Raw genomic sequence first — 144,179 nt, forward strand, 5'->3', positions numbered from 1 at the left:
CAAACACATTTGGAACCTCAAAGACAATAATGTTGAATATTCAATAACATGGCCAATTCTTGCATCCAGCACACCTTACAACAGTGGTAATAAAAGATGCAACCTATGCTTAAAAGAGAAACTGTTTATTATATATCATCCAGATCTATCATCCCTCAACAAGCGCAGTGAAATCATTTCAACATGCCGCCACAGACGGAAACACCTCCTAGGTAACACATGAGCCAATCACCACACCCTACGCCTGCTTGTACCCACCCACTCTGTGCCCTTCCATTAAAAAACAGATCTGTAGAGATGAAGTAGTCTTGTGATTTTTTTCCCACACCTACATATATATATATATATATATATATATATATATATATATATATATATATATATATATATATATATATATATATATATATACTGGCCCCAAGACACTTTTATTTATTTAAAAAAATTGTATTATTTTTTTCCCCCCCTCTCAAAATTTGGCCCCTCGATTAATAGCATCCGGACACTTTTTTCTTCTCAAAATTTGGCCCCCCGATTAAAAATAATTGCCCAGGCCTGATGTATAGTTTACCATCAATTATATACAGATAAATATATAAGTAGATATACTGGCCCCAAGACACTTTTATAAATTTTTTAAATTGTTTTTTTATTCATTTTTTCCCCTCAAAATTTGGCCCCTCGATTACTGGTCCCCAGACATTTCTTTTCTTTCCTCATAATTTGGCCCCCTGAGTCAAAAAAATTGGTCAGGCCTGATGTATAGGCTACCGTCATATACATACATATATATATATATATATATACATATATATATATATATATATATATACATATATATATATATATATGTGTGTGTGTGTAGATATACTGGCCCCAAGACACTTTTATTTTATCATTATTATTATCATGTTTGTTTTTATTCCCCCTCAAAATTTGGCCTCCTGATTGATAGCCCCCGGACACTTTTTGTTTATTTTTTTTTATTTGGCCCCCCGAGTCAAAATAACTGCCCAGGCCTAATGTATAGGCTACCATCAATTATATATAGATAAAAGGATAAGTAGATATACTGGCCCCCAGACACATATTTTTCTCAAAATTTGGCCCCTTTTAGTCAAAATAATTGCCCAAGCCAGGTGTATAGGCTACCGTTAAATAAATAGCTCAATAGTAAAATCTTACTTCTGTGAAAAAAAAAAGTCATAAGTACAATACAATAATTAGTAGTCATTACAGCAGCGATATTGTGAGAATAAAGTCAGAATTTTGTGAGAAATAAGTTGTGGCAAGGCAACACTAAATGGTCCTTAGTGTGTAAATGAGTGACCCTGTGATGAGGTGGTGAGGGGTAAGGGGTAGCAGGGGGTGTATATTGTAGCGTCCCGGAAGAGTTAGTGCTGCAAGGGGTTCTGTGTATTTGTCTTCATTCAGAACAGCGTTATACAATCCATTCCACTTGTTCATACACAGAACACCTGAAGCTCCAATCCACGTTAATCCTGCGTACTTGCTCGTTTCAATTAGGCTGCGATCAAAAGTTTACATACACTTGTAAAGAACATGATGTCATGGCTGTTTTGAGTTTATAATAATCTCTACAGCTCTTATCTTTTTATGATAGAGTGATTGGAGCACATACCTGTTGGTCACACAAAACATTTTAAAAGGTTCTTTTATGAATTTATTATGGGTCTACTAAAAATGTGAGCAAATCTGCTGGGTCAAAAGTATACATACAGCAATGTTGATATTTGCTGACATGACTCTTGGCAAGTTTCACTGCAACGAAGCGCTTTTGGTAGCCATCCACAAGCTTCTGGTTGAATTTTTGACCACTCCTCTTGACAAAATCGGTGCAGTTCAGCTAAATGTGTTGGTTTTCTGACATGGACTTGTTTCTTCAGCATTGTCCACACGTTTAAGTCAACACTTTGGGCATGCTATTATATATCGCACACACATATATATATATATATACACACACGTGTGTGTGTTTTTGCTCACATTTTTCATGAGTTGTACTCAAACATATGAAACTTACATAAAAGACCTATTCCCCTCAAATATTGTTCACAAACCCGTCTAAATCTGAGTTAGTGAGCATTTCTTTTCTGCCAAGATAATCCATCTCACCTCACGGGTGTGGCATTTCAAGATGCTGATTAGACAGCATGATTATTGCACAGGTGTGCCTTAGGCTGCCCACAAAAAAATACCTAAACGCACGCACGCACACGAACACACACACACACATTGTGTGTTTGTGTGTGTGTGTGTATATATATATACCTATATATGGGCCTACCGAGGATGTGGTAGTGGTTTGTGTTGTGGTTTGTGCAGCCCTTTGAGACACTAGTGATTTAGGGCTATATAAGTAAACATTGATTGATTGATTGATATATAATGAAATGAAAGCAATATTTTACATTTAAAATGTTGTATGTAAAAAAAAAAAAAACTGGTATTACATTCCCAGACACTCGCCAGTAGAATAAAAATTATCTGCATTGTAAATGCTGAAATTTTATGGAAAAAACTACTTGCATACAGATGATAGATAGATAGTGCTTTATTGATTCCTTCAGGAGAGTTCCTAGTGGTCAATTTTACGGAATATGTACTTTACTGTGCAATCTATTGATGAAAGTTTCAATCAATTTCAAAAAACCTTCCCTTTATTTCGAAAATCCTCAGAAAAAAAAATGTTGCACGTGGAATAAATAATCTAATACTGAAGATCATCTTTTTATTTACAGAATCACATAGCATAAAGTAGTGCAATTACAATTATCGCGAAATCAATGAATTAAATGAAAGTCTTATTTTACATTTAAAATGTTGTATGTAAAAAAAAAAAAGTGGTGGTATTACATTCCCAGACACTCGCCAATAAAATAAAAATGATCTGCATTTTTAAATGCTGAAATTTTATGGAAAAACTACCTGCATACAAAGTTGTAGATAGATAGATGGATAGTACTTTATTGATTCCTTCAGGAGAATTCCTACTGGTCAATTTTACAGAATATGTACTTTACTGTGCAACCTACTGATGAAAGTTTCAATCAATTTCAAAAAACACCTTCCCTTTATTTCGAAAATCCTTGAAAAAAAAAATGTTGCACGTGGAATAAATAATCTAATACTGAAGATCATCTTTTTATTTACAGAATCACATAGCATAAAGTAGTGCAATTACAATAATCGCGAAATCAATGAATTAAATTAAAGTCTTATTTTACATTTAAAATGTTGTATGTAAAAAAAAAAAAAGTGGTGGTATTACATTCCCAGACACTCGCCAATAAAATAAAAATGATCTGCATTTTTAAATGCTGAAATTTTATGGAAAAACTACCTGCATACAAAGTTGTAGATAGATAGATGGATAGTACTTTATTGATTCCTTGAGGAGAATTCCTACTGGTCAATTTTACGGAATATGTACATTACTGTGCAACCTACTGATGAAAGTTTCAATCAATTTAAAAAAACACCTTCCCTTTATTTCGAAAATCCTCGAAAAAAAAATGTTGCACGTGGAATAAATAATCTAATACTGAAGATCATCTTTTTATTTACAGAATCACATAACATAAAGTAGTGCAATTACAATAATCACGAAATCAATGAATTAAATGAAAGTCTTATTTTACATTTAAAATGTTGTATGTAAAAAAAAAAAAAGTGGTGGTATTACATTCCCAGACACTCGCCAATAAAATAAAAATGATCTGCATTTTTAAATGCTGAAATTTTATGGAAAAACTACCTGCATACAAAGTTGTAGATAGATAGATGGATAGTACTTTATTGATTCCTTCAGGAGAATTCCTACTGGTCAATTTTACGGAATATGTACTTTACTGTGCAATCTACTGATAAAAGTTTCAATCAATTTCACAAAACACCTTCCCTTTATTTCGAAAATCCTCGGAAAAAAAATGTTGCACGTGGAATAAATAATCTAATACTGAAGATCATCTTTTTATTTACAGAATCACATAGCATAAAGTAGTGCAATTACAATAATCACGAAATCAATGAATTAAATGAAAGTCTTATTTTACATTTAAAATGTTGTATGTAAAAAAAAAAAAAAAGTGGTGGTATTACATTCTCAGACACTTGCCAATAAAATAAAAATGATCTGCATTTTTAAATGCTGAAATTTTATGGAAAAACTACCTGCATACAAAGTTGTAGATAGATAGATGGATAGTACTTTATTGATTCCTTCAGGAGAATTCCTACTGGTCAATTTTACGGAATATGTACTTTACTGTGCAACCTACAGGTGAAAGTTTCAATCAATTTCAAAAAACACCTTCCCTTTATTTCGAAAATCCTCAAAAAAAAATGTTGCACATGGAATAAATAATCTAATACTGAAGATTATCTTTTTATTTACAGAATCAAATTGCATAAAGTAGTGCTATTACAATAATTGCAAAATCAATGAATGGCATGGAAGTCTTATTTTACATTTAAAATGTATGTAAAACAAAAAAAAAAGTGGTGGTATTACATTCCCAGACACTCGCCAATGAATAAAAATGATCTGCATTGTAAATGCTGAAATTTTATGGAAAAAACTACCTGCATACAGAAGATAATAAATGATAAATGGGTTGTACTTTCATCTCCTGAATTCCTAGTGGTCAATTTTACAGAATATGTACTTTACTGTGCAATCTACTGATAAAAGTTTCAATCAATTTCACAAAACACCTTCCCTTTATTTCGAAAATCCTCCGAAAAAAAATATTGCACATGGAATAAATAATCTGATACTGAAGGTCATCTTTTTATTTACAGAATCACATCGCATAAAGTAGTGCAATTACAATTATCGCGAAATCAATGAATGACATGAAAGTTTTATTTTACATTTAAAATGTTGAATGTAAAAAAAAAAAAAAGTGGTGGTATTTGTAACCCATATTTGAAATTCCCATTAAACACATGCATACAGTGCAAATATTTTTATTGTGGAGGGATACTTCCTGCCCCAAAATGGCGCTCTTCGTGTCTGCTGTGGTTGCTGTGAGACACACTGTAGAAGAAACTAGTAAAATCTTATCATCCTCACATTTTTCAAACTTTATTATTAGGTGAGTCTTTTGCCATGACATAAGCAACAGAATTCCAAAACCACAATCATGTGCCTTGTCGCCAATATTATGTTTGCAGCTGTTTTAGCATAGGCGCTAACCGCTGCTATTTCTCCATACAGCCAACATGTTTGATTAACAATCGAGCAGTGCAGGTGTGTTGTTTTGCCCTCGATTACTCAGGTAATTACCTTTTTTGCTTTCTTATGATAATCCAGCCGATTTATAGGCAACAATTTAGTCAAGCAAAGGGCTTTGCGGTGCTAATATGCTTTAGCCCAGGGGTCACCAACCTTTTTTGAAACCAAGGGTTACTTCTTGGGTACTGATTAATGCGAAGGGCTACCAGTTTGATACACTCTTAAATAAATTGCCAGAAATAACCAATTCGCTCAATTTACTTTTAATAAATAAATCTATATATATATATTTAAAAAATGGGTATTTCTGTCTGTCATTCTGTCGTACATTTTTTTTCCTTTTACGGAAGGTTTTTTGTAGAGAATAAATGATGAAAAAAACCACTTAATTGAACGGGTTAAAAGAGGAGAAAACACGAAAAAAAATGAAAATAAAATTTTGAAAAATAGTTCATCTTCAATTTCGACTCTTTAAAATTCAAAATTCAACCGAAAAAAAATGAATAGAAAAACAAGCTAATTCGAATCTTTTTGAAAAAATTTAAAAAAGAATTTATGGAACATCATTAGTAATTTTTCCTGATTAAGATTAATTTTAGAATTTTGATGACATGTTTTAAACAGTTTAAAATCCAATCTGCACTTTGTTATAATACATAACAAATTGGACCAAGCTATATTTCTAACAAAGACAAATCATTATTTCTTCTAGATTTTCCACAACAAAAATTTTAAAATAAATTCAAAAGACTTTGAAATAAGATTTTAAATTTGATTCTACAGATTTTCTAGATTTGCCAGAATATTTTTTTTTCAATTTTAATCATAACACGTTGGAAGAAATATTTCACAAATATTTTTCGTCGAAAAAACAGAAGCTAAAATGAAAAATTAAATTAAAATGTATTTATTATTCTTTACAATAAAACGAAAATAAAACATTCCTTGAACATTGATTTAAATTGTCAGGAAAGAAGAGGACTGAATTCACAAGATAAAAAGGTATATGTGTTTAAAAATCCTAAAATCATTTTTAAGGTTGTATTTTTTCTCAAAAATTGTCTTTCTGAAAGTTACAAGAAGCAAAGTAAAACAGTAAATGAATTTATTTAAACAAGTGAAGACCAAGTCTTTAAAATATTTTCTTGGATTTTCAAATTCTTTTTGAGTTTTGTCTCTCTTAGAATGAAAAATGTCGAGCAAAGCGAGACCAGCTTGCTAGTAAATAAATACAATTTCAAAAATAGAGGCAGCTCACTGGTAAGTGCAGCTATTTGAGCTATTTTTAGAACAGGCCAGCGGGCGACTCATCTGGTCCTTACGGGCGACCTGGTGCCCGCGGGCACCGCGTTGGTGACCCCTGCTTTAGCTACTTTGTTAATGCTTTTGCAAGTTTGTCTTCTTTACTACGCACTCTAGATGGAACGCAAGTGTGTGTATTTGGTTTGTTGCGCAACCCTTTAATTTAACTCTGCTCGATTGTTTATCATCTTTGAATGTTTGGACGAGTACTTGAATTTGAATTTTGATTCATTGAGTTTCTAATAATGAGTATTATTATGAAATTAGTTTATATAAGTGCACTTGTAATTGAATTTTTAACTGATCCATAATTGAGTTTTATCACTTTAGATAAGAAAACATGATCTGTATTATTAGAATGTATTATGAATGTTCATTTTAAATGGACTCATGATTGTAAATTAATTAACATGGTTAATTATGTCATCAATTGTTTATTAATACAAAAAATGTGTATTTTTGGACAATCGAATGCTTATATTATGCATTCAAGTACCTAGATCAGGGGTCACCGACGCGGTGCCCGCGGGCACCAGGTAGCCCGTAAGAACCAGATGAGTCGCCCGCTGGCCTGTTGTAAAAATAGCTCAAATAGCAGCACTTACCAATGAGCTGCCTCTATTTTTTAAATTGAATTTATTTACTAGCAAGCTGGTGTCGCTTTGCTCGACATTTTTAATTCCAAGAGAGACAAAACTCAAATAGAATTTGAAAATCCAAGAAAATATTTTAAAGACTTGGTCTTCACTTGTTTAAATAAAATTGTTTTGATTTTTTTTTTACTTTGCTTCTTATAACTTTCAGAAAGACAATTTTAGAGAAAAATACAACTTTAAAAATGATTTTAGGATTTTCAAACACATATACCTTTTTACCTTTTAAATTCCTTCCTCGTCTTTCCTGACAATTTAAATCAATGTTCTAGTATTTTTTTTTGTTTTATTGTAAACAATAATAAGTACATTTTAATTTAATTCTTCATTTTAGCTTCTTCAAACTTATTATGATTAAAATTCAAAAAAAATATTCTGGCAAATCTCGAAAATCTGTAGAATCAAATTTAAATTTTATTTCAAAGTGTTTTGAATTTCTTTTAAAAATTTTGTTCTGGAAAATCTAGAAAAAATAATGATTTGTCTTTGTTAGAAATATAGCTCCAAATATAGGGTCAATTTGTTACATATTATAACAGAGTGCAGATTGGATTTTAACCTATTTAAAAAATGTCATCAAAATTCTAAAATTAATCTTAATCAGGAAAAATTACTAATGATGTTCCATAAATTATTTTATTTTTTTCAAAAATATTCGAATTAGCTACTTTTTCTCTTTTATTTTTTTCGGTTGAATTTTGAATTTTAAAGAGTCGAAATTGGATGATAAACTATGTTTCAAAATTTAGTTATCATTTTTTTCGTGTTTTCTCCTCTTTTAAACCGTTCAATTAAGTGTTTTTTTCCATCATTTATTCTCTACAAAAAAACCTTCCGTAAAAGGAAAAAAATGTACGGCTGAATGACAGACAGAAATACGCATTTTATATATATATATATATATATATATATATATATTAAAGGTAAATTGAGCAAATTGGCTATTTCTGGCAGTTTATTTAAGCGTGTATCAAACTGGTAGCCCTTCGCATTAATCAGTACCCAAGAAGTAGCTCTTGGTTTCAATAAGGTTGGTGACCCCTGACCTATATTATGTACGTTGCTAGTGAAGAGGTAACTAGGTTACTCACTTTGTTTTTTGGACTTTTAGGTCAGGTTTTTTTTCCGGGAAGGAATACCCGGTGACCCCAACAACCTGAGCTCCCTATCCACCTTTACACTCAACTCAACAAAATGGCGAGCTAAACAAGAATGCGGTAGGACAAGCATTTTTTTTTCCTCCTCCGCTGCGAACCCTTTTGGATTACTTTTATTTTTTGAACTGAACTTTAGGACTCATGCAAAAGTCATTGCATTTTGCGTATCTTTTGAACTGAACTGTGGACTGGTTCCGTAAAGGAAGCAGGACTGTAGCTTGTATTTTTGTTTTAGCCATTTTTTTTTTTTTCTATTGTGTTATCTGTGGTATTTATGTTTTTATGTCAAAACATTTAATGCAGTCAAAACCAAGATAACTAGTTGTCATCATCTTTCATACCACAGGCTCCTAGACAAACCATCTTCTGTCACACAATTTACACTTTTAACCCATCTAGCCCATGCTAGCGTTACATATTACATTCCCAGACACTCGCCAATAGAATAAAAATGTAAATGCTGAAATTTTATGGAAAAACTACCCGCATACGTTTGTAGATGGATAGATAGTACTTTATTGATTCCTTCTGGAGAGTTACTAGTGGTCAATTGTACGGAATATGTACTGTACTGTGCAAACTACTAATAAAAGTTTCAATCAATTAAAAAAAAACACCTTCCCTTTATTTCGAAAATCCTTGAAAAAAAATATTGCACTTGGATTAAATGATCTAATACTGAAGGTCATCTTTTTATGTGCAGAATCACATTGCATGAAGTAGTGCTATTACAATAATCGCAAAATCAATGAATGAAATGAAAGTGTTATTTTACATTTAAAATGTTATATGTAAAAAAAAAAGAAAAAAAAAGTGGTATTACATTCCCAGACACTCGCAAATAGAATAAAAATTATCTGCATTGTAGATGCTGAAATTATATAGAAAAACTACCTGCATACGTTTGTAGATAGATAGATAGTACTTTATTGATTCCTTGAAGAGAGTTCCTAGTGGTCAATTTTACAAAATATGTACTGTATTGTGCAATCTACTAATAAATGTTTCTTTGTGATTTTCACTTGCAAATATTGTAGTTCTTTGCTCCTGCTTAACTCTGTGGTAATATTCTTTTCACAAAATACAACCAATAGTATGTTAATGTTAAATCTTACTTGTGAGAAGTAATCCCCCAATTCCTATTTTCAACAGTCTGCTCATTTGAGCAGGAAAACGCTGAATACCAGCCCAGCATCTTTGTTTTCTACCTGTCAACGGTCAGTTTAGGCTGCTTGTCGGCTCCTCATCACCTCTTCAAGATGGCGGCCAAATCGCTTGCGTCACAGCAGCCAATTCTGCGTCTACTTATAAGATGTCTATGGTTATAACGTCATTGCAAACACGGCAATCTGTTGCGTCCACTGCAGTTCTCTACCTTATTCATACTTTTTGTCAAGTGATTTTTTTTAAGCAGGGTTGCATGAGGTACCTACACATAACGTTACATTAGTGAATGTATCACACACAGAAACGTGACGTTAGACGGCGGTCAGCAGCACCGCATATTTTAGTCATCTACAAAAACACAAACAGTCAAATAAAGGTCAGTTAAAATGTATACTATATTACGAATATGTGTACATATTCCATAGAGCCCTGACATCTAAAAAGTACAGCATTGTTCATTGTTATGTTCATGTATTTATGTTTTTTATGTGTACGCACACATAAACACATATATAGTGTGAGATGAGATCAATGAGATAAGGTAACAACATGATAAACTGCTGTGGAACTAGTTACAATGCACTATTCCATGGAAATACAATGTTAACACTTTTGTGCAAATAAGTATAGTTGCACTTGTTTTTTCAAATGTGTTTATACTGTAAAGTAATGAGTTAAATGTTTAGAATAACTGGTTAATAGTGCTATTATGAAGTGCAATGTCAGCACTGTTTTTTTATAATAAACATATACAGCGTTTTAAAAGCATACACAATCTGTGTACATATATTAGTCTGTGGTTAAAAAGACTTGAAATGACTCGAAACTCAAAATGCAGGACTTGGGACTTGACTTGAGACTTTCCAGTATTGACTTTGGACTTGACTCGGGACTTGCCTGTCTTGACTCGGTATTTGACTCGAGACTTGAGGGCAAAGACTTGAGACTTACTTGTGACTTGCAAAACAATGACTTGGTCCCACCTCTGTCTAATACTGAAGGTCATCTTTTTATTTACAGAATCACATTGCATGAAGTAGTGCTATTACAATAATCAAGAAATCAATGAATGACATGAAAGTCTTATTTTACATTTAAAATGTTGTATGTAAAAAAAAAAAAAAGTGGTGGTATTACATTCCCAGACACTCGCCAATAGAATAAAAATGATCTGCATTTTAAATGCTGAAATTTTATGGAAAAACGACCTGCATATGTTTGTAGATAGATGGATAGTACTTTATTGATTCCTTCAGGAGAGTTTCTAGTGGTCCATTTTCCGAAATATGTACTGTACTGTGCAATCTACTAATAAAAGTTCCAATCAATTTAAAAAAAACACCTTCCCTTTATTTCGAAAATCTTTGGAAAAAAAAATATTGCACGTGGAATAAATAATCTAATACAGAAGATAATATTTTTCAGTGTTTCCCACAGGTCAGGCATCTATTTGAGGTGGTGTTGTCGGGCGGGTTGGGGGGGATTGGTGTGGGGGGGTCAGCGGCGGCGATGACCAAGAAGAACGCGGAGTTGGAATATAATTAAAACACTTTATGTACATATTTATATACATATTTATATAATACTTATATAATATGTAACTACAAGCTCTTTTATGAGCGGTCGAGCGAGTCAAAAGCCCCCAAAAAATAATAATAAAAATATATATATATTTATTTTTTATTTATTTTTATTTGTGGCGGGCCGCCACAAATAAATGAATGTGCGGGAAACCCTGTTTTTATTTACAGAATCACAATGCATAAAGTAGTGAAATTACAATAATCACGAAAACAATGATTGACATGAAAGTCTTATTTGACATTTAAAATGTTTTGTATAAAAAAAACAAAAAGTGCTGGTATTACATTCCCAGACACTCGCAAATAGAATAAAAATTATCTGAATTGTAAATGCTGAATTATTATGGAAAAACTACCCGCATACTTTTTGATGTATATAATGACAATTTTTTTTAGTCATTCAGTATTTTAATAATGACATTTTTTTGGAGAGATAAAAACTCCCATCTTCTTCTTTTTTTTTTTTTTTGGGCAATATTGGAATCCCCTCTTGGCTGCAGGGGCCTCCCATCATGCCACAACAGCCGGATTACAAACACTCTAATCCGGGATTTTGTCAATCCCGGACCACCGTCATACAGAACATTTTATACACAAATAAAAATAAATAATACCAATTTCGATGAAATCTCCATTTTGCAGAATACTTGTTGTATGGGTTCAAGCACCGTCAACACCTACATTAAACCAGATACCACACCCGTGGCACTTCGATTGCACCGTCCGAGCAACTAGCGAGCGGGCGAGCTCGGGGATTAGTTGGGAAACGTGTGGAAAAAAATAAATCTCGGGAGTAAAGGCGGGGGAAGGGCGCTAGAGAGTGAGGATACGGATCTACAAACCCTGTTTCCAAATGAGTTGGGAAATTGTGTTAGATGTAAATATAAACGGAATACAATGATTTGCAATTCATTTTCAACCCATATTCAGTTGAATATGCTACAAAGACAAGATATTTCATGTTCAAACTGATAAACATTTTTTTTGCAAATAATCATTAAGTTTAGAATTTGATGCCAGCAACACGTGACAAAGAAGTGAGGAAAGGTGGCAATAAATACTGATAAAGTAGAGGAATGCTCATCAAACACTTATTCGGAACATCCCACAGCTGTGCAGGCTAATTGGGAACAGGTGGGTGCCATGATTGGGTATAAAAGCAGCTTCCATGAAATGCTCAGTAATTCACAAACAAGGATGGGACGAGGGTCAACAATTTGTAAGCAAATTGTCGAACAGTTTTAGAACCACATTTCCAAACGAGCTATTGCAAGGAATTTAGGGATTTTACCATCTACGATCCGTAAAATCATCAAAAGGTTCAGAGAATCTGGATAAATTACTGCACGTAAGCAATGATATTACAGACCTATGATCCCTCAGGCCGTACTGCATCAAAAACCGACATCAGTGTGTAAACGGTGTCCCCACATGGCCTCAGGAACACTTCATAAAACCACTGTCAGTAACTACAGTTGGTTGCTACATCTGTAAGTTCAAGTTTAAACTCTGCTTCGCAAAGCAAAACCCATTTATCAACAACACCAAGGAACGCCGCTGGCTTCGCTGGGCCCGAGCTCATCTAAGATGGACTGATGCAAAGTGGAAAAGTGTTCTGTGGTCTGACGAGTCCACGTTTCCAATTATATTTGGAAACTGTGGACAAGGTGTCCTCCGGAACAAAGAGGGAAAATAACCATCCGGATTGTTACAGGCGCAAAGTTCAAAAGCCAGCATCTGTGATGGTATGGGGGTGTATTAGTGCCCAACGCATGGGTAACGTACACATCTGTGAAGGCTCCATTAATGCTGAATGGTCCATACAGGTTTTGGAGCAACATATGTTGTCATCCAACAGTTATCATGGACGCCCCTGCTTATTTCAGTAAGGCAATGCCAAGCCACGTGTTACAGCAGCGGGGCTTCGTAGTAAAAGAGTGCGGGTACTTTCTTGGCCCATCTGCAGTCCAGACCTGTCTCCCCTCGAAAATGTGTGGCGCATTATGAAGCCTAAAATACGACAGCAGAGACCCCTGACTGTTGAACGACTGAAGCTCTACATAAAACAAGAATGGGAAAGAATTCCACTTAGAAAGCTTCAACAATTAGTTTCCTCAGTTCCCAAACGTTTATTGAGTGTTGTTCAAAGAAAAGGTGATGTAACACAGTGGTGAACATGCCCTTTCCCAATTACGTTGGAACCAGTTGCACCCAAGAAATTCAAAGTTAATTATTATTTGCAAAAAAAAATTAAGTTTGTGAGTTTGAACATCAAATATCTTGTCTTTGTAGTGCATTTAACTGAATATGGGTTGAAAATTATTTGCAAACCATTGTATTCTGTTTATATTTACATCTAACACAATTTCCCAACTCATATGGAAACGGGGTTTGTAGATCAGGGGTCTCAGACAGGCGGACGTTATTTTGCGGCCCCCACCTTAATATGAAAGTTTCATGTTAGTGCGCCCCGCAAGTTTTATATGAATGGCGCTTGACAGCGTTGTTATTTGGCTCCAAAATGGCTCTTTCAGCGTTCTGGGTTGCCTACCCCTGCGTTAGTGGAAAGGCGACAGAGACGTTGCCATGGAGACGAGGGTTTTCTTGGCTGCAGTCACACCCCGACACCTGTCCGTCAGTAATAACGCTCCCCGATAACCTTGACCAATTCAAACCGTTATTAGTTTTTTTTTATTGTTTAACTTGCATTGCCTCACACGATGAACACTTCATTTATTCCTATATGACGCCGGATAACACTCTTGGAGCCGTCACTTTTTTGCGCTCGCTATCCAGGTACTTTCCCGGCTATTATCCACCGACCGCCGCATTGTTGTGGGGAGGAAAAAACAACGACACACATTCCGGAAATATTATTTTCCGTGCGTCGGTTAAATACAAATATATTCCACAACCCCAAACATGTCTTTTTTTAGAGCCTGCAGTGAAGAGAAATGTTCGTGACGAGCAAAGACAATTCCAGGAAAAGTGGGAGATGCTATATTTCTTTGCCCGCCCGACGTGTCTTATTTGCACAGAGAAAGTTGCGGTGCACAAAAGATACAATTGAAACGTCATTACACAACTAGACACGCTGAGGAGTATGCAATTTTTTTTAAAGAAATCTTTTCCCACGGCCCAGACTCTGCGTCCAGTGGCTCCCAGGTTAATTGAGTTTGAGACCCCTGATCTAGATTGTGTTTTTTTTTGTTTTTTTCGCCAACAAAAATTACCTTGGCTTTTATTTACATTCGAATATGTTAAGCAGGAGAGCCCTCATGTCACAAGGGGTGTTCTCTTTTTGCCAGGGAATCAGAGTTAGGAGAACATATAATTTAATACGAAAAAATTTGCTCCACATCCAAAGGGTGTTTGTTATTCATCCTTATTCTAAATCGATTAAAAATGTCCACAAATGTAATTAGAAAAAAAAAAAAGGAAATAAATGACTTTAGGTCGGGAAATCCCCTGAAGAGCAGGGAAACCTGCGAAACAGGCTTGCAGGGAGGAAATAGCCTCTGTGTTTTATCCTGACCTAACGTATGTATATATATATATATATATATATATATATATATATATATATATATATATATATATATATGTATATGTCTTGATTGGATTATCCAGAGAATAGTGCTCGATGCCGTGGTATAGCGCAATATGTATGTGTGGGGAAAAATCACAAAACTACTTTATCTCTACAGAACTGTTTCACGAGGGGTTCCCTCAATCATCAGGAAATGATCTCCTGATGATTAAGGGAACCCTTATATATATATATATATATATATATATATATATATATATATATATATATATATATATATACATATGTACGTGTGGGAAAAATCACAAGACTACTTCATCTCTACAGAACTGTTTCATGAGGGGTTCCCTCAATCATCAGGAGATCTCCTGATGATTGAGGGAACCCCTCATGAAACAGTTCTGTAGAGATGAAGTAGTCTTGTGATTTTTCCCACACCTACATATTGCGCTCTACCACGGTACCGAGCACTATTCTCTGGATAATCCAATCAAGACATATATATATATATATATATATATATATATATATATATATATATGTATATGTGTGTGTGTGTGTGGGGGGGAATCACAAGACTACTTCATCTCTACAGAACTGTTTCATGAGGGGTTCCCTCAATCATCAATCTCCTGACGATTGAGGGAACCCCTCATGAAACAGTTCTGTAGAGATGGAGTCTTGTGATTCCCCCCCCCCCCCCCCCCCCACACACACACACATATATATATATATATATATATATATATTTTTTGGACCTGCGATGAGGTGGCGAGGTGGCGACTTGTCCAGGGTGTACCCCGCCTTCCGCCCGATTGTAGCTGAGATAGGCGCCAGCGCCCCCCGCGACCCCGAAAGGGAATAAGCGGTAGAAAATGGATGGATGGATATATATATATTTTTTTTTTTTTTTTTTTTTCCTAAGTATTTCTTTTTTTATAAACCAAATACATCAAAAATGTATGAATAAACTAATTTTTTTTTTCGTTAAAGTTTTTTTTTTGGCTGGCTTTTTTTGTAACAATTAACTTTTTTAAATAGGTTTTTCAGGCCGTGTCCATGCAACCAGAAATAACTATTTGTAACCTTCTAACCCGTTTTGAAAAAGTCTTAATCATTTTTACCCTACTTAATAATCGTTTGCAAGAATCGGTTTGTAGCCAGAATCATGTCGAATTGAGAATCGATTCTGAATCGGATCGTCACCCCGGAAATCGGAGTCAGAAGAACATATAATACAATACGGAAAAAAAAGCGATCCACATCCTTATTTTCAATCGATTCATACTCTTCAAAAAATCTAGTTAAACTCTGACCACTGAGGGCCACATCCAGAACAACTTCAAGGATACTGAGAGGTAGTTTTGATGTAAATTTTGTAAAAAGGCTCTTATAAAGAAAGTGTGTGGGTGTGTTGAGCACTCACACACATTCAAGCCATGTTAACTTTCAGTTTCGGTCCCCTGCCAAGGTGGACAAATGCATGTTCAGGCAACCAAACAATGACTTTTGCATAGCTTCCCGTGCTATCTGCGAGCTCTCTTACTATTTGGTTTGCTTCCCAGCTTGCCAGCCAGGCGTCATATGATGTCGCTGTCGTAGCACAAAGAGAGGATTTTGCTGGATAAACAACAATTTTGATGTCCAACAGCGACGATGATGAGGTGATGATGGGATGAAGTCACCACGCATGGTTAAAAAAAATGATGGGCGGTGGGATGGTGGATGTTGTTTCTCCCTACTACCTTGCGCTTTGCCTGTTCCCGGGAACGCCGCCGTCTCTCTTTGGCTTTCTCCAGAGCCTTCAGATCGGCAGTTTGATCCATCTCAGACCTGGCCTTCTTAATGTGGGCGGCAGCATGCGCCATGGCTGTGGCTAAAACCGGGCTGCTGATGCCCCGGTCCGAATCCGAAGGAAAATGTCAATAGCTCTAAAACGCGGGACTCTTGGTCGCGAGGCAGGAGACGTTTCCTTTTTAAAGTGACGGACGTGCGCCGGCGTGAGCAACAGGGGCGGCGGGTTATGGGAGGGGAGAGGAGCGGAGAATGTGCCGGAATAAACAGACAGGAGGGAGGCATCTGCAGTGGTCCTTTTTAAAAAGACACACACACACACGGGAAATACCACTTGCATGAATTAGAGGGGTGGACAGAATTGCGGCCTGGGGAAATGAGATTTTGGGAAGTACCCTGGAATGCCCTCCCGGTAGCAGTTAGAGATGTTACCTCAGTAGAAGCATTTAAGTCCCATTTTAAAGGGGAACATTATCACAATTTCAGAAGGGTTGAAACCAATAAAAATCAGTTCCCAGTGGCTTATTTTATTTTTCAAAGTTTTTTTCAAAATTTTACCCATCATGGAATATCCCGAAAAAAGGCTTTAAAGTGCCTGATTTTCGCTATCTGTAAATCCACCCGTCCATTTTCCTGTGACGTCACATAGTGACGCCAATACAAAGAAACATGGCGGATAGCACAGCAAGATATAGTGACATTAGCTCGGATTCAGACTCTGATTTCAGTGGCTTAAGCGATTCAACAGATTACGCATGTATTGAAATGGATGGTTGGAGTGTGGCGGCAGATAGCGAAAAAGAAATTGAAGAAGAAACTGAAGCTATTGAGCGAATAGCTATTGAAGCTATTCGGCGATCGCCTTCTAACCAACGATTGCATCTTTTGAGCAACTTAAATCTGTCGATTGGTAAGTGTTTGTTTGGCATTAAATGTGAGTGCAGGGAAAGGCTGGATGCAAATATAGCTACAAATCTACATACAGCTAGCCTAAATAGCATGTTAGCATCGATTAGCTGGCAGTCATGCCGCGACCAAATATGTCTGATTAGCACATAAATCAATAACATCAACAAAATTCACCTTTGTGATTTCATTGACTTTATCATTGGAAATGCATCTGCTTTGAGTGTCGCAGGATATCCACACATCTCTGTCGTGGCATCGCTATCGTCAGTAAAATGTGCAGACCAAACGAGGGACTTTCGCATCTTTTGACACTGGTGCAACTTAAATCCGTTGATTGGTATGTGTTTGTTTGGCATTAAATGTGGGTGGAGGGAGAGGCTGGATGCAAATATAGCTACAAATGAGACATAACGATGCAATATGTATATACAGCTAGCCTAAATAGCATTTTAGCATCAATTAGCATGCCGTGCTAATCGATGCACACTCCATTTAAATCAACTTGAATTTGTCCCTGATCGTGTTGTTACACCCTCCGAAACACACCGACGAGGCATGATGTCTCCAAGATACGGAAAACAGTCGAAAAAACAGAAAATAACAGTGCTATTTTCACTTGTGTGTGTGTAATGTGTTTGAGAAAATGGCGGATTGCTTCCCATTGTGACGTCACATGTGAAAGGTCATCGCTCCGACAGCGAACAATTGAAAGGCGGTTAGTTTGCCAAATTCACCCTTTTAGAGTTCGGAAATAAAAAACACTAAAAAAAGGTAGAATGAGGTGAAATCTAACGCGGAAAAGTTGCAATGTTGACACAAAGCTGCCATGCAGGCTGTTTGTGTCAGGCTTGCCACTGACAGTTTGTTTGTGTTTTATTTTTTCCTCTGTGTGTTTAGTATTTCCTGTCCTTAGTATCTGTCAGCACTCTTATTTTGGCTCAGCTTCCTGTTTGTCTCCCTGAGTGCTTTGTTTCCCCTCAGCTGCAGCTGATTGGCACCTGGCCACACCTGGGGTCAATCAGCCCATTTCTATTTGTACCTGCTTTGTCTTCCAGTCAGTGCTGGATTATTGATTTGTCGATGTCACTTCTTGTCGCTCTTGTCGTGTCGTATCTTTGCAGCGTAGCGGTAAGCTATATTTATTTAGATGTTTGTAGCTTACTGTTTTTTGTTCCCTGCTTCCAAGTTTGTTTTCATATTACATTTACAACTTCTGTTTCTTGCTCGATACCTGCTAGCTTCCACGTTAAGCCTTTTTGTTTGTTATCCGCCCACGTGCGCGCTTTTTGTTTGTACCGTTTTGGTTTGTTTTTGTCTAAGTGTTTAATTGAATCATGTTTTCTCACTCCATGCCTGCCTCCATCTCTGCATCTTGGGGTTTGTCACAAACTAACTTTGACAGTTTGTTTTTCTTTATTTTGCCCTTTTTGCCAATGCTAAAAAAAAAAAAGTTTAAAAAATATTTTTTTTATAATGAATTATTGACCTATTTAGAGTATTGGTAGTAATAGAACTTTTTTTAAGGCTCCAATTAATTGAAATATTTCACTTTATAATGTTTTATGTAGACAATATTATGTGCATATACTGTGTAGTTACCATATAAAAACAGTGTTTTCTTTGACAAAACAGCATAAAACCAACAAAATAATTGTTCAAACGTAAAATCGACAGGTATATCTGAAGTTGATCTCGTAACTTAAGTGTTGAAAGTAAAACAAATAATAAAAATGTATCACTTTGAGTGGGGGACCTTTTGGATCCCAAATATATTTAGTCGGATTTTATTTATTTTTTCACTGTGATTACTCAGAAATAATAATACATTTAAATCAATGGTGTCTGGCGTTATTGATCTTTTTAGGGTTCCAATTACTTCAGATCAAACATTGCTTTCTTAATGTTTTGGGCAATGGGGGAAATACTGCATATTTCAGTTTTACTATAAAAAAAACAAAGTTGTGTTTGACTGAAAAGGCATAAAACCTTTATATCAACCTGAAGTTGATATAGAGATTTGCTGTAAGCGTTACATAAAAAATGAAAATAATAATTTGACTTATTTTTAACATGTTAATGACGGTCCCTGGGAGTCCTAAAGGTAAAAAAAAAAGAAAAAAAAAAGAATCCATATAGTTTGTTATGGTTTGAAAATGAAAAATATCATAACGGCCACCGCATGGTTTAATTTTTCTGTGTGTGGCCTTCAGTGGAAAAAGTTCTGACACCCCTGCTCTAGCCTTTAAAAAGACCCTCCACTGTACTCCGATGTTGAAGCATAGTACAATACATCAAGCTGTGCCGCTTCATAGCTTACCAAAGTCCTACTAAAACATTCTGATAGATTTTTGAACGCCGTGTGTAATGTTCTATATTTTCATATGAAATTTTGGTGTTGTTTACTTGAGTCATAAGGCAGTCTGCACATATCTCTTATGTGTGACTGCCATCATATTGCAGTCTACACGTATCTCTAATGTGTGACTGCCATCTACTGGTCACACTTATTTCACCACGTACCAAATAAAATAGCTTCGAAGTAGGTAAGCACGACCAGAATTATCCCGTACAGTAGGCGCACCGGGTTATAAGGCGCACTGTCGAGTTTTGAGTAAATGAAAGGATTTTAAGTGCGCCTTTTAATTCGAATGATACCATACACCATATTATTAACATTATCGATAAGATAATAAAAAAATATAAAATTAATATTTAATTAATACTGTTCAGTTAAGAGCTGTAATGAAAAGACAGTACAAAATGGAAATAAATATGTTTTTTTTTTAATAAATTTAAGTGTAAATAACGTAATAATAATTATAAATAACTGTTATAAAACAGTATAAAAATGAAATGTGATTCGGGTTATCATAAATGAAACAGAATAAAATAACACATGGATGTAAATATTCAATATTCCAGGCTGGTTTTGAAAACATCCCCCCGAGGACACCTCAGTGATGGACGCTCGGACCTCCCGCCCTACTCAACAACACCCGGGAGTTTAACTTTGCTTGCACTGCCTGCAGAGCGGCTCTAGGCCTATAGACACAACAACACTACACCCTGGACAATGAGCATATGCACACATACACTCCCTCCACCCCCACCGCTTGATTCCCTTTAGGGGCGATGGACGGCTGAGTTGCGCTTATACAGTAGCGCCCACTTCCCCCTTTGTTGCAAGTTTTTTGAATTCTATGTAACTTCTGTATGTGTGCTATGGCTGTGAGTTTTTTTCCCTTGGCCTCAGTCTGGACCCCCTCCCTGGAGTCCATTCTTCTACTGAATATTTTTTTTAACTGAAATTCAGCTCCTCTCTCGAAAACTTCCAGGGACAAATTTTCTACCGAAAATCTCCCGTAATTCAGGCGGAGCTGGAGGCCACGCCCCCTCCAGCTCCATGCGGACCTGAGTGACGTGTCAACAGCCTGTTTTTACATCCGCTTTCCCACAATATAAACAGCGTGCTTGCCCAATGACGTTTTAACTGTAGAATGATCGAGGGCGAATTCTTGGTTTCTTATGTGGGTTTATTGTTAGGCGATTTCATTAACGTCCTCCCAGCGCGGTAACAACACACAACAACAGCAGTCACGTTTTCGTCTACCGTAAAGCAGTTTGTCTGCCGTAAACAGCAATGTTGTGACACTCCTAAACAGGACAATACTGCCATCTACTTTACATGCATATAAGACATTAACATCAACGGCGTTTAGAGAGTGCAGTGCACAACTGCGCACACAACAAGGAGACGAAGCAGAACAACGAAGAAGATACAGCCATGGCGACGCTGACGACGAGTAAGATGAAGAAATATGCTTGGCAGTTCCAAGTCGCAGCTGTGATTGGACCTGAATAGCCTCCGGGAAGAAGTAGTGGACTACCAAGTGCTAGGCAGAGAAGATCTTCCTCAGCAAGAAAAGATTGACCGTTTTTTTGGCCATGCTCGGGAGAGATGGAAGATTCCAGACTGTAGTGCATTTGATGAAAGCACTTTTGTGCGTACCACACAGCAATGCATCATCAGAAATGGTTAGAAAAATAGTGACGGAGAATTGAACAAGGTTGTACAATTCAACCCTTAACTCAACAATGAGTAGATGAGTGTTATGTGTGTGTATATGTGTAAATAAATGAACACTGAAATTCAAGTATTTCTCATATATATATATATATATATATATATATATATATATATATATATATATATATAAAAAGCAAGATGGCGGCGCCCGGACGGGCTGCGACACTGCGGTGCTCTTGCTAAAGATGGAACATTTGGCGGAAATGCCGGACAGTTCTGCAAACTTCATGGCTGGCTCGCATCGTGGTCACTCCGTGATCACGTACGACCGCCAGACACTTCTGGATATGGACATATCGGGCCGTTTTGGACTGATAGACACGTGCGTGCTAAACATGCTAACTAGCATGGGAATACGTCGGCGGCTACATCCAGCGGCCTGTGAAGCAGGGGAGTCTAGTAGCAGCGGGGGCCGTCTACGGAGCAGACGCCAGCGGTGTGATCGGAAACGCGGATGCCGAGCGGGGCTTAAAACAAAGCAGAAGGCTAATCCCCACAGAACACCACTTCCCTCCATCCTGAAGACGGATTTAGATGAAAGATGCGAGACTACTGGTCTGGGTAAGGAGTCTGTTAAATTAGAACAAGTTTTTTCTGCTTTGAGTGTTTCAGAGTTGGACATGTGTTTTACCGAGGTGGCAAACTATGATGTGTGCAGTTTATCAAAGCAACAAACAAACAATCGAAAAATCCCCGTTACTGAGGTGGCTAACTATGATGCGTGCAGTTTATCAAAGCAACAAACAAACAATCGGAAAATCCCTGTTACTGAGGAGGCTAACCATGATGCGTGCAGTTTATCAAAGCAACAATCAGACAATCGGAACATTCCCGTCGTATCAATTCCTAAATATGATCGTAATTATACTGAATGCACTGGGCATAATAAACACAACATTATTAATATTGCTACTATGGATAATTTGATCAAAAATTCCCTAAAACAGCCCACTACCTATAATATAGGTTTTTTAAACATAAGATCATTGTCTCCCAAAACGTTGTTAGTTAATGATATTATCAGAGACAACAATCTTAACGTCATCGGTCTCAGTGAAACCTGGCTTAAACCAAACAACTTTTTTGCGCTAAATGAGGCATGTCCTCCTAACTTTACACATGCGCATATTGCCCGTCCGCTTAAAAGGGGTGGGGGGGTCGCACTAATATACAATGAAAACTTTAACCTTAGTCCTAACATAAATAATAAATATAAATCGTTTGAGGTGCTTACTATGAGGTCTGTCACACCGCTGCCTCTACACCTGGCTGTTATCTACCGCCCCCCAGGGCCCTATTCGGACTTTATCAATGAATTCTCAGGGTTCGTTGCTGATCTAGTGACACACGCCGATAATATAATCATAATGGGGGACTTTAATATCCATATGAATACCCCATCGGACCCACCGTGCGTAGCGCTCCAGACTATAATTGATAGCTGTGGTCTCACACAAATAATAAATGAACCCACGCATCGCAACGGTAATACGATAGACCTAGTGCTTGTCAGGGGTATCACCGCTTCCAAAGTTACGATACTCCCGTATACTAAAGTATTGTCCGATCATTACCTTATAAAATTCGAGGTTCAGACGCATGTTCGTCAAACTAATAATAATAATAACTGCTATAGCAGCCGCAACATTAATACAGCCACAACGACAACTCTTGCTGACCTACTGCCCTCGGTAATGGCACCATTCCCAAAATATGTGGGCTCTATTGATAACCTCACTAACAACTTTAACGACGCCCTGCGCGAAACCATTGATAACATAGCACCGCTAAAGTTAAAAAAGGCTCCAAAAAAGCGCACCCCGTGGTTTACTGAAGAAACTAGAGCTCAGAAATTATTATGCAGAAAGCTGGAACGCAAATGGCGCACGACTAAACTTGAGGTGCACCATCAAGCATGGAGTGATGGTTTAATAACTTATAAACGCATGCTTACCTTAGCTAAAGCTAATTATTACTCAAATCTCATCCACCGTAATAAAAACGATCCTAAATTTTTGTTTAGTACGGTAGCATCGCTAACCCAACAAGGGACTCATTCCAGTAGCTCCACCCACTCAGCTGATGACTTTATGCAATTCTTTAGTAAGAAAATTGAAGTCATTAGAAAGGAGATTAAAGACAATGCGTCCCAGCTACAACGGGGTTCTATTAACACTGACACGATGGTATATACGGCGGATACTGCCCTCCAAAATAGTTTCTCTCGTTTTGAGGAAATAACATTAGAGGAATTGTTACAACGTGTAAATGGAATAAAACAAACAACATGTTTACTTGACCCTCTTCCTGGGAAACTGATCAAGGAGCTCTTTGTATTATTAGGTCCATCAGTGCTAAATATTATAAACTTATCACTTTCCTCGGGCACTGTTCCCCTAGCATTCAAAAAAGCGGTTATTCATCCTCTTCTTAAAAGACCTAACCTCGATCCTGACCTCATGGTAAACTACCGACCGGTGTCTCACCTTCCCTTTATTTCAAAAATCCTCGAAAAAATTGTTGCGGAGCAGTTAAATGAACACTTAGCGTCTAACAATCTATGTGAAACCTATCAATCCGGTTTCAGAGCAAATCACTCGACGGAGACAGCCCTCGCAAAAATGACTAATGATCTATTGCTAACGATGGATTCTGATGCGTCATCTATGTTGCTGCTCCTCGATCTTAGCGCTGCTTTCGATACTGTCGATCATAATATTTTATTAGAACGTATCAAAACACGAATTGGTATGTCAGACTTAGCCCTGTCTTGGTTTAACTCTTATCTTACTGATAGGATGCAGTGTGTCTCCCATAACAATGTGACCTCGGACTACGTTAAGGTAACGTGTGGAGTTCCCCAGGGTTCGGTCCTTGGCCCTGCACTCTTCAGCATCTACATGCTGCTGCTAGGTGACATCATACGCAAATACGGTGTTAGCTTTCACTGTTATGCTGATGACACCCAACTCTACATGCCCCTAAAGCTGACCAACATGCCGGATTGTAGTCAGCTGGAGGCGTGTCTTAATGAAATTAAACAATGGATGTCCGGTAACTTTTTGCAACTCAACGCCAAAAAAACGGAAATGCTGATTATCGGTCCTGCTAGACACCGAACTCTATTTAATAATACAACTCTAACATTTGACAACCAAACAATTAAACAAGGCGACACGGTAAAAAATCTGGGTATTATCTTCGACCCAACTCTCTCCTTTGAGGCACACATTAAAAGCGTTACTAAAACGGCCTTCTTTCATCTCCGCAATATCGCTAAAATTCGCTCCATTCTGTCCACTAAAGACGCTGAGATCATTATCCATGCGTTTGTTACGTCTCGCCTCGACTACTGTAACGTATTATTTTCGGGTCTCCCCATGTCTAGCATTAAAAGATTACAGTTGGTACAAAATGCGGCTGCTAGACTTTTGACAAGAACAAGAAAGTTTGATCACATTACGCCTGTACTGGCTCACCTGCACTGGCTTCCTGTGCACTTAAGATGTGACTTTAAGGTTTTACTACTTACGTATAAAATACTACACGGTCTAGCTCCATCCTATCTTGCCGATTGTATTGTACCATATGTCCCGGCAAGAAATCTGCGTTCAAAGGACTCCGGCTTATTAGTGATCCCCAAAGCCCAAAAAAAGTCTGCGGGCTGTAGAGCTTTTTCATTTCGGGCTCCAGTACTCTGGAATGCCCTCCCGGTAACAGTTCGAGATGCCACCTCAGTAGAAGCATTTAAGTCTCACCTTAAAACTCATTTGTATACTCTAGCCTTTAAATAGACTCCCTTTTTAGACCAGTTGATCTGCCGTTTCTCTTCTTTTTCTTCTATGTCCCACTCTCCTTTGTGGAGGGAGTCCGGTCCGATCCGGTGGCCATGTACTGCTCGCCTGTGTATCGGCTGGAGACATCTCTGCGCTGCTGATCAGCCTCCGCTTGGGATGGTTTCCTACTGGCTCCGCTGTGAACGGGACTCTCGCTGCTGTGTTGGATCCGCTTTGGACTGGACTCTCGCGACTGTGTTGGATCCATTAAGGATTGATCTTTCACAGTATCATGTTCTCATATGTTCTCATAGTCATCAGTATCATCAGTATCACAGTATCATGTTCTCATAGTCATCATTGTGACCGACGTCCCACTGGGTCATTATTGTCACCGATGTCCCACTGGGTGTGAGTTTTCCTTGCCCTTATGTGGGCCTACCGAGGATGTCGTAGTGGTTTGTGCAGCCCTTTGAGACACTAGTGATTTAGGGCTATATAAGTAAACATTGATTGATTGATTGATATATATATATATATATATATATATATATATATATATATATATATAATGTATATTCATACATTCATTCACTTAAAGTCAAGTATTTCTTATATATATACATATGAAATACTTGACTTGGTGAATTCTAGCTGTAAATATACTCCTCCCCTCTTAACCACGCCCCCAACCACGCCCCTGCCCCAATCACGCACCCGCCACCCCACCCCCCAACCTGCCGAAATCGGAAGTCTCAAGGTTTTCAAGTATGGTGACGAAAACCAAGGAGCTGGTTGTGGACCTGGGAAGGAGGACTACTCCGGCGAACCCTGTTTCCATCAAGGGGGTGGATGTGGACATGGTTGAGGATGATAAATACCTTGGAGTACACATGGACCACAAGCTGAATGGGTCAAAACACGCTGAGGCACTCTCAAAGAAGGGTCACCGTCTCTACTTCCTCAGGAGGCTAGGATCCTTCAACGTTCTTGTACGCCGTGGCCTGCTGGGGTAGCGGACTGAGAGCGGGGGACGCAAACAGACTGGACAAGTTGGTAAGGTAGGCCAGTAACGTGGCGGGAGTGGAGCTAGACTCTCTGGCGGTGGTGTCAGAGAGGAGGAGTCTAGCAAAGCTCTTAGCCATTATGGACAACACCTCCCACCCACTACACTCGGACCTGGCAGAGAGAATGAGCACATCCTGTGGAAGGCTCAGACTCCCTAAATGCAACACGGAACGACACTGGAGGTTCTTTATATCGACAGCCGTCAGACTGTATAATGCATATGTTCCTTCTTGACTGCACTTAAATGTTTAATGGATATATATTATTCACATGTGAATAATGCTGTATAATAGATTGTATTTGTTATTCACATGTGAATAATGCTGTATAATAGACTGTATTTGTTATTCACATGTGAATAATGCTGTATAATAGACTGCATTTATGTTATTCACATGTGAAAAATGCTGTATAATAGACTATTTATGGTATTCACATGTGAATAATGTCGTATAATAGACTGTATTTATGCTATTCACATGTGAATAATGCTGTATACTAGACTATATATTATTCACATGTGAATAATGCTGTATAATAGACTGTACTTGTTATTCACATGTGAATAATGCTGTATAATAGACTGCATTTGTTATTCACATGTGAATAATGCTGTATAATAGACTGTATTTGTTATTCACATGTGAATAATGCTGTATAATAGACTGCATTTATGTTATTCACATGTGAGTAATGCTGTATAATAGACTGTATTTGTTATTCACATGTGAAAAATGCTCTATAATAGATTATTTATGGTATTCACGTGTGAATAATGTCGTAAAATAGACTGTATTTATGCTATTCACATGTGAATAATGCTGTATAATAGACTGTATTCACCATATTCACATGTGAATAATGCTGTATAATGGACTGTATTCACCATATTCACATGTGAATAATGCTGTTATTCACATGTGAATAATGCTGTGTAATAGACTGTATTTATGTTATTCACATGTGTATAATGCTGTATAATAGACTGTATTTGTTATTCACATGTGAATAATGCTGTATAATAGACTGTATTTGTTATTCAAATGTAAATATTGCTGTATAATTTACTCACATGTAAATAATGTTGTATAATATACTTTATTTATATTATTCAAATGTAAATATTGCTGTATATTAAACTGTATTTATGTTATTCACATATGAATAATGCTGTATATTAGACTGTATTTATGTTATTCACATGTGAATAATGCTGTATAATAGACTGTATTCATGTTATTCACATGTGAAAAATGCTGTATAATAGACCGTATTTATGTTATTCACATGTAAATAATGCTGTATAATAGACTTTATATTATTCATGTATGAATTATGCTGTATATTAGACTGTATTTATGTTAATCACATGTAAATAATGCCCTATAATAGACTGTATTTGTTATTCACATGTGAATAATGCTGTATAATAGACTTTATTTATTTTATTCACATATGAATAATGCTGTATATTAGACTGTATTTATGTTATTCACATGTGAATAATGCTGTATAATAGACTGTATTTTTTATTCACATGTGAATAATGCTGTATAATAGACTGTATTTATGTTATTCACATGTGAATAATGCCGTATAATAGACTGTATTTGTTATTCACATGTGAATAATGCTGTAAAATAGACTTTATTTGTTTTATTCACATATGAATAATGGTGTATATTAGACTGTATTTATGTTATTCACATGTGAATAATGCTGTATAATAGACTGTATTTGTTATTCACATGTGAATAATGCTGTATAATAGACTATATTTATGGTATTCACATGTGAATAATGTCGTATAATACACTGTATGTTATTCACATGTGAATAATGCTATATAATGGACTGTATTCACCATATTCACATGTGAATAATGCTGTATAATAGACTATGTTATTCACATGTGAATAATGCTGTATAATAGACTGTATTTATGTTATTCACATGTGAATAATGCTGTATAATAGACTGTATTTATGTTATTCACATGTGAATAATGCTTTATGATAGACAGTATTTGTTATTCACATGTGAATAAAGCTGTATAATGGACTGTATGTATGTTATTCACATGTGAATAATGCTGTATAATAGACTGTATTTATGTTATTCACATATGAATAATGCTGTAAAATAGACTATTTGTTATTCACATGTGAATAATGCTGTATAATAGACTATTTATGGTATTCACATGTGTATAATGCCGTATAATAGACTGTATTTATGTTATTCACATGTGAATAATGCTGTATAATAGACTGTATTTGTTATTCACATGTAAATATTGTTGTATAATAGACTGTATTTATGTTATTCACATGTAAATAATGCTGTATTATAGACTTTATTTGTTATTCAGATGTAAATATTGTTGTATAATAGACTGTATTTATGTTATTCACTTGTGAATAATGCTGTATAATAGACTATATTATTCACATATGAATAATGCTGTATAATAGACTATTTATATTATTCACATATGAATAATGCTGTATATTAGACTGTTGTTCACATGTGAATATTGTTGTATAATAGACTGTATTTATGTTATTCACATGAGAATAATGCTGTATAATAGACTGTATTTATATTATTCACATATGAATAAAGCTGTATATTAGACTGTATTTATGTTATTCACGTGAATAATTCCATATAATAGATATATAATAAAATTATATAATACTGTATCTATATTATTCACATGTAAAAAATACCCAGTGTGAACGAACTTCGGTGCGGAATTTCCCCCTGGGATCAATAAAGTGCTTTATATTCTATTTTATTCCATTCTAGTAAGTTCTGTACTTAGTTTTTCATCGCCTCCATCGTTGCAAAAGCTTGGGGATTGACTTACAGTCGGTGTTTTTGGAACTATGCAGCGTCGGTATTTTTAAAACCTTATTTTACGAGTCTATTGATACCAGAATCTATTTTAGTTGGCATGAAAAACAACCAAAAAAATAAGCATCAAAGCACAAAAATTGATGTCACTCCCTAAGCTTTTGGCCATTTTACTGTTCAAAACCTAAAATGACAAAACCTCTTACCTGTCCCGACTCACCGACCACCATGTCTACAATCACGGATGCTCCCCAAAATTAAAACCAGGGCTGCCCTTTTCATGGAATTACCTTTCGGTGTATAGTGCATAACTTGGCGTATAAGATGTCCCAAAAAAAAAAAGGAGATGAAGAAGAAACCTAAATGCCAGACCCAGGTGGATTAGTGAGTTTGAGGTATTAACACACATGGGCGTGAACAACACTAAGTGTGTATTCTTAGAGCGGAGGATTAAGTCTTTTCTACTGACCTAGAAACAATGTGATTCAATAAGGGGATAGAGGTGAGTGCTAGAACCTGTAGTACACCTTTAAAAACAAATAGAATTGTGTCATGATGATATGATACAAAAAAAATCCAAAATTAGATGGAAGAATATCAGAATTTGGTTCTTATTGTCTCTGACATACAACACTGTCCTTTCAATCATTCCCAAAAGACTTTGTGATTAAGTCTACATCACATAAAGTTAAAGTGCCAACGATTGTCACACACTCACGAGGTGTGGCGAAATTATTCTCTGCATTTGACCCATCACCCTTGATCACCCCCTGGGAGGTGAGGGGAGCAGTGAGCAGCAGCGGGGGCCGTGGCAGGGAATCATTTTTGGTGATTAAACCCCCATTTCCTACCCTTGATGCTGAATGCCAAGCAGGGAGGTAATGGGTTCCATATTTATAGTCTTTGGTATGACTCGGCCGGGGTTTGAACTGACAACCTACCGATCACCGGGTAGGTGATAACAGGAGTTAGAAACATTCTGCTCACAGAAGGTGACCAGAAAAGATGGTGCTATATTTGTTTGATGTTTGTAACTTACCGCCCTGCTTCCAGTTTGTACAACTTCTGTTTTCCTGCTCGCTACCCGATAGCTTCCACGCTAGGTCCCTTTTTGTTTTTGCTAGCTTCCATGCTGAGTCTCCTTTTTGTTTTCTAGCTCCCATGCTAGCTCCCTTAGTTTGTTATCCGCCCACGTGCGCGCTTTTGGTTGTACCCCTTTTGTTTGTTCTTGTTTAATTTTAATTAGATCATGTTTTCTCACTCCATGCCTGCCTACATCTCTGTATCTTGGTGTTCGTCACAAACTAACTCTGACAAATTTGTAAATGGCGCGTTAGTAATGTTAGCTCCTGTTGTTGTGTAGCTATCATAGCCTTCTACTGTAAACAGCATCACCATCCTACGGAAAAATATACATTTTTAATTTCTTAAAAACTAGTTTTACTTGGATCAGTGCCTACTGTGTTCGGCAATGGTCTATATATGGTTATATATAGTTCGTTGATACCGGTCGCAGGCCGTGCGTTTCCCACCTAGGCCTTCAGTGATGTCCGACTTCAATGATTACTTCTCAAAATACCATCGTTCATGTCCCCACATGACCATTGCTGGAGAAATACCAAACAGAAACACATATGGAAGAATGTCCGAAATAGCTTTATTGTCTGAGACACCACGTCTCCCACATACAACACTGTCCTTTCAAACTTTTCCTAAAAGACTACGCATTTTAGCCGCCTACAAATAACAGGAGTTGGAAATATTCTGCTCACAGAAAGTGACCAGAATGACATTTGGAATGCTAACGTAGGGGATTCTGACTATTCTGGACTGGTAGTAGTTGATCCACAGCGATGGTTCTGCCACACCCTCAATGGATTGGCTTTGACAGTTAGGATTGTTTGTTTGCATCTGAACAGTTGTTTTTCTCACTATGATAGGGAAAAAACATCTTTACCCAGGCACACCCTCCTGGTTTTGGAGTATAAATATTTGGGGTTTTGGCACCTGCCGCTGGACTAGATTTGACCTATCTATGTCTGACACTAGATCCGACCAATCTAAGTCTAAGACTAGATCTGACCAATCTAAGTCCAAGATTAGATCTGGCCAATCTAAGACTAGGATTTGGGTCTGTCCGATCTAAGTCTAAGACTTGATCTGACCAATCTAAGTCCAAGGCTTGATTTGACCAATCTTGTCAGGCTTGCCACTGACAGTTTGTTTGTGTTTTAGTTTTTCCTCTGTGTGTTTACTATTTCCTGACCTTAGTTCCTGTCAGCACTCTTATTCTGGTTCAGCTTCCTGTTTGTCTCCCCGAGTGCTTTGTTTCCACTCAGATGCGGCTGATTGGCACATGGCCACACCTGGCGTCAATCCGCTCCTATTTTACCTGCTTTGTTCCACCAGTCGGTGCTGGTTTATTGTCGCTCTCGTGTCATGTATTATCGCTCCTGTCATGTCGTACCTTGTTGTGTCTTTGCAGCGTAGCGGTAAGCTTTATTCGTAACTTACTGTTTTTTTGTTCCCTGCTTCCAGTTTGTTCTTTTATTTTACAAGTACAACTTCTGTTTTCCTGCTCGCTACCCGCTAGCTTCCACGCTATGCCGCTTTTTGTTTTTGCTAGTTTCCATGCTAGCTCCCTTAGTTTGTTATCCGCCCACTTGCGCGCTTTTGGTTGTACCCCTTTTGTTTGTTCTTTTTTCGTTTGAATTAAATCATGTTTTCTCACTCCATGCCTGCCTCCATCTCTGCATTTTGGGGTTCGTCACATTTAACTCTGACAAATCTAAGTCCAAGACTAGATCTGACCAATATAAGTGTAAGACTAGATATGACCAATCTAGGTCCAAAACTAGATCTGACCAATCTAAGACTAAGACTTGATCTGACCAATCTAAGTCCAAGACTATATATATATATATATATATATATATATATATATATATATATATATATATATATATATATATATATATATATATATAAGGGGTCTCAAACATGCGGCCCGCAAGACGTTATTTTGCGGCCCGCACCTTGATGTGAAAGTTTAATGTTGGAGCGGCCTGTGAGTTTTATCTGAATGGCACTTTACAGCGTCATACTTGTATACCCTCGATTTTTCTAGGAGACTCCCAATTTTCACTGCCCCTCCAGGGGTAACCATTCTCCCGAATTTCACCCAAACAACAATATTCAGGGGACACCGTTGTAGCACTGACTTCAGCGTCCTCTACAACCTGTACAAACAGCGTCCCAGCCCAGCAACATGATGTATTTGGCTACTGTAGACGCAAAAAGTGACTGCAAGACATAGTTGTTCAACAGCCACACAGGTCACACTGAGGGTGGCCGTATAAACAACTTTAACACTGTTACAAATGAGCGCCATACTGTGAACCCACACCAAACAAGAATGACAAACACATTTTGGGAGAACATCCGCACCGTAACACAACATAAACACAACATAAACACAACAGAAATACCCAGAATCCTATGCAGCCCTAACTCTTATGGGCTACAATATACACCTCCGACCCACCCAACTCCGCACCCAACATGTGACTGGGCCGGCACACCGTTAGTATGGTGGAAAAGCGGACGAGACGGCAGGTTGTAGAGGACAGTGCAATCACGGCACGCCCTTAATATTGTTGACCAGGTGAAAACCGGGAGAATGAATGCACCTGGAGATTGTCGGGAGGGGCACTGATATCTGGGTGTTTCCCGGAAAAATCGCGAGTGTTGGCAAGTATTTTGCCATTGCGGGAAAGCCATGCAAAAAAGGTGAATTCGTTAAAAAGTGCATGTTAGATTTTTTAAAGAAATCTTTTCTTGCGGCCCAGCCTCACCCAGTTTCTGCATCCAGTGGCCCCCAGGTAAATTGAATTTGAGACCCCATATATATATATATATATATATATATATATACATACATACATACATACATATATCTACATATATTGTGTATACATGTATATACACATTCATACATATAAATATTACATATATATAGATATTTATATACATACATATATATACACACGCATTATATATTTATATATACATACATATACACACACACACACACATATATATATATACATACATACATATATATAAATACATACATATACCTACATGTATATAGATATTGTGTATATATGTATATACACTTGCATACGTATAGATATTGTATATATATATATATATATACACACATATGCATATTTTATGTATATATATATGTATCTATATATATATATATATATATATATATATATATATATATTTACAAACATATGCATATTTTCTGTATATATATGTATGTATATATATATATATATATATATATATATATATATATATATATATACATACATACTGTACAGTATATACAGTATGTTTTTCTGATATAAATGTGATTTTCTGGGAAGAAAAAAAATACAGTAAAATATGACATTTTCCAAATGCATGTGTGTTGTCAAACTGGACAAGATACACAAAACCCCTTCAAGCGCGCCAGGATGCTGCTGATGTTGTTGCAAAAATGATGAAATGAACACAAAGGGGGTCGCTGAAGGCGGACCCACCCTGTCAATTGAGAGAGTCCCTTCTTCTCCTGCTAATACTACTACTACTACAACTAATACTACTACTACTACTACTACTACTACTACTACTACTACTCACCACCTTGTTAGAAATATTACAAAAAACGTGTAGTAAAAATAACAATCATCACAACAAAAAAAACATCCAGTCATCTACCTTCTTGGGTTTCTTCCTCCTCTGTCCTAGACCGTTAAGACGATCGCTGGGGTCAAGTCTATAGTGGTAGTCCTCATTCATTGCCGAGCAAAATGGGGGGGGGAAAAAACCAACAAAAATATCACTCTTCTGTCTTTTTTTATATTAACTTGTATCACCCCCCTACTCTTCACTGCCCCCTTCAGTGTGACATAGTATCAAGGCATAGTGTAAATAATAATAAAGTCAATAAAAACAACAGTAATAGCGACAATAATAATAAGGCGGACAAAGGTGCTGGTGGAGCGGGTGTATGGAGGCTGGGTTGTGGGCAGAGCAGAGCAGGGAGGTGGCCCTAGGGGGGGAGGGGGAGATGTGGAAAACACAATGGTGTTGCCATGGCAGCAGATGTCACCAGTATTGAGCTGGAAGACCGCCTAAGAGCAAAACAGCGCATGCCTGTCAATTATTCACAATATTATGTCGCGCCCCCCCCCCCCCCTCCTTTCTAACAATATTATGATTATTTGCACCGTTATTATTATTAGTTGTGTATTGTGAGACTTCCATTATTGAAATATATATCATCACCAACTCTAAAATCCCTTCACTGGCTTCCTGTTCCACTCAGGATTTAATACAACGTTTCCCTACTAACTCACCAGTGCGTCCGTGGAAATGCCCTCCTCCACACTCAAAGAACTACTCACCCCCAAATCCTCCAAACGACACCTCTGCTCCAAACAGGCTAACGTCCTCCAACCTCCAAGGAAAAAGCTACGAAGTATGAGAGACTGGGATTTCTGCGCTCGCCCTGACTACCTGAGGGCACCACAGACTGTGGATGCTTTTTAAAAAAAAGGCTTAAAAACCCTTCTTTTACAAAAGCCTTTTTATAGATATATGCATACTAGTTCTAGCTGTTAGGCTGTTTTAGTTTTTATATTTTATTTATTTTTATTGTCTTTTTATTATTATTTGAATACACTGTAGCACAGGGGTCTCAAACTCAGTTTACCTGGGGGCCACTGGATGCAGAAACTGGGTGAGGCTGGGCCGCAAGAAAAGATTTCTTTAAAAAAATCTAACATGCACTTTTTAACGAATTCACCTTTTTTGTATGGCTTTCCCGCAATACTTGCCAACACTCGCGGTCTTTCCGGGAAACACCCGGATATCAGTGCCCCTCCCGACAATCTCCAGGGGCATTCATTCTCCCGGTTTTTACCTGGTCAACAATGTTAAGCCCTTTAGCGTCCTCTACAACCTGCCGTCTCGTCCGCTTTTCCACCATACTAACAGTGTGCCGGCCCAGTCACATGTTGGGGGTGGAGTTGGGTGGGTTGGGGGTGTATATTGTAGCCCGTAAGAGTTAGGGCTGCATGGGATTCTGGGTATTTGTACTGGTGTGTTTATGTTTTGTTACGGTGCGGATGTTCTCCCAAAATGTGTTTGTCATTCTTGTTTGGTGTGGGTTCACAGTGTGGCACATATTTGTAACAGTGTTAAAGTTGTTTATACGGCCACCCTCAGTGTGACCTGTATGGCTGTTGAACACACTCGCTGCGGGACTTTTAAAAAAAAGCCTTTTTATAGATATATTCATACTAGTTCTAGCTATTAGGCTGTACTAGTTTTTATATTTTATTTATTTTTATTGTCTTTTTATCATTATTATTATTATTTTCGGTATTTTTATTTTAATACACTTTAGCACAGGGGTGTCAAACTTAATTTACCTGGGGGCCACTGGATACAGAAACTGGGTGAGGCTGGGCCGCAAGAAAAGATTTCTTTAAAAAATCTAACATGCACTTTTTAACGAATTCACCTTTTTTGTATGGCTTTCCCGCAATGGCAACATACTTGCCAACACTCGCGATCTTTCCGGGAAACACCCGGATATCAGTGCCCCTCCCGACAATCTCCAGGGGCATTCATTCTCCCGCTTTTCACCTGGTCAACAATATTAAGGGCGTGCCGTGATTGCACTGCCTTTAGCGTCCTCTACAACCTGCCGTCTCGTCCGCTTTTCCACCATACTATGTGTGCCGGCCCAGTCACGTGTTGGGGGTGTATATTGTAGCCCGTAATAGTTAGGGCTGCATGGGGTACTGGGTATTTGTTCTGTTGTGTTAATGTTGTGTTACGGTGTGGATGTTCTCCCAAAATGTGTTTGTCATTCTTGTTTGGTGTCGGTTCACAGTGTGGCGCTTATTTGTAACAGTGTTAAAGTTGTTTATACGGCCACCCTCAGTGAGACCTGTGTGGCTGTTGAACATCTATGTCTTGCAGTTACTTTTTGCATCTACAGAAGCCAAATACATAATTTTGCTGGGCTGGGACGCTGTTTGTACAGGTTGTAGAGGACGCTGAAGGCAGTGCTACAACGGTGTCCCCTGAATATTGTTGTTTGCGTGAAATTCGGGAGAATGGTTACCCCTGGAGGGGCAGTGAAAATTGGGAGTCTCCTAGAAAAATCGAGGGTATACAAGTATGACGCTGTAAAGCGCCATTCAGATAAAACTCGCGGGCCGCACCAACATTAAACTTTCACATCAAGGTGCAAGCCGCAAAATAACGTCTCGGGCCGCATGTTTGAGACCCCTGCTGTAGCACTTTGAGGTTGTTTGCTCAATGTAAAGTGCTTTTTACAAATGAAATATATTATTATCATAAAACAAAAACACTATATCTAGTATATCATTATTTTTTACAATTAGAATAGTAGGGTTGTCCCGATACCTACATGTATTTTGATACTTTTCTAAATAAAGGGGTCCAGAAAAAAATGGCACTATTGGATCTTAATGTACTTTAAACATATGTTTCATATTGCTTAAATAAAATAGTGAACATACGAGACAACTCGTCTTTTAGTAGTAAGTAAGCAAACAAAGGCTCCTGATTAGTCAGCTGACATATGCAGTATCATATTGTGTCATTTCTCATTCTAATATTTTGTCAACACTATTAAGGACAAGCAGTAAAAAATTGAGCGTTAATCCACTTGTTCATTTACTGTTAATATCTTCTTATTTTCCATTTCAACATGTTCTATCTACACTTCTGTTAAAATGTAATAATCAGTTATTCTTCTGTTGTTTGATACTTTACATTAGTTTTGGATGATACCATGAATTTAGGTATCGATCCGATACCAAGTAGTTCAAGGGTCATACATTAGTCATAGTTTAAGTGCTCATGTCTCCATGGACGTATTTCCGGAGTTTATAAATACATAATATGAATTTAAAAGATTTTGTGACGCTAAAAAATTATTGATGTAATCCACGAGATACGCTCTTGTACTTGGTATCATTACAGTGGATGTCAGGTATAGATGCACCCAAGGCATTTGTTTCCATCAAGGGTGTCAAACTCATTTTAGATCGGGGGCCACATGGAGAAAAATCTATTCCCAAGTGGGCCGGACTGGGAAAATCACGACACGATACCTTAAAAATAAAGACGACTTCAGATTGTTTCCTTTGTTTAAAAATAGAATAAATTGTAAAAATTATAATGTTGTTGTTTTTTACTTTACACTTACATGTTGCGGTTAAAAGCATTCTATCTTTATTTGTCCTTATTTATGTTTTCGGAATAAATTATGTGACATCGTTCATCAGTCAACTCATTGGTGTTGATTTTCAATCTATCTGTCCCGGCGCGGTCTCGAACCCGCATTTCCATTAGAGTTCTCCCAGCTCTAATGTTGGCAGCATGCCAGGACTGGGCTTCACGCCCACGCAACAACAAAACTGCAGGCAATTTGCAACCAGCACACCTGGGGAACATCAAGACAGCAGCATAAAGACCAGTGGACCCTTGGAGCCTACTCCGGAACGTTGTTAACTCTTTGCAGTAAACGTCCCGTCTCTGGCTTCCCTCCCGTGTACTTGCTCTTCCTGCCCAACTTGTTTTCCAGCGTCTCATGTCCTTTTGTGCTTCCCGCAGTACCTTCCCAGTTCCGTGTGCTCGAGTTGTGCATCTCGACCTCCCTCCGGACTTTTCCGATCCTCGACCCCCGCTTGGACACGGACCTTGTTGCTTCTCTCCAGCCCCCGACCGCTCGCCTGCCCACGAACACCCTCTTTTCCTCACCCCTCAGGACTGACGAAGGATCCATCCAACCCGCACTCACAACACCCCTTGGCAACATCTACATTATTAAATTTACACATCGTCCTGCACCAAACACATAGAGTAGCATACACTTCCGACACACTAATTAAGGGCTGCAATAAACCTGTAAATCTGATCTTCCTCATGGAGTCGTCTCCTTCCCTCAAGTACGTAACAGTAAAACATGTCAGAACCAGACGACACCGGCAGACCCCGTTCTGCTCCCCAGTCCTGGTCCCCCAGGACATTGAACCTCGATGTCACGTGTGCTGTCCTGAGCGAGCACTAGGCTCATTTCAAGATTTTGGAGAACAGCTTGGAGAAAGCTTTCACCAAGCTGCATGCCAAACTTGACGACTTGATCCCTTGACAGGCTCACGAACCGGTGGCTAGTCACAGTGCTACGTCTAACCCGGTACCTAGAGACGCTATACCCATTACCGGGAACCCAAGATTTCAAATCACAAACCCTTTGAAGGCGACTTTGAACTCTGCAGAGGATTTTTGGTGCAGTGCGGCTTCATTTTTCTGCACCAACCCTCGTGTTATTCTTTTGATGGTCCAAAGATTGCATTTATCGTATCTTTACTCGCCGGACCTGCTCTCAAATGGGCCACTGCTGCATTGGACAAGTCAGTGGGCCTGGGCACCGACTAAACGGCTTTACGGGCCGAGTTCTTGGCCGTTTTTGGCCATCTCAAGGATGGGGGGGGATACAGCAGGACGCCTGCACACCATCCAGATGGGGGCCCGCTCTGTGGCTGCTTACACCCTCAAGTTCCGCACTATGGCTGCGGACAGCGGTTAGAACGACAGGGCCCTTCAGAGTACATTTTGTCAGGGACTCTTGGAGGATATTAAGGCCGGTCTGTTGAGGGACAGACCTACTTCCTGTGGGGACCTCATGGACTTTTCTCTCAGGTACGACCAGAGACTGTTCAAACGGGCTACCGAGAGGGCTTATGGGGCCGTCAAGAGACCTCCAGCAGTGCAAGTCCACCCTACCTTCCTGACCTACAAAGAACAACCTTCACTGTTGCCAGGACTGATAAAGTTAAAGTAAAGTACCAATGATTGTCACACACATACTAGATGTGGTGAAATGTTTCTCTGTATTTAACCAATCACCCTTGATCACCCCCTGGGAGGTGAGGGGAGCAGTGCCCAAACCCACGCAAGTGGGAAGAACCCGCCCGGCAGTGTCTCTGCCTCTACTGTGGTCTGGCGGCAACTGTCCGAAAAACATTTTAACAGATTTTTTTGAGGGGCCGTGTGTAATGTTCTATATTCTCAATGGAACATTTAAAGTTTGGTGTTGTTTACTGCCATCATATTGCAGCCTAAACAAAGCTCTTATGTATGACTGCCATCTACTGGTCACACTTATTATTACACCATGTACCAAATAAAATTGCTGCGAGGTCGGTAAGCACATCCAGACTTATGTCGTATATTAGCCGCACCGGGTTATAAGGCACAGTGTCGAGTTTTGATAAAATGAAAGGACTTTAAGTGTGCCTTATATTCCGAAAAGTACGGTAAATGGCATCACCGTCCTCCGGCAAAATAAAGAATGATTTTCTTAAAAACTACTTTTACTTGGATCGGTGCCTACTGGCAATGGACAGTGAGTTATATAGTTCCTTGATACGTTCGCAATGGCTGTCGTAGCTTCCCTTGCAGCCTTGAGCCTCTATATGCGCCCCAACCTAGTGGTGCTTGGAAGAGTTTTCAAAATTATATGAAAAGAAGACCAATGAGAAGAGGATAATGCACAGAAATCAAACTTAAAATGTATCCGTAGAGGTTGCCCTCCAGTGGGTTCTTCGGACCACCAAGCATTGACATGAGAGTACAGGTCAGATTCTCAAGGAAGTTTTATTTTTCCAAATACAGTCTTTTGTGACTTTTAAGCAAATGTCTTTTCTCTCGCTCTCGCTCCGACTCTCCTTCCGCTCCAACTCCCACTCCTTCCAACCCTCCTGTCCTCCCGGCTGCAGCCTTTTAACAGAGCAACAGATGATTATATAACCAGGCCCAGGTGGGCCATCTACAAACCTGTCGCTGATTTCAAAGCCGGTCCTGGCACACCCTGCTTCGCTGCAGGCCCACAGGCCACGCCCCCCACATTATCATTTTAATTTGATACATTTTCACCTTTTTAAAAGGCTGCTGTTTTAGTTGTATAATCCCATGCTATCTTTGTTGCACTCTGTTACCCATATAAGGGGCATTACACCTTTACTGCTGTTCAGCTCCCAGACCGTAGTCAAGAAACATACGGGAGACTTTCCGTGCAGGGCCGATGCTTTCGTTGGGGGTACCATCTTCCCTCTATCCGGCAATGGATCTGCTAGGCTCAGCTTTGGGGTCGGACACATTTTGCAACTGCCGACTAGCTTTCCTCTTTCGCCTAACACACTGCTACTCTTATAGGAACACACATATATACACTACTCTCATAACAGGGGGGAAAGAGAAAAAGATTGTATTTTATTATTAAAAATTGAAGAGGACTGCATTTTATTTCCATGGGGAAGTCTGAAATTACAAGTAGGGGGGTTTCTATTTGGGCATCTCTAACTCTTACCAGTAAGAGTTAGAGATGCTACCTCAGTAAAAGCATTTAGTCCCACCATACTCTAGTCCAGGGGTCACCAACCTTTTTGAAACCAAAAGCTACTTCGTGGGTACTGATTAATGCGAAGGGCTCCCAGTTTGATACACACTTAAATAAATTGCCACAAATAGCGGATTTGCTTAATTTACCTTTAAAAAAAATAAATAAATATAAATATATATATATATATATATATATATATATATATATATATATGTGTATATATATATATATATATATATATATATATATATATACACATACTCCGGCTTCCTCCCACTTCCAAAGACATGCACCTGGGGATAGGTTGATTGGCAACACTAAAAATTGGCCCTAGTGTGTGAATGTGAGTGTGAATGTTGTCTGTCTATTTGTGTTGGCCCTGCGATGAGGTGGCGACTTGTCCAGGGTGTACCCTGCCTTCCGCCCGATTGTAGCTGAGATAGGCGCCAGCGCCCCCCGCGACCCCGAAAGGGAATAAGCGGTAGAAAATGGATGGATGGATGGATATATATATATATATATATATATATATATATATATACATACAGTTAAAAGGTCAAAAGGTATACGTGTTTAAAAATCCTAAAATCATTTTTAAGGTTGTATTTTTTCTCTAAAATTTTCTTTCTGAAAGTTATAAGAAGCAAAGTAAAAAAAGAAATGAATTTATTTAAACAAGTGAAGACCAAGTCTTTAAATTATTTTCTTCGATTTTCAAATTCTATTTGAGTTTTGTCCCTCTTAGAATTAAAAATGTCGAGCAAAGCGAGACCAGCTTGCTAGTAAATAAATAAAATTTAAAAATGGAGGCAGCTCACTGGTAAGTGCTGCTATTTGAGCTATTTTTAGAACAGGCCGGCGGGCGACTCATTTGTTCCTTACGGGCTACCTGGTGCTCGCGGGCACCGCGTTGGTGACCCCTGCTCTAGCCTTTAAATAGACTCCTTTTTAGACCAGTTGATCTGCTGTCTCTCGTTTCTGCTCCGCCCCCCTCTCCTGAGTGGAGAGGTTATCAGGTGACCACGGATCAGATTCCACGGATGAGGCTCTCGCTGTTCAAAGTCAGGACCCGGGGTGGACCACTAATCTTTGCATCAGTTGGGGACGTCTCTGCGCTGTTGACTTGTCTCCACTCAAGATGATCCCCTGCTGGCCCCACTATGGACTGGACTTTCACATGAAGTCGGGACCCGGTATGACCAGTTCTTATTAGATGGTGAGCGTCCCGAACACAAATCAGAGGCAGGGGAAAACAATCAGCACCCATGACAACCAAGAAACACAAAACAAGGGTGCTGAAACAGAACTTAAACCACAAGTGAATCAAAACCTAAATAAACGTAAACAAACTATGATCCGGGCAACGGATCATAACAATTTCCTGTCAGCGCTCTTATTTTAGTTCCACTTCCTGCTTGTCTACCTGAGCGCTCGTTTCCCTCACCTGTCTCTGATTGAGCAGCCTGGCACACCTGGTTGCCGTTGCCAATCAGGCTGCTATTTATGCCCGCCTCGCCCTCCAGTCAGATGACTTGCTTTCCTGTGTTCCCTGCATGTACACATACCAGTTTCCTTTTTGATATGAAGGTTATGTCTACCTGCTCTGCGCCTGCCATCTCTGCACTTTGGGGTTCGAGACCAACAGAACCTGACAGACTTTCAAACTCAAAACTATTTGATTAGGATGGCCACGAGCTGTTTGCCTCTTCGACCTTCTTGCTGGCCACACTGTCATTAATCGGAAACTTTTCAATTGTGAGAACCTAACAAATCCGTCATAGCTGTACCTAACATATTAGTATTCGAACGAAGGCCTTGGACTGACCTGACCCACGTCAAACTGTTTCCTGAACTCGCCCCCAACAAATCTGTCATGGCTGTTCCTAAACTCTGTACAGTACTATAAGAATGCTGCCGTATCTTTTCATCTGAAAGCCAACTCAAGGAGGACTTTGCCTCAGATACTAATATTAACATATTAGTAACCGAATGAAGGCCTTGGACTGACCCACGTCAAACTGTTTCCTGAACACGCCCCCAACGAATCTGTCATGGCTGTTCTAAAACTCTGTACAGTACTGTAAGAATGCTGCCGTAGCTTTTCACCTGAAGACCAAACTCAAGGAGGACCTCGCCTCAGATACTAATATTAACATATTAGAATTTGAACGAAGGCCTTGGACTGACCCAAGTTAAACTGTTTTCTGAATTGCCCCCAACGAATCCGTCAAGGCTGTTCCTAAAACTCTGTACAGTACTGTAAGAATGCTGCCGTATATTTTCATCTGAAAGCCAACTCAAGGAGGACCTCACCTCAGATACTAATATTAACATATTAATATTCGAACGAAGGCCTTGGACTGACCTGACCTACGTCAAACTGTTTCCTGAACTCGCCCCCAACGAATCTGTCATGGCTGTTCCTAAACTCTGTACAGTTCTGTAAGAATGCTGCCGTATCTTTTCATCTGAAAGCCAAACTCAAGGAGGACCTCGCCTCAGATACTAATATTAACATATTAGTATTCGAACGAAGGCCTTGTACTGACCCACGTCAATTTGCTTCTTGAACTCGCCCCCAACGAATCTGTCAATGGCTGTTCCTAAACTCTGTACAGTTCTGTAAGAATGCTGCCGTATCTTTTCATCTGAAAGCCAAACTCAAGGAGGACCTCGCCTCAGATACTAATATTAAAATATTAGTATTCGAACGAAGGCCTTGGGCTGTTTCTTGAACTCTCCCCCAACTTCATAAGGACTTGTTTGGCCATGCATGATCCCCCAGGACCCAATGAACTTTCTGCTCTATGGACTAAAGTCATGTATGGAGACCAGAACTCTGACATTTACCCGTGACTTATTTTGAATAAATCTTGTTCAACTGTTTAGCACAGGGGTCGGCAACCCAACATGTTGAAAGAGCCATATTGGAGCAAAAATACAAAAAACAAATCTTTCTGGAGCCACAAAAAGTTAGAAGGCAATGCATTAAGTAAGTATCTCAGAGGGTGAGATAACTCCTGGAAATTACAGACTTAAAATAACCAAAGATATAGATGTGTGTGCCCAAGTTAAAGGAAAGGGCAGGCTGTCTTGTTCTAATGGATTTATTTTAATGTTTGCAAGCTGGGTAACGTTTGCTGTGGTCTGGAACAACATGGCACACAATCAGAAATTCAGCCAATGTTACATACTGATAATGTGTCATGTGACATGCAAATATAAATTAAATGAAATTAACTCAAATATACTTACAAACGAGGCGCAATGATGCAATATGTACATGCAGCTAGCCTAAATAGCATGATAGCATGGATTATTAGCGCTAGTCAATAACATCAACAATGTTCACCTTTGTGCATTCATGCACAGCATGCAATATTTGGTGGACAAAATTAGACAAAGAAGGAGTGGCATAAAGCACGTTTTTCTATGGCAGCGTCAGGGAAAGTTTGACATGTAAATCAACTACGGTGAGTTCAAGGACCGCCAAAACAAGTAGGACAAAACGGCGTTGGTCAAATACTGTCATCAGTGAAGCACATACTTGCCAACCTTGAGACCTCCGAATTCGGGAGAACGGGGGATTGTTGTGGGGGGTGTATATTGTAGCGGCCCGGAAGAGTTTGTGCTGCAAGGAGTTCTGAGTATTTGTTCTGTTGTGTTTATGTTGTGTTACGGTGCGGATGTTCTCCCGAAATGTTTTTGTCATTCTTGTTTGGTGTGGCTTCACAGTGTGGCGCATATTTGTAACAGTGTTAAAGTTGTTTATACGGCCACCCTCAGTGTGAACTGTATGGCTGTTGACCAAGTATGCGTTGCATTCACTTGTGTGTGTGACTGCGAGTGTGTGGACGCTAAAGGCAGGCCCCCCAACATTGTTTGTCCGGGTGGAAATCAGGAGAGGTTCGGTAGACTGGTTGCCCCGGGAGATTTTCGGGAGGGGCACTGAAATTCGGGAGTCTCCCGGGAAAATCCGGAGGGTTGGCAAGTATGGCATTCTTGCACAGCATACAACGTTTGGTGGACAAAATGAGGCAAAGAAGGAGTGGCATAAAACACGTTTTTCTGTGGCAGCGTTGGAGAAAGTTGTACACGTATACCAACTACGGGGAGTTCAAGGACCGCCAAAATTAGTAGGACAAAACGGCGCTGGCCAAATACTGTCATCAGTGAAGCACATACTTGCCAACCTTGAGAACTCCGAATTTGAGAGATCGGGGGGCGTGGTGTAGCGGGGGCTGTATATTGTAGCATCCCGGAATAGTTAGTGCTGCAAGGGGTTCTGAGTGTTTGTTCTGCTGTGTTTAGGTTGTGTTATGGCCCGGATGTTCTCCCGAAATGGCACGCCCCCAATATTGTTGTCCGGGTGGAAATCTGGAGAAATTCGGGAGAATGGTTGCCCAGGGATATTTTTTTTAAGGGCAGTGAAATTCGGGAGTCTGCCGGGAAAATCGGGAGGGTTGGCAAGTATGGCATTCACGCACAACATACAACGTTTGGTGGACAAAATGAGACCACGAAGGAGTGGCATAAAACATGTTATTCTGTGGCAGCGTTGGAGAAAGTTGTACACGTATACGGTGAGTTCAAGGACCGCCAAAATTAGTAGGAGAAAACGGCACATACTTGCCAACCTTGAGACCTCCAAATTCGGGAGATCGGGGTTCCTGGGGGTTGAGATGGGCGGGGGCAAGGTTTGGTGGTAGCGGGGCAGTGTATATTGTAGCGTCCCGGAAGAGTTAGTGTTGCAAGGGATTCTGGGCATTTGTTCTGTTGCATAAACACAAACTTATTAAACAGTGGGCTTTATGACAATTAGGAAGGTTTGTGCCATGTTTGTCCTCCTACAGAAACATTATTAAAACAACAAAAAAAGGATCCACTAGGGCAGTGCTAAAGACCCCCGGTTTAGAAGTACCAGGGGCCTCATGTTTTAAGACTTACGTGGATTTCCTACTAAATAAATGGTGCACGCTCAAATCCATAATACATCAGTTTTAGATGTATTAACAACAAGCTCATTTTCTTTATTAACGTTCCAATCAATGTGGAATTGAGCCGGTCATGCCCCCGTTTGAATACGCAAATCGTATTTAAATTAGACACGTGATTGATCACGACAACAAAAGAGGAGAACTTGGCCGAATTACTTCTTGCTTTAAAAATGTACTTTATTCCACTATTTTACACACTGACAATAAAGGGGCTTGTTTTGGAAGCTCGTAAAACAGGGGAGGCGGGTGTTAATTGTTCATATGTCTCCATGTGCTCATCAATCAGTCTGAGGACTAATATGTTGCATTTTTTATTTCATTTATTCAAACAGTTACCCCAACATCACCTCTGTGTGTTGCCAAAGTATCCGTTGCATGTAATAAGCAGGGGCGTCCATGATAGCGTTGCTTGGATGGCAATATATATTGCTCCAAAACCTGTATGTACCTTTCAGCATTAATGGTGCCTTCACAGATGTGTAAGTTACCCATACCTTGGGTACTAATACACCCCCGCACCATCACAGATGCTGGCTTTTCAACTTGGCGCCGAGAACAATCCGGATGGTTCTTTTCCTCTTTGTTCCAGAGGACACGACGTCCACAGTTTTCCAAATACAATTTGAAATGTGGACTCGTCAGACCACAGAACACTTTTCTACTTTGCATGTGTCGATCTTAAAAAAACTCGGGCCCAGTGAACCCGGTGGCATTTCTGGGTGTTGTTGATAAACGGCTTTGGCTTTGCATAGTAGAGATTTACCTTGCACTTACAGATGTAGCGAAAAAACTGTGGTTACTGACAGTGGTTTTCTGAAGTGTCCCTGAGCCCATGTGGTGATATCCTTTACACACTGATGACGCTTTTTGTTGCAGTACCGCCTGAGGGATCCAAGGTCATGGGCATTTCTCCAGATTCTCTGCCCTTTTGATGATATTACGGACCTTAGATGGTGAAATCCCTAAATTCCTTGCAACGGCTCGTTGAGAAATGTTCGCCAATTTGCACACGCATTTGCTCAAAAAGTGGTGACCCTCGCCCCGTCCTTGTTTGCGAATGACTGAGCATTTCATGGAAACTGCTTTTTATACCCAATCATGGCACCCACTTGTTCCCAATTAGCCTGTTCATCTCTGGGATGTTCCAAATAAGTGTTTGATGAACATTCCCCAACTTTCTCAGTCTTTTTTGCCACTTCTGCCTGCTTTTTTTTAAACATGTTGCAGGTATTTACGATTTACACAATGTGCCAACTTCACTGGTTTCGGGGTTTGTGGTCGGACACCCCTGCTTTATAGTTAATCGGTTTTATCGAGTTACGTTATGGAATGTATGAAACAATTTACTAATATGATCTAGTTTAATGAAACTGTTGAAACTCAAAATGTTAACAAAGTTCAAGGAAGGAGGATGATGAACACGAACACAAACACACAAACTCACACAAACCTGTCATCAAAAATGAATAGTTTATTCTATTTATAAATGTATATACAGTATATATATGAAGTACCAATGTACCAACACACACTAGGTGTGGTGAAATTTGCCCTCTGCAATTGACCCATCCCCTTGTTCACCGCCTGGGAGGTGAGGGGAGCAGTGAACAGCAGCGATGGCCACGCCCGGGAATAATTGTTGGTGATTTAACCCCCAATTCCAACCCCTTGATGCTGAGTGCCAAGCAGGGAGGTAGTTGGTCCCGTTTTTATAATCTTTGGTTTGACTCGGCCGGGGTTTGAACTCACGACCTACCGATTTCAGGGCGGACACTCTAACCCAGGGGTGTCAGGCCCGCGAACAGGTTTTACCCGGCCCACGGGATGAATTTGTTAACTATACAAATTAACCTGAAATTTTTGAATGAAAGAAACAGCTCTTCTACATGTGTCTACTGGATGTTGCAATAGCAAATCTTTGTATCTCTATAGATCAGGGGTCGGCAACCCGCGGCTCTTGGATCACTCTGATGTGGCTCAGCTGCATACCTGCCGAGCCCCCAACTTTACCGGGAGGTTTTCCAAATTTAATTGCCTCTCCCAGAAATCTCCCCAGGATAACATTCCCAGATTTTCACCCGGACAACACTATTGAGGCCGTGCCGTGATGGCAATGCCTTAGACGTCCTCTCGACCATGTCGCAGCGTCCGCTTTAATACTATGCTATCTGAGTGCCGGCCGGCCATGTCTAGTGTGCGGCTGCTGACTCAACGCACGAGCGACTGCAAGGCGTAGTTGTTCAGCAGCCATACAGGTTACACTGAGGGTTGTGATATAAACAACATTAGCACTCTTACTAATATGCGCCAAACAAGAATGACAAACCCATTTTGGGAGAACATCCGCACTGTAACACATTATAAACGCAACATAACAAATACCCAGAATCCCATGCACCCCTAACTATTCCGAACTCCATCATTCACCCCCCCGCCCCCGTGAGTTGGTTGAGGTGGGCGGGGTTGGGACGGCCGGGTTTGGTGCAAGCGGGGGTGTATAATGGAGCCCGGAAGAGTTATGGATGCAAGAGATTTTGGGTATTTGTTATATTGCGTTTATTTTTAAGTTATCGTGTAGGGATTTTACCAGTCCGGCCCACTTGGGAGTAGATTTTTCTCCATGTGGCCCCCGATCAAAAATGAGTTTGACACCCCTGCTCTAACCACTAAGCCACTGAGTAGGATATATATATATTTATCAACAGTTGTGGGTGTCAAGGAACAAAAATGGTGGTAGTGACCAATCACCAATAAAGGTGATGGGTCACTTTTTCGTGGAGGGGGGGTGGTCTTCATGAATGTTGTGGGAGTCAAATTTTGACAGAACATAAATAGTTATGCCTACTTTGGCTCTCGCAGTCCCGAATTTGCCACTTTCCCCGTCCCCCCACAAGGACGCACTGTTTACCACTTTTCGCAGGTGGTGTCACCGTCATCCAGTTTGTGTATTTTAGCATCTCTCCGTCGAGCCACTCCCACAATCTTTTTCTGTCTCTGTTAAGTCCTGGGAAAAAAAATTAGAACATTTTTTTTTCTAAGTACTTCTGGTAATTTGGTAGCTATTGTTTATTTTTAACTCACCTATCCAGAACGGTGTCCGTTCACCGAAATCCCACAACCAGTCCATCTCGCGCTTTGATAAAACACTCGCCAGGGTGCCCTTATATCTGGAAATTAATCAAATAATGTTGAGGAGATTAATTGCAACTGTCAATCCATCCATTTTCTACCTTTTGTCCACATTGTCTTCGCCTCCTATCTGAGCAGGCTTCATCAGTTCATGGTATCAGACTCAGATAGGACGGGTGTGGTCTGAGTGGACGGTGCTGGATCCAACATATGTATCCTCTAATGCCACAACATACCCCTAGGAGAACGGTTTTGCATTTGAAATGAATTAATTGACTCATGTTTTGCTCAACATATGGTGAGTGTTTATATTCAACTTGGGAGAAAGCGAACTGCCAGGTTTAAGTAAAAATTGGTTGAGTCCATAATAAATTAAGGAGCCTTTGTTGGCATTCACATATGGACAGGGTTAACTTTCTCACGAGAAGATGCAATGAATTCAGACTTTGGAATGCAAAAGTGATAGCTCTATCCTGGAGGAGAGACTCCATGTCAACGAATAGAGGTTGTTTTCCGGTCACTTACACACAAACATCTCCTTACTTGAATTAGCACACGCCCAGAAGGAATATAAGATCGTAGTTCAGCTCCTCAAGTTAGGAGTGCCTCATATTTTTTTGGACTTGACCTCCTCCTGGTACTGCAGTCCTTTAATAATGACAATCGCTTGTAATAAAGCAACTTTTGGTTGAGTGCAGCATTTCCGATGTCTCTTTTGATCCAGCCGCACTGCCTTGTCACCCTTCTGTCCGGACGAGGATGACAAGACCAGAAATACCTATTGTGGTGATCAACGTCGGTTGTTAAAATACAATGGAACGAGGCCTCTGCCAGCACAACAACAGTCAATTGTGCTGACACCCGTTTTATTCTTGTATTGAGTTGTAATAATGACCAAGGGTGCACTTGAAGCCATGGCGGGCTCGTGTTCATTTGGCAAAATGATTGAATCTTTAAGGAAAGAACAGCATTGTATGTGGGCGTAGGTGGTGACACGGTTTCTCAATCATGCTCTGCCTTGATTAGTTTTCCAAAGATGTAAATTAGTGGATTTGTCACTGCACTGGACAGCATACACCGGACTGGTTGTCTGTGCATTGGCATATGCGCACACACCACCTCACCCCCCACCCCACGCCTTCACCATCGCTTGATTCCCCTTAGGGGCAATGGACGGCTGAGTAGCGCTTATACAGCAACAGCCGGCCGCCGTAGCGCCCACTCCCTCCCCTCTGTTGCAAGTTGTGTTGATTCTACGTAACAAGTTAATGTGTACTATGGCTAGGAGGTTTTTTTTTCCTTGGCTTCAGTTTGGACCTCCCCTCCCTTTGACTCCCATCCCATCCCCAGTGTTTACCCATTTCTCACCTTTTTTTGTAAGGTTCTTCTGGAAATTGGAAGACCCATCAGCGATCCTATTTCTGTTTACCTGTAATGTTTGTCTAATCTTGAATGGTATTGAGAGCTGGAAGGCAAAGCTCTCAATTTAACGGTCGATCTACGTTACCGTCCTCACCTAAGGTCATGAGCTTTGGGTTATGACCGCAAGGACAAGGTCACGGGTACAAGCGGCCGAAATTAGTTTCCTGCGCCGGGTGGCGGGGCTCTCTCTCAGAGATAGGGTGAGCAGCTCTGTCATCCGGGAGAAGCTCAGATTAAAGCCGCTACTCCTCCACTTCAAGAGGAGCCAGATGAGGTGGTTCGGGCATCTGCTCAGGATGCCACCCGAACACCTCTTAGGGGCACGTCCGACCGGCAGGAGGCCAAGGGGAAGACCCAGGACATGTTGGGAAGACTATGTCTCCTGGCTGGCTTGGGAATGCCTCGGGATCCCGCGGGAGGAGCTGGACAAAGTGGCGGGGGAGAGGAAAGTCTGGGCTTCTCTTCTTAGACTGCTGACCCCGCAACCCGATCTCGGATAATTGGTTGGATAAATGGTATTGTGCTGAAAATCCCAATTTACCCTCTGGAGTTAATTAAGCTCTTCTGATTCTGATTAGGGGTGCACCAGCCTTTATCTCAAGGTCTTATCAGGTTTGAAGTTTACCAGCATGTTGTGTTGGTTAAAATTAGTTCAAAGTCTCTCAGATACACCTCAGAAATTACAATTTCACCCATTTTCTCCTTCATCCACTTTGCCATTGTTCATTCTGTAACTAGATGCCCCTTTTACAAAGAACCAAACAAAGCTGGGGTAACCACAGATACTGAAGACCTCCCTCAGGTTCTTGTGCTCCTTGGCCTGTGGGCTGTTGGGAAATTGATCAACTCTGTGGCGGGCCTTGCATTTCCCACCTTGGCCTTCAGTGATATCCTACCATGTACGCTTCCAGGGTTGGTCAACCTTGTCTCACCAGATCCAGTTTCTCTTTCAATACCTTTCTTGAAAATGCCCTTGCATATACGTATCTGCCACTTAATCAACCTTTTGTTCACCTTCTTCGTGGGTTAAAAATGTGCGTACCGGCAATTTTTCTGCTAACCGGGTATGGCTCCCGCGCCACTCCCTGCTTTCGGAAATCACAGCTAGTGATTGGATACTCACTTGGGACTGACAAGTGAGTATCCAATTACAGTCGTTGATGGCTACTGTCAACTCCTTGTGATCTGATTGGTAAGGGGGAGTATTCGGACTGAGCCTAAAACCTGACATTCAGCAACATCCTTTAACACTTAAGGTGTCCTATCTAAGTCTGGGCGCATTAACTGATGAATCCTGCTTAGATGAGAGGCGAAACTTTCTAAGTCAATCCAAACATTCCATTTGCATTTGATTCAATACCCTTAGAATACAATGACTAGAAGAGTGATATTTAAATGCATTTTGCGATGAGGGGCAACTTGTCCAGGGTGCATCCTGCCTTCCGCCTGATTGCGGCTGAGATAGGCTCCAGCACCCACCGCGACCCAAAAGGGACAAGCGGTAGAAAATGTCTGGATGGATGACGAAACCAAAATATTTTTTGCAAATTTGTACATACTTACCTCACTTTACAGTTGTGACTCGCAGTGCTCCATGAGGTTTTGTGGTTCTTGTCCAGGATGTAGCAGTGACCATTGTGGAAAGTCCAACCCCGAGGACAAATACGGGTTTTTCTTTTCTGTTTTGGGAACAGACAGACAAAGGCAATTGTGCAACAAGTATGTCATACCACTTGTGTATCGTATTGGTCAATTCAGGGAGTCTCTACAGACAGTAGTATCAGGTCTTTTGATTGCTTTTAAGGTGTGTCAGTCTTGTCTTAAAATTGTGATTTTTTTTTTTAACGGTTAGTTAGTTAGTTAGTTAGTTACTAATCCCAGAAATTTGACTGACAGGGTTCTAAAGCCCTGCCAATAACATAGTTAAAAATTATGGGTGGGTATTGATAAAAAAATGTGAAAATGTCAGAAATGGGATAAGGAAAAGTGATTCTGGATCGTGATTTTGGGGGTGATAAAGAAAAATAAAATCACACGTTAGGATACAACACATCTACTTTTACAGGATAAAAAAATCAATCCTGGCTATCTATATAAGGTAACACCTGATCGTGGTAGGGGAGTTTGCGTGTCCCGATAATCTGAGTTGTCGGGGCATTGACGCCCCTGGTTGGGTCCCACAAGACAAACGCATGCTAGGTTAGGGACCAGACTAAGAGTTGTTTAAAAGGCCTCTATGATGAGACACAAACATGGACAGAGGTTTCCCTTGCTCGCATGCAGCGGCTTGGCGAGTCCCCCTTTTGGAACCAGGCCTTTAGGTAGTGCCTGGCTGCCAAAGAGTCAACTTGGGTCCCCCCTCCAATGGGCTCACCAATCATAGGTTGGGCCAAAGAAGTTGGGTGCATTGAAAGTTGGGTGACAGTCAAAAGTAGAGACATTCGTTCGATCCTCGGCTGTAGAGGTTAGATCTCGGGACTCAGAATACCACCTCTCTGAAGGAGCATGAGCTGGTTCTCGCGGTCCGCTCAATGGATGACCGGTGTCAGAACTTGGTCTGCAATGATGGAAGTAAATCGTACCCATTTCCATTTCTTCGCCAGGGTTGCTCTTTGTCAACAATTCTGTTCATAACTTTTTTGGACATAATTTCTGAGGAGAGCCAGAGCATTGAGAGGATTCAGTTTTGTGACTGCAGGATTACGTCTCCTTTTTGCAGAAGTGGTTCTGCTGGCTTGGAGTGGTGGAGGGCCATCTTTAGGTTAGGGATAGATACTGCCCCAAGGGGAGGAGTTCAAGTGAGAGAGGAGTGAGAGAGGAATGGATAGACAGAAGTTTGACTGGCAAATGGGTGGACAATCTGCACTCTTGCAAACTCCTTTCTTGGTGAGGGACTGAGGGAGTTAGAGGGTGCTGACCTGAAAGGTATAGCTCACAATCTACATTCCTACTCTCAGATATGGTCATGAGATTTGAGTAGTGACCAAACAGACAATACCACGAGTACAACCGGCCAAAGTGACTTTCTGCTGTAGGGTAGCAGAGCTCTTTCTTAGAGATATGGTGAGAAGGTCTGTCATTCTGTAAGAACATGGATCAAAGGCATTGCTCCTCCAGATGGAAAGATGACAGATGAGTATAGCAGGTATCTGGTCATGATGCCCCCTGGATGACACCAACACCAGGGAAGGCCCAAGACATTTTGGACGGACCATATCTCTCAACTGGCCAGGAAATGGCTCAGGATCCCTTAGGAGGAGCAGAACAAAGTAGCCGGGGAGAGTCAAGTCGATGATTGGGCCACAGCGCCCCTATGACATAGAACCTACTACCTCAACGGACACGTATTTTGAGATACAGTACAAACTGTCCCTGTAAAACCCTGGAAGAGATGGCCTAAAACATCTGGTTTTCTTCGCTATCATAAACTTAAAAGGGGGAACGGCGTGCCACAGTTGGGAGAGTGGCCGTGCCAGAAACCTGAGGGTTCCTGATTCAGTCCCCAGCTTCTACCAACCTAGTCACGTCTGTTGCGTTCTTCAGCAAGACATTTCACCCTTGCTCTTGGTGAATCGTGGTTAGGGCCTTGCATGGCATCTCCCGCTATCAGTGTGTGAATGAGTGAATGTGGAAATAGTGTCAAAGCACTTTGACTACCTTGTAGGTAGAAAAGTGCTTTACAAGTGTAACCCATTTACCATTTAACTAAAACAGAAAAACAAGAAAATAGAACTGGGAAGCGGAGTCACCAGCAAAAGTCACAACCGGGCAGACATAAAATACTTGCAATCTCATACAATTTCTGAGAACACTTGATTTCACTCACTCGTCCATTGGTAACTTGACTTTTTCCAGGTTTGGCAAGGGGGTTTTGAGGTCCACGCTTGTCCAACCTGCTAAGAAGACGGACCTTTGCTTTCCTTCCTTTTGTTGTCAGCAAGGCATTATTTTCCCCTTGGATATTACCATTCTGAAAATAAAGAACAGACTTTAGAACTAGAAAAACTAATACTTTCTAGAAAGACTTACCGATTTGCCATCAAATCTGACGTCCTTTTTGAAAAGGTCCATTTTAGGCTTTGAGTTGCAGCCGTGATTGGTATTGCGGACCGATTCCGCACCAAGGGATGCACACTGAACATATTTAGGACCACGAACATCTTTTCCCCTGTTTCTGTCCTGGTTTCCTGTACAAAAATCTGGGGTGTTATGGGTTTGTATTCCAAAAAATCCTCAGAAAATGCAAACTGAATACTTAAAAAACATATTTTGTTGACCTTTTTTTGAGTCGTTAATGGTAACGTGAGCTTTATTGATGCGGCCAATAACGGTGCTCTCTGGCTGAACCAGAAAAACGTCAAATATTTCATCCGCTTCTTCAAGTTGATCCTGAAGGAGTTCAATTTTCCATATCTTTCTAGAGACCCCTGAATGAGACAGACCAGAAAAAAATCCATTAACTTAAGGTTTACAAAGGTAATCTCTTCTCTCCCATCCACCGGTCCGACCGTTTTCCGCCCGATGCAACCCACCCACCCACCAAAGTTCCGACTAAGAACAATGGAACCCAGGATAACCCACCATCCCCCGAATCCTGGGTCGAGCCTACTGTACCTGGGTCGAACTGCACTAGAGAAGAAGTACTTAAGAGAAAATCTATCCCTGCCGTTGCAGTCACCTCCTTCACCTGTTAGAAAGGAAACAATGGAAAATTACAAGGTATCCATATATCAACATTATATTACAGCAATTGTCTTAACTAAAAGATATACAGTAGAAAAATACAAATAAAGGTTAGTCGAAGGTTAATCCAAGGTTAATATTTAGATTTAATCAAATGTGACCTAATTTAAGTGAATTACATATAGCTGAATTTAATATGTACGTTTAAATATAACATTAAATGTGACATAAAATTAATTTAAAGGGAGGGTTGGCACCAACCATTACCTGGAAGTCCAGAGGGCGCAAACTTTCTAAAGTGTTGCACACAATATACGCAGCCTTCTTCCGTCTTTGAGAGTGTAATGACGTAAAGCAGTGGTCCCCAACCTTTTTGTATCCGCGGACCGGTCCACGCTTAATAATTTGTCCCGCGGCCCGAGGGGGGGGTTTATTTTAATTTTTTTTAATTTTTTTTCTTTGTCATGAAAAAGGGAGTTTTTGTGGTTGGTGCACTAATTGTAAGTGTATATTGTGTTTTTATGTTGATTTAATAAAAAAAAATAATATATATATATATATATATATATTTTTTTTTAAATAAAAATTAATAAAAAATTATTCTAGGGCCCGGTACCAATCGGGCCACGGCCCGGTAGTTGGGGACCACTGAAAGAAAAGTACAACTTTACATAACACACACAACTCACACACACACTACTGTTGCAATTTGGCAAAGATTAGCTGCTCATGTTGACTGTCATTAAATGTTTGGCCCATTGCTTCGCGCCAACCCCCGCTCTCCACCGTGACTATAAATACAAAACCCAAAACCAGTGAAGTTGACACGTTGTGTAAATCGCAAAAAAAAAAAAAAAAAATTCAATGATGTGCAAATCCTTTTCAACTTATATTCAATTGAATAGACTGCTAAGACAAGATATTTATTGTTGAAACTGAGAAACGTGTTGTTTTTTTTGCAACTTGGAATTTAATGGCAGCAACACATTGCAAAAAAGTTGGCACAGGGGCATTTTTACCACAAAGTTACATGGCTTTTCCTTTTAACACCACTCAGTAAATTTTTGGGAACTGAGGAGACCAATTTTTGAAGCTTTTCAGATGGAATTCTTTCCCATTCTTGCTTGATGTACAGCTTAAGTTGTTCAACAGTCTCTTGTGGTATTTTAGGCTTCATATTTTGCCACACAATTTCAATTGGAGACAGGTCTAGACTACAGGCAGGCCAGTCTAGTACCCGCACTCCTTTACTATGAAGCCACGCTGTTGTAACACGTGGCTTGGCTTTGTCTTGCTGAAATAAGCAGGGGCGTCCAGAATAACTTTGGTTGGAATTAAACATAAGTTGCTCCAAAACCTGTATGTACTTTTCAGCATTATTGGTGTCTTCACAGATGTGTAAGTTACCCATGCCTTGGGCACTAATACACCCCCATATCATCACAGATGTAGGCTTTTCAACTTTGTGCCTTGAACACTCCAGATTGTTCTTTTCCTTTTTGTTCCAGAGGACACGACATTGACAGTTTACAAAAAATTTTTGAAATGTGGACTCGTCAGACCACAGAACACTTTTCCACTTTGCATCAGTCCATCTTAGATGAGCTCGGGCCCAGTAAAGCTGGCAGCTTTTCTGGGTGTTGTTGGTAAATGGCTTTCACTTTGCATAGTAGAGTTGTAACTTACACTTACAGATGTAGCAACAAACTGTAGTTACTTACAGTGGTTTTCTGAAGTGTTCCTGAGCCCAGATGGTGATATCCTTTACACAAAGATGTCGCTTTTTGATGCAGTACCGCCTGAGGGATCTAAGGTCTGAAATATCATCGCTTACGTGCAGTGATTTCTCAAGATTTTCTGAACCTTTTGATGAAATTACAGACCGTAGACGGTGAAATCCCTAAATTCCTTGCAATAGCTTGTTGAGAAATATTTTTCTTAAAACGTTGGACATTCTTTTGGAAAGGATACCCCATGGGCGGACCACACCTTCACGGAGTTGGTTTTGCAATCAAGAACAGCCTTCTGCTCAAGCTAACAGAATCACCAGTGGGTGTCAGTGAAAGGGTCATGACTCTCCGCATCCCCCTTGCAAAATGCAGACATGTCACTTTGGTAAGTGCCTATGCACCAACTCTGCCATCCAATGATGAAGAGAAGGATTGCTTCTACCAGGCACTCGATGACATCCTCAGTCACATCCCGAGGAGTGACAAAATCATTCTGCTTGGTGATTTCAATGCAAGAGTCGGAAAGAACACGCAAAACTGGAATGGTGTGATAGGCGCCCACGGCATTGGAAAAGTCAACCCCAATGGCATGAGACTCCTTAGTCTCTGTGCGGAACACGATCTTACCATCACAAACACCATCTTCCAACAAAAGAACAAATATAAGGCATCCTGGATGCATCCCAGGTCCAAACACTGGCACCTGATCGACTTTGCGATCGTGAAGAGGGCTGACCTCAAGGACGTGCTCATTACAAGAGCTATGCGAGGGGCTGACTGCTGGACCGACCACTGCATGATTCTGACAAAGGTCAGAATGCATGTTCGGCCCCTAACACGTCACGCTGCATCTAAGAGGAAAACACTCAACTGTGCCAGACTCTCCAGCAGCGACACCCGTGACAACTTCCGTCGCTCCCTAGCTGAGAAGCTGGCAGACATTGAGCCGCTGATCACCTCAGAGTCTGGGATGGATGAGAAGTGGACTTCCCTATCCACCATCCTCTTTGACACTGCAGCCCAAGCCATTGGTTTCAAAACTAAGAAACACCAGGACTGGTTTGACCAGAATGCTGGAGAGATCTCCACCCTCCTGTACAGAATGCACAAGGCACACAGAGCCACCCTGAACAACCCACAATCCCAATTCCATAAAAAGCAATGGCAAGCCCTTCGTTCTGAGGCCCAAAAAACTCTCAGAAAACTGAAAGATGAGTGGTGGATCTCAAAGGCCAATGAAATTCAGTCTCACGCTGATAGAAATGATATGCACGGTTTCTATGATGCAGTGAAAATCATTTACGGCTCCAGAAACTGCTCCCTGGCACCTGTTAGATCTGCTGATGGAACATCTTTAATCAAGGATCAGGCTATGATAGTGGAGCAGTGGGCTGAGCATTTTAACACCGTGCTCAACCAGCCCACCCCAGTGGACCCAACTTTCCTTGCAGAGCTCCCTACAATGGCCAACAGAGAGATACCCCTACTATTGGAGCAGATGGATTTGTCTCCTTTGTTCTTGTAGATGGTCACAATGTTGGCATCTTTCCACTGTTGCGGGACACACTCTCGTCTCCACACCTCTGAAATGTAAAGATGCAGTGTCCGTGTACAGAGGTAGCCTCCTTCCTTGAGAAGTTCAGCCGGGATGCTGTCAGGTCCAGGGGATTTATTGTTTTTCAGGGTTTTGACTGCATGCAGGATTTCTTTGAAGGTTGGGGGGAGGTCGAGATCTGGCAAGGAAGGAGGCTACCTCTGTACACGGACACTGCATGTCTACATTTCAGAGGTGTGGAGACGAGAGTGTGTCCCGCAACAGTGGAAAGATGCCAACATTGTGACCATCTACAAGAACAAAGGAGACAAATCCATCTGCTCCAATAGTAGGGGTATCTCTCTGTTGGCCATTGCTGGAAAGGTCCTTGCCAAGGTCATGCTTCGCAGACTCATCCCCGCAATATCAGAACGGGTCACCCCAGAGTCGCAGTGTGGTTTTCGGAAGGACAGGGGGACAGTTAACATGATCTTTGTGACACGTCAGCTCTAAGAGAAATGCCGGGAGCAGCACAAGGACTTGTTCATTGCGTTTGTCGACCTTTCATAGGCATTTGACACAGTGAACATGGACTTACTGTGGCAAGTCCTGAAGAGATTTGGGTGTCCACCCAAGTTTCTCACCATCCTTGCACAGTTCCATTCTGGAATGATGCCCCGAGTGGTAGTGGGAAGACACAGCTCAGATCCCTTTGGTGTGAAATCTGGAGTGAGGCAGGGCTGTGTGCTGGCTCCAGTTCTCTTCAACATATTCCTCGTCTGTGTCACAACACTGCTACGTAGGGGGATGGAGGAGCAGGCTGGAGTTACCATAGACTCATGCACTTCAGGCTTGATGGTAACCTGTGTAACATCAGGAGGCTACAGGCAACTACCAAGCTGACCTCGGAGACCATCATTGAGCTGCAATACGCCGATGACTCTGCCCTGGTTGCCCATACACCACAGGCTCTGCAAAACATCCTCTTGGCAGTTGTAACTGCATATACCAGAATGGGACTGACGATCAACACCCAGAAGACAGAGGTACTCTGTCAGTCTAGTGCTGACCTCCCACAAAACCCCACAATAACCCTCACAGCAACAAGGCAACAACTGCTCACGGTGCCCACCTTCAAATACCTGGGGAGCATAATGTCTGACACCTACTCAATGGATGACGAGATCCAGAACCGCCTCAAGCAAGCATCAGCATCTTTTGGTCTTCTAAGGAGAAGGGTTTTTCAGAACAGCAACCTCAAACTCCACACCAAAGTGCTGGTCTACAGAGCAGTATGCATCACTGCATTACTGTACGGATGTGAGGCATGGACTATCTACAGCCGCCATCTGAGAAGCCTGGAGACTTTCCATGTAAGATGTCTGCAGAAAATCCTTGGCATCACATGGAAGGACAGAGTGCCGCACACAGAAGTGCTGGAGAGGGCAGGCAGCTGCAGTGTGGAGTCCATCATGACCCAACATCAACTCAGGTGGTTGGGGCATGCCCAGCCATAGAGTCCCACGCAGAATCCTCTATGGTCAGTTACACCTAGGCCAACGCAGTGCTGGTGGGCAGAAGAAGCGGTTCAAAGACCAAATGAAGATCACACTGAAGAGATGCCAGATCAACCCCTCTTCACTGGAGGAACTTGCTTCCTGCCGAGACCTCTGGCGCTCCCACTCCTCACAGGGAGTGGATTATATAGAGCAGTGGTTCCCAAAGTGGGCGGTACCGCCCCCCTGGGGGTGGTGGAAAGATCTGGGGGGGCGGTGAGGAAGAAGGGGGCGGTAGGGGGGCGGCAGTCCGAAGTCGAAGTCAGAATTTCGAACGTTTGTTTGACGATTTGTACACAACACATGCAGCAGGACGAGTCAGTGGACGACGCATCAGTGTCCGGTTACCACACGCCGCTCTGGCCCAGTCAGATCCGACAGCATAGACTACAAAAGCAAAAGCTCAGGTTTGTAATTTCAAGCTTGTAATGTTCAGAATTTTCAAAAAGTCATATCAAGATTTTTGGTTACAAAAAAAAATCTCTGACTGCTATCAAGTGCTGTGGAACAAGGTCAAGATGTACTTTATTGCCTTCCCAACATCATATTTAGTAGAACGGGGCTTCAGTGCAGTCGCCTTGCTTCTTTCCAAGCAAAGAAACCGACTGAAAATTACTGACCGCGGGGATCTACGACTTCTTCTTAGTGAGTTCCAGCCTGATGTTGAGAAGCTTATGTCCCTGCACCAAGCACATCCATCCCATTAAGATTAAGTGTGAGACAATGAAGGTTACTGGTGGAATGTTTATTTACCATTCTATGTTGCTGAAACAGTTAAAACTGCTAAAAAATCAATTGGTTTACTAAATTGGGTTTTATTTGTGAAATACACATTTGTGTTTAACCTTTCTCTTTTCAAATTGCAGCATACCAAATATCAAGAAAGAGGTGTTTGTTTCCATATGTGTCTGTTGGGGGGGGGGCGCTAGGAATTCACTGGGGAGCCAAGGGGGCGCCAGCCTGCAAAAGTTTGGGAACCATTGATATAGAGGAACAGCGCACACAACACCGTGCAGCAAAGCGTGCGAAGAGGCATGCTCGCCAAGCCACCCCTGCTCCCCCCAGCACCTCTTTCACATGCCCGGTCTGTAACTGTATCTGTGGATCCAGGATCGGACTGTTCAAACATCAGCAGACTCACAAATAAAAGAAGATGGTCATCATCGAATCGATGGACAACCATAAGCAAGTAAGCATGGAAGCTGCTTTTATACCCAATCATGGCACCCACCTGTTCCCAATTAGCCTGTTCACCTGTGGGATGTTCCAAATAAGTGTCTGATGAGCATTCCTCAACTTTCTCAATCTTTTTTGCCACTTGTTGCCACCTTTTTTGAAACATGTTGCAGGTATCATACTCCAAATGAGCTAATATTTGCAAAAAATAACCTTTTCCAGTTCGATCTGTCACGGCCCGGGCACGTCATCTGCAGACAATCACTAATCAGCGCACGTGGGACTAATGAGGGCAGGCAGCATAAAGACCCGAAGATCCTATGCAGGAACATAGTTCACTCTCGCAGTAAGCATCCCGTTTCTGGCTTCCTTTCCTCGTACTTGCTCTTTCTCTCCGTACCCTTCCCTGTTCCCGTGTTTATGTACATTGTGTCTCCCGCAGTAAATCCCCCGTTTTCCATGATCGAGCAGTGTGTCTCGACCGCCCTTGGGATTCCGAACTACCTTCCCCGAGATCCTCGACCTCTGCTTGGACATGGACATTGTTGCTCCTCTCCAGTCCCCCACCGCTTGCCTGCCCACGAACTGCCTTCTTAACTTGCCCTTTGGTCTGACGAAAGATACATCCAACAAACCTTGGTAACATTTACATGGTTTATTTTACACATCGCTTTGCACCTATCACTTAGAGTAGCATACACATCCCACACATTCATCAATAGGTTAAATAAACCTGATGAACTGATTTCTGCCGTGGAGTCGTCTCCTTCCCCCGCCGTACATAACACGAACGTTAAGTATCTCTTCTCGAAGTCTATTCAATTGAATATAGGTTGAAAAGGATTTGCAAATAATTGTATTCTGTTTTTACTTACCATTTACACAACATGCCAACTTCACTGGTTTCCCGTTTTGTATATTATTTCATCACATTTAGAATTTAGGTCTCTGTGGGAAAGACTCAAGAAAGGTATGAAGAGATTGAATAACGTTTTTTTCTATTGTATTTACACAGTCTTACATTTACCGTATAAAATACTTTAGTAAGTACCACATGAGCCGACAAAGGAGGTACTCGCCTTGACGGTGATATACGACGACTCCGCTATGTATCCTTTGCGGATGATCTCCACCATGACCATTTTGTCATCCTCGCACACAGAGTACTCAGACTTAGCCAGTTCAATGCTGGACCAGCTCAGTTGAAGTCTGCAAAAATACATACATACATCAAATTCCAAATTACTGTTTGTAATTGTATTTGTATTTTTTGGCGTACATCTGAGAAGGCCCGGCGTTGTTTTTAGGACCGCACACCCTAAACTTCAAGGTGTCCATCAGAGACTCCATTTGTGGATCGATGATGTATGCGACAGTTTTCCTTTTCAGTTCCGTTTGAGCAATGCGCCGACGAGCAAAACCACCTGCGAGGAAAGAAAAGTTACAATCCGCGTTGATACCACAACAAGAACCAGAACCGCTCCCTGACCCGTCGTCATATTTTCCAGGTAGCCAAAATACGGCTGCCGAATGATAGAAATTGTCAGCGGCTCTTCTTTGCGGTTTTGAGATTTCATCTCGCAAGACGACAGAAAGATTCCATATCGTCCGTCACTTAGAAGCTCTGCTTTCCAAAGGAGAAGCCGCATCGCAATTTCTGGATGTGACGTAGGTACGGGTTTGATCTAGAAACAAAACAACGTTATACTTCAACTGAAAATTCCGAAAACATTCATCGTTTTTACCCGAATGGTGAACAAAAAAGGTTCCGTTCGTAACTGCCCGTCTAAGAGGACGCCGCGATTGGTGCCGTCTGTGGCGGAAAACTCAAAATGGTCGATCTCGGAAGCCTCGCCGTTGTGTTTGTACGTCACCTCCAGCTTCTCCACATCTTGCTGGGTGAAAATGGAGCCGGTAGTCAGCGGGGTGTCGCGCAAAACCAGGACGCCGTGGAAGGGGGGATTCCGAATGTGGAAGGTCAAGGAGCCAGGAGAGGTGTCGGGGTCGAACATGGAGAGGTGCTCCGGACTCAAGACCGTTGACAACCCTCGAATGACTACCAGGCCCTTGTTGGTTAACGACGGCGGTAAACCATCCGCCGTTGTCACTACAACTTCTAAAATTCCTCTTTGGCTCGTCTCATTGTTGCTGACGACAAACCTAAAAGAAACAGAAGCAAAAACAAGATCCCTTTTTTATACGTCAACTTCATTGCTAATTTTGAGCCGAACCCTAACCCTCTTTCAGGGCAATGGAAACCAAACAACATTCGGTTCAGGACACATTTGAAACCTCGTTTGCGGGTCCAGAGGCAAACAAAAACGGCAGTTTTGCAAGTGGTCTATTCTTTCTTGCGCCATCTTTTAAAAAAAAGTTTATGTTGCTTCATCTTTTACAGGCGAGAGATCAGGGAAATATTTCAAAACATATGTCTAGCGATTGCCAACTGGTTTTCAGATGGTTTTGTCACGGCCCAACTTCGAACCCTCAATTCTCCCGCAACAAGATCCTCCAACACTCTATCTGGCAGTACGCCAGGGCACACCCACGCTTCGCCGCAGCTGCATTCGGTCAGCGATCAGCGCACCTGCAATCAATCAGGAGGACAGCATAAAGAAAGAAAAGCTCAACGGTCCTGGGTTAGAGTTTCCGCCCTGAGATCGGTAGGTTTTGAGTTCAAACGCCGGCCGAGTCATACCAAAAACAATTACAATGAGACCCGTTACCTCCCTGCTTAGCACTCAGCATCAAGAATTGGAATTGGGGGTTAAATCCCCACAAATTATTCCCGGGTGCGGCCACCGCTGCTGCTCACTGCTCCTCTCACCTCCCAGGGGGTGAACAAAATGATTGGTCAAATGCAGAGGGCAAATTTCCCCACACCTAGTGTGTGTGTGACTATCGTATTGAAACGGATGGTTGGAGTATGGAGGCAGGAAGCGAAAACGAAATTGAAGAAGAAACTGAAGCTACTGAGTGAATAGCTATTGACGCTATTCGGCCACGTCTGCCTTAGCATCGCCGGTAAAATTTGCAGACCAAACGATCGGGACTTTCGCATCTTGTGACACTGGAGCAACTTAAATCAGTCGATTGGTAAGTGTTTGTTTGGCATTAAATGTGGGTGGAGGGAAACGCTGGATGCAAATATAGCTAGAAATGTACATACAGCTAGCCTAACTAGCATGTTAGCATCGATTAGCTGGCAGTCATGCCCTGACCAAATATGTCTGATTAGCACATAAGTCAATAACATCAACAAAACTCACCTTTGTGATTTTGTTGATTTTATCATCGGAAATGCATCTGCAGGATATCCATACATCTCTGTGCCTGGTCTGCCTTAGCATCGCCGGTAAAAAGTGGAGACAAAACGATCGGGACTTTCGCATCTTGTGGCACTGGAGCAACTTAAATCCGTCGATTGGTAAGTGTTTGTTTGGCATTAATAGTGGGTGGAGCGAAAGGCTGGATGCAAATATAGCTACAAATGTACATACAGCTAGCCCAAATAGCATGTCAGCATCGATTAGCTGGCAGTTATGCCGCGACCAAATACGTCTGATTAGCACATAAGTCAATAACATCAACAAAACTCACCTTTGTGATTTCGTTGACTTTATCGTTGGAAATGCATCTGCAGGATATCCATACATCTCTGTGCCAAGTCGGCCTTAGCATCGCCGGTAAAATGTGCAGACCAAACGATCGGGACTTTCGCATCTTGTGACACCAGAGCAACTTAAATCCGTCGATTGGTAAGTGTTTGTTTGGCATTAAATGTGGATGGAGAGAAAGGCTGGATGCAAATATAGCTACAAATGTACATACAGCTAGCCTAAATAGCATGTTAGCATCGATTAGCTGGCAGTCATGCCACGACCAAATATGTGTGATTAGCACATAAGTATATCACATCAACAAATCTCACCTTTGTGATTTTGTTGACTTTATCGTTGCAAATGCATCTGCAGGATATCCATACATCTCTGTGCCATGTCTGCCTTAGCATCGCCGGTAAAATGTGCAGACCAAACGATCGGGACTTTCGCATCTTGTGACACTGGAGCAATTTAAATCAGTCGATTGGTAAGTGTTTGTTTGGCATTAAATGTGGGTGGAGGGAAACGCTGGATGCAAATATAGCTACAAATGTTCATACAGCTAGCCTAAATAGAATGTTACCATCGATTAGCATGCCGTGCTAATCGATTCACATTCTACGTAAATCAACTCGAATCCGTCCCTGATTGTGTTGTTACACCCTCCGACAACACATGACAAGGCATGATGTTGTGATGTCATCGCTCCGAGAGCAAATAATAGAAAGGCGTTTAATTCGCCAAAATTCACCCATTTAGAGTTCCGAAATCAGTTAAAAAAATATACTGTCTTTTTTTCTGCAACATCAAGGTATATATTGACGCTTACATAGGTCTGGTGATAATGTTCCCCTTTAACTTAACTTAAATTTAACTACAGTCTTATTGTCCAGAGAACCCAATTGATGCCCAGAGACACAGGGTCTGGTGGTAAGCATTGCGAGGAGAAGACCATAAATATCCAGCCTAAGGGTGAATGTTTCAAGACTTACTGGACAGTTACGTTGGAAGTGCCAGCACTCTTGTCGTGCACGTAGGCCACGGTGTTCGATGCCACGTCTATCTGGCTGAAGGTGGAGATGGTCACACCGGGATCCTTGACGTTCTCCAGATACCCATGAGCAGGCGGGGCGGTGACCAGGAACACCAGCTCCTCGGGCTTGTCCGTACCATCCGTAGCAAACAGTGCATCGGTGGTAAGAACCACGCAACCGCCGCGGCTGACGTTCACAGGCCTGACCAAGACGGCAATATTTCCTGATAACAAACAAAAATTAAAATGTAAATAGTGTGGGCGACTGTTTTATGCAATAAATCGAGATACCCTTTTTCACGTGTTTGATGGATATGTTGAACTGCTGCAAGGGAGACTCATTCCTTCCGTCGTATAAGTAGAAAGCGAAGAAGTCCCGGGTGGTGTTACCAAACGGGTTTCGGTGCACGTATTGCAGATGATTCACATCCACTGTTTCCTGGGAAAAGTTTCCTTTACCCGGCAGCGAAACCCAGTCTTCCGCATGCTGAGTAAAAAAAAAAAAAAGTCACACTTAAGAAAAGACAAAACCCCCAAACCAGTGAAGTTGGCACGTTGTAAAAATGGTAAATAAAAACAGAATACAATGATTTTTAAATCTTTTTTAACCTATATTCAGTTGAATAGACGGCAAAGACAAGATACTTAACGTTCAAACTGGTAAACTTTTGTTATTTTTTGTTATATTAGCTCATTTGGAATTTAATGCCTGCAACATGTTTCAAAGAAGCTGGCAAAAGTGGCAAAAAAAGTCGAGGAATGCTCATCAAACGCTTATTTGGAACATCCCACAGGTGGACAGGCTAGTTGGGAACAGGTGGGTGCCATGAAAGCAGCTTCCATGAAATGCTCACTCATTCACAAACAAGAACGGGGCGAGGGTCACCACGTTGCCAAACAAATGCGTGAACAAATCGATCAGCAGTTTAAGAACATTTTTCAACCGAGGAATTTAGGGATTTCACCATCTACGGTCTGTAATATCATCAAAATGTTCAAAGAATTTGTAGAAGTCACTGCACGCAAGTGGCAGGTCTGTGAACTTCGATCCCTCAAGCGGTAGTGCATCAAAAACCAATATCAGTGTGTAAAGGAAATCACCACACAGGACCAGGAAGACTTTAGAAAACGACTGTCAGTAACTACGGTTTATAGCTACATATGTAAGTGCAAGTAAAAACACTACTCTGAGATGGCAAAAGCCATTTATCAACAACACCCAGAAACACCGCCAGCTTCGCTGGTCCAGAACTCATCTAAGATGGATGGAGGCAAAGTTTTTAAGTGTTCTGTGATCTGACGAGTCCATATTTCAAATTGTTTTTGCAAACAATTGGCAGGTCTGTGACCTTCGATCCCTCAGGCGGTACTGCATCAAAAACCAACATCAGTGTGTAAAGGAAATCACCACACAGGCTCAGGAAGACTTTAGAAAACCACTGTCAGTAACTACTGTACGATTTATAGCTACCTTTGTAATTGCAAGTTAAAACACTACTCTGAGAAAGCAAAAGCCATTTATCAACAACACCCAGAAACGCCGCCGGCTTCGCTGGTCCAGAACTCGTCTAAGATGCATGGAGGCAAAGTGTTAAAGTGTTCTGTGATCTGACGAGTCCATATTTCAAATTGTTTTTGGAAACAATTGGCAGGTCTGGGACCTTCGATCCCTCAGGCGGTACTGCATCAAAAAACAACATCAGTGTGTAAAAGAAATCACCACACAGGCCCAGGAAAACTTTAGAAAACCACTGTCAGTAACTACGGTTTATAGCTACATATGTAAGTGCAAATTAAAACACTACTCTGAGAAAGCAAAAGCCATTTATCAACAACACCCAGAAACGCCGCCGGCTTCGCTGGTCCAGAATTCATCTAAGATGGATGGAGGCAAAGTGTAAAAGTGTTCTGTGATTTGACGAGTCCACATTTTTGGAAACTGTGGACGTCGTGTCCTCTAGACCAAAGAGGAAAAGAACCATCCGGACTGTTCGGCACTAAGTTCAAAAGCCAGAATCCGTGATGGTATGGGGGTGTATTAGTGCCTAAGGCATGGGTAACTTTTCTGATTCATAGCTTTAGCTTTGCATAGTCGCGTTTTAACTTGCACTTACAGATGTAGTGAGAAACTGTAAATACTGACAGTGGTGTTTTGAAGTGTTCCTGAGCCCATGTGGTGATATCCTTTACACACTGATGTCGCTTTTTGATGCAGTACCGCCTAAGGGATCGAAGGTCTGCAATATCATCGCTTACATGCAGTGATTTCTCCGGATTCTCTGAACCTTTTCATGATATTTCGCACCGTTGATGGTAAAATCCCTAAATTCCTTGCAATAGCTTGTTGAGAAATGTTGTTCTTAAACTGTTCGGCAATTTGCTCACGCATTAGTTCACAAAGTGGTGACCCTTGCCCCGTCCTTGTTTGTGAACGACTGAGCATTTTACGGAAGCCGCTTTTAATACCCAATCATGGCACCCACCTGTTCCCAATTAGCCTGTTCACTTGTGGGATGTTCCAAATAAGCGTTTGATGAGCATTCCTCAACTCTCTCAGTCTTTTTTTTGCAGCTTGTGCCGGCTTTTTTGAAACATGTTGCAGGCATCAAATTCCAAATGAGCTAATATTTGCAAAAAAAATAAAGTTTTCCAGTTCGAACGTTAAGTATTTTGTCTTTGCGGTCTATTCAACTGAATATAGGTTGAAAGGGATTTGCTAATCAATGTATTCTGTTTGTATTTACGTTTTACACAACGTGCCGACTTCACTGGTTTTTGGTTTTGGGGCGGTATGGCTCGGTTAGTAGAGCGGCCGTGCCAGCAACTTGAGGGTTGCAGGTTCGATCCCCGCTTCAGCCATCCTAGTCACTGCCGTTGTGTCCTTGGGCAAGACACTTTGCCACCTGCTCCCACTGCCACCCGCACTGGTTTAAATGTAAAAATGTGATATTGGGTTTCACTATGTAAAGCGCTTTGAGTCACTAGAGAAAAAGCGCTGTATAAATATAATTCACTTCACTTCACACATCTTTGTGCAATGTATGCCAGGAGACAGGCCAGCACAACATTAAGACCATTAACTGCTCAACCTGACACAAATATTATTATGTTCCAATACCAACCTTAACCTGTAATAATCCTTGCGTCGGAACTCTCGTCAATTTGTACAAGACCTGTGAAGACGGAGTATCGCGGTCCTGAGCAAAGAGTGTTCGGCTGGTTATGAGTCTGGCCTCTCCTGGTTTCACCTTCAGTCCAATGTTTCTAGAAGTCACAGGAATCCGTCAGTTTTACAAGGGCTTTCTAAAAATATGCATAATTGGCCTGGAATCTAACCTTATCAAACGAGGTGTTTCGTCGTTGATTGGTAGTACTTTCACCGTCACCTGTCTTTGGATTTGGTGTCGGCCGTCAGTTAGCTGGATGGTAAAACTGTCATCTGGATATTCAGAGTCGTCGTGTGCGTACATCACGCCTTTACCTGCAAGACAGTGACAAAATGCTCACAAATTGTGAGTAACCCTAGTTTAGCTTCCCCATAGTCTACTGCTTGGGCCTTTGTTTTCTATTAAAAGGCGCTGCAGTGCAAACCAAATGATTGTCAGTGTTGGGGTCCCCACCTGCTGTGGCAATTTACGTGATCTCATGTTTTGGTTCATGTGTAGGGCAGTGGAGTCAGACAACAATGTCATTAATGGTCTGACTAACCCTAGTGCAGTGGTTCTTAAAGGGGAATATTATCACAATTTCAGAAGGGTTAAAACCAATAAAAATCAGTTCCCAGTGGCTTATTTTATTTTTCGAAGTTGTTTTCAAAATTTTACCCATCACGGAATATCCCGAAAAAAGGTTTTAAAGTGCCTGATTTTCGCTATCTTTAAATCCATCGTCCATTTTCCTGTGACGTCATTTAATGATGCCAACATGGCGGATAGCACAGCAAGATATAGCGACATTAGCTCGGATTCAGACTCGGATTTCAGCCGCTTAAGCGATTCAACAGATTACGCATGTATTGAAACGGATGGTTGGCAGATAGTGAAAACGAAATTGAAGAAGAAACTGAAGCTATTGAGCGAATAGCTATTGAAACTATTCGGCGATTGCCTTCTAACCGAGGATTGAGTGTCGCAGGGTATCCATACATCTCCGTGCCATGTCTGTCGTAGCATCGCCGGTAAAATGTGCAGGAGCAACTTAAATCCGTCGATTGGCAAGTGTTTGTCTGGCATTAAATGAGGGTGGAGTGAAACGCTGGATGCAATTATAGCTACACATGTACATACAGCTAGCCTAAATAACATGTTAGCGACGATTAGCTGGCAGTCATGCCGCGACCAAATATGTCTGATTAGCACATAAGTCAATAACATCAACAAAACTCACCTTTGTGATTTCGTCAACTTTATCGTTGGAAATGCATCTGCTTTGAGTGTCGCAGGGTATCCATACATCTCTGTGCTATGTCTGTCATAGCATCGCCGGTAAAATGTGCAGACGAGGGACTTTTGGATCTTTTGACACTGGTGCAACTTGAATCTGTCGATTGGTAAGTATTTGTTTGGCATTAAATGTGGGTGGAGTGAAAGTCTGGATGCAAATATAGCTAAAAATGTACATACAGCTAGCCTAAATAGCATGTTAGCATCGGTTAGCTGGCAGTCATGCTGCGACCGAATTTGTCTGATTAGCACATAAGTCAATAACACCAACAAAACTCCCATTTGTGATTTCGTTGACTTTATCGTTGGAAATGCATCTGCTTTGAGTGTCGTAGGGTATCCATACATCTCTGTGCCATGTCTGTCATAGCATCGCCGGTAAAATGTGCAGACGAGGATACTTTTGGATCTTTTGACACTGGTGCAACTTGACTCCATCGATTGGTAAGTGTTTGTTTGGCATTAAATGTGGGTGGAGTGAAAGGCTGGATGTAAATATAGCTACAAATGTACATACAGCTAGTCTAAATAGCATGTTAGCATCGGTTAACTGGCAGCCATGCTGCGACCGAATTTGTCTGATTAGCACATAAGTCAATAACATCAACAAAACTCCCCTTTGTGATTTCGTTGACTTTATCGTTGGAAATGCATCTGCTTTGAGTGTCGCAGGGTATCCATACATCTCTGTGCCATGTCTGTCATAGCATCGCCGGTAAAATGTGCAGACGAGGGACTTTTGGATCTTTTGACACTGGTGCAACTTGAATCTGTCGATTGGTAAGTGTTTGTTTGGCATTAAATGTGGGTGGAGGGAAAAGCCGGATGCAAATATAGCTACAAATGAGGCATAACGATGCAATATGTATATACAGTTGGCCTAAATAGCATGTTAGCGTCGATTAGCATGCCGTGCTAATCGATGCACACTCCACGTAAGTCAACTTGAATCCATCCCTGATCGTGTTGTACACCCTCCGACAACACACCGACGAGGCATGGTGTCTCCAAAGTACGGGAAACGGTCGAAAAAAACGGAATATAACAGAGCTGATTTGACTCGATATTTGTAATGTGTTTGAGAAAATGGCAGATTGACGTCATCGCCCCGAGAGCGAATAATAGAAAGGCGCTTAATTCAGCAAAATTCACCCATTTAGAGTTCGGAAATCGGTTTAAAAAATATATGGTCCTTTTTCTGCAACATCAAGGTATATATTGAAGCTTACATAGGTCTGGTGATAATGTTCCCCTTTAACCTGAGTTCGATCGAACCCTAGGGGTTCCTTGAGTTGGCCTCGGGGGTTCGGGGGACCCTCCGCCGCGGAGGGCGAGACACACCTGACTCATCATGTACCATGGATTGATTAACGTGGGCCCCAACTTAAACAAGCTGAAAAAGGTATTCGGGTGTTACCATTTAGTGGTCAATTGGACGGAATATGTACTGTACTGTGCAATCTACTAATAAAAGTTTCAATCAATCAATCAATCATGTAAATAAAAACATCTCCCTAAGTCACTCTGATTTGCAGGTTTGTATTTTGTTGTGAGTTCATGCACTGTGTTGTTTTTTTTGTTTTGTTTTTAACAAGGTGATGTTTGTGCACCGGTAAAACAAAACATATAACTTTGTCTTGAATTTGAAAAACTATATATTTTATTTATATATTTTATATATTTTTTTTTTCATATGCGCATATGAAACTGGTGGGGTTCGGTATCTCCAACAAGGTTAAGAACCACTGCCCTATTTTTTTTTTTTAAAAAGGATTGAAAATTCAAAGAGATGGGGTGAACATTTTTGGGGATGTTTTAGTATGTTTTTTTGTTTGAGGACAAACATGACACAGACCTTCCCTATTGTTAAAAAGTTCACTGGTTCATACGTTTGTGTGTATGCTTCACTGAAGAGAGCGTTTGGCGAACATCGTTTTGTCCTATTAATTTCATCGGTTCTCGAACTCACCATAGTGTGGACTAAACACTTTGTTTACATGTAAAATCATCCGCTTCTTCTTCGTCTCATTTTGTCCACTAAACGTTTTATACTGTGCGTAAATGCACAAAGGTGCCCTTTGTTCATGTTATTGACTTGTTGGAGTGCTACATGTAAAGATCTTCCACTCCTTCTTTGTCTTAATTTGTCCACCACATGTTTTATACTGTGCGTGAATGCCCAAAGGTGCGCTTTGTTGATGTTATTGACTTGTTGGAGTGCTACATGTAAAATCTTCCACTCCTTCTTTGTCTCATTTTGTCCACCACATGTTTTATACTGTGCGTGAATGCCCAAAGGTGAGCGTTGTTGATGTTGAATATCAGGCATATTTGGTCAGTGGATGACTGCAAGCTAATGAATGCTAACATGCTATTTAGGCTAGCTGTATGTACATATTGCATCATTATGCCTCGTTTGTAGGTATATTTGAGCTCATTCGATATCCTTTATCCTCTTTGTATATATTATATATTTACATGTCTCATGACAAATTATCTGTAAGTAATATTGGCTGCATTTCAGATAGTTGTTTGTGTGCCATGTTGTTCCAGACCACAGCAAACATTATCTAGCTTGCCAAAGATCGTAATAAATCAATTAGAAGAAGACAGCCTGCCATTTCCTTTAACTTGGAAACACACATTTATACCTTTGGCCATTAAAAGCCAATCGTTTCCAGGAGTTGTCTCACCTTCTGAGTAGCCTCTGATTTACTACTGGTTTCTAATGTTGTAAAAATGTGTAGAATAAATATTACATTTCAAAATTCCTGTCAAACAAAATTTGCTTCAGCCTGCGACATGTAGTCATTTTGATCGTAGACTAAAACAGAATACATGATTTGCAAATCCTTTTCAACTTATATTCATTTGAATAGACTGCAAAGACAAGATATTTAATGTTTGAACTGAGAAACTTTGTTTTTTTTTTGCAAATAATCATTAACTTAGAATTTAATGGCAGCAACACTTTGCAAAAAAGTTGGCACAGGGGCATTTTTACCACTGTGTTACATTGCCTTTCCTTTTAACAACACTCTGCAAACGTTTGGGAACTGAGGAGACCAATTTTTGAAGCTTTTCAGATGGAATTTTTTTCCCAATCTTGCTTGATGTACAGCTTAAGTTGTTCAACAGTCCGGGTCTCCGTTGTGGTATTTTAGGCTTTATAATGCACCACATATATTCAATGGGAGACAGGTCTGGACTACAAGCAGGCCAGTCTAGTACCCGCACTCTTTTACTACAATGCCACGCGGTTGTAGCACACGGCTAGGCATCGTCTTGCTGAAATAAGCAGGGGCGTTTATGATGACGTTGCTTGGATGACAACATATGTTGCTCCAAAACCTGTATGGACCTTTCAACATTAATGGTGCCTTCACAGATGTGTAAGTTGCCTCTGTTTTGGGCACTGATGCACCCCCATACCATCACAGATGCTGGCCTTTGAACTTTGTGCCTATGACAATCCGGATGGTTCTTTTCCTCTTTGCTCAGGAGGACATGACGTCCACAGTCCCTAAAAACAATTTGAAATGTGGACTCGTCAGACCACAGAACACGTTTCCACTTTGCATCAGTCCTTCTTAGATGAGCTCGGGCCCAGTGAAGCCGGCAGCGTTTCTGGGTGCTGTTGCTAAATGGCTTTGGCTTTGCATAATACAGTTTTAACTTGCACTTACAGATGTGGCGACCGACTGTAGTTACTGGCGGTTGTTTTCTGAAGTGTTCCTGAGCTGAAGTGGTGATATCCTTTACACACTGATGTTACTTTTTTGATGCAGTACCACCTGAGGGATCGAAGATCCGTAATGTCATCGCTCATGTGCATAGATTTTTCCAGATTCTCTGAACTCTTTGATGATATTATGGACCGTAGATGGTGAAATCCCAAAATTAATTGCAATAGCTCGTTGAGAAATGTTGTCCTAAAACTGTTCCACAATTTTGTCAGGCATTTAGGGGCGAAATGGCATAGTGGGTAGAGTGGCTATGCCAGAAACCTGCAGGTTCGCTCCCCGCCTCTTACAATCCAAATCGCTGAGGGTTTTCACGGCCAATGCGCCTTCATCTTTGTGTCCTGATGAGCGCACCACGGGCCGCACCACTGGCCACACCCACCGGTGTGCTCTCTCCGCTGCGGGCGTGCCTCTTCGCGTCTGAAGACAATCTGCAATCAGCGAACCTGCCCGTGATGATTGTGCTGCCTTCATAAGCCGTCACAACCCGCCATGCCGCGCCGGAATATAATCTTTGATCTACCGTCTGTCATCTTAAAAATGAGCTGTGCGTCTCACTTTTCCCTGGTTACTCCTCTGGACTCTTCCCTGCCTCACTCATGCTTCCTGATTCTCGATTCCTTGCTTACCCCCGGACTCTGACGCTTCTCTCCTGACCTGGATCATCTGCCTGCCCCACGGGCTTCCGTGTTCCTTCGCTCTCATCAACATTTGGTAACACACACCTCACCTAACTACACACATAGCCTCACACCACACACACTTTTGGATCTAGTTCACACTCCATTTCCTTAGTTTATATTATTATTGTCTTATTATTATATCATAGCATAGGCATCCGTCCGTCAGTAGTGAAGGTGGGTTGCGCCTGGGGGAGTTCATTCTTTCTTGCAGCGGCGGCTGTGGCTGTACAGCCCCACTCTGGAGTGACAATCTCTGGTGCAGTTGGCGCAGACGTATGGGGAGGGTTCTGACACAAGAGCAGGTCCCACGTCACGCAGTTTCCTATTTAGTCTCCTCGCCTGCAACAGGGAAATATGCTTCTCCTCGGCACGGCGGGTTCCTGTGGCAACAGTGTGCCTCTAAACGTTGCGGTCTTTTGCAGCTTCCTCCCAGTTGTTGTGGTCAATGTCTGCCAGTTTCATGTCACGTTTGCACACGTCCTTGAAACGCAGTCGGGGGCGACCAAGGGGTCTGGAGCTTGTTGACAATTCTCCGTACTGGACAGCTCTGGGGAGCCGGCTGGGGTCCATCCTGTGGACATGGCCAAGCTTTGGCTGAGCATGGTGAACAGGCTGGTGGAGTGAGCACGATCTAGGACTTCCATCTTGGGAATTTTGTCCTGCCATATGATTCCCAGGATGCGGCGAAGACAGCGCAGGTGGAAACTTTTTAGCTGTTTCTCCTATCTGGTGTAGGTGGTCCAGGCCTCACTGCCATACATCAGTGTGCTAATGGCGCAGGCTCGGTAGACCTGGACTTTAGTGCGCGTGGATAGCTGGTTGTTCGACCATACTCTATTGGACAGCTTGGCCATCACTATGGCGGCTCTCGCAAGCCGGATGGCACGTTCTGTGTCGAGTGACAAGTCACAAGAGATTGCGGAGCCAAGGTATGTAAAAGTGTTAACACATTCCAGAGTCTGATTGTCGACGGAGATGGAGAGTGGAGTTTCAGCATCTTGGCCCATGACATTTGTCTTCTTTAGATTGATGGTGAGACCAAACTCTTTACAGGCAGATGAAAGCCTGTCCATCAGCCTCTGGAGCCCGGACTCGGTGTAGGATGCTAGAGCTGCATCCTCAGCAAAAAGCATTTCCCTCAGGAGGACCCTGGTCACCTTGTTTGTGAATGACTGAGCATTTCATGGAAGCTGCTTTGAATATAGGTTGAAAAGGATCATTGTGTTTTTTTATGAGGTTTGGGTTACTGGTTTTGGGCTTTGTAGAAACGGCTGCATTATTAGCAAAGTCTGCTATTTGGAAGAAATTGTATGCATTAAACTAGCAGGAATTGCCTAAATAATGTTGTCTTGATACTTGCTTAACTTGTTGTGTCTGGTAGCCCAGATGCAAACACGTACCATTGGTCAGGTCCACCATTGTAAAGTCAACCACATCAGTTTGAAAAAGGGCTCCCTGTTGCTTGTTGATCCTGCCATGACGGGGCGGTTTAACAATACGAAAGAGTAGGAAATCGTCAGGGATATCCCGATCTATCACATGGAACACAGACAAGTCCAGATGCTTCATCCCTCCTTCTTGTACCTAAACAGGAATCAGGTGTAGTCAGGAGACTGCAAGTGACAGAATCTGGGAGGACTGAAGTTACTTACTGTAATATTTTCAGCCGAAAACTCCGGGATTTCGTCTTTTGTCGGTTTGATGACAACGTTGAATGGTAAAGGACCAGAACTGAATCGTCCGTCCGACACACAGAGGACAAAGTGATCAGTTGTCGGCTCTGTCTTTTGGTGCCTGGACTGCACGTAGTTGACTTGCCCGTCAATGATGTCTTTGTAAGAAAATGAATCTACAAAACAAAAGCGGGAACAACGGTTGTTTTATTTTTGGTCAATGTTGGGATCAAATTATATCTCAATGGTTGTGGTACCTATGCTTACACCCATGTTGCTTTTCTCAAAACCTGGTCTAGGGAGGACATTCTCAAGGAACCCAAATTTAGGTGGCTTCATTAAAGTGACCACCAAATCGTCCAACGGAGTGTCTTCGTCGGACACCTTCAAATTGTTTTTCGTTATCCGAGAGGTCCCCCCTTCGTCTACCACCAAGACGTCTCCTAAAACAACAAGCACAGGCCATCTCTAGAACAAGGGTTCGATTTTTTTCTCAATTCCATTTATAGAATACTGGACAGGAACCAACCTCATGTTTTGGTCTTTGTTTCAAGCTGTTAAAATCTATGAAATACCAAAACATTCGCTGGTACAGTTTTTTCTGAATCAACACCACCTGGTATAGAAGCTTTAGCCTGCAGTTGATTCCGTCCAGTTACTTTGTTCACACCAACTGCACTAAGAAAGAGGCTAGTTGGAATAAAAGCAAGTGATTTCATGATTTTTTTATATATATATTTTTTGTGGTATTGGCTGCTGTTGGCAGGAGCTCTGTGCTCTTTGTGTCCTGATGTTTCCTTTTTGTTTTCATGTGGGGTTTTTTTGCCTTTTTGGTTCGGGACCCTTTGGGACTGTGTGACAAAGGGTGGCACTTTCGTGACTTCTGCGGTGCTTTTCTGTGAACTTCTGGATCTGCCTCCCGGGAGCCTTTTGGCCAGGGAGACCAGCTGTTGGGTCTATGCGACACAAGAGCCGGTTGGGAGAGACTGGCGGAGATGCGGATGAAGGGACAGGACTGCGGAGCTGGTTCTGAGCGCCCGGACGGAAGAGCTTCACGGTGTCTTGGCTGAATGAGCACGTATCGGACACCTCAGTCTCCTTAGATGTATCCTAGCTCATCCATGCGGACTGGACACTGGCCGAGAGTTGGTGGGCGGCCGAGGGTAGAGTTGGCTTTCTTGGTTGCTTTGTTGGGTCTGCTCTTGTCTCTGGCCATGCTCCCCCCACCCCAGTAGACGATGGCGTGGAACACCGCAGAGGCCACCACAGTGTATATGTTTTTTTTTTTGTTTGGTTTTTTTTGTGACTGTGTGTAGAAGTGGATGGTTGCATCAGCTCTTCTCTTTTAATGTCCTTTGTGTTCTTTGACGTTTCCCTCTTACACACATGTTTATGTGTGCGATGGCTATTAGGTTTCCTTTTTCCTTGGTCTCAGTCTGGACCCCCTCTCCAGGGGCCCAGTTTTAGACTGAACGTTTTTACCTGTTTATCACCTTTTTTGTAAGGAGCGCCTGAAGTTGGCAGACCCTTCCGCGATCCTGTTCTGTCTCCCTGTAATGTAGATGGTGTTCTGGGCACAACGTTAAAGTGCATCCGGCAGTGGAGGCTCCTCTAAGGGGACTCGGGGCACTAGGAGGTTAACCCCTTTTCTACTGTAACCATAGGTGGCCCTTGGCAAAGGCCCATTACCTGGCTGCCTCCCCGAGCCAGGGATACAGTGAAGACCTGAACGGCAGAGCAGGCGGACGACGGTAGTTTTAAGAACTACCACAACGGCTCTGATAGTGGATGAAGGCTGTGGTAGAAAAGGGTCCTCAGTTGTCTCGGACTCCCAGCCACTGGACCCTGACCCGATTTCTGTCAAGGATCGTGTGGTGACTGTCTGTGCACCAGTCTCCCCACATTAAACAACGCACAGGCATCCTTCATAAAAGGGATACCCCACTACCAGGAGGATCATCATACTCGCTTCGAGTGACCCCGGATGATGAACGTGGATCCCTTTAAAAATTATTATTATGTTTGTCGGATCTTGAATGGGATTGTGCTGAAAATCTTAACTTCCCCTCAGGGATTATTAGTCTTTCTCATTCTGATTCTGATTCTGATTCTACATTTGAATCATACAAACCCTTGTGTAAATAAAACAAGTGAGACTGAGACCACTTGAAGTGGCGGGTCTGGTAGAAAGACGCACCTGTTCTGAGTGAGGGTGGTTGGCTGTTGACCGGGAAAATGGTTACATGAAGATCATGCACAGGAAGCGCTGTTTCTGCTCTTCCATCACAGCATGAAGCCAACTGTTCGGTTTCTCCATCAGAAATCACAAAGCTGATAGTGTCATGTTGAGGAGTGAGTCCGATCTCTGGCCCTAAAAAACCCACAAACAAGCTTAGTGCCGGGCCCAGAACTAAGGGCTCAAACTCAATTGCACGAATGCGGGCCGAACAGGACTAGGATAGGATAGGATACGATGCACCACATGGTTAATTAAAAAAAACATTATAAATCCTCCCATCCATTTTCTACTGCTTGTCCCTTTTTGGGTGTGCTGATTGTTTTAGATATAGAGATTTTATGTGTCTTCTGTGTTTTTTTGACAGCCGGTGAATGTGTTTATTTATACAGATATTTTTTTCCACATACTCTTCTATCAAATCCATGCTTGGAGAGTTTCTATTTTTAGTCCATATTTGGTACATTTGTAGTGTTTTAGTGTTTTCCTGCCTTTTCCTTTGTCTGCACCTATGTTTTTAGTGATTCGTCCTTGGCGAGGGGCGGACCTTGAGGCACACCCGCTCGCAATTAGCCTGCCTGTATTTGGGCTTGTCACTGTCAGCTTGGCCTTGCCGGTTATTGTATCCAGAACTGCTCTCGTGCATGTGCCTGCTTCACCTCACCCGACCTGGTACGTTGTCGCTACTTTGTCCTGAATTCCCTAACCTATTCTGTGTTTATTTCCTAGCCCCCCTGAAGAGCAGACACCCCCATGTACCCAATTAACTTCTTCTGCTTGCCTCTGTGTTTGTAACTAATAACACTGGCGACGATATCCGCCTGAACAAAGTGATCCACGACAGTGCCGTTTCTCAGCACCAAACCCTGAGAGGGCTGCCGAGCTATCAGGAAGGAAAGGCTGTTGTTGTCACTGTCAATGTCAGTAGCGCGGATGTACTCCGCTGTGATGACAGCAGTGTGTCCTTCGTCGCAGTTAAGTACGGGTTTCAAGCCAGGAACCAAAACAGGTGCCTCGTCATTGATAAGCCTTATCTGAAAAAGAAAACAATCAATGATTGCGTCAGATGCAGAAGTTCTTTGTGAACGGTGGAATATAAGAGTCTTAGACACCCCCATGCACAGAAACCCAGGTGCGGCCCGAATCCCCATCAAACAGGACAACTTTGCGAAACTGGTTCAACCAGAATCATTATCTGGTCCTCAACTAGCAAAGACCTAAGTAACTACATACTTGGGTGGACTTTAAAAGGATTAGGACTTCTGGTTCTTTTTTCCAAGAGTGCAGTTTCATAGGGAAAACGGACCAACTTGGTACTCGATGTAGTGTAAATACTTACGTTTACTTGTAGGCTAAAACTGATCTTATTGGTTCCATCAGTGACTGCAAAGTCAATGTTGTCCTCTGCAGTTTCTGAATTGTCATGGTTGTACCTGAAAAGTAAACATTACTAAGTCTCAGACCAGCCTTTGCCAGAGCCTAAACATATTGACCACATACAGACCTAACGATACGGCTCGTCAGGTCATGCAGGCTAAAATCGTGTCCCGGTTTTAGAGGGAAACTGTCCAGCTGCAGTGTTCCGTGCTTCGGTTCTCTCAGGAGTTCCAACCGCAATACATCTTTAACGGAGTCCACATCTGACAATATTAGATGTTCCAGGCCTATCCGGCTACTCCCACCTTCATCTATCACTATAGGGTTGGTAATGACCTAAGACCAGACATTTTTAAACATGACAGCAGAAATGATCCCAACTTTTTGCGGAGGTGTTACAACACCCGTACCTGCGGTGGTTGGTTGTCCACTGGCAGCACAGTGACATTAAAGCAGATTCCATCCAGTTTTTTGCCATGTTGGTTTGTTACAGAGAGAACAAACTGGACGTGTTGAGGAAAGGGACCGATATCAGGGATAGGAGGCATGTAGGCTACTTTCTTGAAGTTGATGGCATGCTGAATACAGGAGACATAAAGGGGCATTTTACGGTTCCAATGGTTTTAATAGTGTCTTGTCTTATTTTAAGGCTAATATAACTAGAGGCTCTGTTGCCCAACCCAATAATGAAGAGAGGACACCCCTTCATGACAGCCCTTTTGAATAATTACAGGTCTTAAACTGTTTCAATTGGACATGATTTCTGATTTTGCTTTGGTATATGATGAGTTACAACATCCAAATCTTTCCAACACTTTAAAAAGATAATGCGGACGTTGTATCGATCCGTTGTGGTGAAGAAGAAGCTGACCCGGAAGGCAAAGCTCTCAATTTACCGGTCGATCTATCTTCCCATCTTTACCTATGGTCATGAGCTTTGGGTTATGACCGAAAGGACCAGATCACGGGTACAAGCGGCCGAAATTATTTTCCTTCGCTGGGTGGCGGGGCTCTCCCTTAGAGATAGGGTGAGAAGCTCTGCCATCTGGGCGGAGCTCAAAGTAAAGCCACTGCTCCGTCACATCGAGAGGAGCCAAATGAGGGGGTTCGGGCATCTAGTCAAGATGCCACCCGAGCGCCTGCCTGGTAGGAGGCCACGGGGAAGACCCAGGATACATTGGGAAGACTATGTCTCCCAACTGGCCTGGGAACGCCTCTGGATTTCCCGGGAAGAGCTGGACAAAGAGGCCGGGGAAAGGAAAGTCTGAGCTTCCCTGCTAAGGCAGCTGCCCCCATGACCCGAACTCGAATAAGTGGATGATGGATGGATGGGTGAAAGGTGTAACAAATCAACAAGACCAGTTGCTTTGCACAAACCTTTCAGGTACAGGCGCCAGCGCCCCCCGCGACCCCAAAAGGGAATAAGCGGTAGAAAATGGATGGATGGACATACAATCATTTAATTTATTGTTCTGACCTTAAAATGCTGCCCTGTGGACGGACCCTAAAGTACTGAGCGAACTAAGTGTTTCAGTCCAACCTCAGAGTAACAGAACATACAATTCTGACTTGTTCCGTCAAAAATATCGTCTGTTGCGCCAACTTTTACCAATATTTTATTTTAGCAAACAATAATTGACTCATTTTAATAGAAATTGAATCTTAGCGACATGCAACAGTATGTACTACTTGTCGTTTGACAGACAAGTGGAGGAGTTCAAGTACCTAGGAGTCTTGTTCACGAGTGAGGGAAGAGTGGATCGTGAGATCGACAGGCGGATCGGTGCGGCGTCTTCAGTAATGCGGTCGTTGTACCGATCCGTTGTGGTGAAGAAGGAGCTGAGCCGGAAGGCAAAGCTCTCAATTTACCGGTCGATCTACGTTCCCATCTTCACCTATGGTCATGAGCTTTGGGTCATGAGCGAAAGGATAAGATCACCGGTACAAGCGGCCGAAATGAGTTTCCTCCGCCGTGTGGCAGGGCTCTCCCTTAGAAATAGGGTGAGAAGCTCTGCCATCCGGGAGGGACTCAAAGTAAAGCCGCTGCTCCTTCACATCGAGAGGAGCCAGATGAGGTGGTTCGGGCATCTGGTCAGGATGCCACCCGAACGCCTCCCTAGGGAGGTGTTTAGGGCACGTCCAACCGGTAGGAGGCCACGGGGAAGACCCAGGACACGTTGGGAAGACTATGTCTCCCGGCTGGCCTGGGAACGCCTCGGGATCCCCCGGGAAGAGCTAGACGAAGTGGCTGGGGAGAGGGGAGTCTGGGTTTCCCTGCTTAGGCTGTTGCCCCCGCGACCCGACCTCGGATAAGCGGAAGATGATGGATGGATGGATGGATGGATCTGTCGGACCATTTTCGGGACAACAAAAGAGATTTAAAAAATGTTAAAGTACCTGCGTGAAGACTTTCAACACTGGTGCATTGGCGTCTTTGACAAATCTGGGTATGCTGTCCACAAGGAACAACCTTCCGGCGTCTACACTGCTGCTTATCATAAGACAAACAAATAGGGTATTTTTTATAATGTTACATGTATCGCTATCACGTACTTACCTTTGGCCGTCTACGTAGAAAGGCAGAGTCGTAACAGCGTAGGTGACATTGCCATCTAGTGGTGACTCTTTGTCTTGGAAATAAAGGTGCTTCTGTGTCAAAAGTACCACATCTGTCTCTTTGACCACGAGACACCGCCTGGTACCTGGAACCTCTTTAGGTGGCTGTTGAGGTTTGCTCTCAATGTGTAGTACGATCACCTGCACGAAATCAGATTAAGGTGGAATATTACAAGAAAATGTATACTTTGAAATTTTAACTTGATTAAAAAGTTCAATAAGAATTGAGTCATACTACTACGAAAGAAATGTTGTAGGGTTACAATAATTGAGGTGAAATATTCAGACGGATAATGAAATAATAATATATGACATTAAAAACAGTTGTATTGTTATGAAAAAGTTGTATTAAATTACATAATTTTGAAAAAAAAAATTCCAAGAGCATCCATCTATTCATCTTCTTCCGCTTATCCGAGGTTGGGTGGCGGGGGCAGCAGCCTAAGCAGGGAAGCCCAGACTTCCCACTCCCCAGCCACTTCGTTCACCTCATCCCGGGGGATCCCGAAGCGTTCCCAGGCCAGCCGGGAGACATAGTCTTCCTAACGTGTCCTGGGTCTTCCCTGTAGCCTTCTGCCGGTTGGATGTGCCCTAAACACCTCCCTAGGGAGGCATTCGGTTGGCATCCTGACCAGATGCCCAAACCACCTCATCCGTCTCCTCTCAATGTGGAGGAGCAGCGGCTTTACTTTGAGCTCATCCCGGAGGACAGAGCTTTTCACCCTATCTCTAAGGGAGAGCCCTGCCACCCGGCAGAGGAAACTAATTTCGGCCGCTTGTACCCGTGATCTTGACCTTTCGGTCATAACCCAAAGCTCATGACCATAGGTGAGGATGGGAACGTAGATCGACCGGTAAATTGAGAGGTTTGCCCTCCTGGTCAGCTCCTTGTTCACCACAACGGACCGATACAGAGTTCGCATTACTGAAGACGCTGCACCGCCTGCCGATCCCACGATCCACTCTTTCCCCATTGGTGAACAAGACTCTGGTACTTGAACTCCTCCACTTGGGGCAAGATCTCCTCCGCAACCCGGAGATGGCACTCCACCCTTTTCCGGGTGAGAACCATGGACTCGGACTTGAAGGTGCTGATTCCCATCCCAGTCGCTTCACACTCGGCTGCAAACCAATCCAGTGAGATTTGAAAGATCTTGGCCAGATGAAGCCATCAGGACCACATCATCTGCAAAAGGCAGAGACCTAATCCTGCAGCCACCAAACCGGCACCCCTCAACGCCTTGACTGCGCCGAGAAATTCTGTCCATGAAAGTTATGAACAGAATCGGTGACAAAGGGCAGCCTTGGCGGAGTCTAACCCTCACTGTAAACAAGTCCGACTTACTGCCGGCAATGCGGACCAAGCTCTGACACTGATCGTACAGGGAGCGGACCATTTTAAAAGTATTTTCAGAGAGAATAATAAGTTTACTGTGACTGTTCCCACAAATTACCGTATTGTTCGGCCCATAGGGCGCACCGGATTATATGGCGCACTGGCGATGAACGGGTCTATTCAGGTCTTTTTTCCAGAGGTGGGTAGTAACGCGCTACATTTACTCCGTTACATCTACTTGAGTAACTTTTGGGATAAATTGTACTTCTAAGAGTAGTTTTTATGCAACATACTTTTACTTTTACTTGAGTATATTTATAGAGAAGAAACGCTACTTTTACTCCGCTCCATTTATCTCCAATCAGGTCGCTACTCGCTACTTTTTTTTTAATCGATCTGTTAATGCGCGCTTTCTTTGTTTTGTTTTTGTCAGACACGCATTCAAAGTAAGAACTACGCATGCCTGCGTTTCACCAATCACATGCAGTCACTGGTGACATTGGACCAATCAAACAGATTGCTTTTTTCATATAAAAGGCGCATTAAAGGGGTCGTAATATGATTTTTTGGTTAATTTAAAACACTATCTTGTGGTCTACATAACATGTTTTGGTGATTCTTTGGTGAAAGTGTTGAATGGATTATGTTTTACAGATCATCCTTTTGCAACTTTCTGAGCGTCTCTTCAGGATGTGCCGGTTTGTGGGCGGTCTCACTACGGCGTTGGCACAACATGTCAACAACATCGATACATCATCATCATCAAAGAGTTCACCAAGAAAGAAAGACAAAGCGCCATTACCGAGACAGAAAAGCAGAGTAAAAAGGAACTATAGACGTAGGAACATTTCATTTAGAAAGCACTACACAGCACCGTGTCACTGGCCCAACCCTTCACTCACCAGGAACGTTGTCATGGATATATTATAACATCTTTTACTGGGCTAGTTTTATTGAAGGGTGGAATTAAAAGAGGTGAGCATTGATTCAAAGTTTTCGGACGGTTTGGCACTTTCTTAAACTCGACTAAACATGGGGGTCGCATCTTACCGCGGGGTTTGTTCTCTCGGGAGGGAGACGGACCACTCCGGATGAAGCGTGCAGGGAAGAACATGATATTTTTCCTCTTTAATCACACACCCTACCAAGAAACAGGAGGTAAACCAAAGGGCTGCGTGCCAACTTTGCACAGGAATCAAGAAACATAGAAACAAGAAATAGCCCCAGGTGCCTGTTGCATACATCAAACAACAAAGCCAGACAAAGTGTGCCAAGCAACGTGAACAAATAGCTCTCTGATTAGTGCCTGGCAGCAGGTGAACGTGCCGAACACTAACCAGAGGCAGGTGAAACCAGTCAGTACCCATGGTGACCAAAACAAACCCAGGAGTGCACAAAACAGAAACTGAAAGAGTCCAAAACTAACGGACCATGACTAAACAAAACATGATCCTGGTCACGGATCCTGACAACCCTCGATCTGGCTTGATTACTGACTGTTGAGAATTTAAGTCCTAGAAAGAGACCAGCTATGATTGCTGATGATCACTAGCAAGATACTAGATGCTTTGATTGTCTTTGTACTAAAAACAAGATGTGTTTAAAGTAAATCCATCCAAACAGGACAGGACGCTATTAGGTTGCCACACTGCAACAGCTGAACATTGCTAACCTGGAGAAAAATGCGACGAATGCAGAGGATGAGGATGAAGATGTGATAGAGAGTTGATAAGTAGCCAAGAAGTAATAGCCAGGTTTAATCATATTCAAGCCAGACTGAACGAAGTATTTGTTAGGCCAGTTCAACAGCACAAACACGTGCTTTTACTTTTGTGGTCAATTATACCATGTAGCATTTTCTTATATGATCGTGAACTAGCATCTGTTTGTATTTGGTCACAGAATCCTTGAGAGGATTATTCTACTAAGGAAATATGCCTTTAGATAGCTTCAAAAGTGCACATGTCCATCACAAGCTCTCTAGAGAGGAGGAAGTGTAATGACATTAGCAACATCTGGTAGGAAGCCCTCACAGGTAGGAGTAGAGGATAGGGTCAGAGGTCATCCAACTCAAACTGATCAAAGGAATAATGTCAGGGAAAGATTGACCGGCCTAACAACAAAGGCTCCAAGGCTTGAGTTACATAGACTGGGGGTCTTCGTGTAAGGGGTATTTAAGCACAGTGGTCCGAGAGGACATTAGAGGAGTAATCAGGCCCAAACTCTTTCTCCTGGAAGCTGCAGTTCCAGTCTGAGCCTCGCTGAAACAAATAAAGCTTTTTTTTCGGCTATTCCTCGTTGGCGTCTTCATGGCTCATCACCCGTCATACGACCATCAAATATGCAACACTATCACTAGAATTGTACTATTTTACAGTTACGACTTTATTCTTGTATCGTTACAAGTCTTTGTTCTTGTCATTGGACACATTTTCTCCTCAAAAGATTGATGATCCTTTCCCAAAATTACACGACTGTACCACAATTTTAAAAAATGTTGGTTTTTTTCCTGTATTTCTCATTTATTATTAACGTTTTCTTATTTTTTCTTATTCAACTCTATTGTATTCTCAGAACTATTTTTCTCAGTATTTGTATATTTATAGGTCTTTTACACATGTTAAATATATAAGCTCTGTGATTAAAGCAAGCTTTTTCCAGTTCAGAACTCTTGCTGAGGTGAAACAAAATGTTTTTCAAAGGGTTTTGAATAAGCTTCTTTTTCCCCATGCATAACTGTTACAATTGTTTTTATTTTGGCCTTGACCAGTCCCTTATGCATTGACTAAAACTGGTCCAAAATTGTCTGTGCTACAGTTACATCGTCTCTATGCTTTTGTTAGTCCTCTGATTTCAGGATCAGGACCAGTGTCAGAGTTAGTTGTTGATGAACCCCAAGATGCAGAGAAGGAGGGAGGCATTTTGCAGGGAAACATGATTTAATTTAAATACTAAAACAAGAACAAACAAAAGGGGTACAACAAAAAACGCGCACGAGGCGGATAACCAACTAAGAGAGCTAGCATGGGAGCTAGAAAACAAAAGGAACTTAGCATGGAAAGTAGCAAAAACAGAACCGATAACAGAAGTCGTTACGTGTTGTACAAAGACAAATAGGAAGCAGGGAACAAAAAACAGTAAGCTACAAACATCTAACGAATTATAGCTTACCGCTACGCTGCAAAGACACGACACGAGCGGCAATCCAAGACAGAAGCGACATGCAATACGTGACACCAGAGCGACATCGACATGACAATAATCCAGCACTGACTGGGGCACGAAAGCAGGTACAAATAGGAGCGTGCTGATTGACAGAAGGTGTGGCCAGGTGCCAATCAGCCGCAGCTGAGGAGAAACAGCGCACAGGATTACAAAAAAAACTCAATTTGCAGGCCTAAACTACAGAACTCTCTCCCCCTGCAAATTCGTCTACATCTGTGTGGTCTTTCGAGTCAGCATTTTTGGATTTTTTTAAATCAGCCCATTTTTATGAACTGTCTGTAAAATTGCCATTGTATTATCTAATCATTGCAATTTTTATCATGAATTTCCGTCATGTTTCCTGTTTGTCTTTGTTAGGACCTAGCATTTTCGACCACCATACATACCTGAGGTTCTGACAAATTTGGGGGATCCTGGATATCGGATAGGACCACCTCAAATGAGTCATCCAACATCTCATTTCCTGTGTGTCGGTAATAAATCATAGACTGAGAGAGGTCCCTCTGCAGAAATTTGCTGACATTGTAACCTGGATGATATTAACAGAGAAAATTCAAGTCACTCAGCAGGTATCCATTTTTTCTTTTCTTTTTTTCATATGTTTCATATGATTCGGTGTCTTAATATCGTGAAAAATTCAATTTTTTAGGGACTTCTTAAGAAAATACAAGTACAATTGTGGGGCAAATACCACATATTAAGTGTATTTCTGGTCATGTCACCCTCTCCCAGCTAGATCAAAAGAAACGTCGGGGACGCTTAGTTGAAACGAAAAGTCGCTTTATTACAAGCGAGCCTCATTAAACAGGTCCGCAGTACCTGGAGGAACTCCAGTCGAAAAATGAAGGACTCCTAACTTGTAGGAGCCGAATCATCAGTTATATGTTCCTTATTTCTTTGTCTGGGTGTGTTAAGTCAGGACAGGACAAACCTGACCATGTAAGGGGATGTTTTCGTGTAGTGACCTGGAAGACAACTGATGTATACCGTAACTTGTAGGTTGACGTCGGGGACGCTTAGTTGAACGAAAAGTCGCTTTATTACAAGCGAGCCTCATTAAACAGGTGCGCAGTACCTGGAGGAACTCCGGTCGAAAAATGAAGGACTCCTAACTTGGAGGAGCCGAACCATCAGTTAAATGTTCCTTTTATCTCTGTCTGGGTGTGTGCTAGTCAGGACAGGACAAACCTGACCATGTAAGGTGATGTCTTTGTGTAGTGACTGGGAAGACAACAGATGTATACCATAACTTGTAGGTTGACGTCGGGGACGCTTAGTTGAACGCAAAGTCGCTTTATTACAAGCGAAACTCATTAAACAGGTCTGCAGTACCTGGAGGAACTCCGGTCGAAAAATGAAGGATTCCTAACTTGGAGGAGCCGAACCATCAGTTATATATTCCTTATGTCTTTGTCTGGGTGTGTGCTAAGTCAGGACAGGACAAGGCTGACCATGTAAGGGGATGTTTTCGTGTAGTGACCTGGAAGACAACTGATGTATACCATAACTTGTAGGTTGACGTCGGGGACGCTTAGTTGAACGCAAAGTCGCTTTATTACAAGCGAGCCTCATTAAACAGGTCTGCAGTACCTGGAGGAACTCCGGTCGAAAAATGAAGGACTCCTAACTTGGAGGAGCCGAACCATCAGTTATATATTCCTTATTTCTTTGTCTGGGTGTGTGCTAAGTCAGGACAGGACAAGGCTGACCATGTAAGGAGATGTTTTTCTGTAGTGACTGGGAAGACAACAGATGTATACCATAACTTGTAGGTACACGTCGGGGACGCTTAGTTGAACGCAAAGTCGCTTTATTACAAGCGAGGCTCATTAAACAGGTCGGCAGTACCTGGAGGAACTCCGGTCTAAAAATGAAGGATTCCTAACTTGTAGGAGCCGAATAATCAGTTATATGTTCCTTATATCTCTGTCTGGGTGTGTGCTAAGTCAGGACAGAACAAAGCTGACCATGTAAGGAGATGTTCGAGTGTAGTGCCTGGGAAGACAACAAATGTTTACCATAACTCGGAGGTTGACGTTTAAGATGAACATGTAATCTCTACTCCAGGATAGAGCTATAAGTTTTGCATTCCAAAGCCTGGTTTTATTGCTTCTTCTCGGGAGAGAGCTAACTCCAGTCCACATGCGAATGTTCAACTAAGGCTCGTTCCCAAGCATTATTTACTTGAACCTGGTGGTTCGATTTCTCCAAGTTCAATAGAAACATTCACCATATCTAGATTATAATGTGAGTTAATCAATTTACTTCAACATCATTCCTCATAACATTTAGTTAAGTTTTTGCCTGACCTGTTAGCCCCGGTCCTGGAATCTTCATGATCTCTCCAGCCTGTGGGGGAATGGTTATATTAAAAAGGATGTAGTCATCGCTGGAGTCCGTATCGGACGCCTGAATGGAGGAGCCTTTCAGCAGGACAATCTGACCCTCCAACGCCTCCAGCAGGACGTTGGCCACGAGGAACGGAGGGCTGTCGTCCTTCGGGAGAATCTTAACAGGAAACTTGTGGCGGGAGTGGTGATGGCCATCAGTGATGCGGAACACAATGAAATCGCTGGTGGAGTCGCTGTCGTCGTGGTTATAGCAAACGACGCTGGCTTTTATGTCACTGACGGTAAACATGAAGCCCTTTCTGCCTAGGGATAGAAGAGAGGCCTTCATTAATACCGCAAAGGGGAAATTCAGGATTCAAGCCGAGTGTGAAGCGACTGGGATGAGAATCAGCACCTCCAAGTCCGAGTCCATGGTTCTCGCCCGGAAAAGGGTGGAATGCCATCTCCGGGTTGAGGAGAAAACCTTGCCCCATGTGGAGGAGTTTAAATACCTCGGAGTCTTGTTCACGATTGGGGGAAGAGTGGATCGTGAGATCAACAGGCGGATCGATGCGGCATCTTCAGTAATGCGGATGCTGTATCGATCCGTTGTGGTGAACAAGGAGGTGAGCCGGAAGGGAAAGGTCCCAATTTACCGGTCAATCTAGGTTCCCATCCTCACCTGTGATCTTGAGCTTTGGGTTATGACCGAAAGGACGAGATCACGGGTACAAGCAGTCAAAAATAGTTACCCTTAGAGATAGGGTGAGAATCGTTGCAATCCGGGGGGAGCTCAAACTAAAGCCGCTGCTACTCCACATCAAGAGGAGCTAGATGAGGTGGTTTCTTGCTTCTGATCAGGATGCCACCCGAATGCCTCCCTAGGGAGGTGTTTAGGGCACGTCCAACTGGTAAGAGGCCACGGGGAAGACCTACGACACGTTGGGAAGACTGACTCCTAGCTGGCCTGGGAACGCCTCGAGATCCTTCGGGAGGAGCTGGACAAAGTGGCTGGGGAAGTGGAAGTCCGGGCTTCCTTACTTAGGCTCCTGCACCCACGACCCAACCTCGGATAAGCGGAAGAAGATGGATGGATAAATGGGTCTCGAAAATAAAGGAAGTCATGTACTAAAAGCTAACCAATTCGCAACTTTTATGGTCTGAGTCGCCATGATGAAGAGCTGGATTTTTTTTTTAGATTGCAAACCTGAACATTTTGGGAGCCCTTCGCCTAATTACAATCAAGCCGAGGGTCATATATGGTCTGCGGGCCGCCAATTGCCCATGTCTGTGCCAGAGGTACAGAGTCTACTGTTAGGTTCCAGAACAAGCTGCTCTCTGGGTTCCTTTCAGACAAGGTGCTCCAGTGTGTCAACTGTTCCCAGACCCGAATCTAACAAAGCACCTCTTAGAAATAGAAACACTGTAAAGTTGCATTTACTTCATGTCAGAAAAATTGTATGTACATTTTCAAAAAAAAATCCGTTCTCTGAGTTCCCGGTCAACAGACAGAGGCTGTCTTTGTTGCATCAAGCCAAAGGCTTGGAAAATTCCGCTGTGTACGATGGGAAAAAACGGGAGGGGTTATCTATTGCGATCCAAGACTTGCCCAAGCTCGATCCAGGACCAGCCCAAGCCCGAGCCATCTTTTTCTTTTGTGTTAAATACCCCCCATTCCTTTAGAAACAGCTGTTTTTTTGTGTAAACAGGGAAAATCTGATTGAAAAGATGTGGCGTACAATCCTTCGCCAGCGTGTGCTGGGACGTTTCTCTTCAAATTGAGCCAAATTGAATTCTGTCTCTGTTCAATTCCTTGTTTCTTGTCTCGTTTAATAGATGCCATCAATGTTTGAACCTGACATTCCACCATAGGAGCTTATACTGATCCAAATTCGGAGGGACAAATTCCTCAAAGAGGCCATCCACAGCCCGATTAAGAACATATCCCAGACTTGGTGTGAGTGCATAAAATATGCAAACCAGTATATATGATGAAATTCAACAAAGTCTGGGATGTGTCACTGGAAAAAAGACAGATAGAGTTGTCCAATTTCCAACAATGCCGTGTACACAATGTGATCTTACCTCGAACAGTCAGCCTCCCATGCAGTAGGCCGCCCACCACAATGATACGGACAGCGTCTATGTTGTCATTGTCCACAATCTGCAGCTGCTCCCACGTTATCCGGCGAGACTGACCCTCCAACAGGCTGAGACCTGCAAGAGTACATTACTTTCGAAATGTTTCCAGATCCTAGTCGTAACAATACAAAAATGTGATATAGTTTCTTACGAAAATTTGGAAAAATACAATGACAAAACATTTTGTAAAGTAACGGGAATAAAGCCGTAACAAAGCTTTTGGGGGGGTGAAATCCAGGATTAGTGTTCGATTTTAAATTAAGTCAACATACAGGTCCCTCTTGAAGAGTTACCGTATTTTCCGGACTATAAGGCGCACTTAAAATCCTTTTTTTTTCTCAAAATTCGACAGTGCGCCTAATGTACGGAATAATTCTGGTTTTGTTTACCGACCTCAAAGCTATAATAAGAATAACAAGTGTGCCCAATAGATGGCAGTCACACATAAGAAATACGTGTAGATATCTGCAATATGACTCAAGTAAACAAGGCCAACATTTTGTATGTTTCATTGAAAATAGAGAACATTACACACATCGCTTAAAAACCTAAATGTTTTAGTATGACTTTGGTAAGCTATGAAGCCGCACCGCTTGATGGATTGTACTGTGCTTAAACATACCAGTATTATTATGGTGTGTGTATAAGGTAAGACATAATATCTGGCGTTTGGTTTCGTAATATTATGCAAAAGCAACTTTTCTTACCTTCTGGTACCTGCTGATCTGTATTTGGGATCTGCATAAGACCTGAAAATGTGCGCGCTTCCGCCTTTGTAGTCTGTGTAAAGTCGATAAGCTTCTTCTTTTTCTCTGTCTTCTTGGGACATTCATCCTTCGCTTTTGCCATTTGTAGTATACAGTAGTGTGAAGTTCTTACCTATATCTGTCAGTAAACTCACCATGAAAGCGCTAAAACATACCAGTGTCGTGAGTTTGCATTATTCACCCAAGAAACTTTAGTTATTCGAAAATTCCGGTCGGACGTTTTTTTCACGGATGCTGCTCCGTTATTGATTTTAAGTGAAGTCTGAATGTCATTAAAACAGATAGATCCATCTTTGGACACTTCTTCCACTACCGTCCTTGCACGCTACACCGCTACAACAAAGAGGACGGGGAGAAGACGCTGTCGAAGGTGAGCCACGTAAATAAGACCGCCCACAAAACGGCGCATCCGGAAGCGACTGTCAGAAAGCGGCTTAAAGACAATCTGTAAAACATCATCAATGCAACATTTTGACCAAAGAACCATCATTACATGTTATGTAGACCACAAGGAAGTATTTTACTTTCACAAAAAAAATATTAATAACATGACTTCTTTAATGTGACCTATAATCTGGTGCGCCTTATAAATGGAAAAAGATCGAAAATAGACCATTCACCGGTGCGCCCTATGGTCCGGAAAATACGGTATCTGTTTTTGTTGCAAAATTTGAATAAAGTTATCAAAATTCCCGTTTTTGGTGGGCATGTGCATTTTTATATTTTTCGGCGTTAGAAAGGATTTCAAATGAAAAGCGACAATAAAAAACATTCCATCCATCCATTTTTTGCCGCTTGCCCCGTTTGGGGGGGCGGGTAGGGGGGGGGGTGCTGGAGCCTATCTCAGCAGTATTCAGGCGGAAGGCGGAGTACACCCCAGACAAGTCGCCACGTCATCGCAGGGCCAACACAAATAGACAGACAACATTCACACACTAAGGCCAATTTATTGTTGAAAATCAACCTATTCCATATATATATATATATATATATATATATATATATATATATATATATAAACTCCATGCAAACCCCACACAGAAAAATCCCGAGTTCAGGATCGAACCCAGGACCCTCGCATTGTGAGGCAGATTCACAAACCCCTTCCGCACCGTGCTGCCCCCAAAAAACATTCAGTTACTAAAAACAAGAAAAATTGAGATATCTGTTTTTGCGCATGATCTCTTTATATCCATCCATTTTCTACCGCTGGTCCCATTTGGGGTCTGGGAGGGTGCTGGCAGCCTATCTCAGCTCCATTCGGGCGGAAGGCTGGAAAAGTTGCCACTTCATCACAGGATCTCTTTATATATTATTTTCTAATATGCATTTGGCATACATCCCTGAGACCAATGTGTAATGTTTTTTTTGTGCACAATTCCACTTCACATTTGTTTTTGGTATTTTATTGGGAACTATGTGCTTATCCCATCTGTATGTATAGTGCTTGAACATTTTATATTGTTTTATTTTTGTACTATGTTGCACTTTATGTATACCAGATACAAAACCCTAAAACCAGTGAAGTTGGCACGTTGTGTAATTTGTAAATAAAAACTGAATACAATGATTTCCAAATCCTTTTCAACGCACCGATGTCGCTTTTTGATGCAGTACTGCCTTGCCACTTAGGTGCAGTGATTTTTGCAGGTTTTCTGAACCTTTTGATGATATAACAGACCTTACATAGTGAAATCTAAGTTCCTTGCAATAGCTCGTTGAGAAAAGTTTTTCTTAAACAATTAGCTCAGGCATGTGTTTGTAAAAGTCTTGACTCTCGCCTCATCCCCATCTCGTACCCGCACTCTTTTACTATGAAATCGCGCTGTTGTAACACCAGGCTTGGCATTGTCTTGCTGAAATAAGCAGGGGCGTCCAGGATAACGTTGCTTGGATGGCAACATATGTTTCTCCAAAACCTGTATGTACCTTTCAGCATTAATGGTGCCTTCACAGATGTGTAAGTTACCCATGCCTTGGGCACTAATACACCCCCAGAGGCTGGCTTTTCAAGTTTGCGTCTATAAAAATCCGGATAGTTCTTTTCCTCTTTTGTCCGGAGAACATGACGTCCACAAAACTATTTGAAATGTGGACTCGTCAGACCATAGAGCACTTTTACACTTTGCGTCAGTCCATCTTAAATGAGCAAGGGCCCAGCGAAACAAAAAGCGTTTCTGGGTGTTGTTGATAAATGGCTTTCGCTTTTCATAATAGTTTTAACTTGCACTTACAGATGTAGCGACAAACTGTTTTTATTGACAGTGGTTTTTTTAAGTACTCCTGAGCCCACGTGGTCATATTCTTTACACACAGATGTCGCTTTTTGACCTTTTTTTAAGGTCCGTAATATCATCGCTTACGTGCAGTGATTCCTCCAGATTCTCTGAACCTTTTGAAGAAATTACAGACTATAGCTGGTGAAATCTCTAAATTCCTTGCAATAACTGGTTGAGAATTGTTGTTCTTAAACTGTTCAACAAATTGCGCACGCATTTGTTCACAAATTGGTGACCCCTCGCCCCGTCCTTGTTTGTGAATGACTGAGCATTTCATGGAAGCTACTTTTTATACCCAATCATGGCACCCCTGTTCACCTGTGGGATGTTCCAAATAAGTGTTTGATGAGCATAGCTCAACTTCCTCAGTCTTTTTTGCCACTTGTGCCAGCTGTTTGTGAAACATGTTGCAGGCATCAAATTCCAAATGAGCTAATGTTTGAAAAAAAGAACAACATTTTTCAGTTCAAACGTTAAAGGGGAACATTATCACAATTTCAGAAGGGTTAAAACCAATAAAAATCAGTTCCCAGTGGCTTATTTCATTTTTCAAAGTTTTTTTCAAAATTTTACCCATCATAGAATATCCCGAAAAAAGGCTTTAAAGTGCCTGATTTTCGCTATCTTTAAACCCTCGTCCATTTTCCTGTGACGTCATTTAGTGATGCCAACATGGCGGATAGCACAGCAAGATATAACGACATTAGCTTGGATTCAGATTTCAGCGGCTTAAGCGATTCAACAGATTACGCATGTATTGCAACAGATGGTTGGAGTATGGAGGCGGATAGCGAAAACGAAATTGAAGAAGAAACTGAAGCTATTGAGCGAATAGCTATTTACGCTATTTGGCCATGTCTGCCTTAACATCGCCGGTAAAATGTGCAGACCAAACGATCGGGACTTTCGCATTGACACCGGAGCAACTTAAATCCGTCGATTGGTAAGTGTTTGTTTGGCATTAAATGTGGGTGGAGGGAAACGCTGGATGCAAATACAGCTACAAATGTACATACAGCTAGCCTAAATAGCATGTTAGCCTCACTTAGCTGGCAGTCATGCCACGAACAAATATGTTTGATTAGCACATAAGTCAATAACATCAACAAAACTCACTTTTGTGATTTTGTTGACTTTATCGTTGGAAATGCATCTGCTTTGAGTGTCGCAGGGTATCCATTCATCTCTGTGCCATCTCTGTCGTAGCATCGCCGGTAAAATGTGCGGACCAAACGAGGGACTTTCGCATCTCTTGACACTGGAGCAACTTAAATCCGTCGATTGGTATATGTTTGTTTGGCATTCAATGTGGGTGGAGGGAAAGGCTGGATGCGATTATAGCTACAAATGAGGCATAACGATGCAATATGTACATACAGCTAGCCTAAACAGCATGTTAGCATCGATTAGCATGCCGTGCTAATCGATGCACACTCCACGTAAGTCAACTTGAATCCGTCCTGATCGTGTTGTTACACCTCCGACAACACACCGAGCGAGGCATGATGTCTCCAAGGTACCGGAAAAACAGTCGAAAAAAAACGGAAAATAACAGAGCTGATTTGACTTGGTGTGTGTAATGTGTTTGGAGAAAATGGCGTTGACTACCTAGGTGACGTCACAGTTTTGACGTCATCGTTCTGAGAGCAAATAATAGAAAGGCATTTATTCGCCAAAATTCACTTCCATTTAGAGTTCGGAAATCGGTTAAAAAAATATATGGTCTTTTTTCTGCAACATCAAGGTATATATTGACGCTTACATAGGTCTGGTGATAAGGTTGAAAATAATTTTCAATTTATTGTATTTGGCTTCTGTTTACAATTTACACAACGTGCCAACTTCACTGGTTTTGGGTTTTGCTTTTATGAATGAACTCTGCACAAGAATTACTGTACAATGTGCCTGAATGATAACTTTAAGCATAAAAGGCCAAAAAAAACTCAGACCTTGAACTTTTGCAGGGATCAACAAAAAAATATATTTGTCTTTTCAGCACTGTTGTGCATTATATTATTTTTAGTATTTGTGATTAGGTGGCAAACTGCAGCTGAGATAGGCTCCAGCATCCCCCATGTCCCCGAACGGTACAAGAGGTAGAAAATGGATGGATAGATGGATGGATTTGTATAATTTTTTTATCATCATTTTTATTTAGGACTTTAATTTGAAATCAAATAACACAAAAACTGCCAATACCCATGTTCCAAGAGACTTTCGGGGCATTGGTGTTGGCGGTCCGCACTGACAAGTGGACCTTTATCGGTGGGCTCTTCTCGAAGAAAAAATCATGAACTTCAATTTCCATCTGTACGGGAAAATGCATAACATTAAATATTTATCGCTTTCACAATTTAGTTTTTACAGTGTTTTCTGTAGTTTGTGAAGACCTCATAGTTCCTATGCTGGCTATGCGAGGAGTTCGGGGGCTGGTAGCCGATGAGCATGTCACTCAGATCCAACCCCGTGAACGAGTTGATCGGACGGGTGTGGTCCGACAAGTGAGCGATGAAACCGCCCATTGGAGAAAGCTGGGTGATGTTGAAAATCAAATGTTCCTTTGGGGTCTCATCGTCGTGGGCATCCAATGTGGTCGTGGACAACGGGGTGAGGACAAACTGGTCCACCTCCAGGATGAATGTTGGGGTGAACGACGCTGCCGGGGGTCGGTTAGCCAACGCGCCGTTAATCCGAACTGGAATCCAGATCTGTTCGGACTTTAGAGAGGGAAAAAAAGCAATGTCATGTATTTTATTCATATAATAATGTGTATTACAAACCCCAAGACCAGTGAAGTTGACACGTGTAAATGGTAAATGAAAACAGAATACAATGATTTGCATTTGCCATTTAAGGTAGAGATGCACACCCTCCATCCATCCATCCATCTTCTTCCGCTTATCCGAGGTCGGGCCCAGACTTTCCTCTCCGCAGCCACTTCGTCCAGCTCTTCCCGGGGGATCCCGAGGCGTCCCCAGGCCAGCCAAGAGACATAGTCTTCCCAACGTGTCCTGGGTCTTCCCCGTGGCCTCCTACCGGTCAGACGTCGTGCCCAAAACACCTCCCTAGCGAAGCGTTCGGGTGGCATCCTGACCAGATGCCCAAACCACCTCATCTGGCTCCTCTCAATGTGGAGGAGCAGCGGTTTTACTTTGAGCTCCTCCCGGATGACAGAGCTTCTCACCCTAACTCTAAGGGAGAGCTCCGCCACTCGGCGGAGGAAACTCTTCAAGGCTAGTTGTACCCGTGATCTTGTCCTTTTGGTCCTAACCCAGATTTCATGACCATAGGTGAGGATGGGAACGTAGATCGACCGGTAAATTGAGAGCTTTGCCTTCCGGTTCAGCTCCTTCGTCACTACAACGGATCGATACAGCGTCCGCATTACTGAGGATGCCGCACTGATCCGCCTGTCGATCTCACGATCCACTCTTCCCTCACTCGTGAACAATACCCATGATCTTGTCCTTTCGGTCATAACCCAAAGCTCATGACCATAGGTGAGGATGGGAACGTAGATCGACTGGTAAATTGGGAACTTTGACTTCTGGCTGAGCTCCTTCTTCACCACAACGGATCGATGCAGCGTCTGCATTACTGAAAACGCCGCACCGATCCGCCTGTCGATCTCACAAATCCACAACTCCCTCACTTGAGAACAGTACCCATGATCTTGTCCTTTCGGTCATAACCCAAAGCTCATGACCATAGGTGAGGATGGGAACGTAGATCTACCGGTAAATTGGGAGCTTTGCCTTCCGGCTCAGCTACTTCTTCACCACAACGGATCGATACAGCGTCCGCATTACTGAAGACGCCTCACCAATCCCCTCTTCCGTCACTCAAGAACAAGACTCCGAGGTACTTGAACTCCTCCATCTGGGGCAGCAGCTCTTCCACCTGGGGAAGGGTCTCCTCCCATAGATGCACACCGCTTATATATATATATATATATATATATATATATATGAACTGACATAACCCCGTATTAACAAAAAAGTCAAAATGTTTGCCTTGTATATGTTTTCGCTCCTTATGTCCTTGAGGTCAAGCCTGAAGACGACGTAATCTCTGTCAGGAGAGGGAGGGTCCATGTGCTGATATTTCAGCCCCATCACCAAGAAGTCATCGCAGGAAATTTTGAGGAACTCCACGATACGTACGTTCTCAAGGCAATCTTCCGAGCCGCATGACGACACGCTTTTTAAATGTTCTGGGGAAGAAAAGAAAATAACAAGTCTAGTGAGTACTGAGAAAAGGAAAAGACAAGATTAGTACTATTACGAGAAAAAAGTCAGTGTTTGGTGTTGTGTTTGGATTGGGAAGTGGAGTTTCTTGTTTCGGGGTGATGTTGATGTCTCTTTTTTGCATGTTGGCTTTTGGGCTGACTGCCGGACTGGTGCTGGCTGGTCTCCACGGACTTGTCGTGAAATGGTTTTTCGGTCGTTTTGATTTGATCCAAAGGAGCTGGTTGTCAGAGGTATTGCAACCGTTGTTTCTGCTGCCTTTTGTCTGTTGTGAAGACGCTCGTGGCTGCTGGGTCTGGTGCAAGCATACTTGCCAACCCTCCCGGATTTTCCGGGAGACTCCCGAAATTCAGCGCCCCTCCCGAAAACCTCCCGGAAGAAATGTTCTCCCAAAAATCTCCCGGAATTCAGCTGGAGCTGGAGGCCACGCCCCCTCCAGCTTAAACATGCACAGTTCGAAGCTTGAAAGGGAGGATTGCAGGCGGATCTGACGGCATTTAAAGTCATTTTTTAAAATGACTGCTAATCCTCCTCCTTTTCGACTGGACAACCGCGGAGAATTAAAGTAGGAACACTCCGGAGGCAGAAGTTCATTAAGAGGGGGGGACTCACCAGCTCTCAGCCATGTTTCCGTCACACAGAGGAAGTCAAGTCCGCGGGAAGTGAAGAAATCCTTCAGGATAAACGTTTTGTTTGTAAAAGATCTTGCGTTCACAAGACCGAAACTGGCGGGGGGCAGCACGTCCAAGGGCGCAAATAATCCAGATGGGGCCCGACACACAGCCCGCAGGTGGTGGGGGAGAGGAGCCACGAGGCGGGAATGGAAGGCAGGAATCCGGCTAGGTGAAAAAGCTGACTGGGACGTCGAAAAACTAACGTCAAAGATGATCATATCAGTGGGAAAGGGGCAAAGATCCAACAGTGTTTGGCGGTCATACTCAAGCAGTGAGCTGACAGGGACGAAAATAGACGCAAACAACACAAAAACGAACAGAGCTGACACCGAGAGACGGCAGGGCAAAGTACATACTGGCGCCTTCTTCTGGGAACTCAGAAGTGACGTTACTCAAATAGTGAAAGGTAAGTGTTGTTGTTGTTTTTTTAGGGGGTGGCCGCTGTTGGGGTTTGTGACAACCCGTGTGTGTGGTGGTTGTCGGAGCTGGGGGACTTGCCGGCTTCCTTTTCGTTTATCTCGTTGGTTGGCTTGTCAGGTGTCGGCCCGAGTTGGCCTTTGCACTTTGCCGCGCCTTCCTTCCCGCCCTAAAAGATGCCTTCTTCCGGGTGCGGGCTTGTCAGGGGTCATCCCTGGGGTGGGGGAGGCACATGGCAAGACATGGGGGACGGGAGGGAACGGATTGTTTGGTTCTCGGTGTACAGTGGGTGGGTGATGGACCGCTGCTCTGCTGGATTATGTATGGATTTGTTTTTTTATATGTATATATGTGAGTAATTATAATTATCATATGTATGTATGTTTATATATATATATATATATATATATATATATATTATATAGATGTATGTGTGTGTACTTGTATGTATGTAGATATATGTATGTGTATTGGGGGTTAAATCACCAAAAATTATTACCGGGCGTGGCCACCGCTGCTGCTCATTGCTCCCCTCACCTCCCAGGGGGTGATCAAGGGTGATGGGTCAAATGCAGTGAATAATTTCGCCACACATAGTGTGTGTTACAATCATTGGTACTTTAAGTAAACTTTTTAAATGTCATATTTCTAAAATCTTTGATTGTTGATGACATATATATCACATACTCAATCAGCAATTGCAAAATTAGGGTTGTACGGTATACCATTACTAGTATAGTATTGTGGTACTAATGAAACAAAAACTGTACTATGCTCTGTTTGAAAAGTACCAGTTAGCCATTGACATGACATTGCTGGTTTTACAAACAGAGGAGCATGTTCGGCAGCTCATATTCACAGAGTACTTACAAGCAGACGCGGTGTGTAGACAGAAAAGGGAGAACGGACACGTTTTGGTCTAAAAACTAACGATAAAGGTGAAGCTATAACACTGAAACGCCCTCAGGAAGAGGTGCTTTAAAACATGGCTCGCTAGTTAGCAGCTAATGTTCATCCAAAGTGTTTTGGCTACTTCTAAATTAGTAATCCTCGCCTCCATGGCGACAAATAAAGTACGTTTCTTACAAGTCTCATCCGTGCAGGACGAGGAATAGCTAACCATGCTTCACTACACACCGTAGCGCACCGGCGTCACAATGTAAACAAACACCATTGGTGGATCTGCACCTGACATCCACTGTAATGATACCAGAGTGTATCTGGTCGATAAAAACTACTATGATTACATCGATATTTTTTATTATCACAAAATCTTTTTTCTTTTTTAATTTATATTATGTTAGTAAACTCAGGAAATATGTCCATGGACACATGAGGACTTTGAGTATGACCAATGTATGATCCTGTAACTACTTGGTATCGGATCGATACCTAAATTTGTGGTATCATCCAAAACTAATGTAAAGTATCCAAACAAGAGAAGAATAAGTGATTATCACATTTTAACAGAAGTGTAGATAGAACATGTTAAAACAGAAAATAAGCAGTGTGGGGGTTGCCCTCCTGTGGGTTCCCCTGATCAGGACAGATCCTCTCGTAATCCCGTATGTTAGGTTTGAGAATCATTTTACTTGCGCACACACCAGGACAGCACACTGTTCTGCGACGTTTCAGTCTTTGTTTACAGTCTTTCTCTCAACGTGTCTCTCTCTCACTCCAACTCCAACCCTGTGTCTCGGGCTGGCTGCTGCTAATAAGGGCAACAGGTGGTTAGATAACCAGTCCCAGCTGGGCAATCAACTCACCTGCCGCTGGCTTCGAGGCCACGCCTCCCTCCCCCACCACAAGCAGATATTAACAGTAAATGAGCAAGTAGATTAATAATCCATTTTTACAGTTTGTCCCTCATAATTGTGACAAAATAATAGAATGATGAATGACACAATATGTTACTGCAGGGGTTCTCAAATGGGGGTACGCGTACCCCTGGGGGTACTTTAAGGTATGCCAAGGGGTACGTGAAATTTAAAAAATTATATATATAAAAATATCAAAAATTCAAAAATTGTTTATAAATATATTTATTGAATAATTCTTTAGCAACATATGAATGTAAGCTCATAAACTGTGAAAAGAAATGCAACAATGCAACATTCAGTGTTGACAGATAGATTTTTTGTGGACTTGATCCATAAATACTGATGTTAAAGATTTATTTTTTTGTGAAGAAATGTTCAGAATTAAGTTCATGAATCCAGATGGATCTCTATTACAATCCCCAAAGAGGGCACTTTAAGTTGATGATTGCTTCTTGTCATGTCTTTGTGATCATGTCCTTTTAGTTATGTTCTGTTTTGTTTTTTTACTCCATTAGTTCCTGTCATTCTGCACTCCTGTTTGTTTTTGTCACCATGACTACCAATTAGTTCTCACCTGTCATGTCACGCACCTGGTTTATTTGGACTTATGCACCTGTTAATCACTGCACCTATTTAAGCCTGTAGTTGCCAGGCAGTCAGCCTTTCGACATCACCCTCTACGCACCCTTGCTCCATGCTGATGATCCACGCTATTTTCTCCTTCCCTGTAAGTTTTGTTATTCATACCAAAGTTTTCAAGTTTTGTTTTTATGTCCATAATTTACGTTGTAGTAATAGTTTTGTTTCATAGCCAAGTTTTGTAATTCCTCTTAGAGCGCCTTTTGTTTATACCCTTTGTTTTGTTTGTACTTTGGAGTTAAAATTAAAAGATGTCATTACTTTCACGCCATGTCCGGTCTAGTCGTTTTGCACCACGGGAAAATAAACCGCACCACAGTCCACGCCTTGACACTTCTATGTAAATGTGATATAGAGTGGCACATATTAGGTAAATGCTATGTAAATAGGATATGGAAGGCACAAATATGATAAGTGCCATGTAAATACAATATGGGGTGGCACAAATATCATAAAAACCATGTAAATAGGATATGGGGTGGCACAAATATCATAAATGCCATGTAAATAGGATATGGAGTTGCACATATATAATAAATGCCATGTAAATTGGATATGGAGTGGCACAAATATGATAAATGCCATGTAACTAGAATATGGGGTGGCACAAATATGATAAATGCCATGTAAATAGGTTATGGGGTGGCACAAATATGCTAAATGCCATGTAAATAGGATATGGAGTGGCACAAATTTGATAAATGCCATGTAAATACAATATGGGGTGGCACAAATATGATAAATGCTGTGTAAGTAGGATATGGAGTGGCACACATATGATAAATGCCATGTAAATAGGATATGGAGTGGCATAAATATTATAAATGCCATGTAAATAGAATATGGGGTGGCACAAATATGATAAATGCCATGTAAATAGGATATGGGGTGGCACATATATGAATGTCATGTAAATAGGATAAGGGGTGGCACAAATATGATAAATGCCATGTAAATAGGACATGTAGTGGCACAAATATAATAAATGCCATGTTAATAGGATATGTAGTGTCATAAATTCTATAAATGCCATGTAAATAGAATATGGGTTGTCACAAACATGATAAATGTCATGTAAATAGGAAATGAAGTGGCACAAACATGATAAATGCCATGTAGATAGTATATGGGGTGGCACAAATATGATAAATGCCATGTAAATAGGATATGGAGTGGCATAAATATGATAAATGCCATGTAAATAGGATATGGAGTGGCACAAATATGATAAATGCCATGTTAATATGATTTTGAGTGGCACAACTATGATAAATGCCATGTAAATAGAAATGAAATCTTCATTTATAATTGAATCACTTGTTTATTTTTCAACAAGTTTTTATTTATTTTTATATCTTTTTTTCCCAAATAGTTCAAGAAAGACCACTACAAATGAGCAATATTTTTGTAGTGTTATAAAATGTAATAAATCAGAAACTGATGACATAGTGCTGTATTTTACTTCTTTATCTCTTTTTTTTTTCAACCAAAAAAGCTTTGCTCTCATTAGGGGGTACTTCAATTGAAAGAAAATTCACAGGGGGTACAAAACTGAAAAAAGGTTGAGAACCACTGTGTTACTGCATATGTCAGCAGACCAATTAGAAGCCTTTGTGTGTTTACTTACTGGGGGTTTTCAAAACCCTTCATAAGACCTACCTCTTCTCGCTGGCCTTTGACCTGAGCTGAGTCTGCCCACTAGGCCCCCTATTTCTAGTACTACCCCCCCACCCCCACCCCTTCACTTTAGTTTAATTTTTCTATTTGTCGCACTTTTTATTATTATGATTTTTATTTAGAAAATGTTTTACTTTTGATTCGACCCCTTTTACCGTATTGCTTTTTGCATTATTTTGTTCGGCTCATTCATTGTTTATGTTCTTTGTTTGTTTTCTGTTTCTTTTGCGATATACTTTTTTTTTTTTTTTTTTTTTCACCTGTAAAGCACTTTGGTTCAATTAAAAAGTTGTTGTAAACGTGCTATATAAATAAAATTGACTTGACTTGACTACTAAAACACAAGTTGTTTACTATATTCACTATTTTATTTAAGGACAAATTTGTTCTTAGATTGCAAAAATAAAAAAAAATAAAAAATGTTTTAATGTACCCTGAGATTTTTTTGTTAAAATAAAGCCAATAATGCATTTTTTTTATGGTCCCCTTTATTTAGAAAAGTATCCAAACATTGATACCGGTACCAAAATATTGGTATTGAGACAACCCTATGCAATTTAAAAAAAAAAAAGTAAACATCATCACCCAATTAAAAACTTTCAGTTTAAAAAAATGTTCTTTAACTGGACTTATTTGAATATTGATTGAATACCTTAGCAGTAAACCAAACTAAACAATAGTATTGAGCGGTTCGGTCGTAACATTACGAGGAAAATCTTACGAAATAAATCAAGTACTTAGAATATTGTTGTTTTTTCATTGCAGTATTTTGAGAATAAAGTCAGAATATTACCTCGTTGCCTCTTCACGTGGATGTCGCTGCTCAGGTTGTCCCGTTGCTTTACACGGTTCTGTGGCGCCGAACTAATGAGTCGTCCGTGTGCTGGCAAGAGGGTGTTTGGCGTCTCAATATGGATCGTGCACTCCAAGCTAGCCCTTCTCTCGTAGTGAAAAGACACCACGTTTCCATCCAGACCGTCCGATATCCCGTAAGCAGAAACCTCTAGAGTTTTGGGCCCCAGCTTCACGATGCTGCATTCAGGTTCCACAATGTCAACATGAAGATAAAACACTTCCATGTATGTGTCGGTGTCAGTGAACCTGATTGGACAAAACTAACAATGAAACCACAAAATGCTGCTTCGTAGTGTTCAACCTCAAAATCTAAGTATACAGTTACCTGTACAGCCGAAGTTTGACTGTGTCCTCCGTTAACAGGGGACAGCCGTTATGGACGTATTTGACCCCGTTTTCCTGATAATGGCAGTCGAATACCTGGAGTAAAGCAAAAATTGCAAGTTTACTAAAAGTTTTAATCCTACCGGAAGAAGTCAAAAAAGTTGCACTCCTACAAGTTCAAGGGAGGAAAAAAATAATAATACATTTTCTAATATTGTAAAGAAAACATTTCTCACGTTGCTATAATGGAGTCATAATTAAAAACTGCTTGACTTAGGATTTCAAAGCAAGTGATCAATAAAATTGTGGACTAAAATTAGCAATAGATTGTACGGTTCAATTTTACGGAGTTTTTTTCTTATTTATTTTGGTATTGTTTTATTCCACATACAGTAAAACAACATGATTTTACAGTAAAAAAAATAAATTAAAAAAAAAGGCTTGAAATGTACTGCTAAAAACAGTGGTATTGTTTCTCCATTCCATTCCATTTAGTCCATTTTTTGTATGCGGTAAAAAAAATATTTAAAAAAAACTGCTTTTACTATAAAATTCTAATGACTGAGCTGCCAGTTTTTAAAGCAAAATTTTAAATATCTTTTTAGCAGCTTACGTAAAAAAAATATATCCATCCATCCATCCATCTTCTTCCGCTTATCCGAGGTCGGGTCGCGGGGGCAGCAGCCTAAGGAGGGAAGCCCAGACTTTCCATTCCCCAGCCACTTCGTCCAGCTCTTCCCGGGGGATCCCGAAGCGTTCCCAGGCCAGCCGGGAGACATAGTCTTCCCAACGTGTCCTGGGTCTTCCCCGTGGCGTCCTTCCGGTTGGACGTGCTATAAACACCTCCCTAGGGGGGCCTTCGGGTGGCATCCTGACCAAATGCCCGAACCACCTCATCTGGATCCTCTCGATGTGGAGGAGCAGTGGCTTTACTATGAGCTCCTCCCGAATGACAGAGCTTCTCACCCTATCTCTAAGGGAGAGCCCCGCCGCCCGTGATCTTGTCCTTTCAGTCATGACCCAAAAATCATGACCATAGGTGAGGATGGGAATGTAAATCGACCGGTAAATTGAGAGCTTTGCCTTCCGGCTCAGCTCCTTCTTCACCAGAACGGATCGATACAACGTCCGCATTACTGAAGACGCCACACCGACCCGCCTGTCGATCTCACGATCCACTCTTCCCCCACTTGTGAAAAAGACTCCTGGAGACTTGAACTCCTCTACTCGGGGCAAGGTCTCCTCCCCTTTTCCGGGCGAGAACCCTGGACTCGGACTTGGAGGTGCTGATTCTCATCCCGGTCGCTTCACACTCAGCTGCGAACCGATCCAGTGACAGCTGAAGATCCCGGCCAGATGAAGCCATCAGGACCACATTATCTGCAAAAAGCAGAGACCTAATCCCGCGACCTCCAAACCGGAACCCCTCAACGCCTTGACTGCGCCTAAAAATTCTGAGTTATGAACAGAATCGGTGACAAAGGACAGCCTTGGCGGAACTGCATGCTCTACTTATTTTCACCAGAATAATCATTGCGAGCGTTGGTGGTAGTTTTATTCCTTGTTTTCTGATAGTACTGACAATAACCATATGATTGCCATTTGTTGGGATCGTACTTCTCCCTAAAAATAACCAAATTTCTGTGCAAAATGTGTTGGTTAGATATTTTTTATTGAAAAAAACGCTTTTCTATTCAGCTCCTACGGTCCCAGTACCTCAACCCCGAGTAAGAGGCAGTGGAAGTTTGAAGTTCCTTGGGAGTAGCCCAGTCCGTCGAGCGGGGTTCGGCTCCGTATCTGGCGACCTCAGTCTGGGAGAATTTTGACCGTGGTTGCAGTACCATTTCTGTCCACATAATCACATATGGCTCCTTTAAATGCAACCCATCCTTCTCCTGAATCAACACGTAGTAACTCAGTAACAAGCTATGGCAAACAGAGTTAATTCTGGTCTTTTCTCCTCTTTCGGAGCTTTTCAGGATGTTCATTTCCACCTCCACGGTTTCTTTTCCCTGCAGACCCTGCCTGATATTTCGGAGACTCAAGTTAACTCGTGCAAAACGTTAAGTAATAAGCCGTGTTACCCTTCCTCAGTTTAGCTGACACCATGTACCGTAACTCAAACTCGTTGTCAAGCAAGTCGAGACTTGACATTGTAAAGCCAGGACCCCCTGTAGTTTCTTTCAATCAAATGGCAAATACGGTATTAGCTTTCACAGCTATGCTGATGACACCCAACTCTACATGCCCCTAAAGCTGACCACCACCCGGACTGTAGTCAGTTGGAAGCGTGTCTTAATGAAATCAAACAATGGATGTCCGCTAACTTTTTGCAACTTAACGCCAAAAAAACGGAAATGCTGATTATCGGTCCTGCTAGACACCGACCTCTATTTAATAATACAACTTTAACATTTGACAACCAAATAATAAAACAAGGTGACTCGGTAAAAAATCTGGGTATTATCTTCGACCCAACTCTCTCCTTTGAGTCACACATTAAAAGCGTTACTAAAACGGCCTTCTTTCATCTCCGTAATATCGCTAAAATTCGCTCCATTTTGTCCACTAAAGACGCCGAGATCATTATCCATGCGTTTGTTACGTCTCGTCTCGATTACTGTAACATATTATTTTCGGGTCTCCCCATGACTAGCATTAAAAGATTACAGTTGGTACAAAATGCAGCTGCTAGACTTTTGACAAGAACAAGAAAGTTTGATCATATTACGCCTGTACTGGCTCACCTGCACTGGCTTCCTGTGCACTTAAGATGTGACTTTAAGGTTTTACTAATTACGTATAAAATACTACACGGTCTAGCTCCAGCCTATCTTGCCAATTGTATTGTACCAAATGTCCCGGCAAGAAATCTGCGTTCAAAAGACTCCGGCTTATTAGTGATTCCCAAAGCCCATAAAAAGTCTGCGGGCTATAGAGCGTTTTCCGTTCGGGCTCCAGTACTCCGGAATGCCCTCCCGGTAACAGTTCGAGATGCTACCTCAGCAGAAGCATTTAAGTCTCACCTTAAAACTCATTTGTATACTCTAGCCTTTAAATAGACCTCCTTTTTAGACCAGTTGATTTGCCGCTTCTTTTCTTTCTCCTATGTCCCCCCCTCCCTTGTGGAGGGGGTCCGGTCCGATGACCATGGATGAAGTACTGGCTGTCCAGAGTCGAGACCCAGGATGGACCGCTCGTCGGGACCCAGGATGGACCGCTCGCCTGTATCGGTTGCGGACATCTCTACGCTGCTGATCCGCCTCCGCTTGAGATGGTCTCCTGTGGACGGGACTCTCGCTGCTGTCTTGGATCCGCTTGAACTGAACTCTCGCGGCTGTGTTGGAGCCACTATGGATTGAACTTTCACAGTATCATGTTAGACCCGCTCGACATCCATTGCTTTCGGTCCCCTAGAGGGGGGGGGTTGCCCACATCTGAGGTCCTCTCCAAGGTTTCTCATAGTCAGGATTGTCACTGGCGTCCTACTGGATGTGAATTCTCCCTGCCCACTGGGTGTGAGTTTTCCTTGCCCTTTTGTGGGTTCTTCCGAGGATGTTGTAGTCGTAATGATTTGTGCAGTCCTTTGAGACATTTGTGATTTGGGGCTATATAAATAAACATTGATTGTTTGATTGATTGATATTTAGCATTGAACCTGCATGGTGCGATTGGGCGAGTGTCGTTGCCGGCAACCTGAGGGTTCCTGGTTCAATCCCCACCTTCTACAAACCTCGTCCCGTCCGTTGTGTCCTTGATCAAGATACTTCACCCTTGTTCCTGTGGGATTGCGGTTAAGGTCTTGCATGGGAGCCCCCCACCATCAGTGTGGGGGGTGGGGGTGAATGTGGAAATATTATCAAAGCACTTTGAGTACCTTGAAAGTAGAAAAGCGCTATGCAAATATAACAAATTTACCATTTAACAGTGGGAGGAGCTACAACTAATCAGCATGTTTACCTGAGGCCGGAATTTGCCCACTCGTTGGGTGATAGCCTCGTTTAGGACGACCTCCACCTTGCAGGCATTCTTGTGAAGCGGGATCAAGAACTGCAGGTCGCCTTCCTGGAGGTAGGCTGACTGACCCCGCCTCACCTTTAACCCCTTGTTGACCTTCACAAGGGAACCGTTGGAGCAGGAACATGTCATTCCCAGAAGAAGAAAAAGAAGAACTGAGAATGGAAGGATGGGCTTATCGCCTTTGGACCCGGTCATTGTCGAGTCCATCGTAGCCACTGGAGGTGAACCAACATCGTTTTCTGACCGGGCCATGTGTGACTTTTCACCGAAGTCGGGAACTGAGTGGAAAAAAACATCTTTATTGATTGATTGATTGATACTTTTATTAGTAGATTGCACAGTTCAGTACATATTCCGTACAATTGACCACTAAATGGTAACACCCGAATAAGTTTTTCAACTTGTTTAAGTCGGGCTCCACGAAAATCAATTCATGTTTAAGGTTGCTATATAGTAGAAAAAACTATGCCATAACAGTCATGTAAACATGTACTTTATAAAAAAGTAAAAATCACCTTTTTGGACATTTTTTTTTCATCTTTTCAGATAAAAGGTAAGTACAGAAACCCAAAACCAGTGAAGTTGGCACGTTGTGTAAATGGTAAATAAAAACAGAATACAATGATTAAAAATCATTTTCAACCTATATTCAATTAAACAGACTGCAAAGACAAGATATTTAACATGCGAACTGGTAAACTTTGTTAATTTTTGCAAATATTAGCTCATTTGGAATTGGATGCCTGCGACATGTCTCACAAAAAGCTGGAACGAGCGGAAAAAAAGACTGAGAAAGTTGAGGAATGCACTGTTAAGATCCACTGCTCGGATCTTACATTATTTTGTTTTGAGTCTTTTGTGTTTATCTTGTTGGTTCATGGGCGCTTCCGATTCTTAGTTGGTGCACTTCCTTGTTTGTTTTTGTCACCACTTGATTTGTCCACCTGCACTGGCTGTTTGACGCACACCTGTTTTTGATTATTGTTTCTGTATTTAAAGCTGCCTCCTCCCTTTGTTCTGCCTGGGTTTGACGTTTGCTCTATGCAACAGTTGCGTTGTTTATTCATTTTTGCATTCAGCCTGCTAATTCTTAGCTTACCCTTCGCGCGCTCGGCTCGCGTTTCTGTACCTGGGACTTTGAACTCTGCCTGTTGCTAGTCTTAGCATTTAGCTTTCCGTGCGTTGGCACACCTTTTCTTTCCGTTTGTACAAGTGTTACTTTGGTTATTGAAATTAAAACTTGCTCCTACCTCCATTCCTGCCTGCTCCCGTCTTTGGCATCTTGGGGCCGACACCCTCCGCGCATCGCAATGCGCCCACCAAATCGTAACATGCTCATCAAACACTTATTTGGAACATCCCACAGGTGAACTGGCTCATTGGGAACAGGTGGGTGCCATGATTGGGGGGTTGTTTAGGGCACGTCAGACCGTTAGGAGGCTACGGGGAAGACCCAGGACGCGTTGGGAAGACTATCTCTCCCGGCTGGCCTGGGAACGCCTCGGGATCCCCTGGGAAGAGCTGGAGGAAGTGGCAGGGGAAAGGGAAGTCTGTGTTTCCCTGCTTAGGCTGCTGCCCCCGCGACCCGACTTCGGATAAGCGGAAGAAGATGGATGGATGGATCAGGCTCTATGTGATGTTGAGGGCATGTAATCAGCCATATCGGTATAATAATTGCACAAAAAAACGGTTTGATGGGTATCGATCACCCCTATCAAAAGGTAAGACAGCTACTGTGCATTTATGAGAATAAAATCATATAATTGCACCTCCAGATATTGATGAGCAAAAGATATTGATGAGGATGAATTATGACGAGGTTCCGGGTCCTAAAAGTAGCTACAGAATGTCAGCTGTGTAGCAGCAAGTTAAGCACTCACGACGACACCGGGACGAGTGCTAATCACACAGCACCAGCGCAGCTATGTTAAGTACTGCGTTACAAAGTACCGAGTGTATGGTCCGATGGGAACCTGGGGGCCGTCCTTTTCACACAGCACACCCCCTCCTGTGGTAGTAATGACAGAGAGGGCTTCACAGCAAGCAGCAATTACACGGCACGGGCTGTCATTTAGACGCTGCACCAGAACGTGTCGCAGCACACACACTGGAGTTGGTAAACATGCGGACGAGACCCACACACGTAAATGTACTTTATGTACCCTGGAGATACTCACATCAAATACGCTACAGCAGGGGACCCCAAACTTGTTGACCCGAGGGCCGCATTGGGTTAAAGAAATGTGGCTGGGGGCCGGGCAATATATATATATATATATATATATATATATATATATATATATATATATATATATATATATAAAACAGGGTGTATGATATAGTCAGGAAGAGTTGTGGATGCAAAGGATTCTGGGTATTTGTTGTGTTGTGTTTATGTTGTGTTACTGTGTGGATGTTCTCCCGAAGTGTGTTTGTCATTCTTGTCTGGTGTGGCTTCACAGTGTGGCGCATATTAGTAAGAGTGTTAAAATTGTATCACAACCATCAGTGTACTCTGTGTCACCCAGTATGCCTTGCAGTCGTGTGCGTGTTGCCGCGGAAGCCACACACAACATGTTGCTGGACTGACAAGCAGATCGTACAAAGCGACAAAGCCAATGGCTTCATAGCACGTCCTAATAAATTATTATCTGGGTGACTGCTGGCAGTCATTCTAGAGAATAATAGCGTCTCCTATTGTCTTCTTTGCTTTTTGACACGGGTCTTAAATGGTTCTTTGAATGGCAAAGGATACCGATCCCAGAACCATGTATTTCAAATATTTCCGGATGATTCAACCGCCACCCGCCCAAATCTAATTAAAATCAATTTTTTCGTCATGTCACCCGCCCGACCCATGATTTATCCGCGGACTCCGCGGATGAGACCGCAAACCGCGCATCTCTAATATATATATATATATATATATATATATATATATATATATATATGTATATATATATATATATATATATATATATACAAACCCCGTTTCCATATGAGTGGAGAAATTGTGTTAGATGTAAATATAAACGGAATATAATGATTTGCAAATCATTTTCAACCCTAATTAAGTTGAATATTCTACAAAGAAAACATATTTGATATTCAAACTAAAAAACTTTTTTTTTTGCAAATGATCATTAACTTTAGAATTTGATGCCAGCGACACGTGACAAAGAAGTTGGGAAACGTGGCAATAAATACTGATAAAGTTGAGAAATACTCCTCAAACACTTATTTGGAACATCCCACTGGTGTGCAGGCTAATTGGGAACAGGTGGGTGCCATGATTGGGTATAAAAACAGCTTCCATGAAATCCTAAGTAATTCACAAACAAGGATGGGGCGAGGGTCACCACTTTGTAAGCAAATTGTCGAACAGTTTTAGAACAACATTTCTCTACGAGCTATTGCAAGGAATTTAGGGATTTTACCATCTACGGTCCATAAAATCATCAAAAGATTCAGAGAATCTTTAGAAATCACTGCACGTAAGCGATGATATTACGGACCTTTGATCCTTCAGGCGGTGCTGCATCAAAAACAGATATCAGTGAGTAAAGGATATCAACACACGGGCTCAGGAACACCTCATAAAACCACTGCCAGTAACTACAGTTGGTCGCTACATCTGTAAGTGCAAGTTAAAACTCTGCTATGCAAAGCAAACCCCATTTATCAACAACACCAAGGAAGGCCGCTGGCTACGCTGGGCCCGAGCTCATCTAAGATTGACCGAAAAGTGTTCTGTTGTCTGACAAGTCCACATTTCAACTTATATTTGGAAACTGTGGTCGTGGTGTCCTCCGGAACAAAGAGGAAAAGAACCATCCGGATTTTTCTAGGCACAAAGTTCAAAAGCCAGCATCTGTGATGGTATGGGTGTGTATTAGTGCCCAAGGCATGGGTAACTTACACATCTGTGAAGGCACCATTAATGCTGAATGGTCCATACAGGTTTTGGAGCAACATATGTTGTCATCCAAGCAACATTATTTCAGCAAGACAATGCCAAGCCACGTGTTACAACGGCGTGGTTTCATAGTAAAAGAGTGTGGGTACTTTCCTGTCCCGCCTGCAGTCCAGCCCTGTGTCTCCCATTGAAAATGTGTGACGCATTATGAAGCGTAAAATACAACAGCGGAAACCCCGGACTGTTGAACGACTAAAGCTTTACATAAAACAAGAATGACAAAGAATTCCACTTTCAAAGATTCAACAATTAGTTTCCGCAGTTCCCAAATATTTATTGAGTGTTGTTTAAAGAAAATGTGATGTAACACAGTGGTGAACATGCCCTTTCCCAACTACTTTGGCACGTGTTGCAGCCATGGTAATTCTAAGTTAATCATTATTTGCAAAAAAAAAAAAAATAAAGTTTATGAGTTTGAACATCAAATATCTTGTCTTTGTAGTGCAATCAACTGAATATGGGTTGAAAAGGATTTGCAAATCATTGTATTCTGTTTATATTTACATCTAACACAATTTCCCAACTTATATAGAAACGGGATTTGTGTATATATATATATATATATTTATTTATTTATATATATATATACATATATATATATATATATATATATATATATATATATATATATATAATATATATATATCCATCCATTTCCTACTGCTTAGTCCCTTTGGGGTCGTGGGGGGCGCTGGTGACTTTCTCAGCTAAAATCAGGCGGAAAGCGGGGTACACCCTGGACAAGTCGCCACCTTATCGCAGGGCCAACACAGATAGACAGACAACATTTAAACTGACATTCACACTCAAGGGCCAATTTAGTGTTGCCAATCAACCTATCCCCAGGTGCATGTCTTTGGGGGTGGGAGGAAGCCGGAGAACCCGAAGGGAACCCACGCAGTCAGGGGGAGAACATGCAAACTCCACACAGAAAGATCCCGAGCCTGGGATTGAACCCCAGACTACTCTGGACCTCCTTATTGTGAGGCAGACGCACTAACCCCTCTGCAAATATATATATATATATATATATATATATATATATATATATATATATATATATATTCTTTTTGTTTTGTTTTATGCCATGATTTTAATAGTCCGGTCCGCGTGTGCACAGATTTTCCTGTTTTGACACCCCCTATCAGAAACACAAAATATTCATATAATGACTCTTATTGTGACATTTTCCACTAAAATGGGCTTCACGGTGGCAGAGGGGTTAGTGCGTCTGCCTCACAATACGAAGTTCCTGCAGTCCTGGGTTCAAATCCAGGCTCGGGATCTTTCTGTGTGGAGTTTGCATGTTCTCCCCGTGACTGCGTGGGTTCCCTCCGGGTACTCCGGCTTCCTCCCACTTCCAAAGACATGCACCTGGGGATAAGTTGATTGGCAACACTAAATTGGCCCTAGTGTGTGAATGTGAGTGTGAATGTTGTCTGTCTATCTGTGTTGGCCCTGCGATGAGGTGGCGACTTGTCCAGGGTGTACCCTGCCTTTCGCCCGATTGTAGCTGAGATAGGCGCCAGCGCCCCCCGTGACCCCGAAAGGGAATAAGCGGTAGAAAATGGATGGATGGGATGGATGTTAATATATTGAATATCGCTATTATCTTTCCACCAACACTAAATATTGTCTTTTGCAGTCCTTCAATCCATCAAATACTGACATCGCAATTAATCATGTTCCTATTTCATCCATCTTCTACGGCAGGGGTGCACATTACGCCGAGTGCGAGCTACCGGCCGATGGCGGAGGGTGTGTCAGTCGATCACCAGCCAGGCATTAAAGAAATAGACCTAAAATTTATCAATCATACATTTTCACCAAGATGTCACTTTTGCCATTTGATTGACATTCGCCGTCTTGTGAGATCATTATTAAGAAAAAACGACCAACAGGAAGGTGAGAAACACTTTTTATTTCAACAAACTCTTGCGCCGTCAAAACTCTCAAGACTGACCGCACAGTTCTTGTCTTCACAATAAAAGCCCTCCTTCATCCTGCCCACACTAATAAAATAAGAGTCTCAGAAAGCTATAGCTATGGATTTTGATGCCAATAAAGTGTATGAAAGGGAGTATGGAAGTTGTACAAATAAGATGCAGAGAACCAACCACTTTCATGTGGTATTGGACAGAAAGGAGGACCTTTTTAAAGTTAAAGTACCAATGATTGTCATACACACGCTGGGTGTGGTGAAAATTGTCCTCTGCATTTGACCCATCCCCTTGTCCACTCTCTGGGAGGTGAGGGGAGCCATGATCAGCAGCGGTGGCCGCGCCCAGGAATCATTTTTGGTGATTCAACCCCCAATTCCAACCATTGATGCCGAGCGCCAAGCAGGGAGGTAACGGGTCCTATTTTTATAGTCTTTGGTATGACTCGGCCGGGGTTTGAACTCACTACCTACTGATCTCAGGGTTAGTCACAGAGTAAGTGTGAAATAAGTTTTCTCCTCCATTCGAAAAAATGTGGAGGTTATCAGCAATACTGTCTGATTCAAAACAATGCAAGTCATCAGAATCAGGTAACACACCAACTTATATTCTTGTCTTCATGAAAGAAAGGAATCTATTGGCACTCAGCATCAAGGGTTGGAATTGGGGGTTGAATCACCAAAAATGATTCCCGGGCGTGGCCACCGCTGCTGCTCACTACTCCCCTCACCTGCCAGGGGGTGATCAAGGGTGATGGGTCGAATGCAGAGAATAATTTCGCCACACCTAGTGTGTGCGTACGTGTGTGACAATCATTGGTACTTTAACTTTATATGCGTTAAACATGCTTGTATTATCATTAAACACCGTTAAATTGTTAAGAAAAGCATCTCTTTCATAAATAAATATAAATTATATTCATATACAGACTTCGTTTCCATATGAGTTGGGAAATTGTGTTAGATGTAAAAAAAAAACGGGATACAAAGATTTGCAAATTCTTTTCAACCCATATTCAATTGAATGCACTACAAAGACAAGATATTTGATGTTCAAACTCATAAACTTTGTTTTTTTGGCAAATAATAATTAACTCAGAATTTCATGGCTGCAACACAGGCCACAGTAGTTAGGAAAGGACATGTTCACCACTGTGTTACATCACCTTTTCTTTTAACAACACTCAATAAACGTTTGTGAACTGAAAAAACTAATTGTCGAAACTTTGAAAGTGGAATTCTTTACCATTCTTGCTTGATTTACAGCTTAAGTTGTTCAACAGTCCGGGGTCTTGTTGTCATATTTTACGCTTCATAATGCGCCACACATTTTCGATGGGAGACAGGTAAGGACTGCAGGTGGGCCAGGAAGGTACCCGCACTCTTTTACTACGAAGCCACGCTGTTGTAACACGTGGCTTGGCATTGTTTTGCTGAAATAAGCAGGGGCGTCCATGATAACGTTGCTTGGATGACAACATATGTTGCTCCAAAACCTGTATGGACCATTCAGCATTAATGGTGCCTTCACAGATGTGTAAGTTACCCATGCCTTGGGCACTAATACACCCCCATACCATCACAGATGCTGGCTTTTGAACTTTGCGCCTATAACAATCAGGATGTGTCACGCGTTGCGGCGCACTTGCTGCGCGGAGTTGCCACTTCAAGAATGCACACACGACCAGTCAGCAGGATTGCAGGTAAGAATTGATTTTAATATAATAAAACAAAAGAACACTGGTGCAAAAAGGGAAAAACAAAGCGCGTGCCAACGCACGGGAAACTAATGCTAAAACTTAGCAGGAAACAGAAGTACAACTAAACGACGTGCCGAACGCACGCAAAGCTAAGGCAGAACTTAGCACAAAATAATCTATGATACAGGATACAAACCGTGACATGTTGCGAAAAGCAAACAATGAGCCGAGGACGAACTAAGGAATCAGGTGGGCTTAAATACACAAATGATAATCAGAAACAGGTGTGTGACAGGAGCCCGTGAGGAGGAGCACATTACGTTGCCATGGTGATTAAAACAAACGAGGAAGTGCTCAAACACAAGGAATCGGCCGAGTCCAGAACTAAACATGAACAAAGACATATAACGGCAAAACAATAAACAGGATGGTTATTTTCCTCTTTGTTCCGGAGGACACCAGGTCCAAAGTTACCAAAAATAATTTGAAATGTGGACTCATCAGACCACAGAACACTTTTCCACTTTGCATCAGTCCATCATAGATAAGCTCGGGCCCAGCGACGCCGGCGGCTATCCTTGGTGTTGGTGATAAATGGCTTTCGCTTTGCATAGTAGAGTTTTAACTTGCACTTACAGATGTAGCAACCAACTGTAGTTACTGACAGTGGTTTTATGAAGTGTTCCTTAGCCCATGTGGTGATATCCTTTACACACTGATGTCGGTTTTTGATGTAATATCGCCTGAGGGAACAAATGTCCGTAATATCATCGTATTACGTGCAGTGATTTCTCCAAATTGTCTGAACCTTTTGATGATTTTACAGACCGTAGATGTTCAAATCCCTAAATTCCTTGCAATAGCTCGTTGAGAAATGTTCTAAAACTGTTCGACAATTTGCTTACAAATTGGTGACCCTCGCCCCATCCTTGTTTGTGAGTTACTGAGCATTTCATGGAAGTTGCTTTTATACCCAATCATGGCACCCACCTGTTCCCAATTACCCTGCACACCTGATGAGCAGTCCTCAACTTTATCAGTAATTATTGCCACCTTTCCCAACTTCTTTGTCACGTGTTGCTGGCAACAAATTCTAAAGTTAATGATTATTTGCACAAAAAAAAATGTTTATCTGTTTTAACTTCAAATATGTTGTCTTTGTAGCATAATCAACTGAATATGGGTTGAAAATGATTTGCAAATCATTGTATTCCGTTTATATTTACATCTAACACAATTTCCCAACTGATGTGGAAACGGGGTTTGTATATGAATGAGGTAGATCCCCTCCACTTGGTCAATTGAAAAGTAGCTGGCCTGCAGAAAAAGTGTGGGCACCCCTGTTTTACGGTAAAAGTATAAATACACCAAATCACAATGAATTAAATCGCTATTTTTATGGTCGAGTATCGATGCATCATTATCAGTTGCATTTTGTGGTTATCTTTTACTCATTCAAGGTACAAGAATATGTCTAAAACCAAACAGATTTACACAGGTAGACATGTCCTTACCTGTGGACTACGTCCTCTTCTCCTTCATTATCCGTCTGCTCTGCTCGACTTTTCCACAGCATCTACCTCGGATACAGATCTTACCTTTGGCCACGAGACAAACTCCACCCTCCGAGGACCCCTAACAAGTGTGACATTAAAGTTAAAGTACCATTGATAGTCACACACACACACACTAGGTGTGGGGAAATCACGCTCTACGTTTGACCCATCCCCTTGTTCCGGCCTCTGGGAGGAGAGGGGAGCGGTGAGCAGCAGCGGTGAGCAGCAGCGGTGGCTGCGCTCGGGAATAATTTTCCCAATGAAACCCCCAATTCCAACCAGTGAGTGCCAAGCATGGAGATATAGGGTCAGATTTTTATATAGTCTTTGGTATGACTCGGCCGGGGTTTGAACTCACGGCCTATTGATCTCAGGGCGGACACTCTAACCACAAATCCACTGAGCAGGTAAACAGAGAACAGGACTGCGAAGAAGATACCTAAAAGTATTTGAAACTTTGACAATAAAACTTGTTTTGTCAGGTTTGGGAACGGCCCCGTCAAATCAAGGGGAACGCTCAGTCAAGGGCGTAAAACTTACGCAGTGGTTTACTGGTTGGCGTGTCCGTCCTGAGATCGTTTGGTTGTGAGTTCAAACCCCAGCCGAGTCATCCCAAAGACTATAAAAATGGTACCCATTACTTCCCTGCTTGGCACTCAGCATCAAGAGTTGGAATCGGGGGTTAAATCACCAAAAATGATTACCGGGCGCGGCCACTGCTGCTGCTCACTGCTCCCCTCACCTCCCAAGGGGTGGTCAAGGGTGATGGATTAAATGCAAAGAATATTTTCGCCACACCTAGTGTGTGTGTGTGTGTGTGTGTGTGTGTGTGTGTGTGTGTGTGTGTGTGTGTGTGTGTGTGTGTGTGTGTGTGACAATCATTGGTAATTTAACTTTTAACTTTAAATGTCGGGTTTGTTATGGTAATCACCAGTGGCGGGCTGTGCGTTTCCCACCTAAGTGATGTCTCGTCTAGTTCTAGTCCCACTTCAATAAAAACCTCTTAAAATACAATCACTTATGTCCCCACATGACCACGGCTTGAAAAATACTAAACAGAAACACACTTGAGCATTGAATCCCCACCTCAATTTGTCACTAGTGTACAAACCCCGTTTCCATATGAGTTGGGAAATTGTGTTAGATGTAAATATAAACGGAATACAATGATTTGCAAATCCTTTTCAACCCATATTCAGTTGAATGCACTACAAAGACAAGATATTTGATGTTCAAACTCATAAACCTTTTTTTTTTTTGCAAATAATAATCAACTTAGAATTTCATGGCTGCAACATGTGCCAAAGTAGTTGGGAAAGGGCATGTTCACCACTGTGTTACATCACCTTTTCTTTTAACAACACTCAATAAACGTTTGGGAACTGAGGAAACTAATTGTTGAATCTTTGAAAGTGGAATTCTTTCCCATTCTTGATTTATGTAAAGCTTTAGTCGTTCAACAGTCTGGGGTCTCCACTGTCGTATTTTACGCTTCATAATGCGCCATACATTTTCGATGGGAGACAGGTCTGGACTGCAGGCATGCCAGGACAGTACCTGCACTCTTTTACTACGAAACCACGCTGTTGTAACACGAGGCTTGGCGTTGTCTTGCTGAAATAAGCAGGGGCGTTCATGATAATGTTGCTTGGATGACAACATATGTTGCTCCCAAACCTGTATGGACCATTCAGCATTAATGGTGCCTTCACAGATGTGTAAGTTACCCATGCCTTGGGCACTAATACACCCCCATACCATCTCAGATGCTGGCTTTTGAACTTTGCGCCTAGAACAATCCGGATGGTTATTTTCCTCTTTGTTCCGTAGGAAAACACGTCCACAGTTTTCAAATATAATTTAAAATGTGGACTCGTCAGACCACATAACACCTTTCCACTTTGCATCAGTCCATCTTAGATGAGCTCGGGCCCAGCGAAGCCAGCGGCGTTCCTTGGTGTTGTTGATAGCAGAGTTTTAACTTGCACCTACAGATGTAGCAACCAACAGTAGTTACTGACAGTGGTTTATGAAGTGTTCCGGAGCCCATGTGGTGATATCCTTTACACACTTATGTCTGTTTTTGATGCAGTACCACCTGAGGGATCAACGGTCCGTAATATCATCGCTTACGTGCAGTGATTTTTCCAGATTGATCTGAACCTATTGATGATTTTACGGACCGTAGATGGTAAAATCCCTAAATTCCTTTCAATAGCTCGTTGAGAAATGTCGTTCTAAAACTGTTCGACTATTTGCTTACAAAGTGGTGACCCTCACCCCATCCCTGATTGGGAATTACTTAGCATTTCATGGAAGCTGCTTTTATACCCAATCCTGGCACCCACCTGTTCCCAATTAGCCTGCACACCTCCAAATAAGTGTTTGATGAGAATTTCTCAACTTTATCAGTATTTATTGCCACCTTTCCCAACTTCTTTGTCACGTGTTGCTGGCATCAAATTCTAAAGTGAATGATTATTTGCAACAAAAAAAATGTTAATCAGTTTGAACATCAAATATGTTGTCTTTGTAGAATATTTAACTGAATATGGGTTGAAAATGATTTGCAAATCATTGTACTTCGTTTATATTTACGTCTAACACAATTTCCCAACTCATATGGAAAGAGGGTTTGTACAAAACTGGCTATTTTTTGGCACATTTAAAAATCAATAAAGCCACTCTCAAAACTAAAATAATTCTAAAAAACATATTGAATGTGGAAAAATATATTTGAACTCACAATTTGTAACGGCCATTTGATGCCGTATAAGGCATTGGTACCGCTCGTAGTTATTTGATTTTTGGGGAAGTTACAGGCAAACCATTTTCACCGCCAGGACAGCTTGACTTGTTTCCGGGTCGTCTCTCAAAATCTAGTTTATATTTAAATACCCTTCTTTAAAATGCCCTTGCAAATACAGTGGGGCAAAAAAGTATTTAGTCAGCTACCGATTGTGCAAGTTCTCCCACTTAAAAAGATGACAGAGGTCTGTAATTTTCATCATAGGTACACTTCAACTGTGAGAGACAGAATGTGGAAAAAAAATCCAAGAATTCCCATTGTAGGAATTTTCCATCCATCCATCCATTTTCTACCGCTTATTCCCTTTCGGGGTCGCGGGGGGCGCTGGCGCCTATCTCAGCTACAATCGGGCGGAAGGCGGGGTACACCCTTGGACAAGTCGCCACCTCATCGCAGGGCCAACACAGATAGACAGACAACATTCACACTCACATTCACACACTAGGGCCAATTTAGTGTTGCCAATCAACCTATCCCCAGGTGCATGTCTTTAGAAGTGGGAGGAAGCCGGAGTACCCGGAGGGAACCCACGCATTCACGGGGAGAACATGCAAACTCCACACAGAAAGATTCCGAGCCTGGATTTGAACCCAGGACTGCAGGACCTTCGTATTGTGAGGCAGACGCACTAACCCCTCTGCCACCGTGAATTTATTTGTAAATCATGGTAGAAAATAAGTATTTGGTCAACCATTCAAAGCTCTCACTGATGGATTGAGGTTTTGGCTCAAAATCTCACGATACATGGCCCCATTCATTCTTTCCTTAACACGGATCAATCGTCCTGTCCCCTTAGCAGAAAAACAGCCCCAAAGCATGATGTTTCCACCCCCATGCTTCACAGTAGGTGTGGTGTTCTTGGGATGCAACTCAGTATTCTTCTTCCTCCAAACACGACGAGTTGAGTTTATACCAAAATGGATACATGGATGATACAGCAGAGGATTGGGAGATTGTCATGTGGTCACATGAAACCAAATTAAAACTTGATGACTTGATAGACGTGGACAAGTTGAAAAACTTATTCAGGGTGTTACCATTTAGTGGTGAATTGTACGGAATATGTACTGAACTGTGCAATCTACAAATAAACATTTCAATCAATCAATCAATCAATCAATCATTCAATCAATCAATCCTGTATTATTATGTGTGTATTTTACAATGTACTGCTTTTATATTCCCTGTATTTTATATTCTTAATTTGAACTGTTTTATATTTTATTTTTATATATATTTTTTTATCCTGTAAAGCAGGGGTCACCAACGCGGTGCCCGCGGGCACCAGGTTGCCCGTAAGGACCAGATGAGTCGCCCGCTGGCCTGTTCTAAAAACAGCTCAAATAGCAGCACTTACCAGTGAGCTGCCTCTATTTTTTAAATTGTATTTATTTAGTAGCAAGCTGGTCTCGCTTTGTTCTACATTTTTAATTCTAAGAGAGAAAAAACTCAAATAGAATTTGAAAATCCAAGAAAATATTTCAAAGACTTGGTCTTCACTTGTTTAAATAAATTCATTTATTTTTTTTACTTTGCTTCTTATAACTTTCAGAAAGACAATTTTAGGGAAAAAATACAATCTTAAAAATTATTTTAGGATTTTTAAACACATAAACCTTTTTACCTTTTAAATTCCTTCCTCTTCTTTCCTGACAATTTAAGTCAATGTTCAAGTATATATATTTTTTATTGTGAAGAATAAAAAATACATTTTAATTTAATTCTTCATTTTAGCTTCTGTTTTTTCGACAAAGAATATTTGTGAAATGTTTCTTCAAACATATTATGATTAAAATAAAATAAAAAGTAATCCGGCAAATCTAGAAAATGTTTAGAATCAAATTTAAATCTTATTTCAAAGTCTTTTGAATTTCTTTTGAAAAAAATTTGTTCTGGAAAATCTCGGAGAAATAATGATTTTTTCTTCGTTAGAAATATAGCTTGGTCCAATTTGCTATATATTCTAGCAAAGTGCAGATTGGATTTTAACCTATTCAAAACATGTCATCAAAATTAAAAAAAATGATCTTCATCGGGAAAAATTACTAATGATGTTCCATAAATTATTTTTATAATTTTTTCAAAAAGATTCGAATTGGCTAGTGTTCTCTTCTTTTTTTCGGTTGAATTTTGAATTTCAAAGAGTCGAAATTGAAGATAAACTATGTTTCAAAATGTATTTATTTATTTATTCCTGTTTTCTCCTCTTTTAAACCGTTCAATAAGTGTTTTTTTAATTTTTTATTCTCCACAAAAAACCTTCCGTGAAAGGAAAAAAAATGTACGACGAAATGACAGACAGAAATACCGATTTTTTTTATAATATATATTTTTTTTTATTTATCAAAGGCACATTGAGCGAATTGGCTATTTCTGGCAATTTAGTTAAGTGTGTATCAAACTGGTAGCCCTTCGCATTAACCAGTACTCAAGAAGTAGAGCTTGGTTTCAAAAAGGTTGGTGACCCCTGCTGTAAAGCGTCTTTGAGTACCCTGGAATGCGCTATTCCAAATAAATGTTTTTTATTATCCATTTTCTACCGCTTATTCCCTTTCGGGGTTGCGGGGGGCGCTGGCGCCTATCTCAGCTACAATCGGGCGGAAGGCGGGGTACACCCTGGACAAGTGTGAGTGTGAATGTTGTCTGTCTATCTGTGTTGGCCCTGCGATGAGGGGGCGACTTGTCCAGGGTGTACCCCGCCTTCCGCCCGATTGTAGCTGAGATAGGCGCCAGCGCCCCCCCGCGACCCCAAAAGGGAATAAGCGGTAAAAAATGGATGGATGGATGGATGTTTTTTATTATTATTAAGAAGTAACTGGAATAAGGACCAGTGGGGGGCAGCAATATGGATACGGTGCGTCCAGTCAGCCGGAAATCAAAACGAAGAAGAAGAAGAGTTCCGGTGTCAGACGACTGTCAGACGCCGTTCATCGAGACCAGGTAAAAATAAAAAATACAATTTTAATAATTTAAAAAACGACACTTATTTGTGTCGTGATTTATTTCAATCTACACACAGTCACGGTGTAGTTGCTTTTAGACCAACTAGTTTGCTTTTCATCTGGCTGCTGTTAGCTTAGTCGCGCCTCCTAGTCATTTGAGTAAGTTAGTACAACTTTTAAACAGACTCCATCCATTTCCTACCGCTTGTCCCTTACGGGGTGGCGGAGGGGGGGCTAATTCAGCCAATGTTAAAAATAAATAATGTAGAGTTTTAACAAGTAGCTTATGCTGTAATGTGGCACCGGGCATGTAGACTTTAGACTTTACACCTCTTACCTAACAGGCTCCCAGAACACAACTAAGCATAAAACTCCAAAATGAAGACCTACATTTTTTATAATTAATGCAGTCGTTTATGGAAATTATGACAGTCATCTTGCATGACAAAGTAATTAGCCGGTAATAATAATGTGGTCCAGTTTTAAAAGCACTGGTGTCGAACTCAAGGCCCGGGGGCCGGTTCTGGCCCGCTGCCTCATTCTATGTGGCCCGCGAAAGCCTAGAAAAAAAATGGGTTTCAGTAAAATATTTCATATTTGCTTTTACTAAATGCATTCTTTCTTTTAATTTTGACACAAAAAACGTAAACTTTATTATTATCTGATCATGCCAATTATATTATTACATAAAGGCCTACTGAAATGAGATTTTCTTATCCAAACGGGAATAGCAGGTCCATTCTATATGTCATACTTGATCGTTTCGCGATATTGCCATATTTTTGCTGAAAGGATTTAGTAGAGAACATCGACGATAAAGTTCGCAACTTTTGGTCGCTAATAAAAAAGCCTTTCCTTTACCGGCAGTAGCAGACGATGTGCGCGTTACGTTACCGGTGTGAGGGCTCCTCACATCCTTACATTGTTTATAATGTGAGGCACCAGCAGTAGAGACGCGCGGTTTGCGGTCACAACCGCGGAGTCCGCGGATAACCGCGGGTCGGGCGGGTGACATGACGAAAAAATAGATTTTAAATAGATCCGGGCAGGTGGCGGTTGAACCAATTCGGAAATATATATATTGTAATAATCCCAGGAATGTAGGCTCATAAAACTTCTTCGTTTGTCTTGTCTTTTTTGCACAAGATGTAATACAACCACACAACAGCTCTCATGTCTCTAACGCTTTTCCCGGGACAACTCGAACTCTCACTTCCTGTCGATAACATCACTTCCCTATCTCTCCCCCCAGCCAAAGTCATTGGCTAACACCCCGTAGCCTACCGCTACATTATACATAGTTAAATGTTATGTTGAAAAGGTTCATTTAGCCTTCTGACGTGTATTTATAAATGGTTGATCTATATAGGCTAGTAGGTAAAGGGTTGTACCTGACAACTCTTGATGGTACAATCCATATATCACGTCACAGACAATGTCACGCTAACATCACGTGACACCTCTGATGAAGGCTGCAGAAGCAAGGTAGCCCAAACTTGTCAGGTACAACACTTTACCTTACTAGCCTATAGAAATCAACTATTTATAAATAGTTAAATGTTCTTACCCACATATGAAAAACGAGCAGCACTCTTTGAAACAGTATGTGGGCATACTTTTATTTTGAAGTGTCCCGTTTGGTCTGTCGACGGATGTAAGAAAGCTACTTCCGGGTATGGCCAACGAGGTATTTGTCATTTGTTGGTATTTTACTTGGTAAAATGTTTGATCCACATGCTGTGCATGTTATTATTTTTAAGTTTGTAATGTGATTAATTTATTGCAGTTTTCACGGTGAATTTGAAGGGAAAGTAAGCCTTCAAATAAATCAGTTCAAGAAAGCCATTGTGTCTGTGCTATTTGGAGGGAGTTACACTTTCTAACCTCACTAATGCATTGCATCGTCTATATTAGATGTATAACAACGGGCCGATTGTAGCTGGGATAGGCGCTACAACCCCCCCCCCCGTTGGATGACGACTTTAGTGATGCGGTTGCGGATGGTATAATTGCCTATCCGCGCATCTCTAACCAGCAGTATGAGCAATTCGGACTGAGAAAGCGACAATTTCCCAATTAATTTGAGCGAGGATGAAAGATTCGTGGATGAGGAAAGTTAGAGTGAAGCACTAATAAAAAAAAGAAAGGGCGACGGCTCCAGGCGGCGGCAGTGGGAGCGTTTCAGATGTAATTAGACACATTTACTAAGACAATTCTAGAAAATCCCCTATCTGCCTATCATGTTAATAGTATTTTAGTGTGATTATAAAGTCATACCTGAAAGTCGGATGGCTGTGGTGAACGCTAGTGTCTCTGAGAAAAGCAGAGGAGCCAAGATCACAGCTGCCTTTTTGAGCTGCAGGATGAAGTCGCGTAATCCACTCAAGTCTCCGGTAAGAGCCGACTTAATATCACTACTTTCCCATCCTAAAACTTGCTGGTTGACGCATAGAAACATGTTCGCTTGACCGCTCTGTGTTAAAGCTTCACAACAAACAAAGAAACACCGGCTTTGTTTCGGTTGCTAAAGCCAGCTGCAATCCACCGCTTTTATTTGTTTTTTACTAAATGCATTCTTCCTTTCAATTTTGATACAAAACAACTTAAACTTTAATATTATCTGATTATTCCAATTAGATTATTATATACTGTATTGCAAAACTATTTTTGTGAGATAAAAGCAAATAGTTAAATATCTGCTCGTCACCTTTATTTATGATTTTTAAAGCAAGTTATACATACAAAAATGTAATATTAAAATGCATTTTGATTAATTCTGATTAAACAGAGGTTATTACCCGCATTGCATCATGTAATTTCATTTTTTTTTAAAGCGTCTGTCTGATAGCAGCCATTACTGCGATGTGGCCCTCAATGAAAATGAGTTTGACACCCCTGAGTTAAAGGAACAAATCCTCAAGGGGAGCTTGGGGGATTGTTGACAGGAATAGGTTGGATATTGATATTGATTTTACAAGGGGAGCTCAGAGGGGAACTGCAGCTTTTATAGAACTAATTAATAGTTTTTTTAGGATTCTTAAGAGAAAATAAACGCTTGCAAGATGCGGCTAATGGAGCACTGTCGCAACATCATTGAAGCCTTGAAAGCAGGGCTGTAGGCTTGGCTTTTTCTCCATTAAATGAAAAAAATGAGTAACACAAAAAAATGTTTGTGGCACAGGAATATATTTAGTAGGTTTATAATATCACAACTTCATTATTAACACTAAACGTGCACATGGGCCCTCATAAAGATAAACACAATGCCATAATAACACCTACTGTAATGCTGAATTAAACATAGAACAACTCTAAACTGTGCTAGAACTGTCACTAACACAAGTGTAGGGCTGTGCGAAATTCAGGATTGCAGGGTTGCAAAACTCCTATTGTGATATAGTTTGGCCCATAAACACACACTATAATTTTACATTTTCGGGACTGATGGAGATTCGAAATGGACAAAAACAGGTACCAACAAGTAAGAAAAGTAGGTTTTGTATAATAGGACCCCAACTTAAAGGTGGACTGACTTTTTTTTAGGGAATTTGTAAATCGTTCACAATAGAAATGAGAGACAAGAACATCCATCTTTTTCCGCTTATCCGAGGTCGGGTCGCGGGGGCAGCAGGCTAAGCAGGGAAGCCCAGACTTCCCTCTCCCCAGCCACTTCGTCTATCTCTTCCCAGGGAATTCCGAGGCGTTCCCAGGCCAGCCGGGAGACATAGTCTTCCCAACGTGTCCTGGGTCTTCCCCGTGGAACACTTGTTTTTTTTTTTTTTTTCTTATATTAGGATTTTAAAGATGATAAAAAAAACGCTTGGAAGATGCAGCTAATGGGAGTCACCGTTGTAGCCTTCAAAGCCTCTAAACGCCTTCAAAACCCTCCAACATTTTGTATACACGTTGCAAGTCTACATACAAACCCCAAAACCAGTGAAGTTTTTCTTTTTTTTCTTTGGTCCAGCTGGCCTGGGACGTTTTTTTCTGGTTTATTTGGGTTAAGCACTCTATTTATGTCGAAATAGTTTGTCTCCAAACTCCACATTAGCAGCTTCAAGTCAATTTCACCTCACTCTATCGGCTTCCGTCTGCTCTAATGTCTCACTCTTCCTTCGTGCTCGCTTCTAAAAACGGTAGTTATAATCCTTTGTTCATTCAGTTTCAAAAAGATAAGGTTGTGAATCTCCATTTGTCCAATAGTGGTCGTCTTCGTTGTTTGTTACCAAGTCTGCCACACAAGCGAAGTAGGAACACGCTGATTTTCGGAAGTGCGCTGCTATGGGAACGGAAATAAATGTGCTGAGGAATTAGTTCCGGCAATGAATAAAATGATCGAAATACAGCAAATATTGTACAAATTACATATTGTTAATTTGTACATACTTTCAGTGTGTATATTGTACATATTGTTTTGACGTTGTCTGTTACTACTAAATATATGTACTTGCAGTGTGTATATTGCACATATTACATATTGTTTTGAAGTTGTCTGTTACATTATATGTATATATATATACTTGCAGTGTGTATATTACACGTAATAGTTATTGTTATGAAGGTGTCTAATTCTACATTATTTATATAATGCAGTGTGTATATCGTACATATTATATATTGTTATGAAGGTGTCTATTATTACATTTTATATGTATATACTTGCAGTGTGTATATTGCACGTAATACTTATTGTTATGAAGGTGTCTAATACTACATTATTTATATACTGCAGTGTGTATATCGTACATATTATATATCGTAATGAAGTTGTCTATTATTACATTATGTAAGTTGCAGTGTGTCTATTGTACATATTGCATATTGTTATGAAGGTATCTGTTACTACATTATATATTTCCTTGCAGTGTGTATATTGTACATAATACATTTTGTTATGAAAGTGTTTAATACTAAATTATTTATATACTGCAATGTGTATATCGTACACATTACATATTGTTATGAAGGTGTCTGTTACTACATAATGTATATACTTGCAGTGTGTATATTGTACATATTACATATTGTTATGAGGGTGTCTCTTTCTGCATCATATATATATATATATATATATATATGTATATATATATATATATACTTGGATGGATGGTGTATATATCGTACATATTGTTATGGTGGTGTCTGTTACTACATTTTATATATATATATATATATATATATATATATATATATATATATATATATATATATGTATTTGCAGTGTGTCTATAAAAAGTGTTGATAGTTTTGAAGTTAGAATGCATTAAAAAATGTCACTTTTTTGGGAATTTTGCCTATCTTTCACAACCATTACAAAAAACATGAAGGCAAATGTATTTATTTTTTTGTAATACATTCTAACTTGTAAATAAATCTAAATTAAAGTCTTCTTACGGAGGTCCTCTCTTCCTCCGATAAAACACAATAAAAAAAAGCATCTAAAAAGTGCCACAAATACCCCATTTACATTTCGTGACTGGAATATTAACCAAATACCCGTGATATTTTAATTTTAAGCGTTAGCACAGACACGCTATTTAAAGCGGCGCCGCGATCACGAGCTTGGGTGCCAGTGTTGACGTGATCAGCTGCTTCCTCGTTTCTTTGCTCGTCAAACTTTATGAGAGCTTATAAAGGAAATGGACGAGAACATATTCCGACAAATTGGGACACTTTGACAGCCAATGTAGACCCGGTAATAGCGATAATAACACAAAAAGACAGGTTCCACCCCCCTTTCTGAATTCATGAGTCATTAATAAATGGGAATATATGAACATCCTAGCAGTCGGCGTCCTAATGACAGCAGACATTGTACAGTAAGTGATGTTTTATTATGTTTTTTGGCTCTCTTAAAGTCTGCAGTGAGTAATAATCAGTGATGTTTTAAAAAAAATTGGAATCGTTGTAATGTGTGTTTGAAATTAATGCTTACAATGAGCAAAATATGTACATTTTAAATGTTTTTATACAAATGTCTATTACTACATTATATATTTTTCATGTATATAAAACATTAATGGAGGTATTTGGATGTTTTTAAGGGCTTTACAGGCATAATAGAGGGGTTCCTATGGGCACCATTGTAAGCAGACTTTTGATCGCATTTATTTACTTTTTAGAGTGCATTAAAAAAATACTTGTAATGTCTTGTCTTTCATCATGATTGTGAACGAAAGAGGCAAAATTCCCAAAGAATTGCAGTTCCCCTTTAATCTACTCAATGATACTTTTAAATCTGCGATGCACCGAGACCATAGTGAACCGCAATGTGGCTGGGGAACACTGTCCTGCCAATACTTGGGCTAAAATATCTTTTTGCATTGTCAGATTTCATTCAAATTTGATGTTTACAATGTTTGGTTTAAATATATACCATTTTAATTCGGAGTCAGGTGGTCTTCTTGTACATCATTAGCAATAGGTTCTTCATATTGATGACCTAACAGGACTTCGCAGTCCACAAAAAGACTTAATTTTAGGGACAGCCACCAGTCTTCCCATAAACACCCGCACACCAAGTCATTGTAACATCTTTATTAAAAGAAAAACAGGGAATATTTCAGAAAATTTTCAAAAATACATTTTTGTTTTTAGATTTTGCACCATAAGGGAGGATGGCCGGGACCGTGACAAATCCATTCCAGCACATTGTGGACCTTCTGGATCCCAAAATTGCAAATCAGATGTTCTACAACCTCTCCAAACTGGAAGATCCTCGATATAGTAAGAAAATATCGTCTTTCTACTATTTGCTATTGTCAAATATCTGTGACTAGTTGTTGGCATTGTTTTTAAACACTTATTTTAATATAGATAATTTTTGACTGGCATCTTTACAGGAAAAACAAACTGAGTGGTCCTGTCATTTCAAGTACCATATTTTCCGGACCATAGGGCGCACCAAATTATAAGGCACACTGCCGATGAACGTATTTTTGATCTTTTTTTTTATATATATATGTAAGGCTCACCGGATTATAGGGCATATTTATATATATATATATATATATATATACGTATATGTGTATATATACAGGTGCTGTTCATATTATTAGAATATCATGAAAAAGTTGATTTATTTCAGTAATTATATTCAGAACGTGAAACTTACATATTATATCAATTCATTATACACATAATGATATATTTGAAATGTTTATTTCTTTAAATTTTGATGATTAGTACTGACAATTACTGAAAATCCCAAATTCAGTATCTCAGAAAATTAGAATATTAGTTACGACTAGTACCAAAAAATATTTTTTAGAAATTTGGGCCAACTGAAATATATGAACATGGAAAGTTTCAGCATGTACGGCAATCAATACTTAGTTGCAGCTCCTTTTGCCTGGATTGCTGCAGCAATACGGCGTGGCATGGAGTCCACCAGTCTGTTGCACCCCTCAGGTGTTATGAGAGCCCAGGTTGCTTTAATAGTGGCCTTCAGCTCTTCAGCATTGTTGGGTCTGGCATCTCGCATCTTCCGCTTCACAATACCCCATAGGTTTTCTATGGGGTTAAGGTCAGGTGAATTTGCAGGCCAATCAAGAACAGGGATACCATGGTCCTTAAACCAGGTACTGGTAGATTTGGCACTGTGTGCAGGTGCCAAGTCATGTTGGAAAATGAAATCTTCATCTCCATAAAATTGGTCCGGGGCAGGCAACATAAAGTGTTCTAAAACTTCCTGGTAGACTGCTGCATTGACCCTAGACCTCAGGAAACACAGTGGACCAATACCAGCAGGAGACATGGGACCCCAGACCATTACCGATTGTGGAAATTTGACACTGGACTTCTGGCAACGTGGATTCTGTGCCTCTCCTGTCTTCCTCCAGACTCTGGGACCTTGATTTCCAAAGGAGATACAAAATTTACTTTCATCTGAAAACATAACTTTGGACCACTCAGCAGCCGTCCAGTCCTTTTTGTCTTGAGCCCAGGCGAGACGCTTTTGACGTTGTCTCTTATTCAAGAGTGGCTTTACACAAGGAATGCGACAGCTGAAGCCCATATCTTGCATACGTCGGTGCATGGTTCTTGAAGCACTGACTCCAGCTGCGGTCCACTCTTTGTGGATCTCCCCCACATTTTTGAATCTGTTTTGTTTGACAATCCTCTCCAGGGCGCGGTTATCCCTCTTACTTTTACACTTTTTTTTACCACATCTTTGTCTTCCCTTCGCCTCTCTATTAATGTGCTTGGACACAGAGCTCTGGGCACATCCAACCTCTTTGGCAATGACCTTTTGTGTCTTGCCCTCCTTATTTAAAGTATCAATGGTCATCTTTTGGACAGTTGTCAAGTCAGCAGTCTTCCCCATGATTGTGTGTCATACAGAATCAAAACGAGAGACCATTTTAAGTCGCTCCTGAGTATAAGTCGCACCCCCGGCCACATTTTGAAAAAAACTGCCACTTATAGTCCGAAAAATAAGATATATGTATATTTATGTTTTTGTTAATTTCTTAATGTAAAACACTTCCTTGTGGTCTACATAACATGTAATGGTGTTTTTTTTGGTCAAAATGTTGCATAGATGTTTTACAGACCATCTTCAAGTCGTTTTCTGACAGTCGCTTCAGGATGCGCCGTTTTGTGGGCGGTCTTATTTACGTGGCTCACCTTCGGCAGCGTCTTCTCCCCGTCATCTTTGTTGTAGCGGTGTGGCGTGCAAGGACGGGAGTGGAAGAAGTGTCAAAAGATGGAGCTAACTGTTTTAATGACATTCAGACTTTACTTAAATTAAAAATGGAGCAGCATCGTCTCGTCCGTGGCTCGGTAGTGCAATAACAACGCCGGAAATGTGTCCCATGAAAAACCGTCCGACCGGAAACCTCTAATAACTAAAGTTCCTTGGGTGAATAATGTAAACTCACTACACCGGTATGTTCCAGCACTTTCATGGCGAGTTGACTGACAGATATAAGTAAAAACTGAACAATACTTTATATTAGAAATGGCAACAGCGGAGGATGAATGTCACATAACAAGAAGATAGAGTAAAAATGACTACGGTGTCGCCACAGACTACAAAGGCGGACCTGCACAAATTTTCAGGACTTATACAAATCCCAAATACAGATCAGAAGGTAAGAAAAGTTGCTTTTGCATAACATTGCGAAACAAAACGCCAGATAATGTCTTACCTTATACACACACCATAATAATACTCGTATGTTGAAGCACAGTACAATCCATCAAGCGGTGCGGCTTCATAGCTTACCAAAGTCGTACTAAAACATTTCGACGGATTTTTGAGCACAGTGTGTAATGTTGTATATTTTCAATCATACCATTAACACTTATCATTTCACTATGTACGAAATAAAATTGCTTTAAGGTCGGTAAGCACAAACAAAATTATTTCATACATTAGGCTCACCGGGTTATAAGGCGCTCTGTCGAGTTTTGACAAAATATAAAGATTTTAAGGGCGCTTTGTAGTCTGAAAAATACGGTGTATTTTAGGGCCGTCAAACTAATAAAATATTTAATTGCGACTAATCACATTTTGTTCATAGTTAACTCCAAATTATTCACAAAGACACAATTGTTTATCATTAATAAGTGTACCATGGACAGATAATTGATGTTTTCAAAACCATGAGTGGATGATTTGTTTGGTTTCATGACATGTTTATTAAACATTGTGCTTTTTTTAAACTTCTCAACACAAAATGGACATAAACAAACTTTTAATGACAATCAAAACATACCCCCAACAAAAATGCTTTTCCTGCCGTAGGAGCACTTGCATTTGATTTGTTTTATTTCTGTTTAACCTGGAAAAAAATCCCATTGAGATTAAAAAAACTTTTTTCAAGGGGGTCCTGGTCAAGAAGCAGTAAAGTTACACATAAAATGACATTCACATTACACATTAAAATGAGAGGATGGACAACAAGTAAAACATTTACAGATAACTGAGGCTGCTTCAAATGCTCTGTTTTGTTCAAATCATTTAAGGATAAAAAAAGAATTCATTCAGCTTCCAGTTTCATTGTATAATGTTTCTAGCACAAGGAGCTGCTAAGACACAGGCTTTTTTCAAAAGGACAGGAGATACATTTATGTGATTAGACACCAGTTTTGCGCATAAACAATACAAAATGTGTAAATAAAGCTATCTTGACAATACTATCATTTGACATCCACTAGAACAGGGGTCGGCAACCCGCGGCTCCGGAGCCGCATGCGGCTCTTTAGTCACTGATATGGCTCAGCTGCATAATCGCCTGCATCCCTAACTCTTCCGGGCTACATTATACACACCCACTATCACCCCCCCCCCCCCCCCATCCTCCGTGTGTGTGGGGGGGTGTATAGTGTAACACGGAAGAGTTTGGGATGCATGGGATTCTGGGTATTTGTTCTGTTGTGTTTATGTTGTGTTACAGTGCAGATGTTCTCACGAAATGTATTTGTCATTGTTGTTTGGTGTGGTTTCACAGTGTGGCGCATATTAGTAAGAGTGTTAAAGTTGTTTATATCAAAACCCTCAGTGTAACCTGTATGGCTGTTGATCAAGTATGCCTTGCAGTCACTTATGTATACTGTAGAAGCTTCATACAACATGTTAGTGGGCTGGTAAGCTGTGAGTTACAGTTGTAGAGGGCACCAAACGCATTGTTATCATACCAGTCCTATAGCATTGTTGTTCTGGTGCAACTCAGCAGACATTTGAGAGATTAGCTGCTCTGGAATACGGGAGTCTCCCGATAAAATTGGGATGATTGACGAATGTGATGTTGGTAGAGTGGCCGTGCCAGCAACTCAAAGGGTTGCAGGTTCGATTCCCGCTTCCGCCATCCTAGTCACTGCCGTTGTGTCCTTGGGCAAGACACTTTACCCACCTGCTCCCAGTGCCACCCACACTGGTTTAAATGTAACTTAGATATTGGGTTTCACTATGTAAAGCGCTTTGAGTCACTAGAGAAAAGCGCTATATAAATATAATTCACTTCACTTCACTTCACATTCAAATAAAATCCACGGGCAGCACTGGTATCAAATTTTCATATTAAGGTGCAGGCCGCGTGTCTGAGACCCCTGGTTTATGCATATACCAATGCAAAAAAAAAAACTGTACGCTGGTTTATTTCATTTTAAATTTCAAAAGAGTCTTGTGGCTCCCATTGTTTTCTTTATTTTGTGAAACGGGTCAAAATGGCTCTTTGTGTGGTAAAGGTTGCCGACCTCTGCACTAGAACTACTTTCCCGTCATAATAACTGAATTTGGGAAAATATAATTCTACTTTTCGGTCATAATAACTGAATTTGGGAAAATATAATTCTTGGTTATTATTCTATTAGACAATAGGAAAAGCTGGATAGTCTTATAATGACTTGAGGGCTCTAGGTTTAGTTGTCTAGGGAATCGGGGTAGACTACGTTCTTTGTCATTTTGTTTGCTGAGTAGATGAAAAGATTAGTGGGGATGCCATCTCTGGAACACCCACCATAAAGTTGCCATTTGAAAAGACTGGCTTTTTCCGGTGAAGTCCTACAACTTTGAGGAATAGTCCCTAAGCTTTGTTTATGGTCAATGCAAAACTTAATTTGACTGGAACCTGAAAACATTTGAATTCAAATGGCAAGTCTAATGGGAACAAAGGTATTTTTGGAATTAAGACATTGGTTCCTGTGGCTATGCCTGTCATCACATTTGCTTTAATTACTCTTAAAAGAAGCCTCTTGAGCATCAGCATTGTCCCTTTGCATAGGTTTTGCGGATCAAGGTTTCCGAGAAGCATATTAGGTGTACCAACCTTAAGGTAAGAGAGTAAGGCAGAAGACCAGGTGGAGCTAGCTATTAAGGAAATCCGTAGGATGATTTACATCTTCCTCTGGATCTTTCATGCTTTCTATGGATTTGCAGACAATTATAACTCTCGGAGTAATGATTTAAGAGTACAATGTATTTTAGCTCCTTGACTGAGCCAGCTTTGATCATTGCTATGTCTGTGAAGACAGCGTTGATGAAATTACCTTGGCTGGGAAATTACCTTGGCCAAAAGGTAGGGTAACCAGACCATCAGGTTCAGACTCCCGCCTCCTGTTTCCCTCCTGAAGTAGTTGCTCTGAGAATGTTAATTTCTTGATCTTCTGGTAACAGGACTCTCATATTAGTTGATAGTCCAAACAAAGCGTTTAATTTCTGACCACAAGTGTGATTTTTTTCAAGCAGGCATTCACTTCATCTGCTCGTGTTCCTTTTGGAATCACTGGTAATGTTTGCTGGATATCTTTGGTGAATTGAACAGTTGCTTCACCTTTCCAAAGCGTCAAATGCAGCTTTGTGGCTCATGGTTGCTTCATCTCACATGAAGAGCTTGCATTCATGCAAAAGTCTCCCTCTACTAGATCAACGGCTCATATTACAGGTTTGTTTTTCTTTTTTGATGAGGTCTAAAGGTGGCTCAAATGCAGAGTGAGCCGTTCTTCCGCCCTCAAGTAAAGTGGTGGCAATGCCACTCGGTGCAACAGCAAATATCACTTCTTTGCCTGATTTTTGCAAGTAGAAGATCGGTAACAATCTTTCCAGTTCCTCCAGGAGCATCCGCAAAGAACAGTCCTCCCTGTTCCTCTTCAGTGTTGTGGAGAATGGCCTCATCGGCGGCTTTCTGATCACCCACAAGTCAAGTCTCATTTTCTGTGATAAAGGCATCAATATTGTAATGTGTCTCTGTTATATGATCAGCTGAAAGTGGGCAGCCATTTGGGATTGGATCAGGAAAACCCTAAACCGATACTCCATCACCTCCAAGGGCAATAATGTGGTGTTGAAGCTCCGACAAAACTTCATTGAAAATTAAAGTTAAAAGTTAAAGTACCAATGATTGTCACACACACACTAGGTGTGGTGAAATTTGTCCTCTGCATTTGACCCATTCCCTTGATCATCCCCTGGGAAGTGAAGGGAGCAGTGGGCAGCAGCGGTGCCGCGCCCGGGAATCATTTATGGTGATTTAACCCCCAATTCCAACCCTTGATGCTGAGTGCCAAGCAGGGAGGCAATGGGTCCCATGTTTTTATAGTCTTTGGTATGACTCGGGTGGGGTTTGAACTCCCAACCTAACGATCTCAGGGCGGACACTCTAACCACTAGGGCACTGAGTAGGTATGTTTACATTTACATTGAAAGCAACTATCGTGTCTAGAGTCTTTTGTTGGATCCTGTAAAGCATGTCTTCAGACATATCCTCTTTGCATTTATGCTAAGAGTGCTGGATCAGTCAAGTTGCAAGTCATCATCATGGCAAAAAGTCAGTAAAGCTGGCGTGGTGCTCTAGAGGCCGCTGCTTATTCTTAAGTAAGATTCCAATGGTTGTCCTCTTCCAAGAGGCCATGTCTTGGGCAAGCCTCCCTATAGGTGGGACAGGCATCGTTCAAAAGATCTGGGCCCTTTCACACAGTGCAAGAGAACATGGAGAAGAAAAGCATTCTTGCTGCTTGGAGTGAACAGTATCAATTCTTCAGATTGCCTCACTTTTTCGGATATTTTCATGTTCACATCCCAGAACTCTGGCTCCATTCTTACCCTCCTCCACTTCTTGTTGGACCAAGTAGTAGCTTGGGACATCAGCATAAAGGAGAATCTGGGCTAAATTGTCCTCTTGGCAGAGCTTAAAGGGGAACGTTATCACAATTTCAGAAGGGTTGAAACCAACAAAAATCAGTTCCCAGTGGTTTATTTTATTTTTCGAAGTTTTTTTCAAAATGTTACCCGTCCCGGAATATCCCTAAAAAAAGATTTAAAGTGCTTGATTTTCGCTATTTGCGAAGCCACTGTCCATTTTCCTGACGTCACATAGCGATGCCAATACAAATAACGTGGTGGTTACCACAGCAAGATATAGCGACATTAGCTTGGATTCAGACTCGGATTTCAGCGGCTTAAGTGATTCAACAGATTACGCATGTATTGAAACAGATGGTTGGAGTATGGAGGCAGATAGCGAAATGAAATTGAAGAAGAAACTGAAGCTATTGAGCGAATAGCTATTGACGCTATTCGGCCATACATGTCCGTCTTAGCATCGCCGGTAAAATGTGCGGACCAATCAATCAGGACTTTCGCATTGACACTGGAGCAACTTAAATCATTCGATTGGTAAGTGTTTGTTTGGCATTAAATGTGGGTGGAAGGAAACGCTTGATGTAAATATAGTTTCAAATGTACATACAGCTAGCCTAAATAGCATGTTAGCATCGATTAGCTGGCAGTCATTCCGCGACCAAATATGTCTGATTAGCACATAAGTCAATAACATCAACAACACTCACCTTTGTGATTTCGTTGACTTTATTGTTGGGAATGCATCTGCTTTGAGTGTCGCAGGATATCCAGACATTCTTGCCATCTCTGTGCCATCTCTGTCGTAGCATCGCCGGTAAAAACCAAACGAGGGACTTTCGCATCTCTTGACACTGGAGCAATTTAAATCTGTTGATTGGTAAGTGTTTGTTTGGCATTAAATGTGGGTGGAGAGAAAGGCTGGATGTAAATATAGCTACAAATGAGGCATAATGCTGCAATATGTATATACAGCTAGCCTAAATAGCATATTAGCATTGATTAGAATGCCGTGCTAATCAATGCACATTCTACTTAAATCAACATGAATCCTTCCCTGATGGTGTCGTTATACCCTCCGACAACACACCGACGAGGCATGATGTCTCCAAGGTACCGGAAAACAGTCGAAAAACGGAAAATAAGAGCTGATTTGACTTGCTGCGTGTAATGTGGTGGAGAAAATGGCGTTGACTACCTAGGTGACGTCACGTTCTGACGTCATCGCTCCAAGAGCGATAAATCGAAAGGCGTTTAATTCGCCAAAATTCACCCATTTAGAGTTCAGAAATCGGTTAAAAATATATATGGTCTTTTTTTCTGCAACATCAAGGTATATAATGACACTTACACAAGTCTGGTGATAATGTTCCCCTTTAAAGAATGCAGTAGTGTAGTTTCCTTGGGGTGAGCAATAACATGCTGGGTGTTCTCTTCAGTAAAGAAGACTCTTTGCCGTTTTCAAGATGCACAGCCAAGTTGATGACCGGAGGATAGTGCTGGTGGATGTCAAATGATAATACTCTCCAGATTGCTTCATTTGATGATATGTATTTTCCTTCATTTTTAAAATGTTGTCTTGTAAACCCCTATCAGTTCAACTCCAAACACAGCCATGTCAGCACCTTTGTTAATATATTTGGTAACATACTTTATGCTTTTAATTCTGTTGTAGTTCTTCACATTGATGTGAGCCTAGAATATTTTGGACAAAAGTAAGCAGTATGGTATGACCCAACTCTTATCAATAGTGACATCTTGACCTCACACTCTCAGCAATGTGGTTTGTCCCCCATCCTCAGACGTTTTACCCATGTAGAGGGGCTAACCTTCCTGTCCTGTGATAGTTTCTTTAACTAAACCTTTCGGGAACCTCTTAGTGCATTTTCCATTCAACATGCAAGGTGAAAAAGGATTGAGCTGTCCACAGGCTACAGCAATCCCCCGCGACCCCAAAAAGGACATGCGGTAGAAAATGGATAGACGGATGGAAATATTTTAATCGCTTGACAGCCCGAGTTTAAGTACATGTATATGTATGTATGTATGGAAAGTATATGAAATGCGTGGGTGTAGTATGGCATGGTTATTATTGTTTTTTATTCAGACCGCTTGCCATTCTCCATTCGGATTCTCTTGGAGTCCGCCGTCAGGAACTGCGATGGCTTTCTGGTGAAGAAGTCCGATGTGGAGAATATCCTCAACTGGAAGCAGACACAGACGCAGACGGTGGAGATCCCATTCATGCCGGCACGTGTGATACTGCAGGACTTCACGTATGTCCGTCGGCCCCCACACACACATAGTAACACTGTTATTTTATTTTTTTTAAATTGTTTCTATTTTCTTTTTACACTTTTATAAATGCAGTTGTCATGTTCAGTGTTTTTTCCTAACGACCGTGTCCCACAGTGCAGCATTTCTACTGTTCAATCAAGAGACTTTGAATGAAATGTGTTTATAGCGGAGTACCTGCCGTGGTGGACTTTGCCGCCATGCGTGACGCTGTGATTAAACTGGGTGGCAACCCAGAGAAGATTAACCCTGTCTGCCCTGCTGACCTTGTCATCGACCATTCCGTTCAAGTGGACTTTAACAAAAAGTAAAAATGACAAAATTGTAAATGCTAAATTGTTAATATGCTCTATTAATACTTTTGCTTTCTGTAGGTCTGATAGCCTTCAAAAAAACCAGAACTTGGAGTTTGAACGCAACAAAGAGAGATTCCAGTTCCTTAAGGTGCATCAGCTGGATTTCTTTTCTACGCAACTAAACATTTAACTTATGCCTGTTTTATACATTCCAGTGGGGCTCCCAAGCCTTCAGGAACATGCGTATCATTCCGCCCGGTTCCGGAATTGTTCACCAGGTCAACTTGGAGTACTTGGCCCAAGTGGTGTTCAACCTCAATGGGTATTTTTACCCGGATAGCCTAGTGGGCACAGATTCCCATACCACCATGATCGACGGCCTTGGTGTTCTGGGTTGGGGTAAGTTAAAAATATTAAACTATTGCAAAAGTCAAACTACATCTCAGGACCATCGAACTGTCATAATGATTATAATTAGAGATGTCGGATAATGACTTTTTTGCCGATATTCCGATATTGTCCAACTCTTACTTACTGATTCCGATATCAACCGATACCGATGTATACAGTCGTGGAATTAACCCATTAATAAGCCTAATTTTGTTGTGATGCCCCGCTGGATGCATTAAACAAAGTAACTTTAGCATGAATTGATTAACGTGGATCCCGACTTAAACAAGTTGAAAAACGTATTCGGGTGTTACCATTTAGTGGTCAATTGTACGGAATATGTACTGTACTGTTCAATCGACTAATACAAGTTTCAATCAATCAATCAATTAAAACCAAGGTTTTCCAAAATAAGAGAGTAACTTCAACTCCAGTTATGGAAAAAAGTGCCAACATTGCACTGCCATATTTATTATTGAAGTCACGAAGTGCATTATTTTTTTTAACATGCCTCAAAACAGCTTTGAATTTGGGACATGCTCTCCCTGAGATAATCCTGATGCCCATTACGACTATAGGAAATACTATACTTTGACTTTCAAAAAGTGCATTATTTTTATTTTATTTTAAAACATGCCTCAAAACAACAGCTACAATAACAATGAAGGCACACAGCTTCAGTCCAGAGTATACGATAGCATACTTGCCAATCTTGAGACTTCTGAATTCGGGAGATGGGGGTGGTGGGGCTGGGGCGGGGGGATTCAGGGTTGGGGAGGGGATGGGGACGGGTTGGTGGTAGCGGGGGGTGTACATTATAGCGACCCGGAAGAGATTGTGCTGCAAGAGATTCTGGGTAATCGTTCTGTTGTGTTTATGTTGTGTTACGGTGCGGATGTTCTCACGAAATGTGTTTGTCATTGTTGTTTGGTGTGGGTTCACAGTGTGGTGCATTATTGTTGAAGTGGTTTATACGGCCACCCTCAGTGTCATCTGTATGGCTGTTGATCAAGTATGATTGCATTCACTTGTGTGTGTGTAAAAGCCGCATATATTATCTGACTGGGCCGGCACGCTGTATGTATGGAGGAAAAGCGGACGTGACGACAGGTTGTAGAGGACGCTAAAGGCAGCGCCTATAAGGCAGGCCCCCAAAATTATTGTCCGGGTGGAAAACGGGAGAATGGTTGCCCTGGGAGACTTTCGGGAGGGGAACTGAAATTTGGGAGTCTCCTGGGAAAATCGGGAGGGTTGGCTAGTATGCCCTATGTCCGTGTTTTACCTGATATGTACCGCTTCTTACAGCGGTGTTTTAAAGTCATTATTTTTCTTTTGATACCGATAATTTCCAATATTACATTTTAAAGCATCTATCCATAATATCGGCCTGCTGATATTATCGGAAATCCCTAATATATAAAAGATGGTCCCATGGACACCAGCAGTGGGCACAAACCAGATTAAGGGGTGAAAGGGGCTTGTTTAGCTGGTATCATTAAGAATTTGCAAGTTGTATATGTTGCTGAATGCTTTCAAAAGCCAAAATACCGATTGATTGTTCTAGGTGTGGGTGGAATCGAAGCAGAGGCAGTGATGCTTGGTCAACCAATCAGTATGGTTCTACCTGAGGTCGTTGGATATAAGTTGCATGGAACCCCGGAAAAGTTCATTACTTCTACAGACATTGTCCTCACCGTCACAAAGGTAACCAGACTTTATTTTAATCTGTGATATTAAACTGTCTTGATCCTACTGTACTTTTCCCAGCACCTGCGCGAAGTGGGCGTGGTGGGAAAGTTTGTGGAATTTTTCGGGCCGAGCGTGGAGAAGTTGTCCATCGCAGACAGAGCAACCATCTCCAACATGTGTCCAGAGTACGGAGCGACTGCTGCATTCTTTCCGGTAGATAACGTGAGCATCGAGTACCTCAAGCAGACAGGTGAGGGGCCATTTGTTTGATAAATAGTTTTAAAATGAAAACATTACAGGGGAAAACATTAGGGCTATGAATCCTTGGGCACGGCACAATTCGATTCCATTAGATTCAGAATCGATTCCCTATTCAAAAATCAATACTTTTTAATAACATCCGGTGCCAGTTCAACGATTAACTACATCCCTTCCTTAAATAGATAAATGGCTGTGATATTTGTTTTAATAGAATTCTACACAACATTTAATAAAGTCATATACAAATAAGGCAACAAGAGAAGTATCCCACACTTTTCTTTTCTAAAGTAAATCTGTAGAGCAGATATATATTGTGGACGGGGCGTGGCCTGCGGGCCTGCAGCGAAGCGGGGTGCGCCAGGACTGGCCTCGAAATCAGCGACCGGTACGTAGATGGCCCACCTGCTTTGTTATCTAATCCCCTGTCGCTCTGTTATAAGCAGCAGCCAGGAGGAGAGACGGGGTTGGAGCTGGAGGGGAGTTGGCTTGAGAGCGAGCCTGAAAGAGACTAAAAGACAATTACTGGACAGCAACTTGCGACATTACGTCAAAATAAAACAATATTGTGACGCTGAAACGGGCTCTCATGCCGGTGCTTGGTGTTCTGAAGAACCCCCTGGAGGGTAACCTCCACGTTAATCATCTACGTCAACAATATGGTTTGTGTGAGTGGCTGGGCAGGACGGGTAAAACAAACAACATAAATACAGCGCTCCAAGATATGAAGTACATAACATCAGGAGGATATTGTGTACAGAAATGGGGTCACAAAAACTGCTTGTGTGCTTCTATCGCTGCTCAATAGAGAGTGTGCTGACATACTGCATGTGTGTATGGTATGCCAGCTGCACGGCAGCAGAGAAAAACACACTTCAGAGGGTTATAAAAACTGCCATGAAGATCACTGGCTGCTCTCTCCCCTCCCTAGATGAACTCTCCCACCCAAAGGCAAAACCTAGTAACTCCCTTCTAGCTGATTTTTAGAAAACAAAGGAAAACCAATCTATCTTGACGCTGTCTTACAAAGATTTACAAAGTCATCAAACGTATAGATGTTTTCTTGAGCTTTCATTTTCTTGCCAATTGAGCCATGGATTGAATCTGCTCTCATGAACGTGTGCCCTTTTTCCAGATTTTTTATCACAATCTCGGGTGGGCCCCATTCTGCGTTAGCACATTGGGCAAGAGCCGTGTACAGCGTCCAGTTTTTATTTTGACCTCCACAGTTATCTCCCCAAAAGACTACGCAAGGGGAAGAATCAAGAACAACACATTTAATGAAGGTGCTTGCAACGTCCTGGGCCAATCTACCAAAGATCCCTTCGTGCCATAATATCACATATTCAGGTTGACCGTTGGCCCCCATTCGTGCAAATTTCTCATTAAAGACAATAAGGCGACTGACAAAGAAGATCCGATTGGTCCCTTGAGATACTAGGTTATGTGGTAGTTGCTAGGTCCTGCCATGCGCGTAACAGCTTACTTATGGAACAAATTACAAAATCTCATACACTAATGTAAAGCATATCACCTAGGAACTCCAAAATTATTATCAGCTCAGTTTTGACCAAAATTGAGTTACTGGGTTTTGCCTTTGGACAAGAGAACTGTACATTGCCAGGTGCCTCAAAAAGGCCCAAAACATCATAAGGGACCCATCTCACCCTGGACATAAACCTTTTGAACTGCTGC

The 144,179-nt window shown here is 41.4% G+C and overlaps 3 protein-coding genes across 9 annotated transcripts in view; 1 reads left to right on the plus strand and 2 right to left on the minus strand.

The window, feature by feature from the left end:
- LOC133560904 (ankyrin-2-like) overlaps window positions 1–34,141 on the minus strand; it is a 148,913-nt gene extending 114,772 nt beyond the window's left edge. For 4 of the 6 annotated variants that reach the window (XM_061913932.1, XM_061913935.1, XM_061913931.1 and 1 more), the window contains exon 1: window positions 16,418–16,743. In XM_061913932.1, coding sequence (XP_061769916.1) covers window positions 16,418–16,540 — 123 coding nt within the window. In that variant the 5' untranslated portion in view covers window positions 16,541–16,743. Of the gene's footprint in view, window positions 1–16,417; window positions 16,744–29,371; window positions 29,511–33,938 lie in introns of those variants that run through there. The other 2 variants (XM_061913933.1, XM_061913934.1) reach the window with 2 other exon arrangements.
- Window positions 34,142–48,303: 14,162 nt separating this feature from the next.
- On the minus strand, window positions 48,304–109,259 carry LOC133561299 (FRAS1-related extracellular matrix protein 1-like). The gene is made up of 34 exons (XM_061914664.1): window positions 108,993–109,259; window positions 105,034–105,128; window positions 104,647–104,954; window positions 98,393–98,592; window positions 96,770–97,096; window positions 96,579–96,687; window positions 91,277–91,408; window positions 89,171–89,515; window positions 87,248–87,390; window positions 82,242–82,441; window positions 82,082–82,172; window positions 80,095–80,262; window positions 79,812–80,020; window positions 79,647–79,740; window positions 79,089–79,341; window positions 78,269–78,442; window positions 76,329–76,514; window positions 76,051–76,247; window positions 75,799–75,982; window positions 68,867–69,011; window positions 68,653–68,794; window positions 65,822–66,017; window positions 65,490–65,754; window positions 62,641–63,055; window positions 62,385–62,580; window positions 62,175–62,319; window positions 61,975–62,104; window positions 54,831–54,903; window positions 54,494–54,643; window positions 54,246–54,403; window positions 54,043–54,204; window positions 51,780–51,895; window positions 48,747–48,832; window positions 48,304–48,669 (listed from the first exon to the last, which is right to left on the minus strand). Exons 1-34 carry the CDS (start codon window positions 109,257–109,259, stop codon window positions 48,476–48,478), a joined length of 6,255 nt encoding a protein of 2,084 aa, XP_061770648.1. The 3' UTR covers window positions 48,304–48,475.
- A 14,613-nt stretch (window positions 109,260–123,872) lies between these two features.
- The window catches only part of LOC133560906 (cytoplasmic aconitate hydratase-like), a 58,721-nt gene continuing 38,414 nt past the window's right edge, over window positions 123,873–144,179 (plus strand). The window contains exons 1-8 of one of the 2 annotated variants that reach the window (XM_061913937.1): window positions 123,873–123,972; window positions 130,572–130,700; window positions 139,664–139,832; window positions 140,021–140,158; window positions 140,226–140,295; window positions 140,363–140,546; window positions 142,102–142,241; window positions 142,305–142,476. In XM_061913937.1, the coding sequence (XP_061769921.1) occupies window positions 130,592–130,700; window positions 139,664–139,832; window positions 140,021–140,158; window positions 140,226–140,295; window positions 140,363–140,546; window positions 142,102–142,241; window positions 142,305–142,476 (982 nt within the window). In that variant the 5' untranslated portion in view covers window positions 123,873–123,972; window positions 130,572–130,591. Of the gene's footprint in view, window positions 123,973–130,571; window positions 130,701–136,143; window positions 136,364–139,663; window positions 139,833–140,020; window positions 140,159–140,225; window positions 140,296–140,362; window positions 140,547–142,101; window positions 142,242–142,304; window positions 142,477–144,179 lie in introns of those variants that run through there. The other variant, XM_061913938.1, reaches the window with a different exon arrangement.

This window comes from Nerophis ophidion, linkage group LG10 (genome assembly GCF_033978795.1).
Source record: "Nerophis ophidion isolate RoL-2023_Sa linkage group LG10, RoL_Noph_v1.0, whole genome shotgun sequence".
Taxonomy (NCBI): domain Eukaryota; kingdom Metazoa; phylum Chordata; class Actinopteri; order Syngnathiformes; family Syngnathidae; genus Nerophis; species Nerophis ophidion.

Bases quoted from the DNA above. Each gene is read 5' to 3' on its own strand.
- LOC133561299 (XM_061914664.1), bottom strand. From the start codon at position 109,259: ATGGACTCGACAATGACCGGGTCCAAAGGCGATAAGCCCATCCTTCCA. The intron at 82,173-82,241 runs GTAAGTACGTGA...TATGATAAGCAG, and splicing joins TTCTACGTAGACGGCCAAAG to CAGTGTAGACGCCGGAAGGT. The intron at 62,105-62,174 runs GTACGCCAAAAA...GTATTTTTGCAG, and splicing joins AACGCCGGGCCTTCTCAGAT to ACTTCAACTGAGCTGGTCCA.